Source organism: Oncorhynchus clarkii, chromosome 10 (genome assembly GCF_045791955.1).
Source record: "Oncorhynchus clarkii lewisi isolate Uvic-CL-2024 chromosome 10, UVic_Ocla_1.0, whole genome shotgun sequence".
Classification (NCBI taxonomy): domain Eukaryota; kingdom Metazoa; phylum Chordata; class Actinopteri; order Salmoniformes; family Salmonidae; genus Oncorhynchus; species Oncorhynchus clarkii.
The window spans coordinates 46,623,505-46,748,875 of record NC_092156.1 but is presented as its reverse complement, the minus strand read 5'-3'; the positions used below and the strand labels follow the sequence as shown (position 1 = coordinate 46,748,875).

The following is a 125,371-nucleotide window of genomic DNA, read 5'->3' as shown; positions in this document are numbered from 1 at the left end:
AAACCATGTGCCTTGCAAATTATTTGCTGCCCTTAACGTATTTATAAAGGCAAGCTTTTTATAAACATGCACATATAGAGTACCAGTCAAAAGTTTGGACACACCAACTCATTCAAGGGTTTTTCTTTATTTTTTACTATTTTCTACATTGTAGAATAATATTGAAGGCATCAAAACTATGAAATAACACATATGGAATCATGTAGTAACCAAAAAAGTGTTAAACAAATCTAAATATATTTGAGATTCCACCCTTTGCCTTGATGACAGCTTTGCATGCTCGTGGCATTCTCTCAACCAGCTTCATCTGGAATGCTTTTCCAACCGTCTTGAAGGAGTTCCCACATATGCTGAGCACTTGTTGGCTGCTTTTCCTTCACTTTGCGGTCCAACTCATCCCAAACCCTCTCAATTGGGTTGAGGTCAGGTGATTGTGGAGAGGCCGGAAAGCGGGCTGCCTTCTGAGAATTTGAAGGCAATCAAATAAACCCCTCAATTCTGCAAGCAAACGTGCAATCTCTGGACAATAAAATTGTTGAGTTACGGGGAAGATTAAACTACCAACGAGACATTAAAAGCGGTAACATCTTATGTATCACTGAGTCGTGGCTGAACGACGACAATATCAACATACTGGCTGGTTATACAATGTACCGGCAGGATAGAACAGCGGCGTCTGGTAAGACGAGAGGCGGCAGACTATGTATTTTTGTGAATAACAGCTGGTGCACGATATCTAAGGAAGTCTCGAGCCATTGCTCGCCTGCGGTTGAGTATATAATGATAAGCACTACCTAGAGAGAGCTCTCATCTGTATTCTTCGTAGCTGTTTTACATACCACCTCAGCCAGAGGTTGGCACTAAAATAGCATTGAATGAGCTATATTCCGCCATAAGAAAACACGCACCCAGAGGCGGCGCTCCTAGTAGCCGGGGACTTTAATGCAGGGGAACTTAAATCAGTTTTACCAAATTTCTATCAGCATGTTGAATGTGTACCCAGAGGAAAAGAACTCTGGACCACCTATATACTCCACACACAGAGACGCATACAAAGCTCTCCCTCGCCCTCCATTTGGCAAATATGACCATAATTCCATCCTCCTGATTCCTGCTTACAAGCAAAAATGTAAGCAGGAAGCACTAGGGATTAGATCAATAAAAAAAGTGGTCAGACGAAGCAGATCTTAGATACAGGACTGTTTTGCTAGAACAGACTGGAATATGTTCTGGGATTCCTCCAATGGCATTGAGGAGTACACCACATCTGTCATTGGCTTCATCAATAAGTGTATCGATGACGTCGTCCCCACAGTGACTGTACGTACAGTGCCTTGCGAAAGTATTCGGCCCCCTTGAACTTTGCGACCTTTTGCCACATTTCAGGCTTCAAACATAAAGATATAAAACTGTATTTTTTTGTGAAGAATCAACAACAAGTGGGACACAATCATGAAGTGGAACGACATTTATTGGATATTTCAAACTTTTTTAACAAATCAAAAACTGAAAAATTGGGCGTGCAAAATTATTCAGCCCCTTTACTTTCAGTGCAGCAAACTCTCTCCAGAAGTTCAGTGAGGATCTCTGAATGATCCAATGTAGACCTAAATGACTAATGATGATAAATACAATCCACCTGTGTGTAATCAAGTCTCCGTATAAATGCACCTGCACTGTGATAGTCTCAGAGGTCCGTCAAAAGCGCAGAGAGCATCATGAAGAACAAGGAACACACCAGGCAGGTCCGAGATACTGTTGTGAAGAAGTTTAAAGCCGGATTTGGATACAAAAAGATTTCCCAAGCTTTAAACATCCCAAGGAGCACTGTGCAAGCGATAATATTGAAATGGAAGGAGTATCAGACCACTGCAAATCTACCAAGACCTGGCCGTCCCTCTAAACTTTCAGCTCATACAAGGAGAAGACTGATCAGAGATGCAGCCAAGAGGCCCATGATCACTCTGGATGAACTGCAGAGATCTACAGCTGAGGTGGGAGACTCTGTCCATAGGACAAAAATCAGTCGTATATTGCACAAATCTGGCCTTTATGGAAGAGTGGCAAGAAGAAAGCCATTTCTTAAAGATATCCATAAAAAGTGTTGTTTAAAGTTTGCCACAAGCCACCTGGGAGACACACCAAACATGTGGAAGAAGGTGCTCTGGTCAGATGAAACCAAAATTGAACTTTTTGGCAACAATGCAAAATGTTATGTTTGGCGTAAAAGCAACACAGCTGAACACACCATCCCCACTGTCAAACATGGTGGTGGCAGCATCATGGTTTGGGCCTGCTTTTCTTCAGCAGGGACAGGGAAGATGGTTAAAATTGATGGGAAGATGGATGGAGCCAAATACAGGACCATTCTGGAAGAAAACCTGATGGAGTCTGCAAAAGACCTGAGACTGGGACGGAGATTTGTCTTCCAACAAGACAATGATCCAAAACATAAAGCAAAATCTACAATGGAATGGTTCAAAAATAAACATATCCAGGTGTTAGAATGGCCAAGTCAAAGTCCAGACCTGAATCCAATCGAGAATCTGTGGAAAGAACTGAAAACTGCTGTTCACAAATGCTCTCCATCCAACCTCACTGAGCTTGAGCTGTTTTGCAAGGAGGAATGGGAAAAAATGTCAGTCTCTCGATGTGCAAAACTGATAGAGACATACCCCAAGCGACTTACAGCTGTAATCGCAGCAAAAGGTGGCGCTACAAAGTATTAACTTAAGGGGGCTGAATAATTTTGCACGCCCAATGTTTCAGTTTTTGATTTGTTAAAAAAGTTTGAAATATCCAATAAATGTCGTTCCACTTCATGATTGTGTCCCACTTGTTATTGATTCTTCACAAAAAAATACAGTTTTATATCTTTATGTTTGAAGCCTGAAATGTGGCAAAAGGTCGCAAAGTTCAAGGGGGCCGAATACTTTCGCAAGGCACTGTACATACCCCAACCAGAAGCCATGGATTACAGGCAGCATCCGCTTTCAAGAAGCGGATTACCAGGACGTGTACTGCGAGCATGCGCTGACCAACTAGCAAGTGTCTTCACTGACATTTTCAACCTCTCCCTGTCCAAGTCTGTAATACCAACATGTATTGGCACTTTATTGTTAAACCAATGGGTTTTTGGTTTTAGTTTTGTCTTGCCTTCACCTACTCAACATGGCATCTTATTGGCTGGTTTGCGTAGCTTGCTTAGAAGGGAGGATGTTTCATTAGAATCGTCCCAGTGAACAAGCACCAAACCAGCGGTAAGTTGTTGGTTGCAAAGCACTGCACGTCAAAAGTGATGATTTAACTGTACAATTTATATCAATTTGTTTGTAAATGTTATTCGAACATCACACATAAGATGCAGCGTTTTGTGGTGCATATTTGTTATGCATTTTGTTGTAGAGAATTCCAGCTAATACTAGCTAGCAACTTACTGTGTCTGGTGGGGGGGGTTCGTATATTTTGTACATTGCGTCACGTGCAGAGTTGGATGGTGAGCTGTGCATTGCATGACGTGCAATTTTGTGCTGTTTCTATCAGGTACATCGTTAAAAATATGATATTGTATATTGTAATTGCTATATTATTTTGTTAACTACATTGCCCAGTGAACAAGCACCAAACCAGCGTGCGTCACGTGCAGAGCTGGGTGGTGAGCTGTGCATTGCATGACGTGCAATTTTGTGCTGTTTCTATCAGAATAAAGCTCCATGACTGGTGCTACAAATTGGAGCTCGTGTCGATGATTGATTGTACACAACGCAAGAAGAGTACTGTTACACCTGTGCCCAAGGACACTAAGGTAACCTGCCTAAATGACTACCGACCCGTAGCACTCACGTCTGTAGACATGAAGTGATCTGAAAGGCTGGTCATGGCTCACATCAACACCATCATCCCAGTAACCCTAGACCCACTCCAATTTGCATAACGCCCCAACAAATCCATAGATGATGCAGTCTCTATTGTACTCCACACTGCCCTTTCCAGCCTGGACAGATGGAACAGATTTGGCATAGGTCCTCAGATCCTCAAAAGGTTTTTACAGCTGCACCATCGAGAGCATCCTGACTGTTTGCATCACTGCCTTGTATGGCAACTACTCATCTTCTGACCGCAAGGCACTATAAACGGTAGTGCGACCGGCCCAGTACATCACTGGGGCCAAGCTTCCTGCCATCCAGAACCTCTATACCAGGCGATGTCAGAGGAAGGCCAAAAAATTGTCAAGGACTCCAGCCACCCTAGCCATAGACTGTTCTCTCTGCTTCCGCACGGCAAGCGGTACCGGAGCGCCAAGTCTAGGTCCAAGTGGCTTCTAAACAGCTATTACCCCCAAGCCATAAGACTCCTGAACATCTAGTCAAATGGCTACCCAGACTATTTGCACCCACCCCCCTCCACACCACTGCAACTCCCTGTTGTCATTTATGCATAGTCACTTTAATAACTCTACCTACATGTACATAGTACCTCAACTAACTGGTGCCCCCCGCACATTGACTCTGTACCGGCACCCCCCTATATAAATATTTTGAACAACCGTGAAATGGTGACCTTGAAGAAAAGGTTTATAGAGCTGTGGGTGGTGAAGACCAAGATGTGGCCGATGGATGGAGAGCCATACATGTTTTCCTTAAGGGTCTGACCAATGCAACCACCAATTGGGGAGAGATAACCAAATGTGTTCAAAAACCGAAAGAACCGTTTGTTGAATTTGAAGAAAGGTTTAGAGCAGAAATGGTCAGACACAGTGGGTTGATCTAGAAGAAAAAGAAACGCACACCTATTAAGACGAGGTGCTGGCTAGCGGAGTAGAAACTTGAAAATAAAAGAGAGCCGCACACTCTAGGAGCTCAGATGCAAAAATATAATACCGACGTTCCTACAGCCAAGCTGTCTTCATCAGGGTATAATCACAAACACTGCGGGATGACTCATTTATATAGTGTCAAAAGACACAGGTGTCTGTAATCATGGCCAGGAGTGGCCTAATATCATTGGTTAATAATCAAATATTAAAATGTCATACAAAGAACAGCATACAAACAAATGGATAGCATACGATCATAGATTAATTTGACTATACAAGTTTACAAACAATTACAATGGCAAAGTCACAATAATGTTCGATGCCAATATAACGCAGAGACGAAATCGAGTGGCCTGCCGCCACATGTCACCCTCCCTAGGAGAGGGGGTGACCTTGATCATTTATTGTTAAAACGAGAGGCTGCCTGGATCTTTAATTTAACGGCCTCAACGTAGACTTTGATCTGAAGCCATTCTTGTGATTATTGTGACTTTGCCATTGTAATTGTTTGTAAACTTGTATAGTAACCTCCCCCTGATTTGGGATCCGTGTTATTGAAGAGTAACATCAACTGCTAACCGTGGGGAACTAACGACAAAGGTTAGGTGAACTAAAACTACAAAAGATTAGGTGAAATTATGTAGCAGGTTAGGTGAATTGGGTTAAATGTAGAATAAGGGTTAGCTAAAATTCTACAGTTATCCTTAACTTGACCTGAACATGCAACCTTTGGATTGCTAGACTGTCACGGATTATGCCTCCCATCCTCCCTGACCAACTTCCCTACAAATTTTAAGGTAAGAATGTCACTGTACTGTTTTACAGCTGTTGTATCATGTGCACGTGGTGAATAAACGTAAAATGTAACCTTTTGTTTGTCTCAAGTAACTACTAAGTAGACCAGGGTTCCCCAAACTCAGTCCTGTCCGATGAGAAAATTAGCAGAATCTGCCAAAATCCTTCTCGCTCAATCTTCTTCCGCAGCCCGCCATTGGCACTGTGCTTCCTCACATCACCATATCTTGGTAATGAGTGGAAACGCCAACCGGAAGCTTCACGTTTACACATCCGGTGAAATATCTGGCTCATTCTTCTATCAGAGACATGGCGATGCGCACGCGTTAGTCCTTTTGTGTGACAACTACAACTCCCACATTGCCGACTGGCGGATCCCCTCCTCCGTAACCAACTTCCCCAGTATTCAATCAAGAACCTCTACTCAAACAGCAGGCATGTCTGGGCTCATCAGAACTATTTCAACCCGCACTGCTCCAGCTCTGCGCGGACCTATGATTACCCAGAGGGCCAGTGTCTTCACCAGACCGGCTAAAGACCCTCTCGGCCCTGCTGTAAGTAATTGTACCTGTATTTTTCATACAGACAAGAAAATCATTAGTAGCTAGCTCGTCGTAGTAGCTGTTGTGGCATACATCCGTATGATGTTAGGCCTGTTAGCCAGCTAACTAACTAAATCTAGATTAAATCTACATTTTTATCAATTAATTATTGTCATAATTCCACTTTGGTGGGGTAACATCGCAACGAGTCACGAGTGTTGCATAGATGTCTTATTTTTGCAACAAAAAAAACATTGGACATTTTAGTTGGACTAGAAGGTCACGTTAACGTTAGCAAGCTAGGTCAGTTCGTGACAGGCAAGGATGCACAACTACATTGCCAACGCCGGCTGACACTGACAGATCGCGGTTGTGTTTTGTGGCTATATACCCTTTTGATAGGAAACTATAGGTATTCATAATGTAAAAGTGTATTCTATTATTGCTGTTGTGATCATTTGCTAACGCTTTATTGCGTTAATCTCCAAGGTCGTGTTAGCTATGTAGCTACTTTAGCAAGTTAGGTAACATTGCTAGTCACCGATGATTCAGCACATGACATTGAGCCTCAATTTGAGGCAATCTGTTCTATACATTTGATCATTCTGTAACGTTACACAACACTCTCAACATGGCACCTTGCCTGGAATAATGTAACCATGTTTGCGCTCTCTCCCTTTCTGTAGGAGACCGTCATCGGACTGGGGATGTTCGCAGTGGCTATCCTGGGACCTTCCGGTTGGGTTCTCGCCAACATTGAGAACTACAAGAAGAAAGAATAACTTAACATGGACTCTGTCTTAACTGGGACGTCCCGTACATTCTCTACTTACTCAAGACCCTCCTGGGACCATCACTTCAAAAAACTCCTCTTAAAAACATGGAACAAATCCCCAACCTCCATGAACTACCTCTTCACTCCAGTCTGAGTGTCTGCCAATAGAATGGCTGCACGACATCAAGATTTGTGCATTTTAATTGGCTTCTTCAAACAAGGAGTATGTTACAATAATGATAATAAACAGATTTAAACTTTAAAATGGTCTAGTATCAAATGTGCATGTTAAGTGATTCTCATTAATGCCAACACCACCCATTAAATAGAATAGAGAGAAATAGTATGTAAGAAATGTATGTTTAATACCAGTGGCCACCAACAGTATATCAGGTTCTTTCTGCTTTACTATGGGTATAAACCAAGATATTAATAATTTCACATACCTGCAACAATGTTATTTTTGGGTTATGATTTAAGTACTGTAGCACTGATTCTCTTGAAAGGGTCAAGATTTAATCCAGCCCCTATCAATAGCACCATCTGTTGGTCAGTAGCTGCTGTTACATTATAATACGCTGCTATAGACATTTCTATAATATGGTGGTGCATTGGTTTTTATTGTGCATCTTTGTGCTATGTCAGTTATTGAGACAAGGAGTTTGCTTTTATTTGGCTCAGTTTAATTTGTTAGTGTAGATTTGGATTTAAAATCTAAGTCTGTGCATTTGAAAGTTTGAAAATATCTACAGAGTTGTGCTCCTATGGACCCCTAAAGTACTTATTGAATATGCCCGTCTCGTATTTAACGCTAATGCCATCTGGTTAAAACATAAAAAGTAGTCAAGATGTTTGTTTACTTCATAAACTAAATGAATCTATTGTAATTACTTAAATGATCATAGTGGAAAATGATCTGATGCATCACAATGAACTGAAATGAGGGCATCAAAGAAACGTTTTAGTGCGTGATCGCTGTTCAACTCTGCTTTGTCACAGAAAGGAGGGTTGAAAATGTCAGGTTCCTCCAGTCCGAGCACCATGTCATAAAAAGTCATACTGAGGATCAAAAAGACAGGTGGTCACAAAAGGCTCTTTCGCAATTAATTTCTCTCTATTCCTCACATCCCTTTTCCTCACCTTCTCAAACCACATTGACCCAAGGATCTTCCCCTGAGCCAGGGCTCCTGTAGCACCAAACCCTTCGAAGGTAAGTGGTACACAGTCTCCCTTTTAGGATGTTTTGTCTGATTTAACACTCATTAAACATGAGCCTTCCTCATGAGTTATTGCAGTTGTAAAGCATAAAGCAGGTGTAATATGCAATAAAAAAATAAAGCCATTGCTTAAAGAAAATAATAAGCAAACATGTTTGGTGTTTGCCAAAAGGCATGTGGGAGACTCCCCAAACCTATGGAAGAAGGTACTCTGGTCAGATAAGACAAATTGAGCATTTTGGCCATCAAGGAAAACGCTATGTATGGCGCAAACCCAAAACCTCCCATCAACCCGAGAATACCATCCCCACAGTGAAGCATGGTGGTGGCAGCAGGAATGATGGATGGCTCTAAATACAGGGAAATTCTTGAGGGAAACCTGTTTCAGTCTTCCAGAGATTTTAGACTGGGATGGAGGTTCACCTTCCAGCAGGACAATGACCCTAAGCATACTGCTAATGCAACAAGTGGTTTAAGGGGAAACATTTAAATGTCTTGGAATGGCCTAGTCAAAGCCCAGACTTCAATCCTATTGAGAATCTGTGGTATGACTTAAAGATTGCTGTACACCAGCAGAACCCATCCAACTTGAAGGAGCAGTTTTGCCTTGAAGAATGGGCAGGAATCCTGGTGGGTAGATGTGCCAAGGTTATAGAGACATACCCCAAGATACTTGCAGTTGTAATTGCTGCAAAAGGTGGCTCTACAAAGTATTGACTTTGGGGGGGATTGAATAGTTATGCATGCTCAAGTTTTCTGTTTTTTTTGTCTTATTTCTTGTTTGTATCACAATAAAACATATTTTGCATCTTCAAAGTGTGTAATGTTGTGTAAATCAAATGATACAACCTTGAATTCAACTTTTTTTAGGGGGGGGTGGGTTGTAAGGCAACAAAATAGTAAAAATTGGGGGTGAATACTTTTGCCAGCCCCTGTATTGCCTAAACAGAAACTCTTCAATAAAGAATATAGATGAAAAGATCTATAAGATCGACATACGGGGCAGGATCCTTTAGTCAAGCCACAATGACTTTATCAAGCCCCTGACGTCTCATGCTTAAGTCTCTTCGAAAAATAAACGTTATACAACTGTGTACCGTTATTCCTGGATTGGTTTATCACATTAGCAGCTATAATTGTAAAGGCCATTCATTACCTCTAGGATGACGTCATGATATTCTGTGTTGCCCTTTAAAGCGTATTGGCTTCCATTGTGTTTTGCATTTTCCAACAGACTCCCTTTTTTGCTAATCAAATCTAATTGTATTGGTCACGTACACGTGTGTAGCACGAGTGTACGAGTGTAGCAATGCTTGCGCTTCTAGTTTCCGACCGTGCAGTAATATCTAACAAGTAATCTAACCATTTCACAACTACCTTATACAAACACACAAGTGTAAAGGAATGACTAAGAATATGTACATATAGCGATGGCTGAACAGCATAGGCAAGATGCAGTAGATGGTATAGAGCACAGTATATACATACAGTGCCTTGCGAAAGTATTCGGCCCCCTTGAACTTTGCGACCTTTTGCCACATTTCAGGCTTCAGACCTTTTGCCACATTTCAGGCTTTCAGGCTTCAAACAAAACATAAAGATATAAAACTGTATTTGATAATTTTGCACGCCCAATTTTTCAGTTTTTGATTTGTTAAAAATGTTTGAAATATCCAATAAATGTCGTTCCACTTCATGATTGTGTCCCACTTGTTGTTGATTCTTCACAAAAAAATACAGTTTTATATCTTTATGTTTGAAGCCTGAAATGTGGCAAAAGGTCGCAAAGTTCAAGGAGGCCGAATACTTTCGCAAGGCACTGTATGAGATGAGTAATGTAGTGTGTGAACATTATATATAGTGGGGCATTGTTTAATGTGGCTAGTGATACATTTATTACATCCAATTATTAAAGTGGCTAGAGATTGAGTCTGTATGTTGGCAGCAGCCACTCAATGTTAGTGATGGCTGTTTAACAGTCTGAGATAGAAGCTGTTTTTCAGTCTCTCGGTCCCTGCTTTGATGAACCTGTACTGACCTCGCCTTCTGGATGATAGCAGAGTGAACAGGCAGTGGCTCGGGTGGTTGTTGTCCTTCATTATCTTTTTGGCCTTCCTGTGACATCGGGTGGTGTAGGTGTCCTGGAGTGCAGGTAGTTTGCCCCCGGTGATGCGTTGTGCAGACCTCACTACCCTCTGGAGAGCCTTACGGTTGTGGGCGGAGCAGTTGCCGTACCAGGCGGTGATACACTCCGACAGGATGCTCTCGATTGTGCATCTGTAAAAGTTTGAGTGTTTTTGGTGACAAGCCACATTTCTTCAGCCTCCTGAGGTTGAAGAGGCTCTGTTGCACCTTCTTCACCACACTGTCTGTGTGGGTGGACCACTTCAGTTTGTCCGTGACGTGTACGCTGAGGAACTTAAAACTTTCTACCTTCACTACTGTCCCGTCGATGTGGATGGGGGGTGCTCCCTCTGCTGTTTCCTGAAGTCCACAATCATCTCCTTTGTTTTGTTAACGTTGAGTGCGAGGTTATTTTCCTGACACCACACTCCGAGGGCCCTCACCTCCTCCCTGTAGGCCGTCTACTCTGGGGTTTTGCAATAAATAAAAAAAACTGGGCTGGATAAACATGCTCGCTTGATTTGTATACATTTGATTGTTTTGTATTATTATTAACATATGATCATGCACGCACACTGAAGAAGGCTGACACCTAAATTACTGTGTTAACCCCCCGTCCCTGTAAAACAAGAAAAAATGACGTTTTTAAAAGCGGAAAAGGGATTTCTGTAATTTTGTGTTTCATGCGTGAACCATCCTTAATCTCTCGTTTTGTCATCAATTTGACCTAGCATCATTTACTGAGTTGTATGTGTTATGACGGCTATAAGCGTAACGACCAAAATAAAGACAGACTAACGGCATAGAGTGAGTCATCACTGAGGACGATAAGTAGAATGTCAGAGAGGACTGGATCATGGAACCCTTTACTGTATGTAAACTAGAGGGTCTGAGTTATTCGGTGATTCAGGGCTTTGTACTGACACTATGGTGCATTGGTGGAGGAGTTGAAGACACATGGTCCAGTACGGAGTATTTTTCTATTTCATTGAAGCACACACACAATGGACAACTGGTACTGAATGGAGGTTATGGAATAGGGAGGTTGTTAGAAATAGATCCCATGCCTTTGAACAACCTTTATGTTGCCTGGGAATTGTTTGAGTAGTTTATCATTGCCTGTTATAAAATAGAGGAAGTGAACCTTGGGGCCTGGTGGCTGATGGTATAGTGCTAGTAGCTTTGTAAGGGGAGGCTGGGGAGAGGATTATGTCTGCTGCAGCTCCATACAGTGGGCATGCTTTGTGCTGTGTAGTATGCTGATCTTTATGGTTGTCCAGCCAGCAGTGGATGGTGTTCTGATTGTGGGTGAATAGCCGTATTTGGCTTGAATACCATCGTGGAGATTATATATTTGAAATTTTCACAATAACATCCCATGTTTTAATGAAAGATTATTTATTTCTGTAGGTATCAGATTCAAACATACATACAGTAATAGACCTATGGATAGTTTATAGTTTATTATTAACTGGGTGGTTCGAGCCCTGAATGCTGATTGGCTGAAAGCCGTGGTATATCAGAGCGTATACCACAGGTATGACAACAATTTTTTTTTTTACTGCTCTAATTACATTGGTAACCAGTTTATAATAGCAATAATGCACCTTGGGGGTTTGTGGTATATGGCCAATATACCACTACTACGGGCTGTATCCAGGCAGTCCGCGTTGCGTTGTGATTAAGAACAGCCCCAGGCCGTGGTATTTTGGCCATATACCACACCCCCTCGAACCTTATTGCCAATGCCGTCCATCAATGGTGGTGAGACTGTAAAAAAAGAAAATAACATATGAATTTCAAGTATATAGTTACACCAAGAGCTAGAAAACTATTTCTCAAATAGAAATGCAACCTTGTACCCCCCCCCCCCTTATCTTTATTTATTCTTTAATCTGGTGACATCGAATTAATGAATTATTTTACCATCTAGTTTAATTTACAAAGAATAAACATTCTCTGACTTACTGCATGGAGGAGGTATATGGGCCAAGCTCCCAGCAGCCAGACACAAGCTGATGGTAAATAGAAGGTACTGTAGACTTGCACTGTGTGGCCATAATGTTGGTCTACTGGAAACGGCTTGGGCGCACTCAGTAGCAGTCTTGGTAGAAGTTCTCTGACACACCTTTGTTTTTAAGGTGTACTTATATATACACACCTCTCACTAAGGCCAATCCTACACTTAAAGGTTGACCCTCAGAGAGCGAGAGCGAGGAGACAGAAAGAGAGCAAAAAAAGAGAAATTGAGAGCGAAAAGAGACTGAAAGAGAGAAATAGAGCGAAGCATGAGGGCAAGCAGTAGCAACCTTAACTCAACACCTAACAACCTCTGAGAGATTTGTAAAAATGTACATTTGAAAATGTAACCACTATCAATTTCAAAGATGGAGCTATAGGTGTAAGGACTGACAAGACAATGAATTGTCAACCCAGATCAGAACACAGATTTTCTGGCAAAGGTCAAAAGGCAGAAGTGGTAGTACAATAAATAAATAGTGCTACTTTGCAAGCACAGTGTAGTGGGGGTTCTCTTGCCTTGAACTGTATTGTTTCTTTCTCCAATGCACCTGAAAGGGTTGATGCGCGTTAACCCTTGAAATGTGCTTTCCCTTTCTCGCGTGTGCCTGAATTCAAGTCCGCTTCCAGGGGTGTTTAACATCTGTGTGTTTCGTTGGGAGTTGTGTGGAAGGTCAAAGTGTCATACCTTCTCAAGATTATGATTATTTTTTCTCCAAAAATGTTATCCATACCCTGTTGTGATGCGGCAATGTACAAGTACAGAAGCAAGTCATGTGACTGGATTGTCGATGACCTTGTTGGCTTTTGTAGTAACCAGCACACTGCATGTACTGTGATCGGTGTTATATCTTGATAAAACACTGCAATACTGGTTTATATACACTTTCCCGGGTTTAGCGTGTCATAGGTCTTTTTATTTTTGCTTTGGTTGATCGCTTACGGTACCGGACATGAAAGACTCTTCTGATCTCTGAAGTGTTCTGGCCGTTGTGCTTGATTTACCCCCACGATCGCACGGAACTTCCATCTCGTATTGCTCAAGTGAACAGCAAACCTGCTTTCAAAAAGGAAACGGATAAAGCAACACCTCACGACACAACGCCTCTCCCCTATTCGACCCAGGTCGTTTGTGTCTATGCATTGATATGTACTGTAGGCTACGTGGGCCTTTAAAACATTTTTTGGATGTCGTTCTGTCCTTGAGCCGTTGTCATCTAATGTTCCGTATGGTCATGTTTCACATTTTGTGTGGACCCCCCCCCCCCCCCCAGGAAGAGTAGCTGCTGCTTTGACAACAGCTATTGGGGGATCCTAATGAAAACACCAAAAAGTTCACCGGTTAATGATTGCATTCAAATGCAATCCCAATTAAAACAAAAAAATTTAGCAATATTTGAAAACACCTATTACCATCTAGTCTTCAATGCAAGGAACAGTGGCCTTCATTGCAGACGATAAGTATTTTTTAGTGTATGAGATATCTTGCCTGATCCACACTAGGAAGGAAAATAGGATTTATTCTTGACCTTGGTTTTGTTTTTGCTGGAATACAAGACCTGAATACACATTTTGAGAGGAAATGTAAAACCAGACTCTAGACTGGGACCTGTAACAGGTCAGACTATGCACAACTCCATTGCGAGACAGAGGGGAGACCGACTGAATGACTATGTTATCCTTACATGTTATACTCATTCAGTTGTTACAAGGTGAATCCATGCGGAGCTGACCTGCAATTACAGAGCAATCAGTGGAGGGTTAGGTTCCACGGCCACACCCGGCTCTAACAGTGCTGGAGAAGGAAGGCCCTCCCTCACAAGGCCTGCTTTGACAAAGCATGCACTTGGAAGGGTTCCACACCAAACTATTAGCCAAGGAAATACCATCAGAGGTTTACAAGCATCAAATAATGATAGGAAGCAGTCAAGGTTTATTACTGTGTGTGTGTTTTATAAGCAAACATGTACGTCAATGGACATGCACTGTCTGGTCCATTTTATCGGATAACAAAAATAAATATTAATGAACATGGATAATCATGTCTTCTATCAAATTAGTGAAAGAGGCTTCTTGACCCAAGTTGATGGGAACAGGATGAGGTAATGCAGCAGTGCGATTTATTTTCCCAGAGATCCACCCTTCACCTGCCAATGGACTAACAAATAATAATCCCTACCAAGAGAGGGCTTCTTTTCCCCATAAGCGCTGCGAGTGAGTCATGTCTGTAAGGCAAGGCATACTGGAAATACAAGATAGATGGTGTTCTAATCCGTGACTGACGAGACAGACGTTCGTTCAGTCCCATATTCTTCAGATAAAAAGAGGCTGAGTTCTCCCCGACGTGACAATTGATGCGCATGGACAAAGAGTCTACCGCTGGCCTTGAATATTTACAGTAATGCTGTTTTCACAGGGCTTTTGACCTTGCAAAGACGTGCGAAGCAGATGTACTGGAACAGAGAAGCACAGAGATGCCAAATTGATCTGAACAGTTGAATGAAGCATGGAGAAATATCGCACAATATTCCCTAGGAAGCAATCACTTCTCTAGCATTTGATAGCCACAATTCAGATTGATTTCCAAGGATGCGAAAAGCCAGCAGGTACATTTCTCGCAAAATATAAAGAAAAGTGGTGAAAATTGGTTACTCTTTGATTGAACCCGCCATTAGCCTTCATAAGGCTGTTGTAAAGTGGACATGACAGATATGTTTAAGAGTTTGTGAGAAAACAAAATGCTGTTTCTCAAGCATGCGCTCTCCTTGCAAAGGCTGGCAGTCTGGGACACTGACTTGCAAGCGTCGCTTTGAAAAAGGTGCCATGAATGCAAGATTTGTGTGTGAGCGAGTTCAACATGTTGCAATGCGTGTTGATCTTTTAAATGAGTGGGAAACAGTCGGCAATAATAGCAGTACTTGGAATAGGATCAAATACTACTGCGGTATATTCCAAGAAGTCCTCTCACAGTATCGAGGTGAAATCCCCAAATCACTCACTGACTTGTTTTAAAATTGGTTTGACAGAAGTGAAATAACATGACACACGTGTTCCAAATTTTAGCATGTCAGGATTTAGCGGTGAGAACTAGCGCCACATAACTGCTAGTTGATCAGGGTCATCGAAGGGAAATAAATGTGTTCGCGATGATGAAAGCCAGATGAAGGTCTTGTAAATGTCTTGCGAGAAGTCAGAAAGAATTGTTTTGACATTGAACCACATTGTGAGCAGCTGGGGTACTAGTGTCAAAAGTGTCATGTTTCCAGTGTGTACATTAGACACATTTTGACACTCAAACTCGTGTATGCCTGTTTCTTGTACAGTACCAGCAGTCTACCTAAACTATACACGGTGTCCTTAGCAGACACACAGTCTAGTACACTATTCATTAGTTTGTGTGTACAAGGGAGCATTTTTCCTAACTCTTACCTTGTGCGTAACAGAGAACGAACAATGTTTCCCCTGGTTTCTGTGGTCCCATATCTCAAGATATTGGAGAAATGGCACGCTTGGACAGGGTTACTGTCCAAGAGACGTATCACAGCACACACACTTCAGATACTGGAAATAAACAGTATGTCACAAGCAGGAAGTTCCCCAAAACCAGTCATACCTCAACCCAACGGCTAAGGATATCTCAAAACACACCAAAGCCCTGCACAGAGGATGACCGCTTATGTTAAAATGATATGAATAAAGATTTATTTTATCATATGAACAGGTGGATCATTTTTTCATTTTATTTAACAATCTATGACAATCTCACATTTTTTTCTAGCATATTCCAAGAATGGACATGGGGTGGGGGGGCTTTTTTTTATTGCTGAATGTGAAATGAAATACACTTTCACTGACCAAAAAAAATAAAAATGTCTGCTGCTTCTTCACCATGCACGCATCTAACCTTGACCACAAGCACATGCAGAGGAGAGGTGTTCAAACATTTCAAGAGGGGAGGGAAGAAAAAAGGAAAAACAGGATGAATCTGGCAGCACTTCTATCAGGTGAGGAGAGGGTCAAGATGGGGGTGGGGGTATCACATTTAAAACTAAAGAAGCACGGTCTACTTTTGCATTTTTTTCCAAACATACAAAATTAGACCCAGACTGTGAAGGACCCGGAAGGAGAGAAAATCCATAGAGGAGATGAGACAGAAAACCAGTGTCTATGTGTCTGTGTCACTCTGCCTTCCATCCTACAACAGTTGCACGTTCTGCTTCCAATCCTACTTGTCAGTTTGGTTGTCATCTAGATTAACCGGATGATTTGTCCCGGTACAGTCGTTTGAGTTTTTTTTGGTTGCGTTTCAAAATGTATATGACCAGTTCTGCAAGATTATCAACTGTTTTCTGTCACTACAATTCAAATGGATTGCCAAAACAAGCTCCTGCAATATTTTTTTTTTGGAGTGGAGGACAGAGAAGTTTGAACAAACAGTTTGTTAACTTTTCGTGACATACTTCATAACAGGCAACAAATCACTATCCTTATCCACAAGACTGAGCAGCGCTCGACGTTAGTGTACGAGACCCTTTAAAGTGGTTAGTCATTCCTGTAGACTTGCGTGTTGTCTGCTTGGTCTCGACATAGTGAGATAAGAATTCATGAACGCCTCCCCCCCCCAAAAAATCTATGAACATGAATCTGTGAATGAGGAAAAATGACAATTTGAGCAATGGCTACATAACTGCATGACATTTTAATAATGATGTAAATATGTATTCCTATCATGGTGCTTCTTCTTCTTCTACACTACAGGCATTACATAGGTTTCACACAACACACTACAGTCACCTCTTAGAAAATGATGTCAAACAGAGCAAAATGGAAAGTTTGCATATTTAGGCATTTTATGACCCTCAAGTTTCACAGCTATTTATCTTGTATTGGTGTAGTGTGTTCTGTTCTGTTCAACACTCTGCTTTACTTTTCTCTAGATGGGAGTGCTCAGAGGAATTGCAAGTTGGGTGTGACCTTAAGTCCTAGGTAGGTCTGATGGTGGAGTGGGGAGAGGGGGGGGGGGGGGGGGGGGGGGGGGGGGGGTGGAAGTCCTGAGACGCTGTGCGGCCCTTTACTCTGGCCACGGGGACAAAATGGACAGGTGAGGAAGAGGCGGCATGGGGGTCATGGGAGAAAGTCTCTTTGTATTGAGCCACCATCACTGATGGCAGACTAACTGCTACTGTACACTGACAAGTGGCATTTCCTCTTCAGAATCACAGATAAGCCAGGACGTTGGAGGCTTACCCTGTTGGGACAAGGAGGGGGCCATTAGACAAGCCTTACCCTATTGGGACAAGGAGGGGGCCATTAGACAAGCCTTACCTTGTTGGGTCAAGGAGGGGGCCATTAGACAAGCCTTACCCTGTTGGGACAAAGTGGGGGCCATTAGACAAGCCTTACCTTGTTGGGACAAAGTGGGGGCCATTAGACAAGCCTTACCCTGTTGGGACAAGGAGGGGCCATGAAGTAAAACCTTACCCTGTTGGGACAAGGATGGCTGGGGTGGGGTGGTTGAGGTTAGGTGAGGCAGCTGTAAACACACATCAAGCAACAACATGCAGAACTCTCTACCCAACAGAACTCTCTACCCAACAGCAGCACAACCCTGGAACCCAGGTTGGGCCTCACTGTGCATCAGCAGCTTTCCTCTACTGATTCCGCTTGCTTTGGTGCCCAATAGAGCAATGAGTTGGTACAACACACACACACACACACACATGCCCACACACACTCCTTCACTCAGAGAGCAAAAAGGACCTGTGTTGCATTTATCAGATTTTCTATTGGATGCCAAAAATGATAAACCCTATAGGCAAATGATATTAATGTAAACATACACCTTATGATTAAGTGGTTTATATTGCATGATGTGGAAGGGGAGGAGTAATGTTCAAATGGGGCTAGACTCCCAGAAAGAAAAAAAAAGCCAAAAGAGAAAATGTGTATAAAAAAAATGATGTCCATATAAGAAAAGGCTACAAAAACCTCCACTGGCCCTCTGGCATCGGCATACAGCAACAATTCTCCACTGGCCCTCTGGCATCGGCACACAGCAACAATTCTCCACTGGCCTTCTGGCATCCAGCATAAACCTCAACTGGCCCTCTGGCATCGGCACACAGCAAAAATCTCCACTGGCCCTCTGGCATCGGCACACAGCAAAAATCTCCACTGGCCCTCTGGCATCGGCACACAGCAAAAATCTCCACTGGCCCTCTGGCATCGGCACACATCAAAAATCTCCACTGGCCCTCTGGCATCGGCACACAGCAAAAGGCACCACAATATTACTCTATTTTTTAAGTAGTGAAAAAATTGGCACGTGTTTTTATGCTGTAAATCAAAATGTACATATAAATAGAGTTTTCCCTATAAAAAAAGTCTTTGCTGTTAACTAGTAGACAACTTTTGCTAAAATGAAAATAAATATTTCATTTGTTTAGAATATCTGTCAGTTATATAAAATAAAAATATTTCTTATAGGTGCAGGTTTATAGTATATAGATTTTTTGTTGGTAGGTCGACTTCGTTCTTTAGTGGGGTGCATTGTCCGGTTTGGACCGCGAGTGCGTCTGTCTGGTCTGTACGTTCCCGCGTGCACCGTGCCGCCCCGTAGAGTGCGACTGAGAAGTCCGACTGTCGGCTGGCCTGTAGATGGTGGAGGGCTCCGCGTTCATATTCTGCATACTGAGGAAGGGCGTGCTCTCGCCCTCTTCCTCCTCCGACTCGCTGTCCGTCAGACAGCTGCGAGAGCCATAGTCCCGTGATGCCTCGTATCCTCGCGGCGCTACGTGGCCGTTCAGCCTGGACCTCCGCAAGCGCCGACCCCCTCCACCACCAGGCCCACTTCTCTTTGGTTGCTCTCGGGAGGACAGGTACTCCTGCGTGGTCTCGTAGTCTTCTTCCTCAGCCAGCCGGTAGGGGCTGGAGGGCAGGCTGCCCGTGCTGTCGTTCAGGTAGGTGCGGCGCTGCTGCCGGTAGGGCTCCTGGCGCTGGACATCGTGCAGGGGCACCTGGTAGCGCCGCAGCAGAAGCTGGTCATCTTCCAGAGGGTAGCGGGTGTGGGCGGCTGGCGGCAGGGACATGGCCTGGCTGGTGTTGGGGGAGGTGATCTGGAAGATAGGCACCTGCGGGGGCAGTGAGTAATGGAAGTCCACTGGAGAGAGGCGGGCCGGCGTCGTCAAGGCCGACACATACCTGTGGTGAGGGTGAAGATGGGAGTGGGGAGGAGAAGGGTGGGGAGAGGAGAGAGAGGACCAGGCCAAACAGCAGCAGCTGAGTTAGATGTCATGTCTAACAGAGTGACGTGGGACAGGGACCCACCATCCACAAACAGCAGTAAGAGACGTTGAGTTATTGAGCAGAGGTTTGTCAGTTGTGTGTGGATGGTGTTTGTGACATCCTTGTTTGTCTGTTCATTCAGTCAGTTTGCTATATCTTTGTTATGTTAATAAATGTGTTCATCTTATCGGTTAATGTGACATTTAACCAGTGTTGGGGAAGGTACTCTGAAAATCTAGTTAACCGAGCTACCAATTACTTCACACTAGAAGAAGTTATGACACACTACAGCTACCCTTAAGAAACATATAGTTAACTTAACTAAATCAAATCAAATGTTGCCAAATAAGCGGAATACAACAGGTGTAGTAGACCTTCCGGTGGAATGCTTACTTACAAGCCCTTAACCAATAATGTCGTTCAAGAAATAGAGTTAAGAAAATATTTAGTAAATATACTAAAGTTTAAAAAATAATGAAAAATCGGTTCAATCAAAAAGTAACGCAAGAAATAATGAGGCTTTATACAGGGGGTCAATGTGTGTGATTAGTCTACGTCATTTGTAAAGGGACTACGCAATAGATAACAATACTTCGAGTTACTTTGAAAAAGTAGGTCACTACATCCAAACTACTTTGTGAAAAATGATCGGACGTCAATCTAAAATGTTATATACTACAAATTGCAAGACAGACTAGCCTCCATGTAGTTCAACCCTGCCTTTAGCCCGAGGGAGGGTTATACCTAGGAAAAACATCAGTGTGTGTGTGTTGCGCTGGGTTTTCAGGTGCTTTAATATTTAGATTGTACAATGTGTTGAACTAGTGTCCCTCTCCCCCAGTACAGTCCCTCTTCCTTCATATGCCCTATGGCACTGGGGGAAAAACACAGTACACACTTTAGGAAAAAGCATCTGAAAGATCCAATGGCAAATCTAAAATAAAGTGAATCACTGTTCCACTGTAATCTTGTTGGAAATATTAGCATTGTTCAAGTCAAACGTTAATGTTAGCCTACTGTATCTATTGGATGAGCGCACTCTCACCAACTTAAAAACACTCGAAAACTAACATCTTAACATCGTAATTGAAACAAAATGAGTGGTCATTCGTTTCCAGCTGAAATGAGTAAATAGAAACAAAAGTTCTGTAAACTTCTCTAAGCCCCTGGAAACGATGAAGATGTGTCCCTACAATAACACCGGCGCTCGATCTTTAGGCATACGGCAACCCAGGGCGGAGGTCACGGTAGAGTTGACAACCACAGCCACACCAGAGACCTGCTAAGCTAGAGCTCCACCCCAGAGATCAGATCTGTTGTTCTGCCCTCCGTGTCTTAATGAAGTCCTTACGGTATTCAGCCTCCTGTTTTGCTGCCATACAGAGTTAGGGGAGTACAGTGCAGAACAGTGGGCTTGACACAGCAGATTCTTCACAAGAAAGCTGCCTGTGGGATATCTCTCCTTTCGACCGGCTTTGACACGCAAAACACTTCACACCTTAATACAGGAAAATACAACTGGATATAACTTAATTGTTGTATACCTACAATATCCTTTATCAGAACAAGACACAAGAACAGTAGCAATGTTGTGACCCGTCTGTCCTACAGTAGGCCTATCTCATCATGTCTGCCTGCCTATGATATAGTATTTGCCATTGACACTTTCAAAGTGCCCTTGCTGGCCTCTAGGGGCTGATAGAGAGCCAGCTGTAAAACGAGGCCTCCTATGGTGGGCACTAGAAAATGCCCCGGTGCCATAACCACAGAGATGGGCCGTGTTCCCTTCCCACCTGTCGCTGTGTGGAGAGTCCCCCAGCGAGTCGAACGAGTCTCCGTACTGCAATCCCGGCCGGTGGGGCACAGTAAAGCCACAGTGTGCGGCACGCCTGGCCCGGGCCTCCATGCACGCAGGACTGTTGCATTTACTGGTCCCCACGGAGGACGACATCATGCCCGGCGAGTCCGAGAGGACACTGTCAGTCCGCTCCAGGCTCCACGTCCGCTCCTCGTGTCTGAAACGAGAGAGGACCAAAACATAGGGCTGAACCGGAGTATAGTCCAGTGTGCGCCAGTGTGAGTCATTTTCCTGTGTGCACGAATGTGCATGTCAAAACATTTAGCTTGTGGATGTTGAGTGACGGGTTACCTGTGAGTGGAGGAGCGTGCATGGGTATAGGAGTTGTGAGATCTGGAAGACGCGTGGCTGCCGGGGAAAGAAGCCACTGTTCCGTGCCGTATGACACGCTCCGTTGCAGGAACATTCTTTGAGATGTACTAAAAACACACAGAGGGGAAAGGGTTTGGAGAGATGGCATGAAATTGTGTAACTTTACGCACATTACTACCACAAAGACTGTCTTGACAGATGCGAAGCTCTGTTGGTTGACCACGTGGGTATGTTCTGGAAGGGGAGGCTTAGTTACTGAAGGCAGTGTACACATGGTCCACTATAGGAAAGTACCATTTCGGATCCCATGGTACAAAAACTCCACAAACAAACATTTAAATCAAAAATCAACTTACCCATCCATCAAAACCAGTAACCAGTCAGCCAGTAAAATAATCAATGAATGTGTGACTCACATCTACCATGGGTATCTCCTCAGGGCCAGGTCCTGGGTGATTGGGTCCATTCGCTAGGTTCCGGTTGGGGTGATCTGCACACATGTTCTGCCGCAGGTGATTGTGCATCTTCTTCCTCTGTTTCCTGTGGAAGAGAATACCCCCAGTCACTCACATAGGCCCTGGCATAGACTGTTATCTCCGCTCCAGGTCTATCTAACACAACTAAACCCATTGAATACTGCCCTGGGTTGACTTACTTGGTTTTGCAGTAGGCCACTACACACACGATTCCCACCACCAACAGAGCCACGCAGATACCCGTGATTGTCAGGACTCTTTTCTGATAGAGCTCCTCCGCCTCTGTGGACACAGGCACAGGCACGCAGGCACGCAAAGTACAAGGGGGGGGGGAAGAGAACAAAACAACATCAGCCCCTTGAAGTGGAAGGTGTTAACCCCATTTGTATCCCATCACACCAGATCCTGATCCCACATCCCCTGCTCCTGTCTCCACAGGTTCTACACTCCCACACTAACCGATACCGCAGATGCTGCTCTCCCTCTGCACATGTATCAAAGCGGCAGACTTACTGTACCGACTGTTGTGAACGTTCGGAAACATGAGCTCGCTGACAGTCCAACTCCAGCCCCTTATTATAATGGCTAATGCACAAAAGCCAGTTAAAAGCTAGTAAATATGAATTGTTATTACAGGAATTAATTGTGGTTTCAACATCCTTTACCAAACAAGAAGCCTGGGGTGTTTGGTAGAAATGTAGTCGAAGTGTTTGACATTTAGACGGCTGACATTAACTGGGGAATTTGTTACGACGTTCTCTAGAGATGTGGATGATCGACATTCAATTTACATGAAATGTATTTTAATTGCTGTAGCATATCCGTGCTGCGCAAATGCAGTGAGAATTGTTGGGCTGGGTTTACTGTCACTCATGTCACTGTTCTAGAGGCATCGCTCTAATGGAGGTCTGCTCAAAACAGGTTGAAAACAGAAAAGCTGTCCCAAATCTGCCACTCTGATTGTAAGACTGCCTCATTCATCCAAGACATCCCGTCTGACTGGAAGCCCATCAGATCAACACAGCTAGACAGAGGCCGCTCAACCTCTCACTGCCCGCTCTGCAAGACCATTTTACACAGAGGCACTCAAACAAGCAGAATCGCAGGTAAGGGGACCCTACAGGCTTTGAACATGCTCTACATTCAATGCTATAAATATAACACAAATGAACTATAAAAAAATATGTATACTATTTTTGAAACTATTTTTGAAACTATTATTACATGTCGTTTGACGTGTCGTTTTTTTATGATCAACTAAAAATAAACTAAAAACACATTTTCAACCGCTTTCCTTTCCCGTAGAAGTGCTCCTGTGAGGAGAGGAGAACGTGGCTTAACCAGGGGAGAGTGGAGGGGAAGAAGGAGCAGGCCAGGGGGAAATACTGATGGTAGTAGTGGGCCTATGATGAATAATGTCATAAAAATGAATTGTATTTGTACAGCTCCCACCCATCGGAGGTTGCCTCTCTCTCACCCACTCCCTTCATTCACCGGGCAGCATGGGCAATTTTACATCAATCAGCCTGTCGCTGCAACTCTGTTTTCTGCCACTATAAATAAATCACCAAGGCTAGTATTTATTTATAGTGGAGAAGAGCAATAGGTCAACCATATTGGTTGTTATCTAGTGATAAAGAATTTTCAAAAGTGAGAAGAAACATTCTCGGAGCCTCAGACAAATGTACCTGATTGTAGTTTCAAAATTGTATTTTTTATATTTTTTTACAGTGAGGTCTCATTAGAAAATATAAAACTCCAGCATCACGGGCAATTCCTCGGGAAAGGAGGTACTGAAAGAACAGACTATTTCTGTACGCTCTAAACAAGGTATGACATGCTCATACCACAGTAACTTCACTCGAAAGAGTCCAGTCACACAAAGCATTCTACTGGTGCAGACAATTCTCCGCCATAGTAAAGAAATGGATGGGTGCAGGTAGGACAGAGCAGGTCGACTTGCAAAAACTCTATAGTGAGGTTTCAAATGAGAGGAGGTTAGAGGTTAGAGGTGAAGTGTTGAGGGGAGGAGGAGAATGACACAGTTAAGATGGGCAGCGTGGATGTTGGGGGAGGGAGGGAGGGAGGGTGGGGGGGTAGTCAACTGTAAACCTGGCATAGCATGCTAACGGGGGGCGGGGGGGCGGGGGCAGAGCAGAGGTAGAGGGGAGAACATGAAAGCAAATCCTGAAGGCCTTTGGTTGAGAGAGGAGGTGTCCTATTTGCAGCACTCATTCCTGAGCTCCTGTCTGTGTCTCAGGGATGTGGCGAGGGACTCTGGTGTCGGCTAATACAAGTTGGAACATGGTACAGTTCCTGCTTTATAATGGGTGGATCATTAAAACATGTACCATCACTATCAATTAAAAGTACAGTACGGGAAGTACTGAACAGTGTGTGTGCGTCTGTAAGAGAGAATGAAAGAGAGCGAGAGAGATGGAGGGAGAGTGGGAAAGAGAGAGAGAGAGAGGGAGGTGTATTAGTTTGTGTGTGTGTGTGTGTGTGTGTTTCTGTGCCTAAGGAGGGCTGAGGGGTTATACAACTCTTCCAGAGTAATGCAATTCAATTCACACTAGTGTTAACACTAGCCAGGGTGTGTGCCAACAGAATCACACGAAACTACGCACTCGCACTGTTTATTCTGTCGTAAACAGCGGGCATCAACCCTGGAGAGAAGATTCCAGAGGGAGTCAAGACTCTAGTAGGACACTACTTCTCCCTGAGTGGAGGATGGATGGAGGGGGAATCTAGTCTACTCCATAAAGGGAGGATCCATGAATCAAGCAGGCTTCCATATTGATTTCGACCTGCTCTACAGGTCTATAGTCCCTTAAAACCAGTTCATCAAGAAGAACTGCTACATGCTCTCCTGTCAGATTGTTTACATGGTCGAATGTACTGTGCATGTGGTGATGAGGGCTGCAGATTAGGACACCCTGTGGTAATGTTAGAGGGAGATTCGGCTCCACGGGGCAGCCCAGTGAGTTAAGGTTATGGTTGATTGACAGATTGGTTAATCAATCAATGGGACCATTTACTTTATAGAGTCCAGAGGGAATGGAAGCAATGTCAAACAGAACGGAAGGAGATCAAATACACAGCTCTAGTCAAGCTGGGAATTCAAATGAAGGATTGTTCCATACCCATAAATTCAATCCCAAGATGCTCTGCCATTGCAGAAAGTTGACAGTTGGGAAAACGACAACAACAACAAAAAGAAGGAACAAAAAAAAGAAAGAAAGAAGAAGAGACCAGTTTAGGAGAGACGCCTTCCAACATAGATAAACAACAGATATATCCAGTATGTGCACTGAGCAACAGGACTGACGGGACAGTCGGAGACATGGATGGTGAGTCAACAGTTACAGTGGCGGGATGGAGCTGGACAACCATCAAGATAAGACGACCAAAACATCCAAACAAGCGCCACACACAGACACAAGACAACAACAAGCAGTTAGTCAATCTAGACTATGGCATGCAAAACCAGACATCCGCTGCCAGAACGGCTGCATGGGATCTCTGGGCCAAACCGTTAAGGGTAGATTAAGACACAGCGCACTACTTAGCTAATGAAACATTATATTACCGCTACAAATGGGCCTCTGGTACAAGAACATAGTTTTAAAAGTATAGATTAGACGTCCAGTTAGTGGATTAGAATGTATCGTCCTGACTACAAGGGATGTTAGACGTTACACAGTCCAATGTTACGGTTCCGTTCAGCACAGGCAACTCCATTCAGGGAGGATTTGATAAGACGTGACATGTTAACAGAAACACCTTACCTGTTTGCAATTGGAATACAACATCAGATCAATTCACTCCGTAGTCCTGCATTAGAACCGCGTGGTGGTGAGGGAGGGGCTGACCGCTAGACAATAAGGGCATGTACTGTAGGAGACGTGGAACCTGCGACTGCACTCAGAGGGATACATGTCAATTTGAAGACAGAGTCCGTCTCAGCAATCCGTCACTCAACCTCATCTAAGGACCAGCATTTTGATACTATTGACTAAGTGAAGATGATGCTTCACCTCATCCGCACAAAATTAAGTAACCCAGTCAGATTGAGGGGGGGGGGGGTTATATTGCATGGGAAATCAAGGCCATGGGGCGAAGTGGAGAAGGGCTGCCTCCACCATTCAAGCTTCTGAGCCCATACAGTACATCTGAAATCTCACTCGCTCTACACAGGTCGCGGCAAATCCCTGCTGTTGTCATGACAACGTGCTCTTGGGTAAGCCCCGGCCCTGCTGAGTGGCTGAGGCGGTCCAGCTTTCTGTACAGGAGTCAACGAGATCTCTGGGGTAGGGGAGACACCCTGATAGGAGAAGGGAAGGGAACTCATACGTGGGATGGATGAGGTTTGGGAAGTGAGTGTGGAGGGGTGGAGAGGATTCTGTCTGCTTCTATATAGTTCTGTTTAGGCCTCAACTAACTTCACAGCATGATAAGGATTACATTGCTAGCCCAGAAATGCTGAAGAGGCTGATTGTATATGACTGTGGCTCTACAGTCTCCTCCATTATTCTACACTGTTTAGGGTAATCGCACGAGTATCGATACAATCATTCGAAATGGGAGAATCCTGTTCTAGCAGGTCAAGTTAACTGTTTGGAAAATGTAGCTAACAAGCAAATTCTTAGGTTACGAGATGCATTTCTTCTCTGGCTGACTAGTAAAGTACATTTCGGATGTACAACGGTTTTGATACAGTGCTGTCACTGGAGTAGTCCTGACCTCGATTGTCTGTGTGCACACTTGGAACATGTTCAGAGGAAATTGTTGCCCAGAAATGACCTCTCCAGTGTGCTTTCTGTATCCAGTGACGTGTCAGATCTCGCACTGGGAGAGGTGAAGAAAGGGTTTGAGCGCCACCCCTTCCAACCTGCCTTTTCACTCATTCACTTTATTATTAAGTGGAGCCTTAAGCTTGTTCCCAATGCTACTCTTGTGTACACGCAAAGTCCTCTCTGAAAAGGGATCACGCATGGCTGGGAACCTTTTGGGGGAAATTTCGACAGATCCGATTAAGATAAATGGTTTATGTACTAATTAATTAATTTACATCCCTGGTTGGTGCCCGACGTCAATGAAACATTTGGTCTGATGCCTTTACAGTATTTTAAAATTGTGGATATCTTAAATGGAAGAGGTTTGAAAGCGTCACCCACACATCCTTTCTTGGGTCATCTCAGCATGTTATTCGAGGGGACAAAAAGGCTTTGCTCAGGTTGTCTAGAGTTGTCAATGAATACACTTCTTGAAAAGAGAGGCAATTGTGTTCATCTCAGTTCCGGTAAGGTTAAACATAACATTACAGTAAGATAGATGTAGCTGTAGAGTGAGAGAGCTCCCGCACACTGCCTTCTGCTCTGGGCTAGCACTTCAGTACAGTTGAATACAGTACCAGGCTGTAATGCATGGACTCCGGTAAAGGTCTGAAGGCACTGACATGACATATGGTATACGTTTTGCAACTGAACAGTGTACATGAGTAGACTGTCTCTTTAGCTAACGTTCCACTCCTTTTCACTGCCAAAGAGACTGGCCTTTCGGGCAATCTCAACGTTCAATAGATGGATTAGGTGACAACTTCCCGAAAACAATGCACACGCTTCAAAATGGGTGAGTTGGCGTGATTCAGGATGGCCAGATTGCTAGCGACACTGACAAGAATCTGCCAGGTTGGGAATCGTAAGCGACTTGTTTCAGCTCGTTTCATCTTGTTCTTGATACCAGGTCTTGTTTTGAGGTGTTTTGACGGATTTGATGTCTATGCTAATATGGCTAAAATTCACTCGCTAGCGCACCAACAGCTGTAACGATGTATTTGAGAGACAACAAGTGCTCATTTTGCACATTTATGTACGTTTTCAATAAACATTGGAGACTAAATATAGTTTGCATGTTGTCAACATTCTAATTCGACCCACCCAGTTTTCCCCCATAGTTGCGCACGCGTTGCTAAACTACCAACCCATCTGAATGCACTTGAATTTACGGCAGAGTTGCTCATTGGTTGTTGGAAAAACCACCATTAATTTTAGAAACACTTGATGAGGGCTGTGTTTCGTGTAGGCTTACCCTGGCGTGAGATTTTGATAACCGTGTAAATCTCTCTAGGACAAGGTGACTTTTATCAATATATTCACTTGCATTTACCCCCTCCAAAATAAAATTCTAATTAGCTGCTAATGTGGCTATCATAAAGAACTACAAATGCCATGATGATCTGGACAAGACTGCCTAATGGAGACAAAAGGTAAGAATCTCTGGATTAACTGTTTAATGCTAGCTAAATTTAGTAATGACTAAATTGGCTACATTTCTTTAAATTGACAACTCTGTGAACTGTCCTGTACAAGTTTAAAATGGGACACAATATCTTTTAGCAAAGGTGTCAGCTAGAGATGACGTGCAGAAGCTGGCAGGGATTTGTAGTCTTGCATTATGTCTACATTGATGCTAACTAGCATTTTCAAAATCAGAGTAAATAGAGCCGACTATATTGATAAAAGTCACCATTGTCTGAGAGAGATTTACACGGTTATCAAAACGCCACGCCAGGGTGAGCCTCCATAAAACACAGACCTTTTCTTGAAGCGTTTCTAAAATTCCCTATGGGGGAAAAATGGGGGAAAAACGACTGGAACCATTTCCCTGTTTGACCGCTAGGTTTTATGGGTATTATGACACCTCCACTGTGGGGCTCTGTGATGCTTACAGATATGCACAGCAGACAACTACAATATTGCAATAGTATAAATCATTTGCCATGACATGACATTGGAGACAGGCCCAATGTTTAATCGTATACTGTGTACTTTTGTAATTGCATATCGTAAAATTTCCCCCTTTGTTCATGCGAAACTAGAAGAACCCTACGTGACATTTGAGGAGCTACAAGGAGGCAGACACAGATTTATGTTTTGTTCATGTAAATCTCTTTTGGATACATAAACTGCCCTTTAAAACAAGTACTTGTGGATAAATACTAGTTAACCACATTAGGAGTCATGTTGACGTGCAAACACTGGGGAACATAGCAAAATTGAGTTGGGGCAGAAAGGCATGATGTATGTACACGTAGTGTGTGGACATACATCAGAGCCAATGGCTTCGAGGCATGACCTGCCGAGCTCAAGTTCTCCACATGCCTCTCTCTAATCTGGGTGTAATTGGGAGGTTGATGGACATGCTTGCGGGGGTTGCCAACGTGGAGTGCCGGTACAGGGTTTAAGTCTGAAGCCCCGGGCCACTAGTTCTATTCTATACCGCACTGTAATTACAGAGCAGGAACTCAGAGCTGAGGAGGACCTCTGTGAGAGCAGGCAGCCAGGGTCTGTTGTTTTACTGTGTGGATGGCATTCTGCTGCTACTAAACCTTGGGACTTGTTCATACAATAACAGTGACGAGTATTGCAGGGAAAGCTAAGGGAGTGTGTGTGGGTGGGGGACACACACACACACACACAACTGAGAACGGCATTCTCCATACATGACCTGATCCATGATGTGACTAGTAAAAGGCAGGTGTCGTCATTGTAAACTGCGTGTGCATTTTATCCCTACCAGCACGTTCCGTATAAAGTGATGCAATGCCCACATGCTTACTTTGCTTATTCTATTCCCATGGGATTTAGAGATGGTACATGGACGGATAGCCTTAACAATAACAAATTGGCAAAGGATACAAAGACATTTGAATAATGACCAGTTAACGTCGTCAGGCAATTTGCATTACAATTAGCAATGTCCGTAGGCTAGACCAGGTGTCCTCAGTCTAATGCTTAACAGCCATGTCACCCTGACATTCATGTTGGACAACAAACGCAATAGAAATCGGGCTCCTTCTGTCCCGCGGAGCAGCACTAACATTATCACAAACGGCTGTTTGATTCGATATCATACAAGCGCCATTGTCACGTTGTTAGGGAGGGTTTTGATGTTGCATCGTGTGTTGTGTCATTAGACTAAGCTGGCATGCAGTCGACTCGTAGCAGGGTTTTCAAATAGCTGGGGGTACACTCGGCAATCCAACTCCGCTCGGGCTCATTCCAGCGGAGCACATGCCAATTACTGTACATATCAACGTCAAGGACATTCAGTACCAAGTCACATGCAGACGTCCAGTGTGTGCGTCGCTATGCTAATTCTCTCCAATGCAGCAATTTGTTCTAAAATTAGAACAGCAACAACTTAACGGTGTTGGTCTGAGGGGAGCGTCGCCACGGGACAAGGTAGTTGAATTGGATGAGTCAACAGACACAGATGGTAGAATAACGACTATGAAGGGCAACACAACACGGCGCCCCATGCCACATGTCAACGTGCAGGACAGACAGGACAGACAAGACAAGACAGGACAGAAGAGGAAATGGACATACGGTAGAAACTGGCCATAACGTAGTTTTGACAGCGGTCGCCAGTAAAGTCATTCGGACACCTGATGGAAGGAAACAAAACCACAAAAAGAGAGGGAGGAGGAAGGGAGGAGGGAGTGAAAGAGAGAGAGAGTATGGGTGGGGGTGGAGGGGGGGGGGGTATCGAGAGGAGAGGATATGCACAAGAGACGGGGAGGAGATGAAGGGAGAACGAGAGAGAGCGAGAGAGAGAGACAAAGAAAGAGAGAAGCAGAAAAACACAGAGTTAGAACCGCAGCAACACCAGGGACAGAAGAAGCAGAGCGATCCCACTGGTGACACCACTGTGCCGCACACCACCCACGGCTTTGGTTGACCTGAGAGGGAGGAGGAGGAGGAGGAGGAGGGAAGGAAGGAAGGGAGGGGACTATAGAGGTAACCCGGTGACAACCGTGGCTCTGTTCTCAGCTGTGGGTGTCATGTGAACATACTTCTGTAAGGATTGGGCATGCGCAATCGTAACGGCTCAGTCTGCAAGCACCGCGGGCCGAAGTATCCATCCGGACATCTGGGGGAAGGAGGAGGAGAGGTACAACGTAATATGGAAAACACAGCAGTGAACTCAGCAGTGAACTGTATACACGTTACTGGTGAAGACCCGATAGAGGTTATATTACAATATGCAATATTATGGTGGGGCAGAAACGTTCTTCTACCTGCGTCCGACTGCTTCAGTGTGCTAGACATTACAAAAACATTGCTAGGTTTTTGGTTTACTTGCTTAGTAAATTAATTGGGTTAGCAATCACTGTCGCTCGGCAAGGGTGGAATGTCTCTTGCTGAACAGAAGACGGTTGACCAGAAGGGCGTCTCAGACAGGCTTTAACTGACAGGTCAGAGGGCATGGAAACAATGTTGCCCTGATGGAGAGTGCCAGAGGGGTGGGCCTACATGATTTGATAGATTTTATTATAGGGTCATGGTTTTCAGGTTGCCCAGCTCACCTGGGCTTATAAGACACTATTTGCTGTAGCAAAATAAAATAATAATCACTATAAATGCACACACTCACATACACACACACACACACACACACACACACACACACACACACACACACACATACACACACATACACACACACACACACACATAAAATAAACATACATGTATATGGCAGTGAAAAACAATTGTGGAAACAAACCAAAAAAACGTCAAGTTTACAACGTACATGTGTTGTAGTAGCTACTATCTTGTCTCATCGCTACAACTCCCGTACGGGCTCGGGAGAGACGAAGGTTGAATGTCATGCGTCCTCGGAGAGACGAAGGCTGAATGTCATGCGTCCTCCGATACACAACCCAACCAGCCGTACTGCTTCTTAACACAGCGCGCATCCAACCCGGAAGCCAGCCGCACCAATGTGTCAGAGGCTACACCGTGCACCTGGCAACCTTGGCTAGCGCGCACTGCGCCCGGCCCGCCACAGGAGTCGCAGGTGCGCGGTGAGACAAGGAGATCCCTACCGACCAATCCCTCCCTAACCCGGACGACGCTAGGCCAATTGTGCGTCGCCCCACAGACCTCCCGGTCGCGGCCGGTTACGACAGAGCCTGGGCGCGAACCCAGGGGACTCTGATGGCACAGCTGGCGCTGCAGTACAGCGCCCTTAACCACTGTGCCACCCGGGAGGCAGCCCTCCATCTTTTGACTTGGGTCACGTGTAGAAGAGCAATCAGTCTGTTACATATTTTGAACTTTACTAAGAAAAACATTTTTTTTTTAAAAGCAGGAGGCTCCACCATCCTCCGCACTCCTCCTTACAGCAACCGCATATATTGGCCATGACATTCCTTCCAATTTCTACCCGCCTGGTTCGGGGGAGTGCATTTAATTGGGTCAAGACAGTTGACTCACAGAGTTACAGTGTCACGTCTCATGTTGGAAAGATCTGTTGAGTTTGCTCTCGACTCACCACAATCATATTTCTGGGGACACCTGTCCACTTAATCAAAACGCCGCAGCGGCCCCTCTCGCGATCATTCTATTCTTCTCCGTTTGTCTCCTCTGCCTCCCTCATCAAATCAGGATGTGCAGTTCATTGAGCAGTGCCAGCATTTCACACTCTCTCCCCACCAACGGAGCCGCCAATCCAATAGAGGCAATTCCTCATGATTTAGGAGATTTATAAAATGCCTCCCAGGAGTATTATGCTATTCCATGCCAAATTACCCATGCTGAGTGATATGTTAACCTGGGGAACACACAACAAAGGCTTCTGGAGAAATGACAAAGAACAATGCTCTGTCACGGTAAAATCAACAAATGTTAAAATTTGTCCTCATAAAAGAACACACTGATAGAGCACATATTGTAACAAATCAATATCGGTTTGAGTGTTTAAAAAGGATGAAATATCTTCTGTCAACATAAACCAAGCAAGCCCATACACATAGCCGACTAGCATTTAGGCAAAACAAACCCCTTAGACTAAAAGACACAGTATTGAACCCAGAGGCAGTTAGCAGTCAGCTATCTGAAGAGTGTTCTCCTTAGCGAGTCCCGTATCCTTCATGAAGAATAATGGCCTGTTGAGTCTTCCATGTACAGTACCTCCAACCTATAGTGCAGAGCTCAACAGAGCTTGTGTACTCTATCCTGATTCATGCCATTCACTGTTCATGTCTGTGTTTTTTTGTCCCCGAACTTGCAGGAATCCTTAAATCGAGCAGACATTGCTGATGTGGCCGATATTGTGTATTATGAAACCCGGCGCTACAGGTCAGGGAAATAATTACCCTCAGGGTCATTCGTTAAACTTTTCTTTCCCGCTAAAGAACTTTATACTTCAAAGTGAAGGGCATAAAAACAGGGCCAGCTGTCGGCTGGACTTGTTCAGATGGTGAGTAATACCCGCTGAAGCCTGGCCTATATTGAAGGAGATGGCTTTGGGGGCAACAATTCCCCGCGGGCCTCCCCTGCATTATTCAACTTTTCTGGACCCGTGCCTCGACCGGGAGTCAGTTAGCTGCAGCAATTGAATTATTGCTCCCTCCAATTTGTACACAGCTTATTGAATGGCTGTTGCAGCCACGCAGCACTGCTTGCCGAACAGTGTTCCTGAGGCCAGCTGAACACACACACAGTGGCTGGCCAGTGGACCTCCGCGCCACTCTCCACCGTAGACCCAACGTGGAAGCATATGTGATATTTACATAAATGGACCAACGCTCACTATAATAGGATAACGTAATTATACGTAATAACGTAATTATAGAGATGTAGAACACAACAACCCCCCCCCCCCACACACACTCTTTCCCTGGCACAAGCTGTGATATTGACGCAAACTGTTACTACGCAGGATGACCGCGCCGTAAAAATTCACCTGTTCTGAGACTGCCGCGAAGACGACGCCCAGTGTGCAAAAGGCATGTACTCCGTGTACATTCTTGCATACAGCTGCTGCACACCTACACATGTCAAAGGCAAATCAACATGCTCACACTAGCATATAGCTAGTACATCCGGTACACACGCAAATCAGAATCTGATCCCGAGAAAAAGGTCAATCAGCTCCCCGTGGCCACTTCCACAATCAAGAGAAAAACATTTATCTTCCAAAAACAAAAAATGTCCTTAGCGCACTTGATTTAAAACCAGTGTTGTACATCTGACCCTCTTTTCAAAAGGTCTTGTGATGTAAGCAACGATCCTATTTAGCTCGCTAGAGGCCTCCGACTGGCGTAAATATTTGTTCCTTACCAGTGAATCATGACATTTATAAAAAAGGCCTTTTCATGTGCGAGGCTCCTGCACGCCAAACGTGGGCTGAGAACGACGAGCAGACCACAATCTAGCCTCCTTATCAGCAACCAAAGTATACATGAAAGAGGCACAAACCCTTACAATAGACATCTGCACATACTGGCAATGCCTTCCTGTAATCCTCAGCTATGCCGGGCCTCCTGTAAGAGAGAGGGGGCTGGAAGGTGGATGGGGAGGGGGGGGGGGGGGGATAAAGGGAGATTACAACCATACGAAGGGGATAGAGAAAAGGCCTCTGCTAAGAGAGGGTTAGAAAATCACTTGACATGACCGGAGTCTTGATCCTGCAATCGATCTGTCATTACAAGAGCATAAGGAGACAGCGGCTGAAAAACAGAAAAGACAACTGTCCAAGTAGAATTCAAAATGTTGCCATTTGACGAGTTCAGAAATAGCGGCGAGGACTCACTTGCAAGAGAGCTGATTGATACCATGTATAAAGTAACAGTCGCCGCCGTTCACGCAGTAATCCTTCTCGGTGTCGTTGCATCTTCTGGCGTGGCCCGAGCCTGGCGATAGTGTGGTGGTTACTGTCCAGGAAGAAAGAGCGACATGTTAGCAACACAGACATGAGAGTACTATAGGCAGTTAGAGCTCTGTTACTGGAGTAGAGTACAATGTATATTCTGTCATCTAAATAATACTTGAAACTAAGACGGCTCCATTCGGGGGACTTAGGTAGAAGAGTAGAAACACAGTGCGGAACATGCTACAATATACACTAGCAGTCAAAGGTTTTTTCCAAGGGTTTTTTCTGTATTTGGACTATTTTCTACATTGTAGAATAATATTGAAGACATAAACTATGAAATAACACACATGGATTCATGAGGTAACAAAAAACAAAACAAGTGTTAAACAAATCAAATAAATACAATTTTTGATTCTTCAAAATAGCCACCCTTTGCCTTCATGACAGCTTCGCACACTCTTGTCATTCTCTCAACCAGCTTCATGAGGAATCCAACAGACTTGAAAGAGTTCCCACATATGCTGAGCACTTGTTGGCTGCTTTCTCTTCACTCTGGGGCCCAACTCATCCCAAACCATCTCAATTGGGTTGAGGTTGGGTGATTGTGGAGGCCAGGTCTAGCCATTACACAGCCTGGAGGTCTGTTTTGGGTCATTGTCCTGTTGAAAAACAAATGATAGTGGGACTAAGAGCAAACCAGATGGGATGGCATATTGCTGCAGAATGCGGTTGTAGCCATGCTGGTTAAGTGTGCAATGAATTATAAATAAATCAGTGTCACCAGCAAAGCACCCCCACACAGTCACACCTCCTCCTCCATGCTTCACTGTGGGAACCACAGATGCAGAGATCATATGTTCACATACACAGAGTATCACAAAAACACAGTGGTTGGAACCAAAAATGTCAAATTTGGATTCACAGATTTCCACCAGTCTAATGTCCATTGTGTTTTTTGGCCCAAGCAAGTCTCTTCTTCTTATTGGTGTCCTTTAGTAGTGGTTTCTTTTCAGCAATTCGACCATGAAGGCCTGATTTACGCAGTCTCCTCTGAACAGTTGATGTCGAGATGTGTCTGTTACTTGAACTCTGTGAAGAATTTATTTGGGCTCTAATCTGAAGTGTAGTTAACTCTAATGAACTTGTCCTCTGCAGCAGAGGTAACTCTGGGTCTTCCTTTCCTAGGGCGGTCCTCATGAGAGCCAATTTCATCATAGCGCTTGATGGTTTTTACAACTGCACTTGAAGAAACTTTCAAAGTTCTTGACATTTTCCAGATTGACTGACCTTCATGTCTTAAAGTAATGATCGACTGTTGTTTCTCTTTGCTTATTTGAGCTGTTCTTGCCATAATATGGACTTGGTCTTTTACCAAATAGTGCTATCTTCTGTATACCATCCCTACCTTGTCACAACACAATTGATTGGCTCAAACACATTAGGAAGAAAATAAATCCCCAAAATGTACTTTTAACAAGGCACACCTGTTAGAATCTAAATGCATTCCAGGTGACTACCTCATGAACCTGGTTGAGAGAATGCCAAGAGCGCGTAAAGCCGTCATCAAAGCAAAGGGTGGCTACTTTGAAGAATCTCAAATATAAAATACATGTATTTGTTTAACACTTTTGGTTACTGCACAAATCTATGGGTTATTTCATAGTTTTGATGTCTTCACTATTATTCTACAATGTAGAAAATAGTTTTTTTTTAAAATCAAATAAAGAAATACCCTTGAATGAGTAAGTGTGTCCAAACTTTTGTCTGGTACTGTATATACTTGTACTGTATGCAATGAAGGCAGCGCATAGAGACAGGTGCAGGAACTTTCCACTCCAGATGGCGTGGTCAACCAGTTGCTCTTTTGTGATTTTATACACAGCACAAGACATAAAACACTCACTTCTCAATCAATCACTCATCCTCCACATAAAACGGTCACATATTTCCTTCCAAGAATTACATTGTGTCTCTCAGTAGTGTTGACACGGACTCAAGACGCTCTCTGTGCAAAGATAAATATTTCCCCCTGAAGAGCGTAGGAGTCCCTGTTTATCCCTTGATTCAGATCTCTGGAATGAAATGGCCTAAATGTCATGCCGACTAATCCTCCACTGTTATGTAAATAGTGCTAAGAGGTTTTGGGATGAGGCCTGAGGAGTGGCAGGACTGGGCAAGGAGAAGAGGGAGAAGAGGGAGGACTCTTCTGTCAAACGTTGGGATTGTGCCTCTGTACACTGAATAGATTTCAACCCGCACCTTGCTGGGGTGTGACAACATGTTTGTGTTTGCCAAATTGGAGGTTGATTGACAAATACATACTTGTGAATGTGTAGCCTACTTCCGTACATACAGTATTGTTATGATATGGGGGGGCACGGTTAGTGTTCAGACCTAGACAAACACACCATCCAGGTAACACGTCCACACTCCATTCCCCCAGGGGGCAGCAGCAACTTTGTCCGGGTGCTGAGCCTGGTTGATAAGCACATCAGGTGATCGTCAGTCAGCGTCCCAGCTGGCAAGTCATGAGGCTGCTGGTTTTGTTTAGTTTGTTTTTGAGTTTTTAGTTTGGCCATGCCTTTGTCATTTTTCCTTTTTTTGTACAAATTTATGTTTCATCACCATCTGAACAAATAATAATCCACTTGGACTGGCCGACCAAGAGGTTTAAGCTCGGTAAGCCCTTTAACTCGGTAAGTTGCTGTCTCCTGGGCATATGTGCATCCAACCCCTGTACAAAGCGAGTGCAACAATATCCGTAGGCTAGAAACGGGTTTTTGTAAAACAGTACATTGGTATACTTGCAATACTAACTCAATTCACTTATCAAAAGACCTACCCAAATTAAATTCCTGCTTGCAGTAACTTGATACGTAGTAAATTCAGTTGGTGCTGTGGTGGCCATGGTGAAAACAATATTACACAACACACGCACCAGGCACGCATGCATGCATGCACGAACAAACACACACACACACACGCACAAAACACTGCTGCATCACCTTTCATCACAGTGTTGTCCACACGTTGACCTCATTCATTCCAGCTATTGATTTCAATTATCACTATTGGCATACATAGAGGGATACATAGGTAGAGGATGAGAAAGAAAGACGGAGAGAAAGACATTGCTGCCAACTTGACCTGTGATTGGTGTGATCAGCGTGTGATGAACAAGGCCGTTGCACATCTGTGGTCAACTAAACATCCATTTGAACTTAGCCCTGAATACGTTGCACATGTTCTGTTGGATAGCACATGTAACCTATTCTAAAGCAAAAAGACACATATTTGCAGGAACTGTTTTCAATAAATGGGGGGGATCTGCCAACTCAACAGGAATGCTTTTTCTCCGAAAGTGCACAAAGCTTTGCAAATACGTTCTCAGAAAGTGCACAAAGCATTGCAGAAACCTGTTGCAGCAAATCAATCAGTAACAGATTCTGCAAAGGACAAATTGTACCTGTAGCCAGCCCCCCGGCCCCTCAACTCTCCAGTTAACTCACTCACTATCCATTGCATGACATGGCAGGGAATCGGAAGAAAACATCCTAGAACAAAAGCTCTGTACACTTTGCTAATAATAGTGTTCTCACAGCTCGCTCAATTCATACATGGAGAGGCGCCCGTTGGCCCAGGTCCAGCTGTAGCAGAGCGTGTATAGTGCTGTCTGTCAGAGGAGCGAAGGTGCTCCCACCGTGCCAGGAAGGAGAGAGTTTACAGTACCCAGGCTCTACTACTTGTTTATCTGTGAGGGGAACTAATGACGTGGGTTAACCACTGCATATTAAACTTAACTGTCGCAAGTGGGCGAAAGCACTTCTCTTAAAAGACAGCTTTGTTTTTTTAAATCACTCTCTCACACGCTCCCTCGTCTGTTTTATCAAATTATTCTCTTATTTCCTTGTCGACTTAAAGGCCCAGTGCAGTCAAAAGCTTCATTTGTCCTGTGTTTTATACATGCATTTCCACACTATGAGTTTGGAATAATACTGTGAGATTGTGAAAATTATGTTAATGCCCGTTTAGTGTAAGAGCTGTTGGAAAAGACTGCCAGAAATTTCAGCTTGTTTGGCTACGTGGGTTTTTTTAGAGTTTAAAAATACCAATAACAAAGAGTTTCCCCTCCTTTCTGATAGTTGTCAGGTTACACATCCCTCCAATTAGGAGCCTCTCTCAGAGTACTCCCAGACAGTCCTAGCAAAATTGAGAAATTGCATTTAGCTAAGAAGCTTTTTATTATTTTACCATTTTAATTGAAAACAAAGGTACTTCAACTGTTTTCCAGAAATGAATTGATATGGACATAAAGATGGCTGAATTACACCTTAGACTCTTCTGAGAGAGGATCTGAAATGTGTAATCGCGATTTACGAGAAAACGTTTATTCGGACAAATAACTTACTGTTTTGTATGGTTGTGCTGTTCGGGGAAGTGACTATAATGAATCAGACAGCGTGTGCATTTTGCACCGTACTGTGTCTGTGGAATAAATTCAGCGTCTGACTGAATTAGTGTAGAACACCAAATATGTCCTTGCCTACCTGTGATGATCAATGTAGACAGTTGAGTAATACTTCCTCACTTTAATACTTAACACTTTACTCTAATACTGTTAACGTCATCCAGGAGCGCTCCATTCTTCATTACAAACCCTTCTACAGACGACTAAACACCAATGGGATGTTTTATTAGTCGCAATGTTGGGTTATTAGATTGTAGGCGATTTAAGTGCCTTTGATAATCGGTGAAGGAAGAGAGCTAATTTCGCAAAAGCATGGAGAAAAAAAAAGTAGACCTTTTCAGGTCTTGAAAATCTATGTCAAGTAGATTTAAGTTAAAACTGGAACTTGGGGGGCCTCCCGGGTGGCGCAGTGGTTAAGAGCCACCAGAGACTCTGGGTTCGCGCCCAGGCTCTGTCGTAACCGGCCGCGACCGGGAGGTCCGTGGGGCGACGCACAATTGGCGTCGTCCGGGTTAGGGAGGGTTTGGCCGGTGGGGATATCCTTGTCTCATCGCTCACCAGCGACTCCTGTGGCGGGCTGGGTGCAGTGGGCGCTAACCAAGGATGCCAGGTGCACGGTGTTTCCTCCGACACATTGGTGCGCCTGGCTTCCGGGTTGGATGCGCGCTGTGTTAAGAAGCAGTACGGCTTGGTTGGGTTGTGTATCGGAGGACGCATGACTTTCGACCTTCGTCTCTCCCGAACCCGTACGGGAGTTGTAGCGATGAGACAAGATAGTAGCTACTAACAATTGGATACCACGAAATTGGGGAGAAAAAGTACATTTAAAAAACTAAGGAATATTCAATGTCGTCTTGGTAAGCAACTCCAGTTGAGATTTATCCTTGTGTTTTAGGTTGTTGTCCTGCTGAAATGCATCTCCCAGTGTCTGGTGGAAAGCAGACTGAACAAGGTTTTTGAACGATTTTGCCTGTGCTTAGCTCCATTCCGTTTATTTTTATCCTACAAATCTCCCTAGTCCTTGCCGAAGACAAGCATACCCATAACTTGAAAATATGAAGAGTGGTGCTAAGTGATGTGTTGTGTTTGCCTTAAACATAACGCTTTATATTCTTTGCAATTTTTAATTTGCAGTTTTACTTTAGTGCTTTGTTGCAAACAGGATGCATGTTTTTTGAATATTTTTTATTCTGTACAGGCGTCCTTTTCACTTTGTCATTTAAGTTAGTATTGTGGAGCGACTACAATGTTGTTGATCCATCCTCAGAGTTTAATAGCTGTGACGGGAGAAAACAAAGTGTTTTAAAGCCACTATTGGCCCCATGGTGAAATCCCTAAGCGGTTTCCTTCCTGTACGGCAACTGAGTTATGCATCTTTGTAGTGACTGGGTGGATTGATACACCATTCATGCTCAAAGGGATATTCAATGTCGGTTATTTGTTGTGTACCCATCTACCAATAGGTGCCCTTCCTTGTGAAGCATTGGAAAACCTCCCAGGTTTTTGTGGTTGAAAATGTGTTTGAAATGCACTACTCTATTGAGGGACCTTACAGATAATTGTATGTGTGGGGTACAGAGATGAGGTAGTCCATCAATCATATTTAACATTATTATTGCACACAGAGTGAGTCCATGCAACTTATTTTGTGACTTGTTAAACACATTTTTACTCCTGAACATATTTATGCTTTCCATAACAAAGGGTTTGAATACTTATTGACTCAAGACATTTCAGCTTTTCATTTGTTATTAATAAAAAAAAACATAATTCCACTTTAACATTATAGGGTGTGTAGGCCAGTGACCCCCCCCCCCCCCAAAAAAAAAATCTAAATGTAATATATTTTAAATTTAGGCTGTAACACAACAAAATTTGGAAAAAGTCAAGGGGTGTGAATACTTTCTGAAGGCACTGTATTGTTTATAGAGTATATCAACATGTCTGACAATATCATCATTTTGGGGATTTTAAATCGATTGATCTTGCAATTCAGCTATTCAATACAACCATTCAGTACCTTCAGGGAAAAGGAACCGGAATCAATACTAAATCTGGGTGTTATTTTAGAAAAATGCTCAAGGTGCCTTCAGGTCTCTGAAACCTCTGATGGTTATACCTCAGTAACAGTATGGTGAGGCTGAGGCCAGGTCTGTTCTGTTCTGACCGCTACAGACAACCTGCCAGTGGTGCAGGGTTGAATATTGTACCAACCCACTATCCATACAACCAGAATTCTGACACGTTTTCCTGAGCTTGTCGACTGTACTGTGAATACCTGCTGAAGCAGCATGGTATTCACAGCGGCCTGTCTGAGGGAATGTTGAGCTCAGACAGCTCAGCGCACAGAGAAAACCAACTGCTTCTCACACATCTAAATAAAGTAGCATTCTCTTCAATGCCAACTGATGATCAAGACAGGGATAAAGTGGACCACACTATTTTCCAACAAAACACAAGGAAATGGGGGGGGGAACAATTCTCATTACCTAAGAAAGTTTGGATTGTAAGATATTCTCCCCTCTCTCTCTTTGCCTCTTGCGTGCTGTCGTCTTTATAGCAGAAGACACTGACAGTGCTTTTATGTGCATTTATCCCCAGGAGGCAGTCCAGGAATGGGGCTGCTATAAATGGGTGACAAATGAGACGCTTCATCCTGATCACAGCGTCTAGTGCAGGCGTATTCGACTCTTACCCTACGAGGTCCGGAGCCCGCTGTTTTCTGTTTCTACCTGATCATTAATTAAACGCACCTGATGTCCCAGGACTAAATCAGTCCCTGATTAGAGGGGAACAATGAACACATGCAGTGGAACTGGCTTCCAGGTCCAGAGTTGAGTTTGAGGGGTCTAGGAGATAGAAATAGGGAGCGTTCCCTCTCTGTACAGCATGCCCATATTGTTGGGTCAGTATCTCCTGTCTCACAGAACCATGGCTGGGTCAGAATGGTGTCCACTGGCCTTGGAGCCCGTGGCGGTTTACCAAGTCAGGGAGCAACTCCATTCTCATGTGGCTGGTTTCTCATGTTCCGTAGCCATGTGGCTGAGTAAGTCAACCCCATGACCACGTTAGTTCTCCCTTCAGCAGAGGAACATCCTGGTCCTGATCCTCCAACTCCAAGTAAAGGTCAGTTCCCCTGTCTAAGACTGGGTTCGATGATGTGCTCTCATTCCCGTATGGTTATAGGTCAGTTTACCTGGTCTATTAACCTCAGGTTTCTTCTTCCCCAGTCGTGTGCCGGCTGGATTTTCCACAGTGTTAGCTCGAGCCCAGTGGTTTGGCCAACAGGCTTCACCACGGAGTTTGATGAATCCTTCATGGCCAGAGAACTGAAGAAGAAAAAAAGACTGGGGGTGCAAGAGGGGCCATCTGGAAACCTTCATAAACACGTCTGTCTTTCCGCGCTCTCCATAGGGTTCTAAAGAAAGGCCGTAAAAATGAAAGGAGAGGTCCCTGTTCCGCTGCGTTTTGTTCTTCTCTTCTTCTCTCTTCCCGGAGGCTATCCCTGTTCTGCACCTCTCAACACTCAACCATTGGGAGTAATTACAGTATATTCAAGTACATCAACAGGGTCCTCATCACTAGGGCCACACAGAGTCAGTGGAGGAATCTGAATTTTACCAACCCAGAAATTGTCTTGTGTAAAAAATAAAAAATGAATACTGTATGGAAATGATTCCCAAATGCAAATACTGCTGTAAAGCAAGAATCAATACTAAGATGCAGACAATAACTGTAATTAAATATTTTCAGCAGCAGATTCCATAAGGCTCTGGTCATTACTCTTCTCCGTGAAAAGCATGAAGTAATTCAGTTATGTTTCGGGGAAGAGAGCTATTAAAGACGGAATAAGCAGCTAAGGACAAACATGTTTCTACCTCTGAACGCAGCATAGCGAGACAACCAAAATCCTTAAAACACTAGGAAAGACTTGAGATGTCTAGTTTAGGTGGGACCCAGGTCAGATTATAGAAGTCACCAGTAGTCATCATAGCCTGCATCTTAACTGGAATGAACCAAGTCCAGGTCGTGGGAAAGAACATGGTTGGTAAGAGAAAAAGGTCCAAAAGTGCAAGCCCCAAGCGTCAACTGACAAATGTATCTCCAAAAACCCTGACATATTTTACAGCTAGTCAAGTCTATATACCAGCAGCAGAGTAGAACGCCCTACATAAACCCCCTCCTCAGTCCTGGCTGGGAATTTCAGACATGTCTCTTGTTACAGCTGGGACTGGGATCTCTTATCACTTTGCTAGGGGTCAATTTATACTGCATGCATTCTTCCCGCATCGGTGTGGTTTCCATTATGTGTAACATCCCGGTTTTCTTTCCCCAGAGGGATACGAGCAGTCTCTCCATTTCAGTCCTCACTGTGCATGGGTACATTTATTACGGGAAGATAAACAAATACATAATATGGTAGCTGCTGATAACAAAAAAAACACAAAAAAAAAGAGTAGTTCACAAGATCCTTTTGGTAGCAATAGTTCTCTTGTGAAACCGGGGTGCCCTGTGGTGCATCTCAATGATAATATGACTGGTGACGCGTGTGTTTGGGTACATGGGTAAGGTTGAGGGACAGGAGATGAGCTGCATCTTCTTTGTCTTAAAGTCAGCGGTTCTAAAAAAATAAAGGGTTTAACTGTTGTACTTTTGTTGGAATATCGGAGCTGCGAAGCTCAGCAAGACCATAACGCTCCAACAAACAGCGGCACTGACAGATCAAAAATCCCTTACGCAAACACAGCAAACACAAAATAGCGCGCTAACCAGCCACCGCACCGCGCTAACCCCCCCCACCCCACCCACCCCACCCACCTCCCACACACAAACAAGGCTCGTAATCTATCGTGTGGGTCTTCGTACATTTCACAAGTTGAACCGAGTTCAATGAGACTGCTCCACCATCAACAGCCTGAGGGGTACTCGATCACTGTTTAGGCAAAGGGCCAGAACATTATCTCTACCAAGAATTTGAGAGACACATAAACAGAACATTACTAATGATAATTCACTAAAAGCCTGTTTCGAGAGGAAAGTGACCATCATTATTTCAAGGGCCATCCAGCTGGATAGAGAGAGACGGAGTGCTTGAAATGTACAAAATGGAGTCCGTTCTGAACTTTATCCTAATCTCCCCTCTCATCATGTTTTCATTTATATTGTTGCCTCTTATTGCCCTTTCTCAACAGCATAGCTGATATGCCTGGTCTTGCCTGCCACAGTCATCTCTGCATTAAGGGGAAATCAAAGAGCGCCACAGCATGCGATTGCACAACAGCCAGTCATGTAAACAAGCAAAGTGAACATACTGAGGAGGAGGAGGGGCTGGGTGCTGGCACTGTCAGGCAGCAGGGCAGGTTGGGTGTGCAGCAAAATGAGTATAGTCAGGCCAGGTGTTGGCTGGAGCAAAGGGCCTGCAGCGGAGAGGGATGGTCCCCAGAGTGTCCTACTTTCAGGAGGACCCAGGGGCCCCGTTTGCGGTCCCCCATGCCGTCCCTGCTCTGTTTGGTGTAGCTGTAGTGTATGACAGTGGATAACTCTCCTATTCCTCACCCTCCTCAGATCCAGGCCACCGGGAGTTTTGGAGCATGTGGAAGTGGAACCCTGAGCTAGCACCCGGTGCGGCAGCAGGAGACAGGCACCCAGGCCCAGGATGAGAAGGAGGAGGGTGGGAAGAAGCAAGAGGATGAACCTTCCGGCCCCGGAGCCCAACCGGGTGCCCAGCCGGGGATTACCGCGCAACGCAGGGCAACCCAACCTGGTGCCACCCTCAGCCCCCTCTTCACCAACAGACAGCAGCACAGGGATTGGATACACACAGAAATCCATCCAATTGACTGTTCAATGCACTGTCCCTTCCCACAGCAGCTTGCCCTGGTAACAGTGGTAGTAGAGCAGCAGGCTTTGCAACCCTGAACCAGATTCAAAATACTCCCATCTCTTTGTTAGATCCACTGGAGTCCCCATGAGAAAGTATCCCCTTCGTGCTTCCTGCGCAAGGAAGCGTGTCCGCTCTGGATCACACCTCGCCCATGCCTCAGCCCTCCGTCCCTCCCAAATACACGCACTGCCCACGCACTCTGGCGGCCATGAAATTGGACATCAGAGCACTGCTGCGTGGTAGCAGATGGTGCTGGTCCACTCCATGGCCAGAGGACAAACTAACAGTGGAGGGAGTCACTGAGCACAGAGAGGCCAAAGCAACCTGACCCAGCCCAGGAGCACCGTAACAACTCCAGCTCCTACTCCAGCCCCAACCAGATCCCAGCAGACCAAACACCAGGGGCCTCAGTTATCAACTATGAGTACATTTCGTACTAAATTCTGGCGTACGAGGAGATTATAGGATTTGCAACATATACGTTTTCATTGATAAATCAGACATATTATATTTGTGCGGTCTTGAAAGAGCTACAACCCTGGATGGAAAACGCCCATCACCTTTTATGGTAACAAAAACACCCGCCATCTCCTTTTATTTTTTTATTTTCACCTTTATTTAACCAGGTAGGCAAGTTGAGAACAAGTTCTCATTTACAATTGCGACCTGGCCAAGATAAAGCAAAGCAGTTCGACACATACAACGACACAGAGTTACACATGGAGTAAAGCAAACATACAGTCAATAATACAGTATAAACAAGTCTATATACGATGTGAGCAAATGAGGTGAGATAAGGGAGGTAATGGCAAAAAAAGGCCTGGAATGGTAGATTTGCAGTGGAAGAATGTGCAAAGTAGAAATAAAAATAATGGGGTGCAAAGGAGCAAAAAAATAAATACAGTAGGGAAAGAGGTAGTTGTTTGGGCTAAATTATAGGTGGGCTATGTACAGGTGCAGTAATCTGTGAGCTGCTCTGACAGTTGGTGCTTAAAGCTAGTGAGGGAGATAAGTGTTTCCAGTTTCAGAGATTTTTGTAGTTCGTTCCAGTCATTGGCAGCAGAGAACTTGAAGGAGAGGCGGCCAAAGAAAGAATTGGTTTTGGGGGTGATCAGAGAGATATACCTGCTGGAGCGCGTGCTACAGGTGGGTGATGCTATGGTGACCAGCGAGCTGAGATAAGGGGGGACTTTACCTAGCAGGGTCTTGTAGATGACATGGAGCCAGTGGGTTTGGCGAGGAGTATGAAGCGAGGGCCAGCCAACAGGCTACAGGTCGCAATGGTGGGTAGTATATGGGGCTTTGGTGACAAAACGGATTGCACTGTGATAGACTGCATCCAATTTGTTGAGTAGGGTATTGGAGGCTATTTTGTAAATGACATCGCCGAAGTCGAGGATTGGTAGGATGGTCAGTTTTACAACGGTATGTTTGGCAGCATGATTGAAGGCTGCTTTGTTGCGAAATAGGAAGCCAATTCTAGATTTAACTTTGGATTGGAGAAGTTTGATGTGGGTCTGGAAGGAGAGTTTACAGTCTAACCAGACACCTAGGTATTTGTAGTTGTCCACATATTCTAAGTCAGAGCCGTCCAGAGTAGTGATGTTGGACAGGCGGGCAGGTGCAGGCAGCGATCGGTTGAAGAGCATACATTTAGTTTTATTTGTATTTAAGAGCAATTGGAGGCCACGGAAGGAGAGTTGTATGACATTGAAGCTTGCCTGGAGGGTTGTTAACACAGTGTCCAAAGAAGGGCCAGAAGTACACAGAATGGTGTCGCCTGCGTAGAGGTGGATCAGAGACTCACCAGCAGCAAGAGTGACATCATTGATGTATACAGAGAAGAGAGTCGGTCCAAGAATTGAACCCTGTGGCACCCCCATAAAGACTGCCAGAGGTCCGGACAGCAGACCCTCCGATTTGACACACTGAACTCTATCAGAGAAGTAGTTGGTGAACCAGGCGAAGCAATCATTTGAGAAACCAAGGCTGTCGAGTCTGCCGATGAGGATGTGGTGATTGACAGAGTCGAAAGCCTTGGCCAGATCAATGAATACGGCTGCACAGTAATGTTTCTTATCGATGGCGGTTAAGATATCGTTTAGGACCTTGAGCATGGCTGAGGTGCACCCATGACCAGCTCTGAAACCAGATTGCATAGCAGAGAAGATATGGTGAGATTCGAAATGGTCGGTAATCTGTTTGTTGACTTGGCTTTCGAAGACCTTAGAAAGGCAGGGTAGGATAGATATAGGTCTGTAGCAGTTTGGGTCAAGAGTGTCCCCTCCTTTGAAGAGGGGGATGACCGCAGCTGCTTTCCAATCTTTGGGAATCTCAGACGACACGAAAGAGAGGTTGAACAGGCTATTAATAGGGGTGGCAACAATTTCGGCAGATCATTTTAGAAAGAAAGGGTCCAGATTGTCTAGCCCGGCTGATTTGTAGGGGTCCAGATTTTGCAGCTCTTTCAGAACATCAGCTGACTGGATTTGGGAGAAGGAGAAATAGGGAAGGCTTGGGCTAGTTGCTGTGGGGGCTGCAGTGCTGTTGATCGGGGTAGGAGTAGCCAGGTGGAAAGCATGGCCAGCCGTAGAAAAATGCTTATTGAAATTCTCAAGTATAGTGGATTTATCAGTGGTGACAGTATTTCTTATTCTCCATGGACTTTACAGTGTCCCAGAACTTTTTTGAGTTAGTGTTGCAGGAAGCAAATTTCTGCTTGAAAAAGCTAGCCTTGGCTTTTCTAACTGCCTGTGTATAATGGTTTCTAGCTTCCCTGAACAGCTGCATATCACGGGGGCTGTTCGATGCTAATGCAGAACGCCATAGGATGTTTTTGTGTTGGTTAAGGGCAGTCAGGTCTGGGGAGAACCAAGGGCTATATCTGTTCCTGGTTCTAAATGTCTTGAATGGGGCATGCTTATTTAAGATGGTTAGGAAGGCATTTAAAAATGTTAAAAAATAACCAGGCATCCTCTACTGACGGGATGAGATCAATATCCTTCCAGGATACCCCGGCCAAGTCGATTAGAAAGGCCTGCTCGCGGAAGTGTTTCAGGGAGCGTTTGACAGTGATGGGTGGAGGTCGTTTGACCGCTGACCCATTACGGATGCAGGCAATGAGGCAGTGATCACTGAGATCTTGGTTGAAGACAGCAGAGGTGTATTTAGAGGGCAAATTGGTTAGGATGATATCTATGAGGGTGCCCGTGTTTAAGGCTTTGGGGAGGTACCTGGTAGGTTTATTGATAATTTGTGTGAGATTGAGGGCATCAAGCTTACATTGTAGGATGGCTGGGGTGTTAAGCATGTTCCAGTTTAGGTCGCCTAGCAGCACGAGCTCTGAAGATAGATGGGGGGCAATCAGTTCACATATGGTGTCCAGAGCACAGCTGGGGGCAGAGGGTGGTCTATAGCAGGCGACAACGGTGAGAGACTTGTTTTTAGAGAGGTGGATTTTTAAAAGTAGAAGTTCAAATTGTTTGGGTACAAACCTGGATAGTAGGACAGAACTCTGCAAGCTATCTTTGCAGTAGATTGCAACACCGCCCCCTTTGGCAGTTCTATCTTGTCTGAAAATGTTGTAGTTTGGGATGAAAATGTCAGAATTTTTGGTGGTCTTCCTAAGCCAGGATTCAGACACGGCTAGAACATCCGGGTTGGCAGAGTGTGCTAAAGCAGTGAATAAAACATAGGGAAATAGGGATAAAACTTAGGGAGGAGGCTTCTAATGTTAACATGCATGAAACCAAGGCTATTATGGTTACAGAAGTCATCAAAAGAGAGCGCCTGGGGAATAGGAGTGGAGCTAGGCACTGCAGGGCCTGGGGGCGATAAAATGGCTTCAATGTATAATGTACAGACAAAGGTGTGGTAGGATGTGAATACAGTGGAGGTAAACCTAGGTATTGAGTGATGAGGAGAGAGATATTGTCTCTAGAAACATCATTGAAACCAGGAGATGTCATCGCATGTGTGGGTGGTGGAACTAATAGGTTGGATAAGGTATAGTGAGCAGGACTAGAGGCTCTACAGTGAAATAAGCCAATAAACATTAACCAGAACAGCAATGGACAAGGCATATTGACATTAAGGAGAGGCATGCTTAGTCGAGTGACCAAAAGGGTCCAGTGAGTAGTGAGGTTGGTTGGGGTCACGGCGATTCAGACAGCTAGCCGGGCCATCGGTAGCAAGCTAGCATAGGATGGAGGTCTGTTTTTTGCCACCTCGTGCGTTTCCGTCGGTAGGATTAGTGGGGTTCCGTGTGGTAGAGGAGATCAATCCAATTCGCAAAAAAGAGGCCCAAGAAAAAAAAAAAAGAAAAAAAAAAAAGAAGTTGTCCGATAGGTCTATTCAGATAGCAGCCGATAAGACAGCTAAAGATTAGTGGACCGCAGATGGGCGTTCAGGTAACGTCCCGACGGAGGAGCCAGCCGGATAACTCCCTCGGGTAGATAACGTCGGTAGTCCAGTTGTGAAGGCCCGGTGGGGCTCCGCTTTGGCAGTAAAACGGGTCCGGATAGGTGATTGTAGCCCAGGAGTGACTGATGGTACTCTTCAGCAGGCTAGCTCCGGAATAATTTATGTTTGCTCCGGAATCGACTTAAGCCGATAGTCACACGGATAGCAGCTAGCTAGCTGCGAGATCCAGGTATAAATGTCCAGAGTTAGCGGTTGAAATCCGGGGACGTGGAGAGAAAAATAGGTCCGGTATGTTCCGGTCCGAGCCGCGGCGTACAAAACTGCCGATAGAATAGCTGGGATAGGATAGCTGATGACCACAAACCGTGGCGAAGGTGGAGTAATGCGTCCTCCGAAACATGACCCGCCTAGCCGCTCTCCTTAACACCCGCCAGCTTAACCCGGGAGCCAGCCGCACCAGTGTCGGAGAAAACGCTGTTCAACCATCTAACTTTCGAGCATGCTTGGCTATTGAACGAGTGATTGATAAATGGTAGCCACCTCGTTGATGAGTAAACTAAACATATTAGATGACATGCTGCTATGGCAAATCCATCGGTTTTATCATTAGGCCTATGTTTTTATTAGCCATTATTATAGGTCCTGTCCATTAAACACATCCCATTTCCCCCAAACAAACAATAAGCCTATTTGCGTGCAACAAAGTTGATCAACCTTCTAGAAGTTATGCACATGCCTGGTTTGAGCCCTCCTAACCCGGGCCCCAAGCCCTCCTAACCCGGGCCCCAAGCCCTCCTAAGCCGGGCGCCAAGCCCTCCTAAGCCGGGCGCCAAGCCCTCCTAACCTGGGCTCTAGACCAAGCAACAGTCCTCCTAACCTGTGCTCCTCAGCCCCGGTCCTAACCTCAGTTCCAGTCCTAACCTGGGCTCCAGCCCTAACCCGCGCTCCAGTCCCAGCTCTAGTCCTAACCCCAGCTCCAGTCCACCTAACCTTGGCTCCAGCCCTGGCTCTTGTCCTAACCTCAGCTCCAGCACCAGCCCCAGTCACACTCAAGGGGCCACTGTCACACAGCCCTGCAACTCAACCGATTGGTGTCCACTGAGCAGCAGCATAACATAGTGTAGCTCCTATCAGGACTTCTCTCTCTGCAGATATAGAAAACAAGACCCGGGAAAGAATCATCCACCCCGCCCCAGCAGACTTAATGAAGTGATGAATACTTTCACCAGCAACAAGAGACAGAGGCATGAGGAAACAAAGGTGGGGGTAGGGGGACAGCTGTGGCAGGCAAACTACAAAAGGCAACAGTCCTGAGCGTTCGGCAGTGAAATAGTAAATATCTGTTCCTTGTGACCAGAGACACCTTTACCCACCATAGTGCAACACAACTTGAACAGACAAACTGGGCCTGATCAGAGTAGCAAGAGGTCAGAGGGCACACAGGCCTCTCAATGGTCAACTCTCTGGGAATGTCACCACACACACACATACGGAAATCTATAAAAACCACTAAACCAGTGATTGAAACAAAGCAGTCAACTTTTTGTTAGGTTCTGTTTAAGTGAAGTGGATCCATTTGTGGTGATTGAGGGCCCCTGTCAGGGTGTTCTCCAGTGGACTGTAAATACAGAGGGCTTGGCATGAATCTCCCTGAGTGAGGGCCTGCTCTACTCTGACATGGCCACCGCCGCTCGCCCACACCAATCAATGCCTATCGATTGGCTTACAGGTACTTCACATTCAGCCACGGTTGCAACGAACATCCCAAAACGATTTGGAGCGTCATTTGAGCCCAGTTAATCTGGTCGTTTGGGATGTCATGGGGAGTGAGGTGTCTGTTTTTTACAACCCAGAAAAAAAGGAGGGAGAGAAAGGGGCGGTTTATCTAGTTTAAACATTCTATGTTTCCTGTAGCCTATATTAGAATGACATGTCAGGACATTTAATACAGGGAAAGAAAGAGAATGATAAAATACGAAAGAGAGAGAAAAGGCTAAAAAAAGGAAAACAAGGTTTTGTAAGAGCACAGGTGTAGGCTATATGTGTTAAAAAAAATAGTACTAACTAGATATCGCTAGAGAAGTAATGGCGAAACACCATCAGCGGACAGTTTACCCCATTCACGAAACTGGTTTGCTCCTACAGACAGTGAGTCACGTGGCAGTGGCTTGATATATAAAGCAGGCAGACCGGCATTGAAGCATTCAGTTACAATTCGATTGAATGTAAGAATGGGCAAAACAAGTGACCTAAGCAACTTTGAGCATGGTATGATCGGTGCCAGGCGCACCGGTTCCAGCATCTCAGAAACGGACGGTCTCCTGGGCTTTTCATGTACAACAGTGTCTAGGGTTTACCGACAATGGTGGGTCAAACAGAAAACATCCAGTCAAAGGCAGTCCTGTGGCTGCAAACAGCTTTTTGATGCGATCACCAACATTGGACAATTGGAGGAGTGGAAAAACATTGCCTAGTCTAACGAATCACAGTTGTCTTTGCGTCATGCTGATGGCAGAGTCAGGATTTGATGAGTCCATGGCCCCATCCTGCCTGGGGTCAAAGGTACTGTACAGGCTGGTGGCCGTGGTGTAACGGTGTGGGGAATGTTTTCCTGGCAAACATTAATTCCCTTAATAAAAATTTTGCAATCCGGTACTCTATAGATGGGTGTACCTAATAAACTGAATCTATATGGTTTTGTATGAGAGGGGAAGATGTGTTTGACTAAAACATTTACATGGGTAGGGGGAGTGTGTGTGTGTGTGTGTGTGTGTGTGTGTGTGTGTGTAAACTGCTGTTGGTAGACCCCAGCATGACTGAGGAGGTTGGAACAAAAAAATAAATCAGCCGCCCAGCTGCGTTTTCCATCAACACATTCCTGGCAGCTCACATGCTCTCCCTTTCTCTCTGTGGGGCTGTGTAGAACGACCCCTAGGGAAGCGATCCTTAGCCCGCGGACGCACGAGCACCTCGCAAATGCTCATCACAACAGGGCAGCCTGCAGGAGATGCACAGGGGGCTTCTCTCCCTCTCTACGAGTTTCCCTTGCCGCGTGGGGCACTGCAACCAGAAGCGTCTACCACCACTGTCACATACACCGGTCCTGTACCAGGAGTCACATACACCGGTCCTGTACCAGGGGTCACATACACCGGTCCTGTACCAGGAGTCACATACACCAGTCCTGTAGTGGTCTATGACACGTTTAAAGCATGAACATAAACCTCACCTGAAGGCCAGTAAAGTATTCAGATAAGGCCTTATCAATGACATTAAACAGAAGGGAAACGCGTACTGTATATGGACATCCCACTGTATAACTGCACAGACGCAGACTGCAGAAGAAAAAAGCAAGTCCTGCTTAAACTGCACACCGGTACACCAGAATAGTGATGGACTAACTAAATCATTAAAACCAGCCACCCACTCTGCCATCTGTGCAGTAGAACTATAATTGCCACTTTGTCCAGGTACAACGTGTTTAGTTTTTTTTACTGGTGAAACACAGCGACGTTGGTCAAAATCTCCATAGAAGAGCAGCTAGGTGCCACCGCACATCACCTTCACCCTCTTTTTAAATATGCACGAGAAGAGCACCGGCGGTGTAGTTGTAGCAGATAAACACAGCAGTTGTTGGGGTTTTTTTTCTCCCTCCAACCCCAGATTTTGTGAAACATGTCCTGCGGCTCTTCCTATTGGATGAATGGCACTAGCATGGCGTTGCATGGTCACATTGAAAATGCTGCTTTGTAACAGCACTGACGAAGGCATCCGGCTGAAACATATGCTCCTTTGTGTTTGACTTGTAGCGCCCCTGTGACCGTTCGTATTCTCCCTAGCACGGATTCAATAGGTCGATTCTTTTTGCATCTCTGCCTCATTTGGGTTACTCCTTTTCATGGTACGAGTACCTTCTGAGCTCTATACATTTATTCTCCGACACACTGACCACCTTTCTTTTACACCTGAGCGCAAACCCTCATTTGTTTTTAAATGCAAATGTTTATTTCACCTTTTATATAAAGCAGGTAGGCCAGTCGAGAACAAGTTCTCATTTACAACTGCGACCTGGCCAAGATAAAGCAAAGCAGTGCAACAAAAAAAACAGAGTTACACGTGGGATAAACAAATGTTCAGTCACAATAGAAAATATGTATGTAGTGTGTGCAAATGAGGTAAGGCAATAAATAGGCCATAGTGGCGAAGTAATTACAATTTAGCAATTGACACTGGAGTGATAGATGTGCAGATGAGGATTTGCAAGCATAAATACTAGTGTGCAAAAGAGCAGAAAAATAACTAATATGGGGATGAGGTAGGTAGTTGGTTGGATGGGCTATTTACAGATGGGCTGTGTACAGCTGCAGCGATCGGTAAGCTGTGGGTGTTGCTATGGTGACCAGTGAGCTGAGATAAGGCGGAGCTTTACCTAGCAGAGACTTATAGACAAACTGGAGCCACTGGGTTTGGCAACAAATATGTAGCGAGGACCAGCCAACGAGCGCATACAGGTCGTAATGGTGGGTAGTATATGGGGCTTTGGTGACAAAACGGATGGCACTGTGATAGACTGCATCCAATTTTCTGAGTAGAGTATTGGAGGATATTTTGTAAATGACATCGCCGAAGTCAAGGATCGGTAGGATAGTCAGTTTTACGAGGGTATGTTTGGCAGCATGAGCGAAGGAGGCTTAGTTGCGAAATAGGAAGCTGATTCTATATTTAATTTTGGATTGGAGATGCTTAATATGAGTCTGGAAGGAGAGTTTACAGTCTAGCCAGACACCTAGGTATTTATAGTTGTCCACATATTCTAAGTCAGAACCGTCCAGAGTAGTGATGCTAGGCGGGCAGGCGGGTGCGGGCAGCGATCGGTTGAAGAGCAGGCATTTAGTTTTACTAGCGTTTAAGAGCAGGAGTGTTGTATGGCATTGAAGCTCGTTTGGAGGTTTGTTAAGAGTGTCCAAAGAAGGGCAAGATGTATACAGAATGGTGTCGTCTGCGTAGAGGTGGATCAAATAATCACCTGCAGCAAGAGCGACATCCTTGATATATACAGAGAAAAGAGTCGGCCCGAGAATTGAACCCTGTGGCAGCCCCATAGAGACTGCCAGAGATCCGGACAACAGGCCCTCCGATTTGACACCCTTCTATCTGAGAAGTAGTTAGTGAACCAGGCGAGGCAGTCATTAGAGAAACCAAGGCTGTTGAGCCTGCCTGTAAGAATATGATGATTGACAGAGTCGAAAGCCTTGGCCAGGTCGATGAAGACGGCTGCACAGTACTGTTTTTTTTTAATCGATGGTGGTTTATCATCGATACTGGCTTTCTACATTGGTAATATCAAACAGCTGGTGTTTTAGTATAAATAAAAACCATTTATTGTTTCGGGCATATATTTAAGCAATAAGGTCTGAGGGTGTGTGGTATATGGGTAATATACCACGGCGAAGGGCTGTTCTTACATACGACGCAATGCAGAGTGCCTGGATAAGCCCTTAGCCGTGGGATATTGGCAATACACCACAAACCCCTGAGGTGCATTATTGCTATTATAAAAGTGGTTACCAAAGTAATTAGAGCAGTAAAAATAAAATGGTTTTATCATACCCGCGGAATACGGTCTGATATACCATGGCCTTCAGCCAATCAGCATTCAGGGCTCGATCCACCCAGTTTATAAAAAGGAATAGGTCTATTACTGCTTTACTTTATAAAACATTGCTCCACAAGAACTACAGGGCTCTACAATATTACGCCTGTAAATCTCACTAACTCTATTCCCCATTCCCCATCTCTCATGTCTTGTTAAGTCATGAATCCAGATTGCTCAAGTGGTTAGTGATGTTTAGTGCTCTCCAGTTTTTTCCCTTGTAAAAAGTGAAACTCAATTTAGCTGGTTTGCTTCACTGAAGTGGCCGCTCCACAATATTTCAGGCTACTCCCCAGGCTGCCCTTTCCTTGACCTGTGACCTTACAGCCTTGGACCACATGCACACGCACAGACTTCAGACGGACCACCATGCTCAGGGCCCTCCCCAGCGGCTGACCCCAGACAGGGAGGGAAGCCATGGGCTGGCACAGGGGAGCAGTCCGGGGCTGGATGGTGGAGGAGGGAGGGCAGAGTGTGTTGTGTTGGGGCTGGTTTTTTCCAACAGAGCAGACTGTTCAGAGGCAGCCATGTGCTCTATTGGATCCCTCTGGGGGAGAGGAATGATGGCTCTCTAGAGCTAGGTGCTGTTTGTCTTCATTACCCATAATCCTTACATCTCAGGGTCTCACACACTCGCCCGAGGGGATCCAATGGCGAGCGCAAACACACACACACACACACACACCTCCCGTCCCCCTCTGTGTTTACCCTAGCCTTGTTCAACCTCTATGGGACAGCAAAACCGGAGTGACGGCCAACATTACTAATGATCTCAATTACCACAGGCAATTATCTGCAAAAGCTGGTGTGCATGACGTGTGTGAGTAGTTGGACTGGAGTGAGGTGATACAAGGCAGGGGAGGGTTCAGCAAGACATGAGATTGGGTGTCACTATCCCAGCGCCTAACTAGCTGTGTGCAGTGGAAACAGCATGTTATTGGCTGCCTCTGTGGACAAAGCCGGCAAACTCGGACTGCATTCTAAAATGGGTGTGAAACAGTCTCCTATGCAAAGCAGCTGGGGTCTCTCTCTCTCATATATATATATATATATATATGTATAGCAGGCACACATACACAGATAATACCACGGCTACATGCTGCTAGAGCAACACCACTGCAGCCATTTCTCTTATGACCTTAGGATGAAACGCAACCGAGGCAGTGACCCCGATGAATCCTACATCCCCTGTTCACATGAACAAGAAAGCATGTTGCACCCGATAAAGGTTTCCTTTGAAACATTCCTTCCACTTGTCAAAAGACAAGCCAAGGAGCACAACACTGCAGTAGGTCTAGATCTTATCACACACATTCATTTACAAGGCCTTCTTCATTCATTCATTCATATAGACATTCAAGTTTTTTGCCACCTTTGTTCGTATCAAGCTTCCTGCCACATTGTTGGCCAAACACAGCAAGATAGGTTTACCTCCGTATTCACCATATTTACTGCCATTTGTTTATTGATGCCGTCTGGGTGAGCCCCTCCCCCCAGCCTGTGGACACATCACCCTGATGACCCTGTCTTGCCTCCCGTCTTGCCTCCCCCCTAGAGCACGGCGGAACAAGGCGTTCAGTTGGAACAGAATGAGACTTGTCTGCGAGACAGCTAGTATTTATACAGTGCGAGAGACACACAGCCTTCCTCTTAGCAGCCAATCACTCGTCATGGCACAACACAAGGAAGACAGCGATGGCACTGTTGGGGAGAACTAGGAGAAGAGATTCAAGGAAGTTCAACCGCTGATAGACAGACGGCCACACACACAGAGAGACAAGAGAATACGCAAACACCAACACACAAAGCGATTGTTATGTCACACTTAAAGGGAACCAACATTCTTATGCGGGAACATAGACCCCTGAAGCTTTGCCAGAATGTGAGAACTCAGCTACACAACAAATCACGAACAACAGAAATCACATCTCGCCACATCTCGACAAAATCCAACACGCTAATCTATGTTCCAGCCAACCACTCAGCAACATGCCAGTATTCCCCCTACTCTGACAGACAGTTAGGCTATGGCTCAGTACTCACTGCTTTGGACATGAACAGTGCTGGTGGAGTTGGAGTTCCCCAGAAGGTTCTCTGCCACACACGTGTAATTCCCAGAATCCTCCAGCTTGGCTCTGCTGATCTGGACCCTGGAGTTCTTCCTGTGGCAGAGGGGAACACAAACAGCTTAGTCGGGGGAACCAAAATGACATGGAAACATAACCCGTGGCTGGGGACAGGGATATAGAAAGACAACACAACAGGGCTAGAGGCGCCTAGCCTAGCAACAGGAATGGGGCGTCGCCGTACAAGCCAGATTTGAATGGGATAGAAGCCAGTGAGATGCAGTTACTTTCAGCAGGGTAGAATCGGACAGTTATCAGTGTGTTATAAAAGGGATCCTTGGTTTTACGATACCTGCTCCCTGTACCAGAAATAAGCACTCACACACCCTCAAAGTGAAGTGATTGTTAAAACACATAGCTGAGAGAAGCTATGGACACAGGAGTAATTGAGGCTATAGGAACGTAAAGATTTGCGATATGGAACACGGTGTGTGGAATCTAGGGCCCCGGGCTATTCATCAACCCAGTAACCAACTTTGATTTTAAAAAGCACCCCCTAGTCTTGAAAACACTTCTATGCCGCAAAGTATACTTTCTGTTATTTCACCAATTAAGGCATTTGCTCATAACCCCCTGGCATAGCACATTATCATCTCATAAATAATGTTGAAGTCTCTAACGTTGATGTTTCACTTTCTAAAATGCATTTCATCCTTTGGGTCAGCTGGTAAAAGCATTAGGAGAAAACTACTGAAGGAGGAATCACTGCCACTTGTGAGATTTGTCTGTTTTGTTGATAGTACCACATGCTAAATGTGTTAGGAGCTTCAAGGGATTGTAGATGTACTCACTGGCTGGACTTTATTTTGACCTCTCTGCTTTTCTTGAGCTCACTGCCATCTTTGAACCATTTGTAGGTAGGGCTGGGGTTCCCTGTAGCCTCACATTTGACCGTGAGCCTGCTTCCCTCGTCCACCATCAGTGGGTTCCTCATTCGCTTTAACTTTGGGGCAATAGCTAGAAAAGAGACAGAGAAAAATTTGTTAAAATTTATACATTTTGCTACTGATTTGGTGTTCCCTATTGAAATGGGTTTAAGGAGAGAGAGAGAGAGACAAAAAAAGGCACAAAGACAAACATGTCAGGTCACCAAGTGCTCAGCGGTTCACCAACACTCTCGTATGGCCAGATGAGGTCACCAGAGCCACTGCCAGCTAAGCCTCTCTCATGCCTAGACAAAGTCAGTATCGCTGTCAAACAGGGTAAATTTTACACCGTCTTCAATCACAGAGGAGCTAGTTTCAAGTATTCACAGCAGAACCAAAACACCAACAACAACAACAAGCTATTCGGAATGATATGCTCCAACGAACACAACAATAAATAACAGGACAGAGATGAACCGTTCCCAGCAGGCTCTCAGAATTTCACAATTGCGCTCAGAAAAAGAAATGCAAGAACCAGTAACCGCTGCTAAGGCCGCTACGACCATTAAACCATGATCTATTTCTTTCTCTCTACCTCTCATCTATATTGTGACATTTTTGTCGGCCATAGATTGACAGAGATAGTATTACCAACGACGTAGCTAGCTAGATGTGCACTCATGGAGGAGATGCCACCAAAGTTCTTAAATGAACTAGTATACACAACGGGGATAAAGTATAAAACTGTCACACACACGTTTGTTAACTACCTTTTTATCAGGACAGAATGACCATTTTACTTATCTTATGTCCATCTCAGCTTAGACAGAAGTTGTTCTGTTAGCTACCTTCTATCACTGGAATGACCTCTGTTCTCCACTGCGCTACAGTAACCAACGTTGATTTAAAAGGCTAGGGAGCGAACGAAGCCGAGATAGCTGATGAATGCACAACACATGTCCAGGGTTAAACCATAGATCACATTGTCACGGCCTGTCATTTAGTGACCAGAGACGATTGCACGTGTGCAGCAAGACCGATGCTTGGAGGGTAAGTTAGCTAGCGGCATTTCCATCTTTAAAAAAAAAGGACCAGTTCAAATAGGGTGTCAAATGAAAGCAAAGAGTTGATATTTACAACAAAAAAAGGCATATATACATTTGAAGCATTTTCCATCATAACATTTTTAAATAAGCAAAGGCTTTGGTATCTGGTCAAACAGATGGAAAAGGGGTCGTAGACAACATCTACCAGAAAAAGTATTTAAAAAATAAAAAAGACCCCAGCGAACTTATATCAACACATATTCATTTTGGGAGTAATGTTTTTCCCTTCTATAAGTTTTAGAAACATTGTCTTGTGCCTTCAAATTCCGTTACCACGAACCCACATATCTTTAAAGATATTTTCTTATTTATTTTCCTCATGAGGACATTGAAAGTTCACAGAAGGAACAAGTAAAGGTAAACCTATCAATTAGTTAGTGTTTTTGCTGATATCAAGTTTGTTTATGAATTATTAAGTAATTAAAACTCGTAATTCTGTTACCAAATCTGCAATGGAATTAGACATAGTAGTTACAAACCACAGTTGGGCCAACTACAGTCCTCCCTTCCACTGGCATACTGTTATATGCTCATAACCGTTTTATTTCTGAAAACAGTCTGGACAAACCCTCACTCTCCCTCTCTCGCTCTTCTCTCTCTACAGTTAATGTCACCTCTCCTGGCTCTTTCTCACACATACAACCCACCCTCTTTCCGTTTACCCTAACAAGCAGCCTTACCCACTGAATACCGAGATTACATATCCATTGAAAAAGTAGTTGAAATTTGGTTCAAAAGTAGTTGAAATTTGGTAATTCCGCCCTGGCCGGGACCAAATCTTAACCAATCATAGAGGTCTGTGTTTCACAAGTTGAGACAGTACAGTAGAGAACAGTACATAGAGCACAAGTCCAAACTTCTGAAACATAAGACGTCTATGGAATGGTTCCGATTTGTTGTGGTCCGGACCAAACAAATGTGGTCTTGTTTGGGGGCGGAGCTCATTACAATAATAGCCCGTGTGTAGAATAATACCCAAATATGCAAAAGAAGGATATTGCATATTTCTACCTTTGTGTACCTATTCAGGATACAACACCACAAAGAGAATGATATTAATTTCTATAATTATGCATTTCTATATAGGACAGATCAGGGACCCATGATGTAATTCCGTTACCGGACGTAAATCCCACTGTAGTTAAATAAGCAAAATCTTTTTTTTTCTTTTTTTCCCAAACTCAAGGTGTCATGTCATAGCTGACACCTCCATTCTTTCTGTAGACATCTTTGAATCTTAAGCAGATATTTAACTTTGGAGTTCTGGGAAAATGTGGATGCGAAATAACTGAGGGAGATTTTACAGTAATTCTGTTGCCAAATTTTGCATCTGCACTGTTCTTCCAGTAAATGTGTTTTTGTGTAAAATGTTCAGTGTAAATTGTTCAAAGTAGTCCTTGTGCATAGGGTTGTATGGTTTGTTAAACTTTGAAGTCAACGGTTTTTGATTGGCATGCATTTTAAAGTAAAAAATCTGAGTCAAAGCGTAATTCCGTTACCATGGAATTACCACAAGCTAGACAACAGGGTCAGCCCAGCTCTGGGAGGATGGATGGATGGGTAGAGGGAGGGAGGGAGGATGGGCTGTACAGTTGGCGGTCTTCTCCCTCCCTATGGTCTCTGGCCTGCTCTGCTGTCACAGCTGACAGCTGCACTCATGTTCGTTGAGGACTGGGATTCCCCCAGGGTACAGAAGAGAGAGGTGAACAGGGGTGAAGGGGACGGGCTTCTCAAGTTGAGGTTGCGGTCTTTCTCATTCCCTCTCGCTCATTCTCCCGCCTTCTCTTTCAGACACATTATCACAGTAAGTCATCATGACGTGCCTCAATCTCTGACTCTTGTGAAGATATGCTGTTTATGCAGGAGGGAAATTGGAACACAATTGGAGGTGTATTTAGAGCCAGTTGTAGCTACAGTATGTTTAGCAGGACATCCATCATTGTACAGCTAGGTATATAACTGACAGGCATTGATTCTGGTGGTATTGGTAGGCATGGATAAGTATCTGGAAATGTTGGCTAGGATCGTGGTAAGTATCTCAAATACAACCCATCATGGTAATTGGTGAATTGAGTCTAGCTAGCTATAATTCCAATGGTTTGGCTGGTAATAGGAAAAGAAGAGCAATTTTTACATGGCTAATTTATTGTTAAAAAGGAAACTCATTCAATATATTCTGACAAAGTGGCCAGGGAAAAAGAGCAGTGGTGTAAAGTACTTAAGTAAAAAATACTTTAAAGTACTACTTAAGTAGTGTTTTGGGGTATCTGTACTTTTACTTCACTACATTTCTAAAGAAAACAATGTACTTTTAACTCAATATATTTCCCTGACACAGAAAATAACTCTTTACATTTTGAATGCTTAGCAAGACAACATCACTGGTCAACCCTACTGCTTCTGATCTGACTCACTAAACACAAATTACTTGTTTGTAATTTTTTGTTTGTTTGTTTGTTTGTAATGTGTTGAGTGTGCCCTTGGCTATCCCTAAATTTGAAAAGAAAAACTAGGAAAATCGTACCGTTTGCTTAATATAAGGAATTTGAAATGATGTATACTTGAGCAATTACATTTACTTTTGATACTTAAGTATATTTAAAACCAAATACTTACACTTTTACACAAGTTACTTTCACTTTTACTTGAGTCATTTTCTATTAAGGTATCTTTACTTTGACTCAAGTATGACGAGAGATTACGAATATTATGGACAAGTTGGAATTGACCTACATGGAAAACGAAAGGCATAGAAACCGTAAATGACGTGGTAATAAGTAATACATGAATGTCCATGACAGAATTTTAAATGAATTTTAGACTGACCAATGTAGATATTTTCAAATACATGCAACTTAAAATGTTCATATCAAGACCATTTCTATTTGAAATCTTTTGGACAGCAGACCAATCTCCAGGGAACACTTTTTGAGTCTGAAAAGGAAGTTCATATGATAGGCAAGATGCACTACATGGCCAAAAGTATGTGGATACCCCTTCAAATTAGTGGATTTGGCTATACATAAAATCAAGCACCCAGCCATGCAGTCTCCATTGACAAACATTGGCAGTGCTAAAGAGCTCAGTGACTTTCAACGTGGCACCGTCATAGGATGCCACCTTTCAAACAAGTCAGTTCGTCACATTTTTGCCCTGCTAGAGCTGCCCCAGTCAACTGTAAGTGCTGTTATTGTTAAGTGGAAAAGTCTAGGAGCAACAACGGCTCAACATTTACATTACATTCAGTCATCTAACAGACTCCCATCCAGAGCAACCCACAGGAGCAACCAGGGTCAAGCGCCGTGCCCCGACAGATCTCCCGCCAAGTCAAAACGGGGACCCGAACCAACAACCTATCGGCCACTGGCCCAAGCTTCCATTCTCCAAGTCACCAAACCTCCAAGACCCCCCCCCCCCCACACACACACAGTTCCCCCGTGTGCTGCCCCTCAACCATCCGAGATCCCCCCCCAACCCCCCAAAAAACCTCTCCATCCATTATTTTTTTAAATAAATTCCGCATTACATGTCACCAGTAGTACATTTACTGTTAATTCCTGTCATTTAGTTACATTAATTTCTGTTCATGAGTGGATCAATTAGGCCTACACAGTCAATTACCATTCTCGGTGTGGAAACATTGTTTACAGAGTTCACAACCTGCTACACAAACAAGTTCTGATTTATTTACGACCATCATTTAAATGTTTCCATTGTATTTTGCTTGGAGCGCTCCACGCAATGAGCATGTGTCTGCTTTCTGTACTCGATGGAGTGCGTGCCTGAGCACGCATAGAAGTAGACTAACTGCGCACAAATGTAGGAAAGTGCCCATTTGGGGATGTCTGATTTCTGATCTTCTTAATTAGCTTGTTTTTCTGCCATTTTTTTCTTCACCTCACACAAAGTCAATGAAGTCAGTATTTATTTTAAAATCCATTGCGACTGACATTAGTTCCTCACAGTATTTGAAAAATAGCTCCAAAACTCTCCCTCGATAATCACTAGGCCTCGGTGTGAAAGAGTAAAATGTCATGCTCTGAGGATCCCATATATCCAGTGGAAACGTCATAAAATACCTGAACACATTTCCCTTCGCGCAAAAACAGCTGTGTCTGTCCTGAGCTCACTGGCGTGGGAAACTCTGAGGGCCCGGAATAGGCTAGTTGATACAATGTTGCAAGTTCGTCAGCGACAGCTTCGGGCCTGACCTTCCTATATACAGTCATTGGGCCGGGCCCAGTTGATTTGAATGATTTGATACAATGTTGCGCTTCACTAGCGATAGCTCAAGTCAAGACAGATAGAAGGAGAGGCAGACAGGCACAGTAGAGAGATGAATGCGATTGAAATAACCTGAAATGGAAATGATAGGCCTACTGCTACATTGGCCTAAGCCATCTCTTAGTTCCAAGTGCTCATTTCTTTAGCCGCCAATGGCCCACTGTGAATCAATGTGTCCATATATCAGAGGCTGATGCTCTCGCTTTAGAGGAATCTAAAGTTTTATATTTTAACATTTTTCCATTCCGATTTATATTATTAAAAACATGTGACATTGATTTTGAGGAAAAAAATATATATATATTGAAATGAAACTGTCCCACGAAAACGTGCATATGAATATCATAACTGGCATGCAGATCAGTAGAAATGGTACTGTAGGATAAATTGTGAGTTTCCCCAAACGCTTCCAAGGAATAGAACGTTGTGAACAGAGCACACATTTCTTTGTACTGCATAATTACAATGTGTGTGTGTGTGTGTGTGTGAGAAAGAGAGATAACGAGAGGGGTGTTGTAACTAAGATTGTGCCTATTAAAACTGAGCACAAAGAGACAGCTATGCATTACAGCACCAGTAATTGTAAAGCACCACTCACTGGGCTGCGCCCAGCACCGTGTTGCTTGCTAGACTAGTGGGCTAGCACACCTACACCTAATTTTAGAATTGTAAACTAATAGAAAATAGAATTAGGAAACTATTTCGAGCACTTCTCCAGATCATTTGATATCCACCACATGGGGGAGAGGAGAGGGAGAGAGAGAGAGAGAGACCCGACTCAACTCCAACTAAACGGTCTGTTGTACAGCAGAGAGCGTGTCCAACTCCGAACCCACACAACTGAATAGATAAGAGCATATCATGAGCACACATCATCTGGCACCTGTATCATCCCGCGGCTACGTACTGGTGAACCAGCGTTTGAGTTGTGCGGTTGCAATATCAACAGTCCCTTATCTCTGGTATATCTTGGCGTGCATAATTTAAGAAAATTGTGTGCAGTGCAGTGGACAGATAATATGCACAATGTCTCAGGAAATACTTTCGGGGATGTCCATACTCAGTATAGAACACGGCCCCAACCGAGGCCCACAGGCCACAGTGAAAACATTTGCACACAAAAATGCAAGACGATGCAGTCGCATACTGTAACTGCTATAGCCCTCTAGGTAGAAAAAAAGAGAGAGAGACAAGCACAGACAAATCAACTTTTTCTAAGAGAAAGAAAGAGAAAAAAAAAGACCGACACAGGAAAGAAGAAGTGCAGCAAGCAATACTTCAGGAGAATTGATTGAAGATATTTTACGTGTAATTTTTAATGAAACATTTATAAACTCAGCAAAAAATAAATAAAAGTCCCCACTGTCAACTGCGTTTATTTTCAGGAAACTTTACATGTGTAAATATTTGTATGAACATAACCAGATTCAACAACTGAGACATAAACTGAACAAGTTCCACAGACATGTGACTAACAGAAATTGAATAATGTGTCCCTGAACAAAAGGGGAGGGGTCAAAATCAAAACTAACAGTCAGTATCTGGTGTGGCCACCAGCTGCATTAAGTACTGCAGTGCATCTCCTCATGGACTGCACCAGATTTTCCCGTTCTTGCTGTGAGACATTACCCCACTCTTCCACCAAGGCACCTGCAAGTTCCTGGACATATATAGGGGGAATGGCCCGATCCAACAGGTCCCAGACGTGCTCAATGGGACTGAGATCAGGGCTCTTTGCTGGCCATGGCAGAACACTGACATTCCTGTCTTGCAGGAAATCACGCACAGAATGAGCAGTAAGGCTGGTGGCATTGTCATGCTGGAGGGTCATGTCAGGATGAGCCTGCAGAAATGGTACCACATAAGGGAGGAGGATGTCTTCCCTGTAGCGCACAGCGTTGAGATTGCCTGCAATGACAACAAGCTCAGTCTGATGATGCTGTGACATACCGCCCCCAGACCATGACAGACCCTCCACCTCCAAATCGATCCCGCTCCAGAGTACAGGCCTCGGTGTAACGCTCATTCCTTTGACGATAAACACGAATCTGACCATCACCCCTGGTGAGAAAAAAAACGCGACTCGTCAGAGAAGAGCAACAGGCCTACAAGCCCTCAGTCCAGCCTCTCTCAGCCTATTGCGGACAGTCTGAGCACTGATGGAGGGAGTGTGCTTTCCTGGTGTAACTCGGGCAGTTGTTGTTGCTGTAGCTGTCCCTCAGGTGTGATGTTCGGGTGTATTGATCCTGTGCAAGTGTTGTTACACGTGGTCTGCCACTGCGAGGACAGTCAGCTGTCCGTCCTGTCTCCCTGTAGAGCTGTCCTACGTGTTATTTCATAGTTTGGACGTCTTCACTAGTATTCTACAATGTAAAAAATTGTACAAATAAAGAAAAATCCTGGAATGAGTAGGTCTGTCCAAACTTTTGACTGGTACTGTATATGTGTGTGTATATAATCATTTTACTACATGTACTCTATTTTACATGCGAGTGGAAATAGTTGTAAGTAGCATTACTGTTGTCCATTAGTTTATTTCAAATCAGGGGAGAGTGGTAAGGGTTGGTATTTTTTTATTTTTTAAATATACAATTACGGTATCCAATACAATCAAAAATACTAAATAAATAATAGGTAATTACTTCAATTAAAACTGAACATGTAGGTGCACCAAAATAAATCACCGGATGTCCTCATCTGGGAGGGATTGCCCCACTTCCCGACCTAGTAAAGAAGACAGGCTGTCTGTCCTAAAAACCTATATTGAGTGACTAATATTTCTTCAATATCCCTCTGTGGAAATTGCTAAGTGATATTGAGCTCTTCAGAATGTAGTGGGGTTTGATGGAATGTGTATTGCAGTAAGGCGAGTTCCCTTTTAAGGACTGCAGATAAGGATGGTCCACTACAACACAACACAGAGTACTAGTGTTCAGTGTGCTCGGACAGTCCACTTGTAATGTGCAGTAAGGAACGATTTGGTCTACGTTCAGACAGTCTACGCTTGATGTTCACTAACCCCTCAGTGTTCACTGAGTCATCCTTTGAATTTGGAACTAGCCTTGATAATTCTGCCAAGATATTGATAGTACTTTATACTCATGGTACGGACTATGCTCTCTAACCCCATACCTTTGTCAGAATGACTATGTACATTCTGAAGGACTACAGATACAGTACAAGCTTGATTCTCTCTAGTACAGTATGGAGTAACAGCAGAATAGCTTGGCTGCATCCTACAGGGAAGAGAGGGGAGCTGCTCTGTCCTATGTAGGCTACATGTCCTATGACAGTCAGACCCTACACCCTGCCTGGCTCTGAGATCTCTATGCGGAGCCAGCGGTCATCCTGCACAGTCCAGACATGATGCACAAGGAGTCGGTGAGCCAAGTAAAGCCCCCCCAGTCAAACCCTCCACTAACCCGGACAACGCTGAGCCGCCATATGGGACTACCGGTTGGTTTTGACACAGCCTGGGATCGAACCCCAGGCTTTAGTGAAACCGCAACATTGCGATGCAGTGCCTTATACCGCTGCAATGCAGTGCCTTAGACCACTGCGCCACTCGGGAGGCCCTGATCAGCAGTATTTCAAACTCCAAATGATACTGATCGTTCTGGCATCATCTTTGCATTATTGCTGTCAAAATGTCACCCTTGTTTAGTTTTTTTACAGGTTTCCTTATAATGCTTGGATCAAGTGGTTCTTTCCAATTCCTTACTGAATGCAGTTCTTGTAAGTTGTTCTGAATATGGTAGATGATATTAGAGAATGAGAAAGCAAGGTTACCTAAGGAATAGTGTGTAGAAATACAACATGATGGAACATTATTGTTCGGATCCCAGGGTAGAACCTGTTCTTGTGGGTTAGCCTATGTGGTGTCAGCTCTATAAATCTGGATGAACTAACAGCTAATCAAAAGGTCCAGGTTGCACCATCTCGCTAATCTGATTTCACTGACAAAAATGGAATATATCACTTTAAGCAGATACCATAATGCTTTTGGCGTCAATCTTTAGGAACACTAGTTGCAGTGCATTCAGAAAGTATTCAGATCCCTTGACCTTTTACACATTTTGTTACGTTGCTGCCTTATTCTGAAATCTACACACAATACCCCCATAATAATAAAGCGAAAACTGGTTTTTAGAAATGTTTGCAAATGTATTCAAAATATAAACAGAAATACCTTATTTTCACAAGTATTAAGACCCTTTGTTATGAGACTCGTAATTGAGCTCAGGTGCATCCTGTTTCCATTGATCGTCCTTGAGATGTTTCTACCACTTGGAGTTCACATGTCATGTCTAATCAATTGAATTTAGCACATGTCTATATATGGTCCTACAGTTGGCAGTGTATGTCAGAGAAAAGAAACCAAGCCATGAGGTCGAAGGAATTGTCCGTAGAGCGCCGAGATAAGGATTGTGTCGAGGCACAGATCTGGGGGAAGGGTACCAAAAAAATATCTTTAGCATTGAAGGTCCCCAAGAACACAGTGGCCTCTATCATTCTTAAAATGAAAGAAGTTTAGAACTTCCTCGAACTGGCTGCCCGGACAAAATTAGCAATCGGGGGAGAAGGGCCTTAGTCAGGGTGGTGACCAAGAACCTGATGGTCATTCTGACAGAGCTCCAGAGTTCCTCTGTGGAGATGGGAGAACCTTCCAGAAGGAAAACAATCTCTGCAGCACTCCACCAGTCAGGCCTTTATTGTAGAGTGGACAGACGGAAACCACTCAGTAAAAGGCACATGACAGCCCGTTCAAAGTTTACCAAAAAGCACCTAAAGGCCTCTGACCATTAGATACAAGATTCAATGATCAGATGAAACCAAGATTGAACTCTTAGGCCTGAATGCCAAGCATCACGTCCGGAGGAAACCAGGCACCATCCCTATGGTGAAGCATGGTGGTGGCAGCATCATGCTGTGGGGACGTTTTTCAGAGGCAGGGACTGGGAGACAAGTCAGGATCGAGGGAAAGATGAACGGAGCAAAGTACAGAGAGATCCTTGATGAAAACCTGCTCCAGAGCACTCAGGACCTCAGACTGGGGCGAAGGTTCACCTTCCAACAGGACAACGACCCGAAGCACACAGCCAAGACAATGCAGGAGTGGCTTCGGGACAAGTCTCTGAATGTCCTTGAGTGGCACAGCCAGAGCCCAGACTTGAACCCGATCGAACATCTCTGGAGAGACTGGAAAATAGCTGTGCAGCATCCAACCTGACAGAGCTAGAGAGGGTCTGGGAGAAACTCCCCAAATACAGGTGCGCCAAGCTTGTAGAGTCATACCCAGAAGACTCCAGGCTGTAATTGCTGCCAAAGGCGCTTCAACAAAGTACTGAGTAAAGGGCCTGAATGCTTATGTAAATGTGATTTTACATTTATTTTATTTGTATAACTTTGCAAATATTTCTAAAAAAAACTGTTTTTTTTTGTCATTGTGGGGTATTGTCTGTAGATTGATGAGAAGAAAAAAAAAAATTTTTAGAATAAGGCTGTAATGTAACATTTGGAAAAAGTCAAGTGGTCTGAATACTTTCCGTATGCACTTTATATACAAATCTATACAATGGGCCATCAATACAATTTGCCCAATTTTGTAAGCACCATTCTACCCTGACATTCTCAGAAGTTCTCCTAATACAATGCTGATTGGAGCACCTGTGTACATACCAAGTTTTGCAGGGAGTGGCTAAGGGTTTAGTACGTCGAACTGAAATTATTTTTATCCCTAAATTATCTGAGCCATTTCAAGATGAGCTGTCAGTGCCATCTGCACTTGCTGGAATCAAACAAGGGAATGTCTAAATCAGAACAAAGACCATGCATCATAGATCAATAGGACACATGTTATTTTTAGTCCAACTCCAGCTGTACACATCTCTCACAAGCCTTGTTAGAAAACACTTAGAGGAGACAGAGCCTCAGAACTGTCAACAACTTCCTGTTAGGTTAAAAAAGGAGGGCTAATGATCATTCTCACTGCAGGGGGTAAACTCACACACACACACACACACACACACACACACAGAGAGAGAGTGAGCTATCGCAGCCAGCCAGATGAGGCAGAGGGAGATAGGAGCTCATCCTCGGGTTTTAACCTCAAGGTTCTTTGTTTCTGCAATGGCGACAGAGTTGGCGGAAAGCTATGGGGATCTCCAGCCAACTTTGTTAGTTATGTAATGTCCTCAGACTAATCCTTGACTGAAAGCATCTCAGTCTCTTACTGCTGTAGGCTCCATGTATCCTTGTGATTCCGATAACAAGATAAACCAACCACAATACAAAATAAACAACCCCAGCCGACAAACAGTAAGGAATCTTCACCTATGACAAGATTACCAACAGCGTACTCCTTGTACCCTGCTCTTCTCATTAGGTCTGGTTCAGCACATAGTTTTGTAAAGGATGAGCATTGAGGAAATTAATGTTAAAATCGAGACTTGTATAGAAAACAGTCTAGAGGAGAATACTGTGCTTGATTTACATATATCCGCTTCTACTACCCAATTCAGAGGAGCACATAGCCTGAGGAAAGCCTAATAAGCCATATTCCCAGGCTCTGGGTGTCAGTCAGTACGATAGAATGTCCCGATACCGATACAGAGGTCTGCCCTTGCTACCAGCTAACAACAAACGTTCCCATAACTTTAGAGTCTCATTAGGTCATTACCTAACGTTTTCAGAGAAATGTTCCAGTGATGCGCAGGGACTGTTTCCAAGAGACCCTTTCATTAATGTCAAATGAAACACGGTTGCCATGTTCTCAAAATGTAAGATATTAATGTTCTAGAAACATTCCATGGGAACGTTGCAAGAACATTCCTGTGCATCTGTCGTCATGACGTCGCCTGATGGTCCCAAAGAAACGTTTCCCCCCCAAAAAAAATATATTGTTTCATTACACATCACTCCTTGTTACTGTGGCAGAGCCCATCAAGGCTGTGATTGGTGAACCACTGAGCCATTCACAGTTCTTTGTTGGCAAGGTTAGGGACACACAGAATGCTTTTAACAGTGTCTTCAATTTACATATTTGACACACATGACTACAATGAACATGTTCATTTATATACAGTAATTATTAGTCAACTGCAAGTATGTCCTCCCCTGGGATTTGAACTCACAACCTCTTGGTTCACAGCATTCCTATTTTTCTGCTACACCATCATGTCTGTGTCAGTTTCTGACTATTCTCTCATCATTGGTTTGATTGACTTATTTCTGCAATTTTAGGGCTTTTTGTATAGTTGTCTAATGTTGGTGGGGGCATATCATTTTGAGTTAATGTTACTCCTGAATAAAGAAATACATTCTTGAGTACTTTTACCAGAGCTGAGAAAGTGCATTCCCCCTACTGCTTACACCTATCCAGTTATTTCAGATCTACACAAGTGCACGGGAAGAAGGGCTTAGGGTTTGTGTCTGGACAGGGCCTATACTGGCCTAATAAGCACATGTCTTAGGGATAACCCTTATTGGGACAGTGGTTAGGGCATTAGTCATCGGTGCTGGTGGCCTGGGTTTGAGACCTCCTCGGGGAGTCATACTTTATTTTGCTAAGAATGCGAGAGCAGTATGTTAATGTCATTATTTGGCAATCTTTACAACACCCCTAACTTACCTAATTAAAATAAGTCCCTTGTCGAAAGATGAGAATGAGTAGGATTACCCTTTCAGCACAAACGATGACCACATCCACATCCACTACCGCTCATAAATGATCAGTTTTCATTTATTCTACATAGCTGAGCATCTGTCCATCCGTCTTCTTGAAATGCACCTTGAAGTAAATCTCGGCTGTGTTAAAAGTACACACTCATGATCATTGATCATAGTGCTTCAGGAGTGACATTAAAACTGGGTAAAATGATCCACCAACATTGGACAGAAAGACTTTAAATGGCTGAAAAGGATGTGTGGCATCCTGTTCTCTTTCATGTCAACATAAAGCAGATAAAACTGCCTGAACATTTTCAGGAGAAAAAAAAGAAAAAAAAAGTGAGTCAAACACCCCAAAGCCATACAGCATGAAGCAGGAAGACTTGGATAAACTACAGCCGTGTGTAGAAGAAATGTAGAGTCACAGGCAGTACAGTACAACAGATACGAAAAGTGAGGTGGCACAAACTGAAGAAACAGTGTGCTACTTGGAAGCTTAACATAATCGTTTTCCCTCCCCTAAGAGTCTTCAAATGCAGGCTCTCTTTGAGGTGCTGTTTTAATGTTTTTTCCCCCTCCAGACAAAGCACTGCAGATTATCATCAGGTTCACTATAACACCACGCTACTCTCTGAGTCAATAGCCACATTGTCTGACTGGTGACCAGAGAGATAAGACAGGAACACCACACGCACACAGATAAATGGGCTGTAATAATAATAATTGTTATTATGCAGTAAAACAACAGGCTGACTGACCCATCAAACGGAGAGAAAAAAAACCCCCAGCAGTTTCATAATGGACCTGTGAAATGAGGAACTGTGTTTACCTAAGGGCAATTTTAAATTAGCAGAAGAAATCAAATCAAATGTTACTTGTCACATGCGTCGTAAACAACAGGCTAACAGTGAAATGCTTAGGGCAGAGCCGTACGAAAGTAACACGGGGTGAAAGTAAGATGGCCATTTTCTCAGATAACACAGAAGCTAGAACGACGTAGTAAAGTCAGCACTTTCATAAGGTGGAGGACGAGCTCCCTGCAAAGAAACAGCCCAGTCTGATCATGTTTCGCAAAATTTGGTTTTGAGCGATGGACGTAAAAATAAAATAAAAAATGACCCGGAAGTGTTCTTCAGTTGTAAAGTTGAGTTTAGTCGTTCAAGGTTCCAAACGTATGCATTTTCTTATCCTATCTAGTGACTAAATGACAGCATAGGTTTAAAGTATCATGCTAGCTAGTCTTAGGTGTTAGCCTGGGAGAAGTTACAGGAGAGACAAAAGTAAGACAATGTAAACTGATGACCTGGAATAAAATAAAGTCAATGTTTAAGCACTGGCCACTGTATCTAGTTCATATTGCTTTTATGTTCGCAAATATCAACAAAGGACCGAATGTTACAAAATTAAACATGACCTCGTTGAAATTATGTCTTAATCAATCGACTTGATGGATCAGATTCTCACAAGCTTTTATCGACAGGTTAGTGGTTAAAAATATTTTGGGGATTCTGGGGGTCAATTACGTTATGTCAACCCATGGAAATGTGGTAAGCAAGATGAATTTGCCGTTGGGAAGAGAATAAAGACGTTTATTCTATCAAGATTGGTAGGGCTAAGCATGAATAGTCATTAAAAATTGTGGAAAACATCTCCCACTACGTCCCCATTTAACGTGAGATGAGAAAATGGTTTAATATAGTGTGATCCATTTTAGTTTGATTAATGTTGTAAGGCAAAATATTGTGGTTGAGCAACATTGCGATGTTGACGCATAGTTCATTTTCATACATTTCAAACCTATAGCACTAATTATTCAAATAGACAGAAACATTCAATTATGGCTGATAGTACATGACTTGCCTAGTTAAATAAAATTTGAAAAAAAAAATACATTTGTTTTAAGCAAAGAGCATTACAAACTAGAAACATTAAGTTAAGGCCGCCCTAACGCAGGTACAAAAGTAAGATTGTGGTCGTTCTGTGCTCTGGTCTATCACCATAGAATTGAAATGACATTTACTAATAACAGAGGAGTTGTTTGTCATAGAATATGGTGTCTCAAGCTCTATCGATCTCTTGAGTAATTAGGAAAAAAACTAAAAAAAACTTACTTTTGTCCTGGTTCTCCCCTACTCATTCCTAACGATGCAGAGAGAAAATCAGAGAATGAATAACACGAGGAATGAATAGAGAATCAGTAGTGATAACTTGGCGTTATACAGTACACGGGTCAATCAGCCATAGTTAGTTAAATCTACTGTCTTTGAAAAAAAGGATAGTGTCATGGAGTCCACATAACACCAGGTGAGGATGCCAGATTAAAGGAAAGCTGCCTGCAGGTAAGGGAGAGGACATACGGACGTGCCTGGTGCCCAAATTGATGACGTATGTCGCGCAATGAGAGTCGAGTGTGGAGACGAATGGTCAGTCATCCTGATGAGCCCTTCCCAGCTAGCTAGTTTATATGCTGGGCTGGCTAGCTGGCAACAACAACAGCATGGCCCTGGTTAAAACTTGGGAAAGAAAGTTGTGTTCATTTTGAAGGGCGAGGGAGAAGTAACTTGTAGTATTGGTTACCATCTGGATGTCACCGTGACATGCCAATTAGCTGAAGTAACAAGCCGGTGTTAATGACCAGTGCAACGGTGTTGGGGGGTGCTTTGCTGACGTGAGTTGCATCCCACCGGGCTATTACATCTCGCAGGCGGTATCTAACGTGGCCAATTTGTTCATTTTATTTAGAGTAGGATAGCAGCCTGCATGGGAAATATCGTGTAATATTGGTAGTAACCATCTGGATGTCACCGTGATACAGTCTACACTGCTCAATGGGGAGAGTTTGCGCTGCAAGCTGGGAACACAACACAGGGCACGGTGTCCTTCACTCCCGCTTGCAGCAGCAAGGAGAGGAAAGTAGCTAGGATAGTGTCGCCAATATCAGGCCAGAGAGACAGCTAAAGCACATGTATTGTAGGCTAGTGATTTGTACAACTAAGTCATTAACGTCTACATTTCCGTAAAATATAATAATTACTCTGATAGAAACGGAATGATTCTGAACACTCCAAAGAAATGTCTAACAGAAGTTTCTAGCTACAATGACACACTGGCTAGCTGGGAAGGGCTCATCAGGACGACTGACTGAACCAAATCCGTTCGTCTCCCCTCGACTATCGCTGCGCGACATATGTCATCAATTTGATATGTCATCAATTTGGGCACCAGGCGTGTCAGCTAAATTCTGGACCTGATTGTGCCACCCCTCTCTCATAACTAACTACAAACAAAAGTATGGCCCTTCCCTTAATTGTTTTTAACAGCTTTCAGGCAAATTTAATGTCAAGAATATTTAGTATTCTAGAGACTTTGGTTAATAACCAAGATCTGAGAAACAGATTAGGAAACAATGGAATAATCAGCACATTAAAATAGTAGAGGAATGGAAGCTCCAGCGCCCAGTTTTACAGGGGACAAGGCTGTGAGCGCTCAGCCATGGTGGTGTGACTGCTGCCAGGGGAATCCAGAGGGAGAAACCTAAGTACGGGCCTGGGTGGGTGAGTGACTGGGTGGGTGGGGGTAGTGAAAGACAATACAATACAGTGCCTTGTCTGTGTGACCTGATATTTCTGCGATTTCAAAGGTCTCTGATTGAGTGTCTCTCTGGGGGCCTGGCATTTCAGACACCCTAGTGAAGGCAGACTGAGGGACGCAGGCCCCTGGAGAGGGTTCACAGGCTGGGTTACTCACAGTCACAGACGCTTTAGCTTTGGCTGAAAACCTCCCACTATGATACAGAGGTATAAAAAAAATGCTTCCAGTCCAGTATTTAATTCATGGTTAAACCTGCCACGTGAGACTGTGTGTTGACCCAAATATCCAAGACCTGACAGGTCTGGGTCCAAATTGTCTCTCAAACCCAGGTCAGGTCCTGTTTGATGGAAATTGGGTCTCGGGTCTATGTAACTACAGTTGATAGACCCGAATGGCCCTGACCACAGCTCTGCATAGCCTATAGCATATTTATTTTACGCTAATAAGGTGAATTTATTGAATTATAGAAGGCCTAGCCAACAGATAAATACCTATTTGTAAACCAGAAGAGCAACTTGGCTGATTAACATTATTGAACATTATTTCACTCCTGTCCAATCGGGTCTGGTCTAAACCCGGACCTGTTAGGGTCGGGTCTAAGTCTGGTTGTCATCGGTTACAGGTCTGATTGTTCTCGGGTCCATTCGTGTCAGGTCCCACTTTAAAAAAAATAAAGTTCTGGTCTTTTCGGTTCTGGATCTGATTGTCCTCTGGTCTGTTTAGGTCCGGATCCAACTTCTTGGACCGGAGAAGACCTCTAATGTGGTATCTAAAGAGAATGTTGAATCACTCCTTTAGTGTGGGACATAGTTTAAGTGGAGTGGGACTGAGATTGGGGCAGGCATTACCTGCTAACCGTGTGTCAAACTGCAGGGGCGTGTTGCAGCTTGCAGCAGCAACCAGTGAGAGAGCACATTGCTGCGTTTGTGACTCAGAGGACAGCAGCTGCAGTGCAATTCAAATGGCAGAGGGTTTTCCTGCGAGACACGAGAGAACCACTTGACAAGGGAAACACTGCCGCTAGGAACTAAAGCTGAGAGACGGTGGACGGCCCTGGGCGTGTTCTGTTGGTCCACTGTGAGGAATAGGGTTACTGTGTAATACTGTACCTCACTATACACCGTGTGAGCCAAATGTTTTGCTTCGGAAACCGTGTTTTCCCACTCCCTTGAGGACATGGGAAAACTAAACGAAGCAATAGTTTCAGGCTGCTGTATGAGACACGTTTGCGAAAGTGAAATGTGAAGAAAACAATTGTTACGCGCTGCGGCCGCTGTCAAGATGTTCCCAAACCAGCTGTGTGTTGCAGTGGTGTTACCATGGTGTGCGCAGTGAGGTCCCCAGCTCATTGAGGGCTTTGATTTGGGCTCTCACGCCAAAGGCACATTCGACCACACCAACAGATGTGCCCCTGCATGTATGCTGCCCACATTAGGAACCACTTCAATGTGGCAAGCTATGACAAGACAAGGTGATACATTATTTCACAGGCCCTGCAGTCTCCCACCATTCCACCACACACACACACACACACCTCCAAATGTCCTCTCCATCGAGTCATTTTTACCTGTTGTTGGATCCAATTCGATCTCCTCTTTCTCTTTGCGCTCTCTCTCCTCTTTCCGTGCCCTTTTCCCCCCACTCTTTTTCCCTTTCCTCTCCTTCTTCCTGCCCTCCGACATGCTGTCAGTTGAAAGTGTAAATCCTCTCAGGGAAAAAAAAAATCACTGACAAAAACAGGTAGTCCTGTGAGGAGCGTGTTACGCTAGACTCTAAGCTTGTCAGAGCGTCTCCCCTCCTATATAGACTTGCACCAATCACCCACAGTAGGGAAACACCTACTCACAGCAAAGCAAAGAGAGAGAGAGAGAGAATGAAAGAGACGACCGAATAGGGGGAGAGAAAAGTAAGGAGACCGCGCTAAGGAGAGAAAGGGGAGGGTAGTGATAGAGACCTAAGGGGTGAGCAGGGAGGCATTTCTCATTGCTGTATAGGCAATTAACTGTTCCCTGCCTAGAACTATCCGATAAACACAGCCTCTTCTAGGCCCTCATGCTGGAGCGGAGACCTGAGAGGTCCAATCCCAAATCAACCCCTTCCACTCTCGCCCCTCTGCCCTACACTTGCGTGTTCACACGCGTAGGGGCAAACTAGACCCTACGTTAGCCACTTCGACCATGCCAGCAACGCTGTCGGTTTCAGAGCGAAGTGGAATCACATAAGGCACCACATTATTGAGTTTGCGCAACAACAAAAAAATATGCAGAGGCGTGCCTAATGATATGCCACGTGCATTTGTTTATGTCTGATTTCGTCATTTGACACGTGTATAAGATGGCATGGGATTTGTTTATTTGAATGTCATGCTTGTTTTATTATTTAAAAGCGGAACATGAATTGCATCATTCAAATCACCGGTGTGTCCCGAACTTGATGGTTTTATTGATCCTCTCGCCACTGTCAGGAAGTCACCCTCGAGTTTCGTCAGGATCAAGTGACAACAGAGGGCCCTCGGAGGGAGTTGATAGGGGTCTGGGGGTGGTTTGGTATTCACAGAGACCACAGAGCAGAGGTGATGGCCCATATAGCAGGCCACCTGTAGCCTCCCCCAGCCCCAGTCCCAGATACCTCTAGCCTGGAGCATATCTGGTCTTTATGACTGACCCTTGCACCCCTGGAGAGGGGCCAGTTAACCCCTCCCCCATGCTGACCACCCATTGGGTCTGCCCCCCGTGCATGTTGGTGAGGGGGTCTCTACATGCTCCCCAAACTCACACAATGCGGTTCTGATTTAGGTAATAAACACTGAAACCTAACAAGAGGATATGCATTGAAAACAATGAAAACTAGAAACGTCACAATGCATGACATATGCATATGCTCCTTAAACACAATCATCCATTTCCTCTCCACACCTCTCCCTCTCCCCTTTTTCCTCCTCTCTCTCTCTCTCTCTCTCTCTCGCATTCTCTGGCCCCTTTCTGCCTCTCCTTTTCTCCTCCCTGTGTCCTCCTACCCCTGTCGTGCTAGCAAGCCCCAGCATGTCTGTGGTTGCGTCTCTCTCTGCCGGCGCATCGTCATCACCAACCTGAGGAGCGAGCTCTGTCTCTCTCTCTCACAATCACACACACATGCAGTCTGTCTTACACATCCAGCAACACTGCACAGCAATCATACAGTGTAAATTACTGCTGATATATTGATGTAATTAAATCCAATAGCCTGACAAACGTTTTCTGATCTCAGAAGCTTGAAGAACCACTCACACATGTCTGTCAGAAACAGACAGGTCGAGTGACGAATGAGGTGAGCCTCATTAAAAAGAGCCACTCGCCCGCCCTCGGTTCATTCTCGAGCAGGCCGAACTTCCGCACACTTTTGCGAGTAAGGGTATGCAGTGAGATATCTCACTCATGAGGAGAACAGGGATTAAAAAGACAGGGATTAAGTTCTCTTTCAATTATTCATTTCGATATCTCACATGAAGTATAGAGCCAACTCCCGTATCGCAGCGTGCAGGCACGAATGGTGAACTGACAGTGCATGTAGCTCATTCACTCGTTTTGTAGTAAAGCGGTTTAAAAGGAGAGATATTTCATCTTCATGATTTCCAGTGGCTGAAAAGGCTCCTGTGAAATATGGGACTATAGGCTTCGGAACTGGACGTACGCGAATATAGTTCAGAATATATTACAGTCCAAGATGGTGATTAGATGGACCTTAGAGATTCTCCGGTACCTCTGTATACTTTTTAGTCAGTAGATCTGTTATCTCACTCACGAGCCAAAAGTGGTCCTTGAAAATTGCATAGTACGTCACATACAGTATATGCAGATATGTGCACGGTGTCATTGCTCTCTCTCCCTCTACTGTGTCCATTGAGCCTTTGGGCCCTCCTTGCAACCTCATAGGATAATGCTGGGTAGGCCTCTCGCCAGCTGTCACTCAATTGCGAGCGGCTGAAGCTCATTGGCTAGAACTCGAATTGCTAGGGGACTGTAATTCTTCTCATAGATTATGTATGTCTGAACTACACATGGAAACATCCAGCCCAAAGCGGGAGGCTCAAAAAAATGCTTTCTTAGTCGCCAGAGAACCGAAGCATGTCTTTAACAGTGGGAAAGACTTCCCTCAGTCAATAAGGTCCTGTAGAAAACCTCTGATAAAGAACATTGGAATGATCTGTTTTTGGTCACACCACTTCTCAAAGACACACCACTTGTTTCCATATAGTGAATGTGTAGAAGAATGTGTGCTCAGTCTCAATGACTCCGAGCGGTAGGCCTGTCACATCCAGATTTAACTTCTCACGGGCCAGGCCCAGGGGGGCATGGTTCCTGGGTGAGGGTGGAAAATCTCTCTGGTCGCTTGGGTCACAGGAGATGCCAGGGCTCGTCATACAGCAGGAAAAAATGATCTCTGCTATCCGGAGCTTGCCTGGTCATCGAGGGGTTACCAAGATGAGGGATGAGCCTTCTTCCCTCACTCTGGCTAAAGTGGGGAGTAAAGCTAGCGCAAAGAACAATGGGTAGTGCGCATTTTCTTGTGATGAAAGAGATCTACGGATGCTTGGCTGTTCTTCCAGATCTGTTTCACCACTTGGGGATGGAGTCTCCATTCCTTTTAAAGGGTATTCTCCCTGGATAATAAGTCTGCTCCTACGTTTAGTACTCCCAGGACATGCGTTGCGAGTAGGGACAGTATGTGTGCCCTGCTCCACTGAATAATCCTGATGGATAGTCTGTAAGCACAGGGACCAAGTGCCACCCTGGTGGTTGATGTAAGCCACCACAGTCGTATTGTCTGTTCTGGTCAAGTCGTGACAATTCCAAAGGGAGGGTAGAAAGTGTTTCAGTGAAAAAAGCACTGCCAGACATTTGAGGTCATTTTATGTGAGCAATGCAGCGTTTATTGCATTCAACGGCGCCCCAGCCCGTGAGTGGCATGTCTGTTATCACCACCTTCCTCTTGCCACTACCCCTAGGGGTGCCAGAAACAAAGATTGAGGGGCTCGTCCAGTGACGGAGAGCCAAGAGACATGCAGAGGATACCTTTATCTGACAATTGTGGTGATGCCTTGTAGACATACGTTGGGCAGACACCCAGTACTGGAATTTTCTCAACCTCAGTGGGGCAAGAGGTACTACTGAAATGGTGACCGAGCGCCCCCTGTGGAAAGGGAGAGGCACTGTCGAAACGACCCAATGAGTTAATCTAAGAGTGTCGAATGGCGAGAGAGAATCCAGCATTATGCCTATATATTCTCTTTCCCCCCCCCCCCCTGATTGATCTTGAACCCCAGCTTGGAGAGGGGGGGTTACAAGGGAAGCAATGTCTCTTACTGCTTGCTCCCAGGATGGGGAGCTAAGCAGGTAACTGTCTATGTAGGTGGAGACTCTCTCAGTGCCTTGATTCTCAGGGTTGTGAGGGCACAGTGTTACCCGAAGAAAGCCGTAGGGGTAGCATCCTTTCTCAGTCTAGGGGTCTCTTTTGACCGTAGCAAGGTGAGGCATAACCGGTTAGTTTAGCCAACGAAACGAGTGAACGTTAAATGTATTACACAAGAGAGTAGGCTGGCAATTCCATCGTAGACGGGAGAGCCAGTAGCAGCCGGCATCCCAGCATCGTTGGGTGCCAGAAACAAGAGTGAGGGGGTTTGAGTACCTGCCTCAGTGGCCATAGTACATTGAAATCAGGGAGTCAAGGTTGGGCCGTGGTCAAGCCACTGTTACCCTTTCTACGTCCCTAATTAGTGGAATAAGTCCTGCTAACCTAGTAGCGCCTGCTGCGAATTCGCCTTGACAGGCATGAGCTAGCTTATTTGGTGCCTCATGGCCAGTGTTGGGGGTAACGCGTTTTGCAGAAACAAGTAATATAACAGTTTGTGTTACTCCAATTGGAACAGTATTACAGTTACTGATCAAATAAATTAGTTGTTACGTTTGCTATCATTCCCTCCCTATTACGGTTATAGATCAAAATGAATATCTGTGATGATTATTCCCTCTGTTGAAGCAATGTAAAAAAATATATATATATTTATATATTTTTAAATCCCCGCCCCAGATTCTAATTGTTTTCGTCTGTCACGTTCTGACCTTAGTTCCTTTGTTTTGTCTTTGTTTTAGTTGGTCAGGGTGTGAGTTAGGTGGGCAGTCTGTGTGTTTTTCTATGTTGGGGTTTTGAGTTCGGCTTAGTATGGTTCTCAATCAGAGGCAGCTGTCAATCGTTGTCCCTGATTGAGAATCATACTTAGGTAGCCTGGGTTTCACTTTTTGGTTGTGGGTGTTTGTTTCCGTGTGAGTGTTTGTTGCCACACAGTACTGTTTCGGTTTCGTTCGTTTCACGTTTATTGTAGTGTTCAGTTTATGTCTTTAAAATAAACGTTACGGACACGTACCACGCTGCGCATTGGTCTTCCGATTCTTCTCGCTACTCCTCCTCAGAAGAGGAGGAAGAATGCCGTTACACCGTCCTCTCACCAAGTTCCTGTTTACACACGCACACACTACAACTAACTGCTTTAGTGAGGGAGATGAAACATGTGCTTTCTCAGTGTGCAAGTACTCCCATTACTTTGATTTGGTAGGACCAGTGTTGGGAAAAGCTACTCTGAAAATATAGTTTACCAAGATACCATTTATTTTACAATGGAAGAAGTTCAGCTACACTAAAGCGTCCTTTTAAAAACTATAGTTCACTGAACTAAAGTTACTTTGAAAAAATTGTTCACTGCATCCAAACAACTTCGTGAAAAATAACCGTATGGCGGTCTGAACTGTCATATACTTCAAATTGCACAAACAGATCACTTTGGGGTCAAATGTTAACAGAATGTGTATTTTAGCCTATTCAACACAACAGCTAGGTTTCAAGTGAGAATTATAGACACGTTTGAAGCCAAAAAATAAAGAAATTAGTGCACCCATATTTTATTAGATTTTTGCAAAACAAAGTAGTGTGTAGTTCCAGTAGTTAGATGGACTGTAACATGGCAAAAAGTCATGAACTACTGAAAACCTTACTTAAATATGAATCTAGTTCAACTACTACCAAGCTACTTAAATTACTAGTTGAATTACATGTAGTTCATTACTCCACAACACTGGGTAATAGCCTAGCTAGTAAGCACAATGTTAGCCGGAGGAAGCTAGCACTTTGTTAGTTTTGCAATAAGCAGTGAAGCTAGGGCAGTTGGTCTAGTCAATGTGTTATGGCGGGGCGTGGGCTGAGTTAACGAGAGAGAGCGCTAATAATTCTACCCTTTCCGGTGGTGAGCTACCCAGGTTCCCTAAGCCATGCAGCTAAGCTAGCCAAGTTTCAGTATCAAGCCGTGTGACGCTAGCTACCACAGGAGACAAAGGGAAGAAAAAACAGGGGAAAAACGAACTTACCCGAAGCAAAAACTATCCTTTCGATAGTCACCCATCACAGAAGATGAGAGCTGAAAAACCTGCGAATAACCGAACAGGAAAACAGATCAAGTCGTGCTGAGGAGAGCTTAGGTTATTTATAATAAGGGTTACATGGAGAGAGAAAAATCGGACATATCTGAAATGAAAATGGATGAATGAATCTAAACCCTCCCTGAACACTTGAAAAACAACTAGTGACCCTCTATATCCAAAACAATAATTAAAACAAGTGGATAGCAGAGAACATGTCTACCATTTACCCTTACTTCTTGGATAGACCAGAGCCTTAGATATGCAGTTTTAGAAACTGTTCTTCGTCCTGTCATTACATACCAAAACGGGAGTTTTTTTTTTATATAGCACACAGAGCTGCAGGCCAGAAGGTTGTGGGTTCACAGACCACAATGGACAAGGGTAGGGTTGGAAAGATCTCCTTCATAATAAAAGCATGAATCTAGCATGGTATTTGCAGGTCCGAGGAAAAAAAGATCCTAGTATAAACATTTCATGCAATTCTACGTAATTTGACATATTTTGTGGAATCTTTTTTTAATACCACACAAATGACCAGAATTACATGCTAAGCATGGACAGAGAGATAGGCCTATGTGTTCATCTTATCATATTTATACAATACCAAATCAGTGTGTCTTGTTTGCAATGAAACTGCCCCTGTTTGCAAATAATAAAATCTGAGGCGTCATTAGGAATCTGAACATGGTACTTTCAAAAGTTAGGCCTACTTTTCCACCCCAGACAGTGAGCGTTTAAGCAACAACAACAACGACAAAATCTTCTAATGTACAGAAAGTTAATAGTTTAAATCAATTGGTAGTGACAGAATTAGATTACGTCCCTAGCAAAGTCAGCCTTTGAATGTCAAAGAAACAAAACAATGGTATCCCATTATGCATCGGAGTCACGTCTTTCCTGGGTATTTTACAGCTTGTTTCTAGCATAAAGCATCGTGGACCAAAGCGCTGTTATAGATCGATTTATATTATGGGATCCATTATATTTATCTCCAACATCTTAAGCTAACAAGGGGTAGGCCTGTGCTTTTTTGACATTTTCTTTAAGAAGAGGTAGGTCTATGGCAGACCCTCTCATAACCCCTCAATTGGAGTCTTGGTTTTTAACTTAACCGACCTTCATTGGCCTGGAGGAAGGCTATTTTAAAAGAGTTAAGGGCGGATTGTTGAATTTTACAGACAAATTTGCCTACTTTCAGCACCATGAGCTGTTAATTTCCGATTGATTTCAAGTTTCAGCACCACAATGTAAATTACTCAAATCTGGCTTATTGTGAGGTCGGTAACTCTGATAAATACATAATGGGCATGGAAACATTGTTTTGAATAAAAATCTATGATAGTAGTAGCAAGCTGTCAAAGCAGAGCAGACCGGGCTCAGGGTTGGAATATCGATTGTGGTGTGTAATGCAGCCTAGTTGTATTTACACCATCCCAGCTATCTTAGAAATATAACTTTGCTCTGGGCTTTTCCGAGCATACACTTCATAGCCTATAGCGTGTAGATCATTTGATTGACACCACACTAAATAGCCTATAGGTGCAATTGATATTGCGTGCCCAGCGGAGAATCAGAGGTGACGGGCGGCATCGTGGACACATCGATATATAGCCTGATAAGCAACTAATTTTTAAAAAACTATTGAAATGTCATCAATTACAAATTACGTGACCCTCCCCTGGACTAGATAAAAAAAATACTAAACCCTCCCCTTGACTGAAATTTAGAAAGCATGACCCTCCCCCATTTTCCTCCAGGTAACCATTCTGTAAATTTCGATCTGTCCCTTAGAGTAGTACTTTTCGTGAAGAACATAGGTGAGAATGATCCGATGGTGGGTGAGTGGCTCCTTATAATGAGGGGAGGGGATCACCTCATTCGCCACTGGTCCTGTCTGTCTCCGATAGACGTGTGATTGGTTCTTCAAGCTTCTAACGAACGCAAGCTATCGAAACAAATAATCGAAAGAGAACCACCCATTACTAAGCAAGGTTTTACATTGATGAGATTAGAAGGAGATTCTCGAGAGACATCGAAAAAAATTCAGAGAATAGACCATTTTACTATGATGAAAACTCGCAAACTTGTCATGTCTTGAACGCTACCTCTGGAGGTCGCTCAAGACACTCGCCCAGCAGTTGCCCCCGTTCCAATTGCAGTCAAATCCGCTTACTTTGAAATTGATGCTGTAGCTTTATGGGAATCTCAGAAGACAAGCAATCACCTGGCCATTGAATTAGAAACTTTTTCAGTCGCATTTAGCTTTTTGTCATGTAATGATTTGCCTGATATTGCACATGCTTGTGAATTGTTGCATTAATCAAGAGTGTTATATGGTAGATGCATAGTTCGCATGCTTAGCCTACTAGGCTACTGGGCTTCTGACTACTGGGCTACTGTGACATTTACGGTACATTTGAGCTGGGAAACCACCTTTATCTTCATACCGTCCCTGGGAGGGGTGCGTCATTTGAAGGGGTGCGTCACCTGAGTGGGTTGAGTCACTGATGTGATCTCCCCCCCCCCCCCTTGGGTTGTGCCGTGGCGGAGATCTTTGTGGGCTATACTCGGCCTTGTCTCAGGATGGTAAGTTGGTGGTTGAAGATATCCCTCTAGTGGTGTGGGGGCTGTGCTTTGGCAAAGTGGGTGTGGTTATATCCTTCCTGTTTGGCCCTGTCCGGGGGTGTCCTCGGATGTGGCCACAGTGTCTCCTGACCCCTCCTGTCTCAGCCTCCAGTATTTATGGTGCAGTAGTTTATGTGTCGGGGGGCTAGGGTCAGTTTGTTATATCTGGAGTACTTCTCCTGTCCTATTCGGTGTCCTGTGTGAATTTAAGTGTGCTCTCTCTAATTCTCTCTTTTTTCTCTCTCTCGGAGGACCTGAGCCCTAGGACCATGCCTCAGCACTACCTGACATGATGACTCCTTGCTGTCCCCAGTCCACCTGGCCGTGCTGCTGCTCCAGTTTCAACTGTTCTGCCTTATTATTATTGGACCATGCTGGTCATTTATGAACATTTGAACATCTTGGCCATGCTCTGTTATAATCTCCACCCGGCACAGCCAGAAGAGGACTGGCCACCCCACATAGCCTGGTTCCTCTCTAGGTTTCTTCCTAGGTTTTGGCCTTTCTAGGGAGTTTTTCCTAGCCACCGTGCTTCTACACCTGCATTGCTTGCTGTTTGGGGTTTTAGGCTGGGTTTCTGTACAGCACTTTGAGATATCAGCTGATGTACGAAGGGCTATATAAATAAATGGGATTTGATTTGATTTGACTTTACAATCAATAAATGATTCTGGTCTGTGGAAGTATTGTACATTGACAACGTTAGGGCTACCCTGTAACCAACAGACTAGAACATCCAATGAAACTGGCCTAAGTTAAACTCAGCATGACTCATCTTTTGGTTTGGCATCAGGCCCCTCACGGGGGGGGGGGGGGGGGGGGGGGGGCGTTCGTCATGTCCCAACAAGTCAGCCCGCTCACCGCAAATCTCAACTCAGGGAACTTCAAACGCCAAATAGAGCCCAGGTGCCCAATGCCAACTTGGTCCAGTCCCTCTCTCTCTCTCTCTTTACCCCATACTTAACATCGCTCCCTCTGTTTACATCTCCCTCTTCTCCTCCTCTCTTACAGTTTCTACATGGTGATCTAATCTGTCAGCGGGGATGACAGAGCAAGCAGGACTTGAAGGGCTTCGGTGTGTCACGAATCAACCCCTTCCCTCTTACTCCTCACCCCCCCCCCCCCCCCCCTCATCCCCCCTCCCCCTTCCTCCCCCTCTGTTGAGCAAGATGAGACTCGTTACCGTGCCTCTGCTGTCCTCTCTGGCACTAGTGTCTGTGTGTATGTGTATCTGTGTGTGTGCGTCACAGAGTGTCAGTGTATAATGTAACAATACTAATGTAACAGTAATGCAGGTACATTAGAAGGAAGTACCTGATAGTAAAATGACTCAGGCAAGAGGGTGGGTTTAATTAAACCATCTCAGTGTTGTAAGTGCAGTGTGTTCTTTGAGAAGGACATGTCTCAGCCATCTTTACAAAAATAGAAGGAAAACAAATATGCTACGGGACTAAAAATGTCACTGTTTTCCTCCCCACTGTGTTTCTGCCATGACATGAAAATCCTGTGTTGTGAAATTGAAGGAGAGGAAGAATAACATGTGTGTACATTGATGAGCTCTCTGCACATGGCCCCCAACCTTTTCCTCTCTGCTCCCCATGAACTCTTGTTTTCAGGCAGGGCCACCACCAAGCAAATGGATGGAAGATTAAATAAGGGATAAGAGCAGTCCATCCTGCCTAAAATGGCTGCACTTATCCATGTGTGTGGGCATGTGCCTGGGGATGTTGTGGGTGTACCAACCTCACTTTGAGGGCGCCTACTCTTCATCCTGTTTACAAACAAGAAAACGCGGCTATCTTTGACAGTGGAGGCTGGTGGGAGGAGCTATAGGAGGACGAGTCATTGTAATGGCTGGAATGGCACAAAAAGGAACGGAGTCAAAGATGTGGTTTCCATATGTTTGATGTGTTTAATACAGTTCCATTGATTCCAATCCAGCCAATACCATGAACCCATCCTCCTATAGCTCCTCCCACCAGCCACCACTGATGTATGATCACATTCACACGCGCACACACACAGCTGCAGACTACTATGGAGAGACCTGCAGTATTAAATCTTTATCTGAGACTCTACAGACACAGATACAAACACAGGAGGCAGATGGTCCAAGATGTTTAATAACAATCCAAAAAGGAGTAGGCAAGAGAATGGTCGTGGACAGGCAAAAGGTCAAAACCAGATCAGAGTTCCAGAGGTACCGAATGGAAGGCAGGCTCGAGGTCAGGGCAGGCAGAATGGTCAGGCAGGCGGGAATGGAGTCCAGAAAAACAGGCAAAGGTCAAAATCGGGAGGACTAGTAAAAGAGAATAGAAAAGCAAGCGCACGGGACACCATGCTGGTTGACTTGAACATACAAAGACAAACTGGCACAGAGAGACAGGAAAAATACACTAGAGAAAATAAGCGACACCTGGAGGGGGTGGATACAATCACAAGGACAGGTGAAACAGATCAGGGCGGGACAAATCAGTTAATGTCAGTCCAGCTCACAAAGACAGAGACCCAGTCACTGACTGATCCTGGCTCTACTAAGTAGAAAGTAAAGAAAGACAGATACTATACGCAGCTAAATTTCTCTGTCTCGCACACACACACTAGCCTTTTGGGAACCTAAGTGAGATTTTGATCCATTAAGTCTGGCTTGCAGTCGGCCTTCCAATTCATCCCAAAAGTGTTTGATGGGGTTGAGGTCAGGGCTCTGTGCAGGCCAGTCAACTTCTTCCACACCGATCTCAGCAAACCATTTCTGTATGGATCACGCTTTGTGCACGGGGGCATTGTCATGATGAAACAGGAAAGGGCCTTCCCAAAACTGTTGCCACAATGTTGGAAGCACAGAATCATCTATAATGTCATTATATGCTGTAGCGTTAAGATTTCTCTTCACTGGGGCCTAGCCTGAACCGTGAAAAACAACCCCAGACCATTGTTCCTCCTCCACCAAACTTTACAGTTGGCACTATGCATTCGGGCAGGTAGAGTTGCGCTTGGTGATCTTAGGCTTGTGTGCCGCTGCTCTGTCATGGAAACCCATTTCATGAAGCTCCCGACGAACAGTTCTTGTGCTGACGTTGCTTCCAGAGGCAGTTTAGAACTGGGGAGTGAGAGTTGCAACCAAAGACAGACGATTATTACGCACTATACGATTCAGCACTCGGCGGTCACGTTCTGTGTGGCTTACCACTACTTGGTTCGGGTCCCAGTTTTGACTTGGTGGGAGATCTGTCGACGTGCCCTTGGGCACCCTGGTTGCTCCTGTGGGTTGCTCTGGATGGGAGTCTGTTAGATTGTAATGTAATTTAAATGTTGAGCCGTTGTTTCTCCTGGACGTTTCCACTTCACAATAACAGCATTTACAGTTGACCAGAGCAGCTCTGGCAGGGCAGAAATTTGACAAACGGACTTGTTGGAAAGGTGGCATCCTATGATGGTGCCACAAGTCACTTCAATAGGACCATTCTGTTGCCAATGTCTGTCTATGGAGATCGCATGGCTGTGTGCTCTATATTTTATACACCTGTCAGCAACAGGTGTGGCTGAAATAGCCGAATCCACTAATTTGAAGGGGTGTCCACATACTTTTGTATATATAGTGTATGTGATGGGATGTATAGACATTATGAACAGTATGTTGATAGAATATATTGTCTATCTGAAGAATACGTAGGATATAATAGTATATCTACAGCAATAGTTGAATAGGATGGCCTAGAGTACAGTATATACATATGAAATAAGTAAACAGTATGTAAACATTATTAAAGTGACCAGTGTTCCATGTCTATGTACATAGGACAGCAGCCTCTAAGGTGAAGGGTTGAGTAACCGAGTGGTAGCCAGCTAGTGACCATGACTTAAATTCAGAGTAGGGTACTGGGTGGAGGCCGGGTAGTAATGCCTATTTAACAGTCTGATGACCATGAGATAGAAGCTGTTTTTCAGTCTCTCGATCCCAGCTTTGATGCACCTGTTTTGACCTTTCCTTCTGGATGATGGCTCGGGTGGCTGAGGTCCTTGATGATCTTCTTGGCCTTCCTGTGACACCAGGCACTGTAGATGTCCTGGAGGGCAGGCAGTGTACCTCCGTTGATGCGTTGTGCAGTTGCCGTACCAGCCCGACAGGATGCTCTCACAAACTTTTACAGATGCACAATTGAGAGTCTTGGGGGCCAAGCCAAATTTCTTCAGCCTCCTGAGGTTGAAGAGGCGCTGTTATGCCTGTGTGGGTGGACCATTTCAGATTGTCAGTGATGTGTATGCTGAATAACTTTAAGCTATTCAATTTCTCCACTTCGGCCGTGTCGATGTGAATGGGGGCGTGCTCCCTCTGCTGTCTTCTGAAGTCCACGATCAGCTCCTTTATTTTTTTGACGTTGAGGGAGAGGTTATTTTCCTGGCACCACTCTGCCAGGGCCCTCACCTCTCTGTAGGCTGTCTCGTCATTGTTGGTAATCAGGCCTACCACTTTTATGTCGTCTGAAAAGTTGATGATCGAGTTGGAGGCTGTACTCCCTGTCCATGCAGTCATAGGTGAACAGGGAGTACAGGAGGGAGCTTAGCTCGTACCCTTGTTGGGCCCCTGTTTTGAGGACAAGTGTAGTGGAGGTGTTGTTGCCTACCGTTTAACACCTGGTGGCAGCCTGTCAGGAAGTCCAGGACCCAGTTGCACAGGGCGGGGTTCAGACCCAGGGCCCCAAGCTTCATGATGAGCTTGGAGGGTACCATGGTGTTGAAGGCTGAGCTGTAGTCAATGAACAGCATTCTTACATAGGTATTCCTCTTGTCCAGCGCGATGGCGATTGGATCATCCGTGGATATATTGGGGCTATCTGCAAATTGCAGTGGGTCTAGGGTATCAGGTAAGGTGAAGGTGATATGATCCTTAACTAGCCTCTCCAATTACTTCATGATGACAGAAGTTATTGATACGGGGTAATAGTCATTTAGTTAATTTACTTTTGCTTTCTTGGGTACAGGAACAAGGGTGGACATGCAGACTGGGATAGGGAGAGATTGAATGTCCATAACATTCTGATTGGTCAGACCAGCATTGAATAGACCTTAGCACGAGTACTCCCTGTTTGAGTTTCTGCCTATAGAAAGGGAGGAGCAGAATGGAGTCGTGATCTGATTTGCCAAAGTGAGTAACAATGGTCAAGGGTTTTTGAAGTGCCACTACTACAGCCAATGTGTTGACAGAACTTCGGTAGTGTTTTTTCCCCCTTTTTTCAAGTCCCCAGCTACAATAAATGCAGCCTCAGTTTCCAGTTTGCACAAAGCCCAGTGTAGTTCCTTGAGAGCCGTCATGGTATCGGCTTGAGGGGGAATATACACGGTTGTGACGATGACCAAAGAGAATTCTCTCGGGATGTAATGCGGTCGATATTTGATTGTGAGGTATTCTAGGTCGGGTGAACAAAATAACTTGAGTTCCTGTACGTTACCGCAATGAGTCGTTAATCATGTAAGCTGAGGCTGCATTTATACCTCCGCCTTTCTTCTTCCCGGAGGGTTCTTTATTCCTATCTGCGCGATGTACTGAGAACCAAGCTGGGTGTATGGACGGGGACAGTATATCTGTAGAGAGATATGATTCCGTGTAACAGAATGTTACAGTCCCTGATGTTTCTCTGGAAGGAGATCCTCGCCCTGAGCTTGTCTACTTTATTGTCCAGGGACTGAACATTAGTGAGTAATATACTCGGAAGCGGTAGATGGTGTGCACGCATGCCTTCCGAGTCAGACAAAAAGTCAACTCCAAATAGCTCTCCTCTCCTGGTGGCGTCTTAGATAAGTTCAATCACCTTGGTGGGGTACGAACAAAAGATCCAATTCAGGAAAGTTGTATTTCTGGTCGAAATGCTGGTGAGTTACCGCCGCCGTGAAATCTGAAAGTTATTTCTGGTTGTATGTAATGATGCAAAAAACATTCTGAGCTGATAACGTGAGAAATAACACACACACACACACACAAAAATACTGCAAAGTTGCTTAGGAGCCAGAAACAGAGTGGCCGTGTCTATCGGCGTCATCTTACTAATCTAAAGATTGTTAGCTGACATGGCTAATTAAGTGACTGTCAGTGACTGACATAAGAGAAACATTGCCGATGCACAACCAAGTTTGGGGGCCAGCTAGAGCTCTAAGTGACTTCTTATGTGGTTTATGCCTGGAACCGGCCCTGCAGCAGGGACACACACAGGCACTATAATAATTATGATAAGTGTACCATATTACGCAGTTGATCGCTAAAAAAATACTACTTTTACATTACTGTGTAGTTTACCAATAATGGTCTGATGGTGAAGTGGACATACTTGGTATTCATATCCAGAAAGAAGGAAAAGATCTCACCAAAATAAAAAAATTGCAAAAATAGATAAGATCTTGCTTCCATGGAAAGGTAAATCCATGTCTATTTCTGTAACAAACACCCTAATTAATTGCCTACACCGAACTTGTTTTTTAAAAGTATATAAGCAAAAGATATTCACTTTATTTGGAATGGAAAGCCAGACAAAATTAAACGGGCCTATTTATATAACGAATATGAATTCGGAGGGCTGAAATTAATAAATATTAAAGCATTGAACCTCTCAATAAAGTCTTCAGTCATACAGAATGTGTGCTTAAATCCAAACGGGTTTATACAGCAGGTTAGTAATGGCTCACCCCATGTTCAAAAATGGCCTTTTTCCCTTTATTCAGATTAAAACTAAAAAAATTTAAAATAAACAATGGAAAGCTGGTAGCAATTTCAGTTTAATCCACCAGAAAACACAAATATTACAACACATATTATGGTTCAAATGTAATTTAAAACATAAAAAAATATTTTTTTAAATGTCACATTTGTTAATAATATCATAAATACGACTGGTGGAGCTTGGTTACACACGCAGTTTACAAAAATACAGTGCATTCAGAAAGTTTTCAGACCCCTTTACTTTTTCCACATTTTGATACGTTACAGCTTATTCAAAAGTTGATTAAATATTTTTCAATATAAACACAATACCCCATAATGACAAATCAAAAACAGGTTTTTAGAAATGTGTGCAAATGTATAAAAATTGTAAACTGAAATATCACATTGACTTAAGTATTCAGACCCTTTACTCAGTACTTTGTTGAAGCACCTTTGGCAGCGATTACAGCCTGGAGTCTTCTTGGGTATGACACTACAAGCTTGGAACACCTGTATTTGGGGAGTTTCTCCCATTCTTCTCTGCAGATCCTCTCAAGCTCTGTCAGGTTGGATGGGGAGCGTCGCTGCACTGCTATTTTCTCTCCAGAGATGTTCGATCGGGTTCAAGTTCTGAGTCCGGCTGGGACACTCAAGGACATTCAGAGACTTGTCCCGAAGCCACTCCTGCGTTGTCTTGGCTGTGTGCTTGGGGTCGTTGTCCTGTTGGAAGGTTAACCTTCGCCCCAGTATGAGGTCCTGAGCGCCCTGGAGCAGGTTTTAATCAAGGATCTTTCTGTACACTGTTCCGTTCATCTTTCCCTCGATCCTGACTAGTCTCCCAGTCCCTGCCGCTGAAAAACGTCCCCACAGCATGATGCTGCCACCACCATGCTTCACCATAGGGATGGTGCCAGGTTTCTTCCAGACGTGACGCTTGGCATTCAGGCCAAAGAGTTCAATCTTGTTTTCATCAGATCAGAGAATCTCGTTTCTCATAGTCTGAGAGTCTTTAGGTGCCTTCTGGCAAACTCCAAGCGGGCTGTCATGTGCCTTTTACTGAGGAGTGGTTTCCGTCTGGCCACTCTACCATAATGGCCTGATTGGTGGAGTGCTGCAGAGATGGTTCTCCCATCTCCACAGAGGAACTCTGGAGATCTGTCAGAGTGACCATCCGATTCTTGGTCACCTACCTGACCAGGCCCTTCTCCCCTGATTGATCAATTTGGCCGGGCAGTCAGATCTAGGAAGAGTCTTTTTCCATTTAAGAATGATGGAGGCCACTGTGTTTTTGGGGACCTTCAAGGCTGGAGAAATGTTTTGGTACCCTTTCCCAGATCCGTGCCTCGACACAATCCTGTCTCGGAGCTCTACGGACAATTCCTTCGACCTCATGGCTTGGTTTTTGTTCTGACAAGCACTGTCAACTGTAAGACGTGATATAGACAGGTACGTGCCTTTCCAAATCATGTCCAATCAATTGAATTTACCACAGGTGGACTCCAAGTTGTAGAAACATCTCAAGGATGACAGGTGGACTCCAAGTTGTAGAAACATCTCAAGGATGATCAATGGAAACAGGATGCACCTGAGCTCAATTTTCGAGTGTCCTAGTAAAGGGTCTGAATACTTATGTAAATAAGACATTTGTGTTTTTTATTTTTTATACATTTGCAAAAATGTCGTTTTGGTATAATGTGTGTAGATTGATGAGGGTGATTTTTTTTCTCGATCAATTTTAGAATAAGGCTGTAATGCATTAAGGGTCTGAATACTTTCCGAATGCTCTCCATATGGAAATGTCTGCTCTATTCAAAATTGTAACCAACTGATTGCAGTATTACACCAAAATTGGAAGAGGCAAGTGGAAGGGGAAGAAGGTAAGGAACTTGTCTGTCGGCCCTACATTGATGACCAAAATTGGTTCAAGAAAACTGTGATAAATAAAAAAGTATGTCAGGACCCAAAAAATTGACAGCTGCGCCATACAGGTTGCAAAATAGTTGAGAAGAGATTTTCGATGTGCTAATTCCATGGCACACGGTTTATGAACTGATACACAAAACAACGCTGGATTCAAAACTTATAGTTTTCACAATTGAAATAATTATACGAAATTATTGCAACCAATAGACTGTCATGTATACGTGGCAAATGTGGGATACATATTTTGCTGCAAAGAGACAGAACCATTAGATGTGTTGTTTTGGTACTGCCCATTATGTAGGTTGTTTTTGGTCGCAGGTTCAGAAATGGCTGAAGAATTGTAGCATTTACCTGGAGCTAACTCTGCAAACAGCACTGCTGGGTAACTTGAAAAGACATAGTCCATTGATCAATAATATAATAATACTTTTTGTAAAAATATTCATCTTTCATTTACAATCTGTAGAAACTATGAGAATAGAAAGGTTCAGAACCTGGTTTTCAAATGAAGATGGGAAGGGCTGAGGGTAGCTGAAGGTTGGGCCTAAAAACAAATAAAACAAATAACTCATGTAAATATACAGTGTCCGTAAAATGTATATAGTATGTATAAGCTGGAAGTAGAAGCCTAAATATTGTTGTCAATTATTTTACCCCAATTAGGGGAGGGGTGGTAGGATTAGGGTACACTAATAAAGAAGGAAAAATATATATTTGAAATATATATATGGGTGATTGGAAATAATGCAGACAATTATATTAATAGAACCCACAATCTATCTGCAATATTAAAACTGATCCACCCCCTAAACATGAAAAAAAACACAGGCACACACAGAATACTCTGACCCTCTTTTCTACTCCATTAGGAAGCATCTGTTGTTTCTCAACCGTCAAGCCTCGGGGCAGTCCTGGGATCAGGCTCTGGTGGTGGGGCCGAGAGAAAGGCCTGTGTGGGCCTGGGGGGGTTGCTTGATATTAAGAGTAAATAGAAATAATCTGGCTCGAACCCCAAAAAGTTCTGGCTCGGATTCCCTGGATGTCCTGCTCATAAACCCTGCACAGACCCCATCTCTGACGGCATCCTGGGCCAACATCCAGCCCCAACACCCATCCCCACAGCCCCTCCTGCAGCCTGCTCTCAGATCAGACCAGATAGCTGTCTTGTATGATGAAGCTGCGGAGCGCCCCTCCATTCAGAGCCCCTCTTTCCTATACCTGCACATCGTCACACAGACAGCACGCCGCTCATCAGCACCTTGTACCCTTTCACAAGCACATGGGTTTACCTTTCAAGACGTAATGGCTTAAAAACACCCATCACATTGTTTACATCTGTCTGCTTTTCTGCAAGCAAAGTGTGTGGGGGTTGTGGGGGGTGCAGAATGGGGACGAGTCCCTGCTTTTTAACACTTGTCTGTTGACTTGACTTTGAGAGGGGAAGCAAAGGGCAGCAGTGAGGGGAGAACACCGCAAAGAGAGGTAGGGGGTGGGAAGAATGTAAAAAGATAGAGCGGGAGTATGTCAAGGATCAAGTAAAGCAGTGTAAGACACAGGCTTGACAAGCAAACAGTCTCGTTATCAGACAAAACAGTCTTAGCTGCTGCTTAGCCACCTTGGAACATTATATTTATCTGCTTGCTGAGATGAGCACACACTGAGACATGGTCTTGTTGAACCACCGAACTACACAGGCAGGTAAGTATGTCATTACCATTCTACAATCTGGATCAGCCTTTTGAAATTCAGGCCTTAGACTGACACGGGACATACATCTCTACGTCCCTGACAGTCTGGGGAATGCGGATGGTGTCCCTGTATCTGTGCAGCTGTGACTGACACAGTGAGGTTGAATGAGGTGGGGAGAGGTAGCCTGGTCTCATAGGCTAGACATAACATAGTAAATGTAAATCCGGGACACTCAAATTAGTATGATATGTTATGTTTGGTATGGTTACATAAGACACATGGTTACTTTAAACGTTTACTGCAGTGGGCTAAATCAGGGTCACACAGAGTGATTATTGGTTGTCTTAAACAAATCTAATAGGAAACAAAAGTATACACCTCACACAAGGTTATGGGCTTAAAAAAAAAGAAGACTTAAAATGTGTTCTATTTTGAGTTTGCATCCCAATATTACACTTTATGTACATCACAGAAGACTGAAATATAATCGTTTGACAGAAATGTTGGATGTGTCCGTTTTTTTTAATAATCTTTATGAAATTATGAAATTATGAAAATAAATTAATATGAAAAATATGAATAACATTCCACCCATGAGGCCAAAGAGGGCGCTTTTGGTCATTGACTGCCAAAAAGGGCTATGGCAAATACTAAAGTAAGGTTGTTTGTCTGGTTGGATGGGTTAGTGTATAACACAAACGTTCGGCAACCCAAAGGTTGCGAGTTTGAATCTCATCGAGGACAACTTTAGCTAATTATCAACTTTTCAACTACTTACTCCTTTTTAGCTGCTTTTTAACTACTTAGCATGTTAGCTAACCCTAACCCTTTTAGCTAACCCTTCCCCTAAACGTAACCCTTTAACCTACACTATATATACAATACCAGTCAAAAGTTTGGATACAGCTACTCATTCCAGGGTTTTAACCTTATTTTTTACATTGTAGAATAATAGTGAAGACATCAAAATTATGAAATAACACACTTGGAATCATGTAGTAACCAAAAAAAGTGTTAAACAAATCAAGATACATTTTATATTTGAGATTCTTCAAATTAGCCACCCTTTGCCTTGATGACAGCTTTGCACACTCTGGGCATTCTCTCAACCAGCTTCATGAAGTAGTCACCTGGAATGCATTTCAATTAACAGGTGTGCCTTGTTAAAAGTACATTTGTGGAATTTCTTTCATTCTTAATGCTTTTGAGCCAATCAGTTGTGTTGTGACAAGGTAGGGGTGGTATACAGAAGATAGCCCTATTTGGTAGAAGACCAAGTCCATATTATGGTAAGAACAGCTCAAATAAGCAAAGAGAATTGACAGTCCATTATTACATTAAGACATGGTCGGTCAATTCGGGATAATTTGAAGCAATATTCAAAGTTTCTTCAAGTGCCGTCGCAAAAACCATCAAGCACTATGATGAAACTGGCTCTCATGAGGATCGCCACAGAAAAGGAAGACCCAGAGTTAGCTCTGCTGCAGAGGATGAGTTCATTAGTGTTTCCAGTCTCAGAAATTGCAGCCCAAATAAATGTTTCACAGAGTTCAAGTAACAGACACATCTTAACATCAACTGTTCAAAGGAGACTGTGTGAATCAGGCCTTCATGGTGTAATTTCTGCAAAGAAACCACTACAAAGGACACCAATAATAATAAGAGACTTGATTTGGCCAAGAAACATGAGCAATGGACATTAAACTGATGGAAATCTGTCCTTTGTCCAAATGTTTGATTTTTGGTTCCAACCGTCATGTCTTTGTGAGACACAGAGTAGGTGAACGGATAATCTCTGCATTTGTGGTTCCGAATGTGAAGCATGGAAGAGGATGGGTGATGGTGTGGGGGTGTTTTGCTGCTGACACTGTCTGTGATTTATTTAGAATTCAAGGAACACTTAACCAACATGGCTACCCCAGCATTCTGCAGCAATATGCCACCCCATCTGGTTTGTGCTATCATTTATTTTTCAACAGGACAGTGACCCAACACACCTCCAGGCGGTGTAAGGGCTATTTGACCAAGAAGGAGAGTGATGGAGTGCTGCATCAGATGACCTGGCCTCCACAATCACACGACCTCAACCCAATAGAGATGGTTTGGGATGAGTTGGACCGCAGGGTGAAGAAAAAGCAGCCAACAAGTGCTCAGCATACGTGGGAACTCCTTCAAGACTGTTGGAAAAGCATTCCAGGTGAAGCTGGTTGAGAGAATGCCAAAAGTCTGCAAAGCTGTCGTCAAGGTAAAGGGTGGCTACTTTGAAGAATCTAAAATCTAAAATATATTTTGATTTGTTTTACACTTTTTTTGGTTACTACATGATTCCATATGTGTTACTTAGAGGTCGACCGATTATGATTTTTCCACACAGATACTGATTATTGGAGGACCAAAAAAAGCAGATACCGATTAATCGGCCGATGTAGTAACCAAAATAGAAGTGTTCATTCAGTATTATTGAAATTGTCATTATTACAAATATATACATAATGACAATTTCAATAATACTGAATGAACACTTTTATTTTAACTTAATATAATACATAAATAAATAATGAAACATGTTCAATTTGGTTTAATAAATAATGTGTTGAAGAAAGTAAAAGTGCAATAACGTTTAAGTTCCTTGCTCAGAACATGAGAACATTTGAAAGTTGGTGGTTCCTTTTAACATGAGTCTTAAATATTCCCAGTTAAGAAGTTTTACGTTGTAGTTAATATAGTATTTATAGTACCATTTTTCTCTCTACCATTTGTATTTCATATACCTTTGACTATTGGATGTTCTTATAGGCACTATAGTATTTCTAGCTTAATCTCGGGAGTTGATAGGCTTGAAGTCAAACAGTGCTGTGCTTCAAGCATTGCGAAGAGCTGCTGGCAAATGCAGTAAAGTGCTGTTTGAATGAATGCTTACGTGCCTGATGCTGCCAAGACCAAAGAGCTGTCAAAGGACACCAGAAACAAAATTGTAGACCTGCACCAGGCTGGGAAGACTGAATCTGCAATAAGTAAGCAGCTTGGTTTGAAGAAATCAACTGTGGGAGCAATTATCAGAAAATGGAAGACATACAACCCACTGATAATCTTCCTCGATCTGGGGCTCCACGCAAGATCTCACCCCGTGGGTTCAAAATGATCACAAGAACGGTGAGCAAAAATCCCAAATAAGGGGAAAAAAGTTTTAGTCAGCCACCAATTGTGCAAGTTCTCCCACTTAAAAAGATGAGAGAGGCCTGTAATTTTCATCACAGGTACACTTCAACTATGACAGACAAAATGAGGAAAAAAAATCCAGAAAATCACATTGTAGGATTTTTAATGAATTTATTTGCAAATTATGGTGGAAAATTAGCATTTGGTCAATAACAAAAGTTTATCTCAATACTTTGTTATATACCCTTTGGTGGCAATGACAGAGGTCAAACGTTTTCTGTAAGTCTTCACAAGGTTTTGTTGCTGGTATTTTGGCCCATTCCTCCATGCAGATCTCCTCTAGAGCAGTGATGTTTTGGGGCTGTTGCTGGGCAACACGGCTTTCAACTCCCTGCAAAGATTTTCTATGGGGTTGAGATCTGGAGACTGGCTAGGCCATTCCAGGACCTTGAAATGCTTTTTACGAAGCCACTCCTTCGTTGCCCGGGCGGTGTGTTTGGGATCATTGTCATGCTGAAAGACAAAGCCACGTTTCATCTTCAATGCCCTTGCTGATGGAAGGAGGTTTCACTCAAAATCTCACGATACATGGCCCCATTCATTCTTTCCTTTACACGGATCAGTCGTCCTAGTCCCTTTGCAGAAAAACAGCCCCAAAGCATGATGTTTTCACCCCCATGCTTCACAGTAGGTATGGTGTTCTTTGGATGCAACTCAGCATTCTTTGTCCTCCAAACACGACGAGTTGAGTTTTTACCAAAAAGTTATATTTTGGTTTCATCTGACCATATGACATTCTCCCAATCTTCTTCTGGATAATGGGGCGGCAGGATAGCCTAGTGGTTAGAGTGTTGGACTAGTAACCGGAAGGTTGCAAGTTTAAACCCCTGAGCTGACAAGGTCTTTCTGTCGTTCTGCCCCTGAACAGGCAGTTAACCCACTCATTGAAAATAAGAATTTGTTCTTAACTGACTTGCCTAGTTAAATAAAGGAAAAATAAAAATACATAAAAATCATCCAAATGCTCTCTAGCAAACTTCAGACGGGCCTGGACATGTACTGGCTTAAGCAGGGGGACAGGTCTGGCACTGTAGGATTTGACGTAGTGTGTGATGGTAGGCTTTGTTACTTTGGTCCCAGCTCTCTGCAGGTCATTCACTAGGTTTAGGCCGACAAATACAAATACAAACCTGACTCAGTTACACCAGCTCTGTCAGGAGGAATGGGTCAAAATCCACCCAATTTATTGTGGGAAGGCTACCCAAAACATTTGACCCAAGTTTAATTTGACCCAATTTAAAAGCATTGCTGGGAATGTGATGAAAAAAAAAACAGAAATAAATCATTAACTCTACTATTATTCTGACCTTTCACATTCTTAAAATAAAGTGGTGATCCTAACTGACAGGGAATTTTTACTCGGATTAAATGTCAGGAATTGTGATAAACTGAGTTGAAATGTATTTGGCTAAGGTGTATGTAAACTTCTGACTTCAACTGTACGTGTTCGTGAGAGTCTCACCTTTGCACAGAGGGGTCATATTAATTTGTAGCACAAACTCTTCGGACGTTCCAGACAGAAGTTGGCAGATCCGCGGTACCGACTTCAGATGAGTCCCAAGATGCTTGTGGGGGTCATAGAGCAAAACGGAACACCATCATGAGAGTCTCATCTTTCCATAGAGGGGTCATAATAGTTTTTATGGCCAAACCATTCGGATTTTACCGACGATTTTGTGAGAAGTCGGATTTTCGGGATGTCTCATGGTCTGACAAACTTTTCACCGCAGATGCGGAAGGGCGACATGGGCGGATGTGGTGGATTGAGATGCATCCAGTGCACAAAAAAAAACAGATCTCTCTAGTTTAAATTGACAGATATTTATATGAAACGTAACATATCATGCTAAATGGATTGTTGCGGATTTACATCCACAATAATACGAAATGCTCTGAGACCAGGTTGGAAAAGAAGAGCTGCTGTCTGTCAGAATGCTGGCAAAGCAGCCCTGCAGGGGACACACACACACACAACACAAATCAATGTGACTGACATCTGGAGGCCTCAGGAAAGGAAAGGGCTATTTCTCCCAAGGTCAGTTTCACCAAGGTCATCTCGGATTCTGAGCTGCTGAGCAACAGCTGACATGAGAGAGACGGAAAGACAACCCAGACCAAATTGACTCCTTCATTTATTATGCTGCAAACTGGTGAATGGATTCCAATCTAGCATGGCCATTTAGTGAGTGGAGCAAAAAGTGTGCTTCAGGAGAGAGGTAAAGAGTGAGTGAGAGAGTGCGAGAGCAAGAGAGACAGAAAGAGAGAGCGAGAGAGATGAGCAAAAGAGGGAGCGAGAAAGAGAGAAGGAGCGTGAGAGAGAAAGAGCAAGCGAGCTAGAGAAGGAGAGAGTATTTAAGTGTTTAATTAGGAAACGTTCCTGGGTGAATTCGGCTCTTTGACGTTTCCGCAGCACACAGCTGTCACCATGGAAACCACACTCAGAGAGGCTAGAGAGAAGGAAGGGAGCGAGTGTGGGAGAAACCAGCAGAATGGAGAGCGGAGAGAGAATGTGTATGAGAGAGATACAGGGACAGGGAAGGAGAGAGGAAGGGAAAGAGAGAGAGAACTACAGGGCGGTTGTAGTCTGACAACTGCACCACTTCATAACACAGCTGTTCATGAAGGAGAGGACGGAGAGGGGGAGCCTTGGCTGGGCTGTGCTGTGCTGAGCCTGCTGGGAAACACTGCAGCAGCACCATCTCTGAGTGGGGGAGAGGAAAGAACACCAGCACTGGGCATGCTCCACTTTCAAGGCCAGCAAGAAAATGAGATTTCAGCTCTTTAGTCTCTTGGCTCACTCGGCTCTCTGCCTCCATCTCATCTTCCATCTGTCAGTTCAGTCTTTATAACTACATCATACCACTAGCCCTCTCCATCTCCTGGAAATGGCTCTATAATAAATGAAAATGGACTGATTTATCTATTAATTGATTGATCTAATGGTGGATTGATTGATGAAGACATGTCTCCCTCTTATGGCCCAGCGGCTGACTCGTCTAGTGACAGAGACTGGGCTGTAAGAGAAGAGATGGGCATAGCAACACAGCAGCCAATAGGGCGTGCTACTGCAATAACAGGGCAACAGAGCATCCACACACAAACACACACAGAGACACAGATTCTTGCGCAGCTAACCTTGTTCGGACATACAATTCATCCCATTCAAAATCCTTACCCTAACCCTAACCTTAACCTAAAAGCCTAACCCTATCTCCTAACCCTAAAACTAACCCTAGCTCCTAACCCTTAAACTAACCCTAACCCAAAATCTAATTATAACCCTAACAGTAATTCTAACCTTAACCCTAAACCCCCTAGAAATAGCATTTGACCTTGTGGGAACTAACAAAATGTCCCCAGTTGGTCAAATGTTTGTTTGTTTACTATTTTCTTGGTGACAGGGTGATCCACCTTACTGTAACTAGTGATAAGACACAGATGACATCACTGACGAGAGGTTTACGCCCCAGCCTCGCCTACCCATCTGCCTCTGGGGGTTTAATGGTCCGCCGGCCCAAGCCACACCTACCCTGTTAGGAAGGCACCCTCACCTCTTTCTGACAAATCACTGGACATTCCCTGACCCCTCTATCAGTGCTCTGTCAGAACCACAGTGTGTGTGTGTGTGTGTGTGTGTGTGTGCCTGTGTGCCTGTGTGTGTGTGTGTGTGTGTGTGTGTGTGTGTGTGTGTGTGTGTGTGTGTGTGTGTGTGTGTGTGTGTGTGTGTGTGTGTGTGTGTGTGTGCGTGCGTGCGTGCGTGCGTGCGTGCGTGCGTGCGTGCGTGCGTGCGTGCGTGTGTGCGTGCGTGTGTGCGCGTGTGTCTGTCTGTGCATTCTGGTGCATGCGTGAGTGCTTAAAAGTTGTGTGTGTGGGTATGAGCGTTTACTCAGTGAACCTTTTTTTTTGTACGGTTACGCTTTGACCACAGAATACAGATATTCAAGAGGAGGATGTCAATTGCCAGTTAACATTTTGTTTTTGAATGATCATTTTCTGCTTGTTGAGGATGTTGACAATAAACAGTTTGAACCAGCAGTGCACTACTGTATGTGTGGGCAACTGCGGGTCTGCTTGACCAGACCGTCGTCTCAAGGGGTTAACCATTAATCCTTAGGAGTCTATTGATGCACCCATGCGTCAATCTAAGTAACATAATGAAACAAATCCCCAACGAATTGAGGTATGGAGGTCGTTTTGTGCCCTCCCCAAAAAAAGGGCATAAATATGTGTCAAAAAAAATATATATATTTTGTGAGCTTTTTTATATCTTATAGGACAGACACTACAAAACCTTACTAATTTAATCATTTTTACTGTCTTTTTGCCATTTATAAATATGTTATTCAAAGCATTTCCATTGGCAATAGTGATAAAGGCTTGGACTTTTAGAGGTTCATAAACAGTGACTCTCTGTGTGTCAAGGACGGACAACGCCCCTGAAGTCATCATTGCAATACATTTGCATTGTCAAGCAGCCCTGCCAACCGAACCGACATCGGACAATAATAGCCCGCTGCCACCGTGGCATTAAAATAAGTCTTAATCAAAGAGGCTCTATTATGAGAATGACTGTGATCTCCCTATCAGCAAGAGTCACATCTATCCTTAGCTTGGGGGGGGGGGGGGGGGGGGGGGGCAGATTGCCGTTGTGATAGAAGCAGAAGGAGATCTACTCCTTTTTCTGCTCTCTCGCTCACTCACCAAGATAAACAGACAAACACTCTCCCACATACTCTCGCAGTTTAACAAACACACTCCCACATAGGCCAAGGCCTTCACACAAACACATATGGGGGCTCTCACCAGAGAGCAACACATACTCTATCCAAGTACCCTCAGACCCGCATGGCTGTACACGTCCTCTTACAGCCAAACGCAAAGACAGTAACACTCACACATACATAGATGCATAGGAGGTCCGTCCATGTACACATAATTAAACCTGTATGTACACACAGCCACAAATTCCTTGGACAAACTGGACATTTTTGATTTACAGTAAAAGTGCAGCTGTAGTCCAGAATGTATTCTATTTCTCTGGCCGAAGAGTTCCCATTAGTCATGTCAATAGCATGAAATTTGGACTGAATTTATTTACATGTCGGTGTATCACAGCCAAGGAGCTATAAAACTGGGAGTTATTTGAACTGACAACAGTGTCAAGTTGAGAATCATGGGAACAGGTCTAGTTCTTATCAACCCCCCCCCCCCCCCCCCCCCCCCACACACACACACACGCACACACACACACACAGCTCCGAAACCACACACAGACGTCCGCTCTCCGCTTCGCATTCTTCACATCAAATCAAATTCCTCACGCGCTCTCAGCTCATCCTTAATCTCCAGAATGTGCTCGGAGAACAGCACAAACATGTCACAGTGAAGAAGCTGCAGAAAGCCTCTCTCTCGCTCTCTCCCTCTCTCTCCACTCCTCTCCACCGAGAGGGAGAGCTCCTCACTCAAAATATTTGCATTTCTGCTTTTGCCTCTCTGAGCCCAGCGTCGCCTTATCGAGGGGTCTCTCGCTTATCTCTTTGTTTATTTTTCACCGATGCAGACCTTTCCTGTGTGGGCCAGGAGTATGGTCTGGAGACGTAGGCTTAGCGTGAAGGGGCCTTAGATACAGCGAACAGGGGGGGGGGGTAATAAGAGACCGGGGGTAGGAGTGTGGACGCTGACGAGGGTGCCAGGACACCCCGGCCCCGCTCTGCTCTGGGATCTGACAGACAAGGCTGACAGGAAGCCGGGGCTGCGACTGGGCCGTCTCACAGCGACAGGCAGACAGCTCCGACACACAACACTCTCCCCTTGTAGGCGCTCCAACAACAGCCCAGCACCATGCCCATATCAGCTACACCGAGGGACCAATCCACAGAGCCATGGACATGCCATCCAAACCAGCAGCACGGAGGCAAAGCACTACTTTTCCCTCCGTTCATTCATAGCTGTATTGCCCATGTAGGCAGAATCTCTGGCCCTGCCAACAAGCGAGTGAGTCAGCATTGGGTTAGTTATGGGGAGCCTTAGAACCATACTGTTACTGTATCTAAAACAACGTACCCACCTGTTCCCTAGCCAGCTATATTTCAGCTCGGTTCAGTATAGAAGTGGAGAAAAGGTACATTTTCTCACAATATGCCAGCAGGAAAATAACCAGAGACAGTGTTAAATGCGGCAACAGTCACCAGGTACACATCGGAACGTAATCAGACCCCTTCACTTTTTCCACATATTCTTACATTACAGCCTTATTCTAAAATGGATTGAATACTTTTTTCCCTCATCAATCTACACACAATACCCCATAATGACAAGGCGAAAACAGGTTTTCAGAAATGTTTGCAAAAAAACAAAACAATTGAAAACAGACCCTTTGCTATTAGACTCAAAATTGAGCTCAGGTGCATCCTGTTTCCATTGATCATCCTTGAGATGTTTCTACAACTTGATTAGAGTCCACCTGTGGTAAATTCAATTGATTGGACATGATTTGGAAAGGCAAACACACGTCTATATAAGGTACCACAGTTGACAGTGCATGTCAGAGCTAAAACCAAGCCATGAGGTCGAATGAATTGTTTGTAGAGCTCTGAGACAGGATTGCGTCGAGGCACAGAGCAGGCAGCCAGGCCAAACTGAGCAATCGGGGGAGAAAGGCCTTGGTCAGGGAGGTGGCCAAGAACCCGATGGTCACTCTGACAGAGCTCCAGAGTTCCTCTGTGGAGATGGGAGAAACTTCCAGAAGGAAAACCATCTCTGCAGCACTCCACCAATCAGGCCTTTATGGTAGAGTGGCCAGACGGAAGCCACTCCTCAGTAAAATGCACATGACAGCCCGCTTGGAGTTTGCTAAAAGGCACCTAAAGACTCTCGGACCATGAGAAACAGGATTCTCTGGTCTGATGGAACCAAGATTGAACTCTTTGACCTGAATGCCAAGCGTCACGTCTGGAGGAAACCTGGCACCATCCCTACGGTGAAGCATGGTGCTGACAGCATCATGCTGTGGGGATGTTTTTCAGCGCCAGGGACTGGGAGACTAGTCAGGATCGAGGGAAAGTACAGAGATATCCTTGATGAAAACCTGCTCCAGAGCGCTCAGGACCTCAGCCTGGGGCGAAGGTTCACCTTCCAACAGGACAAAGACATTAACCACACAGCCAAGACAATGCAGGAGTGGCTTCGGGACAAGTCTCTGAATGTCCTTGAGTGGCCCAGCCAGAGCCTTGAATCGAACCAGATCAAACATCTCTGGAGAGACATGAAAATAGCTGACAGAGCTTGAGAGGATCTGCGGAGAAGAATGGGAGAAACTCCCCAAATACAGGTGTGCCAAGCTTGTAGCGTCATACCTAAGAAGACCCAAGGCTGTAATCGCTACCAAAGGTGCTTCAACAAAGTACTGAGTTAGGGGTCTGAATACTTATGTAAAAGTGATATATCCGTTTTTTTTTTATTTGAATACATTTACAAAAATGACCCAAAAACAGTTTTTGCTTTTGTCATGGGTTATTGTATGTAGATCGATGACGAAAGAAAACAATTGAATCCATTTTAGAATAAGGCCGTAAATGTAACAAACGGTGGAAAAAGTCAACAGGTCTGAATACTTCCCGAATGCACTGTACGTGATACGAGGCCCGTTTACTGTCAGTGGGGGCCGTTGAGGTGGTGAGAAGAAACATGCCTAGACAATGAGCAGCAAAAGGACACATCCCATGTGTGGCAAATACAGAGGCAATCAAGAGGAAAGGGAAACAGACAGGGTTCACTCTGTGGATCCCCTGTACAAACGAACTCTGACTAGGTTACCATAGGTCTCTATAAGGGGATATCACCCTGCCATTAAAAGCAATACAACCACACAGCCTCCTATAGGACGGAGTGTTATTGATCTGTAGGCTCTGCTACGCTGATAGGTGACGGGGTCAGTGTGTCAGTCTGGGGATCGGCTAGAACGCAGACACACAGACACACACACACACACACACACACACACACACAGCAGCTCTGCTCTCTATCTTTCAACAACAAGCCGAGCAGGGACCAGATGGAAAGAGGGCCTGTTTGTGGAGGAAGATAAACACGGTGGTGCAGCCAGTCCAGTCCACTCCAGATTACAGCAGCTAAATAATGAGGTGGAGCCACGGGTGGAGGGAGAGAATGAAGAGAAGTGAAATGATACAGTAACCTCCTGCTCACTGAAAGAAAAAAGAAAAAAAACACACTCGCTCTTACTTGCTCATTTTACCTTTCAAATAATATCTCTCATTGCATGTATATGAATTTCCCACTCAATTCAAAGGAATGTTCCGGCACAGTAGCTACAGACAGTGAGTGTGTGTGAGAGCAACTGAACCCCAGGACTGAGAGGGAGGGAGGGAGAGAAAAGGAAAGTAAAAAGGACAGGTTGAGGCTAGATAGAGAGGGCAAAGCATAGTCGGCATTGAGGTGTCAGAGAGAAAAGAAAGAGAGAGAGAGAGCAGAGTTTCCAATTATGTCATTGTGGATTGAAAAGCGCTATCTCTTTCTGGAAGACATAAACATCCAGGAATGCTTGCCCTGAATAGGAATTGTTCTGGGGTCCTGATTACGAAAACTCAAGGCTAGCTGTTGATATGCGCATACAAGTCTGTCTCTGTCTGCATGCCATTGTTTTGGCAGATATCTACGGAGAGATATGATGATGCAAAACAGGCAAAGTGCTGTCAAGTCACGGATGTTGACAATTACTGCCAATAAACGCAACAATAAAGATATGAGCAATTAGCACCTACTCCTTGAGCCATGACAGGTTCAGATCCATTCAATAGCATCAATATGGTGGATATCACAAGACCAAGTTAGCAATTCCCCTATTCTGCGTAGAATATATGTTTCATTTGTTTGCTTTCGCCTCCATAAAGAACAAGAGCTGCACCTCCAACTGGAAAGTGTTCCTTTCACTGCTGCAAAGGGGAAACAGAGTTTCATCTCGGTCCACCTCCTGCCACTTCTAACAACAGTCATTCATTCATTTTCAAGCCTTTTCATGTCAATGCACACCTACAAACATACCTGAGGAAACAAGCCCTCTCTCAGGCTATGTGGCGTGTGTGGGGTGAACATGGCCGGACACGTTCCTTAAACACACCGGGAAGCGCCCAACGGGAGTGCCGGCAGCCTCTCTCCTCCGCACGCTGCACACAAACACTGTTGCCCTTCCCATGGTCCTTTGTTCCTGTCGTTTTGTTGGAGTCGAGTTCCTTGTCATTGACACTGTCTGCTTCCTCTGAACATCTATCATTACAAGTCAGGAGGACACACAAACACACACACACACACACAGATGCATACGCACACTTGCTTTCATGTCTGCACGGTTATACTAATGCATAAACAACCATTCAAATGTGAATGAACAACTTCAAGTAAGCACCTTGACACAGACGCATATTAACAAGCATACGCATACCCACAGGAAATGAAAGTGTATTATTCAAATGATTAGCACATACCGTATACATGTGTGCATGCACACGCATCATGTGGATGAATGACCCTAAGGTGTTTTCCTTCCTATTAGATTAATTAGGTCATGATTAGGTCATTACACAATATTGAGTGGGGGGGGGGGTCTGTGTTACTTGCAGAGGTTTACTACATATAGAAATCTAGGTTTCATAACTGGTTTCAGTGAATTGCAACATCGGATTCCATGTCTGTCTGCAATTGAACCGTCACACGGAAGTCTGCTGTTTTTGTTGTTGTTTTTTTTTGCATGGCCTTTTGTCAAGACTGATATTCCCAATTAGTAGGCTATGTGATTAGCATGAGACGCCAAGACGTCTGACACACATATTTAACTCACCTTACAGGACATTCAGGCTATGCTTACAACTTCCTTGATGCATTTCTCCTCGAATTGAGAGACAATATAGCTGCATTATCACTTCTGGAAACCAAAGCCGACTCAAAATGAAAAAATGCATCATTAAAGGAAACATTTAATCTGTTTGGCAAAAACAATTTTCTGTGATTGCAGCTTGAGTGAAAGAGCTCAAATATGTAAAATATCATGGTTCTAGTTTTGATAAGCCATTATGAGAAAAAGAGTGATGAACTGCCTTGAAGCCGTTTGACCAGGAGAATACAGTAGAAAGCAGAAAGCCACACAGGCAGCAGAAATAACATCAGAGGCTGGAAGACAGAGGAGAGAGAGAGGAGAAAGGAGAGAGAGAGAGAGAAAGGAGAGAGAGAGGGGAGAAAGGGGGAGAGAGAGAGAGAGAGAGAGGGGGAAGAGGAGAGAGAGAGAAAGGAGAGAGGGGGGAGAGAGGGGAGAGAGAGAGAGAGAGAGAGAGAGAGAGAGAGAGAGAGAGAGAGAGAGAGAGAGGGAAGAGGAGAGAGAGAGAGAGAGAGAGAGAGAGAGAGAGAGAGAGAGAGAGAGAGAGAGAGAGGGGAGAAAGGGGATAGAGAGAGAGAGAGGGAGAGGGGGGAAAGCAGTGAGTGAGTCAGTTATGAAAGGTCACCTACTGTGCTGTCCTTTAGCTGCATGATGCTCCCTGTGAATCTGCCTGACACCTGACTGGCATCTATGGGGATGAGGTCTACTGCAGTGGGGAGGCAGGCGGGCAGGCGGGTGGCTGGGCACACAGAGTAACTGATGAATAGTTGATGAGCGGCTTCCGGGCAGAAAGTGCTGGCTGGGGTAAATCAATTCTCTCAGCTACTCAAACCTCCGGCCCCCAACAAATACACACACATGCAACATGCATGCATGCGCACGAACGTACACGCACACAGCGGCAATAAATCACAGAAACATGCTCTCTCTCATCCACTTACCTTAATCAATAACACTAGCTTAAATAGACTATAGATAAATGAATCGATATTCTGAAATGGCTACACTAAGTCACGATCACATAAAGTGACTACTGCGTCAGCTACTTTTAATAGGCACTAGAGCTGTACATACAGTACGATTAAATACAGTCACCTCTGACTCTAAAGGAACATATTGTGAGACATTCCACGCTGTGCTCACTTAGGTTGATTTAGATATTTGATTCAATATTTCCCTGGCTAGTTTGTGAAGGGAGGGACTGCAGCACAAGATAGCGGAGAATCACTGAATAATTCAAGAGGGAGGGTAAACTTCAGTTGCCTTCGGAAAGCAGCGGGAGACTGGCCAATTAGTCCCAGCAGCCTGGCCAATAAGCATCACACAACCATAGGACACTGACCAATCAGCTTCAAGCTACTGTTGGACATTGTCCAATCATTTCAGGCTGCTGGATGCAGCGAAAACAAAATGAAGGGAAACTAACAGGTAAACATATCCTCGTTACTGTGATAGAACTTCAAGGCTGTTGAAGGATCAGCATGATTGACAGCTATTCTAATGCACAGCTGGAGTTGGATGACTGAAGGTTTAGCCAAAAACACACACGTACACAGGCCTAACAAATGGCACATTCTCACACAAACACAACCCTTGGTAAAATCCTCTCTCTGTGTTGCCTTCCATTAACAATATACAGTATACCCCCCCCCCCCCCCAAAAAAAAGAGTAAATTGAATATTATTTTTCTAAAATAAATATATGTGTGATTGTGACAAGCAGCCAACAGCCAGTGAGGTAAGTTCTGTGGCTACAGCTGGATTGTACATGAACTTCAGGTTGGCTCTAGGGCGCAGTTTTGCTGTTGTGTAGACTAGTATTCAAATATGTGGGGCAGGGAAGAAAACAGCTTCACTGACATTCCAGCATGACTCAAATCACTTTTTGGTCTGTTTCCCCCTGGCTGCCAAGAATCCTGATCATATACTGCCTCTATGTGGTGAACGCAAGGCTTTCTTCATTGTCTGTTGAGAATGACTGAGTCGTGAAGATGAAAAGCATAGGTGAAACATGTCAGCTGTCATCAACAACCGTAAGGTAATTTCCTGTTTGTTAAACTGCTAAATATTGACCATATGGACCTGTTATTCTCGACTGCCATTAGCATGCTCTACATGGACATACAGTGCCTATAGAAAGTCTACATCCCCTTGAACTTTGTTTACATTTCGCTGCCTTAAAATGACTTGCAGATGTAAATCATTTTCATGACCATTTTATTAACTCTTAGGGCAACATAGAGTGCTTTTGGAAAAGTACCTTTGCCAAATCTGGACCTTTTCCACATTTTGCTACGTGACAGCCTTATTCTAAAATTGAATAAATTATTTTTTCCGAATCATCAATCTACACACAATACCCCATTCTGACAAAGCAAAAACTGTTTTTTAGAAATTTTGCGAAATTATAGAAAATTGAAATATAACATTTACATACAGTCGATGTCGGAAGTTTACAATCACCTTAGCCAAATACATTTCAACTCAGTTTATCACAATTCCTGACATTTAATCCTAGTAAAAATTCCCTGACTTAGGTCAGTTAGGATCACCACTTAATTTTAAGAAAGTGAAATGTCAGAATAACAGTTGAGAGAATGTTTTATTTCAGCTTTTATTTCTTTCATCACATTCCCAGTGGGTCAGAAATGTACATACACCCAATTAGTATTTGGTAACATTGACTTTAAATTGTTTAACTTGGATCAAAGGTTTTGGAAAGCCTTTCACAAGCTTCCCACAATAAGTTGGGTGAATTTTGGCCCATTCCTCCTGACATAGCTGGTGTAACTGAGTCAGGTTTGTATGCTTCCTTGCTCGCAAACACTTTTTCAGTTCTGCCCACAAATGTTCTATAGGATTGAGGTCAGGGCTTTGTGATGGCCACTCCAATACCTTGACTTGTTGTGCTTAAGCCATTTTGCCACAACTTTGGAAGTATGCTTGGGGTCATTGTCCATTTGGAAGACCTATTTTTGACTAAGCTTTAACTGATGTCTTGAGATGTTGCTTCAATATATCCAGATAATTTTCATCCCTCATAATGCCATCTATTTTGTGAAGTGCACCAGTCCCTCCTGCAGCAAAGCACCCACACAACATGATGCTGCCACCCCCGTGCTTCACGGTTGGGATGGTGTTATTCGGCTTGCAAGCCTCCCCCTTTATCCTCCAAACATTATGGCCAAACAGTTCTATTTTTGTTTCAACAGACCAGAGGACATTTCTCCAAAAAGTACAATCTTTGTCCCCATGTGCAGTTGCAAACCGTAGTCTGTCTTTTTTTATGGCGGTTTTGGAGCAGTGGCTTCTTCCTTGCTGAGCAGCCTTTCAAGTTATGTTGATATAGGACTCGTTTTACTGTGGAAATATATATTTGTGTACCTGTTTCCTCCAGCATCTTCACAAGGTCCTTTGCTGTTGTTCTGGGATTGATTTGCACTTTTCGTACCAAAGTACATTTATCTCTAGGAGACAGAACGCGTCTCCTTCCTGAGCGGTATGACAGCTGCGTGGTCCCATGGTGTTTATACTTGTGCACTATTGCTTGTACAGATGAATGTGGTACCTTCAGGCGTTTGGAAATTGCTCCCAAGGATGAACCAGACTTGTGGAGGTCTACAATTTTTTTTCTGAGGTCTTGGCTGATTTCTTTTGATTTTCCCATGATGTCAAGCAAAGAGACACTGAGTTTGAAGGTAGGCCTTGAAATACATCCACAGGTACATCTCCAATTGACTCGAATGATGTCAATTAGCCTATCAGAAGCTTCTAAAGCCATTACATTATTTTCGGAAATTTTCCAAGCTGTTTAAAGGCACAGTCAACTTAGTGTATGTGAACTTCTGACCCACAGGAATTGTGATACAGTGAGTTATAAGTGAAATAATCTGTCTGTAAACAATTGTTGGAAAAATGACTTGTGTCATGCACAAAGTAGATGTCCTAACCGACTTTCCAAAACCATAGTTTGTTAACATGGAATTTAGAGTGGTTGGAGTAGTTGAAAAATGTGTTTTAATGACTCCAACCTAAGTATATGTAAACTTTCGACTTCAACTGTAATTATTCAGACCCTTTACTCAGTACTTTTTTGAAGCACCTTTGGCAGTGATTACAGCCTTGAATCTTCTTAGGTATGATGCTACAAGCTTGGCACACCTGTATTTGGGGAGTTTCTTCCATTCTTCTCTGCAGATCCTCTCAAGCTCTGTATTTTTAGGTCTTTCCAGAGATGTTCGATCTGGTTCAAGTCCGGGCTCTGGCTGGGCCACTCAAGGACATTCAGACTTGTCCAGAAGCCACTCCTGCATTGTCTTGGCTGTGTGCTTAGGGTCTTTGTCGTGTTGGAAGGTGAACCTTCGGCCCAGTCTGAGGTCCTGAGCACTCTGGATCAAGTTTTCATCAAGGATCTCTCTGTACTTTGCTCTGTTCATCTTTCTCTCAATCCTGACTAGTCCCCCAGTCTCTGCCACTGAAAAATATCCCCACAGCATGATGCTACCACCACCACCAAGCTTCCGTCTGGCCACTCTACCATAATGGCCTGATTGGTGGAGTGCTGCATAGATAGTTGTCCTTCTGGAAGTGTTCTCCCATCTCCACAGAGGAACTCTAGAGCTCTGTCAGAGTGACTATCAGGTTCTTGGTCACCCCAATGACCAAGGCCCTTCTCTCCTGATTGCTCAGTTTGGCCGGGCGGCCAACTCTAGGAAGAGTCTTCCATTTAAGAATGGTGGAGGCCACTGTGTTCTTGGGGACCTTCAGTGCTGCAGACATTTTTTGGTACCCTTCCCCAGATCCATGCCTCAACACAATTCTGTCTCGGAGCTCTACGGACAATTCCTTGAACACATGGCTTGGTTTTCCTTTAACTTTTTACCTGGGCTTTGCTCTTTTCATATTTCATTTGATCCTAACAAACTCCCCAGTCCCTGCCGGTGACAAGCATACCCAAAACATGATGATGCCACCTTAATACGTAAAAATACAAAGGGATCAACAACATTGCATTCACTCCATATTACTGGCCTGCATGACAAAGTGAAAAGAAAGTAGCCCGTGTTTAAAATCCACTCCAAATCATCCATTGTGTTTGCAACAAGGCTCTTAAGTAATACTGCAAGACAACACAGCAAATAAAAACACTTTTTGGCCTAAATTAAAAACGACAGGGTTGGGTGAAATCCAATACAACAACAAAGAGTGAAACCCTCTCTATTTTCAAGTATTGCTGTGGTAGCATCATGTTATGGGCATGATTGTCATCGGCAGGGACTGGGGAGTTTGTCCGGATCAAAAGAACAAGGAAATGAGCAAAGGAGCATTCAACATAACAACTGTGATACATAAGAAGCTTACAATAATAAATCCAATACAGTCAAAGTGATAGTGAAGTGCTACGAGAGGCTGGTCACGGCCCACATCAAGGCCAGCAAGCCAGACACATTGGACCCACTCCAATTCGCCTAACACTGCAAAAGATCCACAGAAGACGCCATTTCCATCACTATTCATACCGTTCTAACACATCTGGACAAGAGGAGCTCCTATGTGAGAATTTGGTTTGTTGACTACAGTTCAGCAATCAACACAATTGTTCCATCCCAGCTCGACACCAAGCTCAGAGCCCTGAGTCTAGACACCACACCCTGCAGTTGGATCCTGTTCTTCCTGATGGGCAGACCCCAGGCTGTTAGGATTGGCAAAAACACCTCCTCCACACTGACTCTTAACTTCACTAGGGTAGGGGGCAACATTCGGAATTTTGGATGAAAAGTGTTCCCAAATTAAACTGCCTTCTACTCAGGCCCAGAAGATAGGATATGCATATAATTAGTATATTGGATAGAAAACACTCTAAAATAAGGCCTGTGAGTATAACAGAACTGATATGGCAGGCGAAAACCTGAGGAAAATCCAACCAGGAAGTACTATTATTTTGAAAGGCTATTTTTCCATTGAAAGCCTATCCAACATACAAAGACTTAGGACCCAGTTCGCGGTCTCTATGGCTTCCTCTACATGTGGCCAGTCTTTAGGCATCGTTTCAGTCTTTTACTTTGAAAAATTAGGGAGATACAGCACTTTCAATCAGTGGCCAGTGGAAATTTCCATTCATCAGCCATGCGCCTGATCGGGATGCGCCTTTCTTGTTTCTTCTTTCCTATTGACAAAGCTTTTGTCCGGTTGAAATATTATTGATTATTTATGACAAAAACAACCAGAGGATTGATTTTAAATATTGTTTGGCATGTTTCTACTAACTTTTATTGTACTTTTTAAAACTTTTCGTCTGTACTTAGTGCACGCGCCTTAAGCATTCGGATTACTGGACAAAACGCGCAAACAAAAAGTTATATTTTGGTTTCATCTGACCATATGACATTCTCCCAATCTTCTTCTGGATCATCCAAATGCTCTCTAGCAAACTTCAGACGGGCCTGGACATGTACTGGCTTAAGCAGGGGGACACGTCTGGCACTGCATGATTTGAGTCCCTGGCGGCGTAGTGTGTTACTGATGGTAGGCTTTGTTACTTTGGTCCCAGCTCTCTGCAGGTCATTCACTAGGTCCCCCCGTGTGGTTCTGGGATTTTTGCTCACCGTTCTTGTGATCATTTTGACCCCACGGGGTGAGATCTTGCGTGGAACCCCAGATCGAGGGAGATTATCCGTGGTCTTGTATGTCTTCCATTTCCTAATAATTGCTCCCACAGTTGATTTCTTCAAACCAAGCTGCTTACCTATTGCAGATTCAGTCTTCCCAGCCTGGTGCAGGTCTACAATTTTGTTTCTGGTGTCCTTTGACAGCTCTTTGGTCTTGGCCATAGTGGAGTTTGGAGTGTGACTGTTTGAGGTTGTGGACAGGTGTCTTTTATACTGATAACAAGTTCAAACAGGTGCCATTAATACAGGCAACGAGTGGAGGACAGAGGAGCCTCTTAAAGAAGAAGTTACAGGTCTGTGAGAGCCAGAAATCTTGCTTGTTTGTAGGTGACCAAATACTTATTTTCCACCATAATTTGCAAATAAATTAATTAAAAATCCAACAATGTGATTTTCTGGATTTTTTTCTCTCATTTTGTCTGTCATAGTTGAAGTGTACCTATGATGAAAATTACAGGCCTCTCTCATCTTTTTAAGTGGGAGAACTTGCACAATTGGTGGCTGACTAAATACTTTTTTGCCCCACTGTATATTGTGTAACATGAAGTCCTATGAGTGCCATCTGATGAAGATCATCAAAGGTTAGTGATTCATTTTATCTCTATTTCTGCTTTTTGTGACTGTCACGTTCTGATCTTAGTTCCTTTTTTATGTATTTGTGTTAGGTTGGTCAGGGTCGTGAGTTGGGGTGGGTAGTCTATGTTCTTTTTTCTATGTTATATTTCTATGTGTTTGGCCTAGTATGGTTCTCAATCAGAGGCAGGTGTCGTTCGTTGTCTCTGATTGAGAATCATACTTAGGTAGCCTGTTTTCCCCTCAGCCTATAGGGAGGAGGTAAGTGAACTGGCATTGTGATGTCATGACGACAACGGCAGCAAAAACAAAGGAGCTGATTGTTGACTTCAGGAAGCAAGAGAGGGAACATGCCCGATCCGCATCAACCGGACTGCAGTGGAGAGAGTCAGCAGTTTTAAGTTCCTCGTCGTCCACATCACCAAGGACTTGACATGGACTAACAACACCACCACTATTGTCAAGAGGGAGCAACAGTGTTTCCACTTCCTAAGGCTGTGGAAGAAATTTGGCATGCTGCCATGGGTCCTCTCCAAATACTACCGCTGCACCATCGAGAGCATCGAGACCGGTTGCCTCACAGCCTGGTACAGGAATCGCTCCACCCATGACCACAAGGCCCTTCAGCGGGTGGTGAAGACAGCCCTGTACATTACTGGGACCATGCTCTCACCCATCCAGGACATCTACTCAAAACGGTGCCTTAGGAAGGCCTCAAGGAAGGCCTCAAGGATCCCACACACCCCAGACACGAGCTGTTCTCTTCCTTATCGTCAGGCAGAGGGTATCGGAGCATGAGGTCTAATACCAACAGGCTCAGAGACAGTTTCTATCTACAAGCCATCAGACTGCTGAACACTTGAACTGGACTGACCACCTTCTCTTATTTTCCGCACCTTAGCACACATACACTCACGCACACACACACCCACACAGAAATACACACATCCACACACACACTACACACACATCACAACTGTTGCTACCAGACTTGCTATTATGATTAATACTGCACAATTTAAAAACTTGTCCCCCATCCCCCTTCCCCAAAACAAGTGTATATATTGGACTATAAATTGTGCCTTCCTGTATTATACTTATATTTAAATGTTTATTCTATTCTACTGAGCCATTTACTTTACGTTCGTATTCTAATCTTTTATTATTTCTTATTGTTGTTGCATTGTCGAGAAGAAACCTGCAAGGAAGCACTGACAACGGTGACAACGTTGAACTTGATATGGAATTACTACAACGACTTGTTGCGGCCTGGCAGCGGAAGCAACAAGTTAGAAATGACATAGCTCTGCCAATGGATTCATCTAAATATCTCATATCAGAATTCACTCAGCCACAGCATTGGCCTTTTGCGGGCTGTCTGAAGCATTGTGGCGATGAATTTTACAACTCGTCAATGACAAGTTATTATGGAAGCTTGGCCTAGCATCACTCTTTATCCCTCATAACCCCAGAAGCTCTCTGATCCCACTGGGCCTGGACACACACTCCGTCTCACCATGGACTCACAGAACTGCTGTGGTGATGGGAAATCGCTGTATATTTCACTAGAAACCAGGGATCATTACAGATATCATCTTTAGCCTTCACCACTGGTAGAAAACACGTCAGTGGCATCATCTATAAACAACCACTATCCATAAACAACCCCTGTGTTTTCATATGAACCCTGTCCGTCGGAGCTCTTACTGTGCCTTTGAACCTTTAAATACTCCATACCTTTAATCAAAGGTCAAAGCACTCCTTTGATGGTCTGGTTGGTACTCACTGACTATGGTTTCTTTTTGACTAATTCCATTACTAGTAATAGCTTGTGTGGCTCCACGTCTATCAGTCAATGTGAGTAAGTGTAATTGCATGAGCGATCCAGGAAGAGGAGAGAGAGAGACCATTGAAAATAGCCCTGCCCTCTTTTCCCGTAGCTTGTGGTCTAGCAGTCGTACATCTGGCTGGTGACAGAGCCCTAGAGAGTAGAGGAAAAAGGCAGCAAGGCTCAGTGTATAAATACATCACCCAGGGAACACACACACCACCCTACACAAACATTGATCATCATGTGTGACCTGAATCAATAACAACTCCTTTCTGAGGATCCCACTGCTAAGTCAGCCCCCAGTCCATCACACAGTGGCCTTTCTGACATCCGCAAACCCCTGTTGCCTTACAACTACAAACTTCAAAAAGTCTAAACTCCATTACTATGCAATTAATCTGCAAATAACGCAAATACTTAAATGCTATCGAATAATAACATGTCACAACAAGTTAATACATTGCTGTTACTAGTATACATTGTTACTGTACAAGTACAAGAGCAGCACAACAGCACTTTGTGACATCTGCTGATGTAAAAAGGGCTTTAAATAAATATATTTGATTTGATTTTGATTTGATTTGAATGTCCGCTACAGGTAGGTGATTTATAAGATCCTCCTGTATTGCTTGTGGTATTATACAAAAACAGCCCAGATGTGAGCACAGGCACTCTGTGTATGATCTGAAGCGATGGAACAACATCCCATCTATCCAGCAGTAAGGGAATTGGACAAAGAGATGCACCTGATGAAGCTGCTGCCTGCAGGCCTCCCAAACGGCAGCCAGGTACCAGTCTCTACCAACAGAGGGCCTCATCCCAACCTATCAAAATGTATTGATATTCTATTAACCCTAGTGGTCTTCACACTACAGTACCAGTAAAAAGTTTAGACACACCTACTCATTCAAGGGTTTTTCTTTATTTTGACTATTTTCTACATTGTAGAAACTATGAAATAACACGTGTAATCATGTAGCAACCAAAAAAGTGTTAATTAAACAAAAGAACAAGATTCTTCAAAGTAGCCACCATTTGCCTTGATGACAGCTTTGTACACTCTTGGCATTCTCTCAAACAGATTCATGGGGTAGTCACCTGGAATGCATTTCAATTAACAGGTGTGCCTTGTTAAAAGTTAATATGTGGATTTCTTTCCTTAATACATTTTAGCTAATCAGTTGTGTTGTGACAAGGTAAGGGTGGTATACAGAAGACAGCCCTATTTGGCGAAAGACCAAGTCCATATTAAATAAGCAAAGAGAAACAACAGTCCATCATTATTTAAGACATGAAAGTCAGTCAATCCTGAAAATGTCAAGAACTTTGAAAGTATCTTCAAGTGCAGTCGCAAAAAACATCGAGCGCTATGATAAAACTGGCTCTCATGAGGATCGCCACAGGAAAGGAAGACCCAGAGTTACCTCTGCTGCAGAGGAGAAGTTCATTAGACTTAACAGCCTCAGAAATTGCAGCCCAAATAAATGCTTCACAGAGTTCAAGTAACAGACACATCTCAACATCAACTGTTCAGAGGAGACTGCGTGCATCAGGCCTTTATGGGTGAATTGCTGCAAAGAAACCATTGCTAAAGGACACCAATAAGAAGAAGAGACTTGCTTGGGCCAAGAAAAACGAGCAATGGACATTATACAGGTGGAAATCTGTCCTTTGGTCTGACGAGTCCAAATATTTGATTTTTGATTCCAACCACTGTGTCTTTGTGAGATGCAGAGTAGGCGAACGGATGATCTCCGCATGTGTGGTTTCCAATATGAAGCATGGAGGAGGAAGTGTGATGGTGTGGGGGTGCTTTGCTGGTGGGACTATCATTTGTTTCTCTACAGGACAGTGACCCAACACACATCCAGGATGTGTAAGAGCTAATTGACCAGGAAGGAGAGTGATGGAGTGCAGCATCAGATGACCTGGCCTTCACAATTACCCGACCTCAACCCAATTGAGATGGTTTGGGATGAGTTGAACTGCAGGAAAAGCATCCAACAAGTGCTCAGCATATATGGGAACTCCTTCAAGACTGTTGGAAACCATTCCAGGTGAAGCTGGTTGAGAGAATGCCAAAAGTCTGCAAAGCTGTTGTCAAGGTAAAGGGTGGCTACTTTGAAGAATCTAAAATCTAAAATATATTTGGATTTGTTTAACACTTTTTTGGTGACTACATGATTCCATATGTGTAATTTAATAGTTGTGATGTCTTCACTATTATTCTACAATGTAGAAAATAGTAAAAAAATAAAGAAAAACCCTTGAATGAGTAGGTGTGTCCAAACTGTTGACTGTATACTGTATATCCTGACAACACTAACAATCTACCTCTAACCTCAGATTCCCATTGCAGTCATACCAATCCATAAAGCCTACCTGTTTGGATACCAGATCATATCTGTTCCTGATGTTATTTGTGTGTTGTGCCATGTAGCTGTGCTCTGTGCCAGAGTGCTCTCTCAGTTCACTGCTGTACAGAGCCATGGGCAAATCCATGCCTCCCACCTCACTGCAGCTGTGACCTGTCAGCAGTGGGAGTAGATACTTCCCTCCAGTGCCATACCAACACTATTTTGCAATTGTGTTCTTCTTCCTATCATATGTGCTGGTACTTATTTATGCAATGTTTGTCTGGATATGAAATGCATGCTATGCAGAAAGACAGCAAACATTCACACACGGAGTTACAGCCAAGGATAAGCACAGAGCAAAATCCCAAATAGAGACACACACACACACATACGACTCATACACAGACAAATACATAGGCTAGAGGGTGCTAATATGTAGGTCTCCTCCATGGGGTCTATGAGTAGACAAAAAGCTAGGGCCCCCCGCCACACTACGTGCAACTACAGTCTTTCAATCTAGGCTGAGCCATAAGGGACTGGCAAAAAATACTATTCTTATCCCAAAATGTAAGCTAAAAAGGCAGACGTGACATATTTTAAATCCCAGTCAGTCAGTGTGCCCGTGCTATACTTCTGTCTGACTGCCTGCCTGCCTAACCAGAGAGGAACAAAGTCAACCACTGCTACAACAGCCACTCCAACTGGAGCCTCCTATCAGATCTCAGAATGGTTCTAAGACAATCACATCAAATAAGAGCACAATAGTCTTATTAATACTATCTGAGCTACAGTTTGGTGCTGTACAAACTCCCTCGTCTTATTTAAAACCAAACTGCCAGCTCAAGGGGAAATGTATGTGAGAAATGTTCAGAAATAGCAACCCTCGGTCACTTTGGTAGAAACTGCAGTCCCTCCTTGTTAGTAGCATAATCCACCCATCAACCAATCAAGTGAGGAACAAGGTGTGCCTCATTCGAGCTGGAACAGAGAGATGCTGCTAAATGCTGAACCTGGCATGTCACAACTTTAACTCAAGACGGTCAACTTAAAATGTCCTCCTCCACAATGCAGCACCCAACCCCCGCTATAGTTTTAATGGCATGGCAATACATAATCTACATCAACATAAAGCTCTATATTCAGAAATCTTCATACGATTCCCATTTTCTCCAGTCTTAAGCTTAAACTGGATCTTAAACGTGCATGTTGCTAATATCCAGGAGCTGTAAGCTAGTGAATTGCATTTAGAACTGAAACCACCCTGCAAGTCACATGAGTAAGAGTATAAAACTACGGACCATTAAATTGACAGGTGTAGCTCCATTCCCGGTGGTATTATGAAGCAGTGGAGGCTGCTGAGGGGAGGACAGCTCCTAACAATGGCTGGAAAGGAGCAAATGGAATGGCATCAAACTCATGGAAACCATGTGTTTGATGTATTTTATACCATTCCGCTCCAGCCATTACCATGAGCCTGTCCTCCCCATTTCAGGGGCCACCAACCTCCTGTGATATGAAGATCCTTCGTGATTTGAGTCATCACAGTGAAAGGTTGTCAGGCTCATCCCATTTAGGCCTTCGGCAACTCTGCTGGGGCCAAAGAATCAGCAAGAGACAGCAACTATGGTAGGTTGCTGGCGCCAAAGAATCAGCACCATGGACAGGGGTTTAAGTTGTTATTTTGCCAGTCAGTGTCACAATTCGTTCTTGTAGCTGATACATTCGATGAGAGCATGACTCAGAAGAGCACCAGTCAGACTGACCACACATAGAAATGAGATAACTTCAATGAGGGGAAATTCAGCCATTTCCTCGAGGTCAAGGAAGTCGGGAGAGTCTGGTCTTATTTGATTCTGGCTGCACGTTGCTGTCTTACACATAGAGCATATGCAACAATACGTATGCTGCTCAAAACGTGGTAAGAAAGATCGAGCATTGTACATCCAATTGACCTATTTCTCTAGATGGCTGAGCCTAGTATCCTACTACCGCTTCTTTACTTTCGGGAACTGAACATAGAAGGTGAGAGCCATGGCCCATAAAAATGACAGCCCCTGCTTGTGCGAAAATCAATTTCACCCCCTGACCATAGCAGTTTGCTTCCTTAATACGCAGAGAGCAGCATAGTATGACGTTGATAGGGAAGTTGGCTACAGGTTCGATGCATCCTAACTTGTGTTGAGAGGGATCCACTCCCGGCACGGTTGCTCTGAAGGCCCAGAACACAAGCGCAAAGCAACCAGGGTGCCTCACCATAGATTTTCATGGAAATATGAAACATATTGAATTGACATGTAGCCTACTACTGCCACTTTAAGAAACGTTACCGTACGTATGCATTTGCAAATAATATTATAATTATTTTTTTGGCATGAAGGACAGATTTCCACGAGAATCAATATACACGTGTGTGCGTGCATGTGTATATGCGTGTTTATGTGTGTGCTCAGAGGCCTACTGCATCGAAACTCGCATTGATGCAACGCCTGCTGCACCGTGGGTAATTCATTTATCAATCAAATGATCCACGCCTTGCGTTTCTGAAATAAAAAAAATTAAAGTGTGTGTGTGTGTGTGTGTGTGTGTGTGTGTGTGTGTGTGTGTGTGTGTGTGTGTGTGTGTGTGTGTGTGTGTGTGTGTGTGTGTGTGTGTGTGTGTGTGTCAATGGCATCATGAAGCCTATTCATACCTCTAGCCTAAATGTTTCTATATTCGAATATTGCAGCAGAGATGCCCCATGGGCACCATTAACCATCTGTTACTCACTCTCAAACATTAAATCACTATTCCACATGTAGCTCGACATATTGACAGAGGAAGAACGTATGGCCAGTTGCAGCTACAGTCATAATCATTATATATTCGTTGCCAGGTTCGACTTCACTGGCAAGATTAAAGAATCAACTTACCGCAGTTGTCACACAATATCTTCCCAACATCTTTTTTTAGGTTCTTCCCACTAGTATCTAGGGGAGCATACGATGCCTTGAAAACCAAGGGATCCTCGGTTGGGTCCATGAAAAAAATGTACTTGTGATTCTTTATCACTGTGGTGCACGGAGCCTCCGATCCGAATTCCCCCACCGTTACGAGCTGCTCCCGTCCTAGACCCCCGCTGTTCCGCGGCCACACGTCCAGCACTTTGACACTCACACCGTACGGCTCCGCTGAGACGTTCAGAGGCGCGGACTGCACCTTGCCCTCGATCACCACAGCGGATTTGTAAGCCTGGTCCTGCAGGGAATTCAAACTCGGGGAGTAGCAGGCGAAGGAGACCCCGATGACCAGCATGGATAAATGTACTGAATCAAGCCTCATGCCGCCTGCTTTGGCTCGGTGGTGGCTGATCGCGTTGCGGCAGGGCTCTCTGGGCTGCGGGGCGATGGCGGTGGAGCTGGGTGGAAGGAAGAGACAGCAAATAGGCTCCAGTAGCACGGCGGCGCGGCAGACCTTGCGTAAGTGTCCATGCCATCGGGATCCGCTGTTTTTTCCAATAATTTTGCAATGTGGAAATACCAGCTAGGAACCGGAAACCGCGTAATGAGGCTGGGTTTAAAATCCCATCACTGCATTCTGCTAAAAACACATTCTAAAATGCAAGGGATTCATGGATTCTCCCCATCAGAAGATGCTCCTATGCTGCCATAGTAGCCTATCCGCAAGACGACGCCAGTCTATCTTTGCCCAAAAATTGCAGTGGTCGGGTGGGCGCCGTGCTCAGCACTGATGGTTTTCTTTATCATTCGCCGCAGAGAAAATACGCCAAATGCTGCAGTGAACAATTCGTTTTATAGTCCACATGCAAAAAAATGCATACGATTCATGCCCCTAACGAAACAGTGTTTTGTTCCACGGGTAATAAACCGCCTTTTCCCACTGCCCTGTCTCTCTCCGCCTCCCCCACTTACCAGAGACGGAGAGAAATATGTCGATTGCGAAGGGCTCCACCACAAAAAGGATATTTAAGATTGGAGCGCTATGATATAGCCTACCCCGACACCAAAGCTCGGTCACCACACTCCCCCAAACGCCGACAAAATGACAATCACTTCATGCTCTTCCCCATCACCAAACGGTTTCACGTTCAAATGTAATAATGAAATAAAACAGAAAAATGCATCACGCGTCCCGTTTTCAAATTGCGTATTACAGTGGGCATAGGCCTATCCCTCAGAAGAAAAATATATATAAAAGATCGCTTGAAAAAGCAGCTGCAGTCAGTTCAGCAGATAGAAAGGGGTTTTGTCTGCGATGACTAACGCAGTGAAAGCGCGATTCAAAGCCTCAGATTCTTAAACATACTGTTTTTAATGAGTTTTGCGTCTCATTCCATTATGAAGTCATGCCCTTGTCTTCGGGCCACATTCGTCGTTCTGCCTCTGAAAAGAAAACAGATGCTGAGGCGCTGCATCAAAGCCATACAACTAAAAACAGCTGCGAACGGGCTTTAAAGACAGGAGAACACACAGCTATCTGCCATGCATGGACAGACTCTGGGTGCATATTCAAATATTGTTGTGTGGGTTGTCAATGAGACATGTGTAATGGCATGGAGAGAACATATGAAATGGGAATTGATTATATATAGCCTACACATTCAGATGAGACATAATGTTCGTCTCGTTTGAAGTGAATATGTCAACTAAGTTAAAGGTCAATATTATGTTGGGCTTCATTTGAATGCGGAGAAAACCACTGGACATGAAGCTGAATGCTTTCACGAAGGGCGACATCTGTTGACCAACAAACGTTCCCCAGAGCAGGTGAGGAACGTGAGGTCATATTCTGAAATGCTCGCCTCGAATGTGACCATTGTTTTAGCATCAGACTCAATAAAGACAGAGAACAAAAACAGACAGACGGATATTAGCAACACACCTTAAAACATGCAGGAGGTTGACTAAAAACATCGAAGGAAAACGTCTCCCCAGCCTCCCCACTGGGCACACACTGGTTGAATCAACGTTGTTTCCATGTAATTTCAATGAAATTACGTTGAACCAACGTGGAATAGACGTTGAAATTATGTCTGTGCCCAAGTGGGCAAGTCTGTCTTTCATATCGCCCCATTCATCCTTCAGAAACTCTCATACACACCATTGACAAAGTTTGACACAGGTTCTACAACAAATATGCCAACGAACGAAAGGGCTAGATGAGCATCAGAAATGGCCCATGAGTATCACATGGAATGCACGAGATAGGAGAGCAGGGTGGCGCTGTCCATGGTGCTGAAACCGCACCCCGTCCAACTGGAGATGCAATTTACCTGCACTTTCAAGAGGCTCTTAGAAGTGGTCTCTTCAGTTGTTGTCTTATATATTTAATATACCAATTAAAATACATTTCCCTTGCCATTTAAATGTAACCACCACCCAGAATAGACTTACATTAAACCGCCCGTGTAGGCTAATTAACTTTGTCATATGACAAATCTAGGAAAATAATATAAGGAGTGGATGTCTCTGACTTTCAGGATAAACAGGTAGGTTTTATCTTACGAT

The 125,371-nt window shown here is 44.1% G+C and overlaps 2 protein-coding genes across 4 annotated transcripts; one reads left to right on the top strand and one right to left on the bottom strand.

Annotated features, from left to right (window-relative positions):
* The first annotated feature begins 5,940 nt into the window (after window positions 1–5,940).
* Window positions 5,941–7,193, top strand: LOC139419598 (cytochrome c oxidase subunit 8B, mitochondrial-like). Its single transcript, XM_071169574.1, has 2 exons — window positions 5,941–6,165; window positions 6,840–7,193. Exons 1-2 carry the CDS (start codon window positions 6,049–6,051, stop codon window positions 6,933–6,935), a joined length of 213 nt encoding a protein of 70 aa, XP_071025675.1. The 5' UTR covers window positions 5,941–6,048; the 3' UTR covers window positions 6,936–7,193.
* A 9,775-nt stretch (window positions 7,194–16,968) lies between these two features.
* On the bottom strand, window positions 16,969–123,326 carry LOC139418640 (pro-neuregulin-2, membrane-bound isoform-like). Of its 3 annotated transcripts, none has more exons than XM_071168253.1 (11): window positions 122,777–123,326; window positions 58,232–58,397; window positions 57,358–57,476; window positions 34,825–34,945; window positions 30,612–30,670; window positions 25,362–25,385; window positions 22,398–22,500; window positions 22,159–22,282; window positions 21,722–21,849; window positions 21,366–21,587; window positions 16,969–19,488 (listed from the first exon to the last, which is right to left on the bottom strand). In XM_071168253.1, the coding sequence occupies exons 1-11, from the start codon at window positions 123,183–123,185 to the stop codon at window positions 18,825–18,827; spliced, it is 2,139 nt and encodes a 712-aa protein (XP_071024354.1). In that variant the 5' UTR covers window positions 123,186–123,326; the 3' UTR covers window positions 16,969–18,824. The 3 variants fall into 3 exon arrangements, with proteins under 3 accessions (XP_071024354.1, XP_071024353.1, XP_071024355.1); XM_071168252.1 differs by lacking the exon at window positions 122,777–123,326 and adding an exon at window positions 76,523–76,747; XM_071168254.1 differs by lacking the exons at window positions 25,362–25,385; window positions 30,612–30,670 and adding an exon at window positions 31,079–31,155 and having other exon boundaries at window positions 17,328–19,488.
* Between the last annotated feature and the right edge of the window lie 2,045 nt (window positions 123,327–125,371).

What these genes read in the sequence shown, in the direction of transcription:
- LOC139419598 (XM_071169574.1), top strand. Translation starts at nt 6,049, where the DNA reads ATGTCTGGGCTCATCAGAACTATTTCAACCCGCACTGCTCCAGCTCTG. An exon ending in AAGACCCTCTCGGCCCTGCT is followed by an intron (nt 6,166 to 6,839) that starts GTAAGTAATTGT and finishes CCCTTTCTGTAG; the next exon opens with GAGACCGTCATCGGACTGGG.
- LOC139418640 (XM_071168253.1), bottom strand. Translation starts at nt 123,185, where the DNA reads ATGAGGCTTGATTCAGTACATTTATCCATGCTGGTCATCGGGGTCTCC. An exon ending in TCTTGGGATTGAATTTATGG is followed by an intron (nt 22,501 to 25,361) that starts GTATGGAACAAT and finishes CTGTGTCCACAG; the next exon opens with AGGCGGAGGAGCTCTATCAG. An exon ending in GCACGCTCCTCCACTCACAG is followed by an intron (nt 21,588 to 21,721) that starts GTAACCCGTCAC and finishes CTCTCGTTTCAG; the next exon opens with ACACGAGGAGCGGACGTGGA.